General features: G+C 40.2%; 1 protein-coding gene across 5 annotated transcripts; it reads right to left on the bottom strand.

Annotated features, from left to right (window-relative positions):
- Positions 1-34,288: 34,288 nt before the first annotated feature.
- Positions 34,289-133,837, bottom strand: LOC144668373 (zinc finger protein 280D-like). 5 transcript variants are annotated; one of them, XM_078530336.1, is made up of 21 exons: positions 133,742-133,837; positions 115,797-115,947; positions 88,652-88,744; positions 88,278-88,408; positions 86,860-86,989; positions 84,534-84,746; positions 76,985-77,164; positions 72,511-72,611; positions 71,523-71,743; positions 65,751-65,908; positions 59,641-59,741; positions 59,397-59,543; positions 56,365-56,499; positions 54,489-54,739; positions 53,668-53,808; positions 52,507-52,569; positions 51,016-51,137; positions 49,409-49,439; positions 39,529-39,574; positions 38,259-38,332; positions 34,289-37,997 (listed from the first exon to the last, which is right to left on the bottom strand). In XM_078530336.1, exons 2-20 carry the CDS (start codon positions 115,930-115,932, stop codon positions 38,306-38,308), a joined length of 2,427 nt encoding a protein of 808 aa, XP_078386462.1. In that variant the 5' UTR covers positions 115,933-115,947; positions 133,742-133,837; the 3' UTR covers positions 34,289-37,997; positions 38,259-38,305. The 5 variants fall into 5 exon arrangements, with proteins under 5 accessions (XP_078386462.1, XP_078386459.1, XP_078386460.1 ...); XM_078530333.1 differs by lacking the exon at positions 38,259-38,332 and adding an exon at positions 38,148-38,209; XM_078530334.1 differs by lacking the exon at positions 38,259-38,332 and adding an exon at positions 38,148-38,209 and having other exon boundaries at positions 84,540-84,746.
- Between the last annotated feature and the right edge of the window lie 10,342 nt (positions 133,838-144,179).

Below are 144,179 nucleotides of genomic sequence, written 5' to 3'. Positions count from 1 at the left end.
TGTCTCCATCCATACCATGCCCCAAGCCTTTTATTCACATTTCCTTTACCTCTACACGCCATTTCTCTAATTGCTGCCTCCTGAACTCCACCTTGCATACAATTCATCACGACCTCCATCACCTATTCCATCAGACCTTCACTGACTCAGTGCCCCTTAATGCACTCAACTCAGGAGTTTCAAATCCTCATTCTTACTTACAAATCCCTGAGCAGCCTTGCTCATCCTTACTCTTCATTTGCCTAAAAACATATATCACAGACTATGCGCTTTGCCTCTGGCCTCTTTTCATACATCCCCAGTTCCACCACTCCACTATCAGTGGTAGAGTCTTCTGCCCTCTTAAACATTAGCTAAATTTCATTCCCCAAACCCATCAACTTTGTTATCCTTTTCCTGACTTTAATACCCTCTTCAAAACCCATATTTTCAACTATGTTTTGGTCATCTAACTCTCCTACAACTGCAGTGTATTTTTCTTCTCTGACAAGCAGGTTTACGACATTAAAGGCTCCATAGAAATGCAATTTGTTCTATTGTATTGACCTTAATGTCAGTATCAGTGTCATACATAGATCAAGAGTTGGGACAAAAAGTTTGATCCTTTCTCATACTTCATGCACTTGCCTTGGTATTTTATTTGATGTACTTTTTCTAACAAAAAAAATCTCTAATGGCGAAAGTTAATTCTTCATCAAAATTTTTAAACCATTACAAAATGCTTATGGAATTAATTGCTTAGAAGCAGAAGAAGTTAAAGTTGAGTCAGTGATGGCCTGATAGTTAAAAAGTCTAGAATGTTGGACTCTTGACAAGAGGGGAATGGAATATAAATTCAATTATTGTATGGTATTTGTACTTGGGCCCTCAAAAGCAATGAGTTTGTCAGTATTGTTGGGTTTTGGAGGAAGGAGCCAAAAATTAGCATGAGAAAGGGTAACATCAATCTGCAGTTCTCAGAGATGTCACCAGGATGGTTTATCAACTAATAGCATTGATGGTAGCATGATGTGAATGATATGAATATTCAAACAAAAAGCTAAACTGTTCCATCACCAAATGTTCTCCTCTAACCAAAATAGCAGGATGAACTATGATGCAAATTTATTTAATGTGCCAATGACTCATTTATTTAGTAGGTCAATTTCATTGCAAATGTGAATAAATTACACATCATATGCAAATACAAGTCATTGGTTGTATTGGCTGACACTTAGCTCAATGTACAACAAAGACAATTCACCTTAGTTTCCGGTGTCTAAAATTGCTTTCAGAAATGTATAATATTTTAGCCACCAGAAGTGGTAGAAAGAGATAGAGTCCTTCACACATTCCAGTGGCTTCATAATCACAGCCACTAGGATTAGAATACAACAACAACTTGTACTTATAGCACTTTTGATGTAGTAAAGGGTCAAGAGAGCAGAGGTCGGGAACTTTAGCTCCTGATGGGCCTTGGAGCTTTCATGCATGCACGGACCGGGAACGGGCTACACATGCACAGATCGGCATTTCTACATTCGTTGAGCCCAGTGCACCTGTGCCAGAAGAAAAATGGTGCGAAAACCCAAATCAGGTGACTGGGAGTGGAACGCCATCACAGGCAAGTGTACCAGGCAGGGGACAGAGAGAGCTCCCAAAAGGGAGAGGGGACAGAGAGAGGTCGCAAAAGAGTCCCAGAGAGGAGACAGGGACAGGAAAAAGGTTCCAGTTCAGAGGAGCAGAGAAACAGGCTTCAAACAGGAAAAGGGTGCAGGGAGCAGAGTTTAAGCAAAGAAGGTAGCCAAAGGTTGGTGACTCCATGCTGCAGGCCGTTGGGGCAAAGGTACCCTTTTGGAGAAGTCCTGTTCTGCTTGGCACGGTCAAAGAGCTGAAGCTGTGTTGTGAGTTGGTGCTTGGGTGCAGACTCAGGAATCCAGGGGACTGGAATCTCGGGAGACGAGATTGAAACCCTGCAAGGTGGGCTGTTATTGATACCATCTGATTTGGAACAGCTTTGAGAGAATTCCCAGGTTAGATCTTCGAAGGCGAAGACTGGAATTCCATGTGAAAGAGACAAAGTTTCAGTGAGATTGGTTGACTCACATTTTTTAATGACATCTGGATGGGTTGTTGAGAAGTCCATGGACTCTGTCTTGGTTGCATCTGCCATTTATTGTGTACTGTGGTATGTTCTACCGTGGTTTGCTTGTTAATTCACTTGTACCTCATATACTCTAACATTCAGGGAAAGTAAGATAGATGGTGTGAATTGTTTTATCTTTCAAAACCTGTGGAATCTTGTGATTTATTCTCACTTTGTCTACTTTAAATAAAATGTCATTGGTCCCTAACTGAGTCTTACCCAAAACTTGGGTGTCTGGTCAAGGATCATAACAAGCGGTAAAAAAGGATCAAATCCTTCACACATTCAAATGGCTTCAATATCACAGCTCTGAGGGTTAGAATACAATAACAACTTGCACTTATAGCATTTTTGATGTAGTGAAGGGCCAAGCTGCTTCACAAAGTGTTATCAAACAAAAATTAACACCTCGCCATATAAAGATCTTTGTTAGCTTCTTCATTTTAAGGCTCATGCAATAAATAACTATTAGAAAATTGCTTCCATAGCAATAGACCTAAGTGTAGGCTCTGATGACCACGAAGGCATATTGGTCAGCAGTCCAGGCAGGACTGTAATTTGGGTTTACCACAGTCACAACTAGTTCTAAATGTTCAGAAGTTATACAGTACAGCATTAAAATATTGCTTGCGTAACAATCATGACTACACTTCAAGAGTAACTCATTGGACGTACAACTCTTTTGGGACTTCTTGAATTTGTGAAGGCACAATAGACAAGCAAGTTTTTGCATTTTCCTTCCTCAAATATTATACTACATTTTAAAAGATGAAAAAGATACCAGACAAATAAAAGCATGGAAACACATACACTATCTTAGAGGAGCCCTTCAGATCAACATCTACAATACCCCACATTGATGAAAACCTGATCTTTTCTGTGATTTTAGAGAAGATGGGAGTCCTGGCCAGCTACATTTCAATGGAAAGACAGAAAATCATTGAAGATGACATATCCCCAAGATGCATCATGTATCTCTGGGAGCCTGTTCAAAAGCAATATTTATTTATTTTTTATTCTTTCATGCAATGTGGGCTTCATTGGCTAGGCCAGCATTTATTGCCCATTCCTAGTTGCCCTTGAGAAGGTAGTGGTGAGCTGCCTTCTTGAACTGCTGCAGTCCATGTGGTGTAGGTATATCCACAGTGCTGTTAGGAAGGGAGTTCCAGGATTTTGACCCAGCAACGGTGAAGGAACAGTGATATATTTCCAAGTCAGGATGGTGACGGATTTGGAGGGGAACTTCCAGGTGGTGGTGTTCCCATCTATCTGCTGCCCTTGTCCTTCTAGATGGTAGTGGTCGTGAGTTTGGAAGGTGATGTTGAAGGAGCCCTGGTGAATTCCTGCAGTGCATCTTGTAGATGGTACACGCTGCTGCTACTGTGTGTCAGTGGTGGAGGGAGTGAATGTTTGTGGATGTGGTGCCAATCAAGTGGATTACTTTGTCCTGGACTGTGTTAAGTTTCTTGAATGTTGTGTGAGCGGAATCATCCAGGCAAGTGGAGAGTATTCCATCACACCCCTGACTTGTGCCTTGTAGATGATGGACAGGCTTTGGGGAGCCAGGAGGTGAATTACCATCTCACGATTCCTAGCCTCTGGCCTATCTTGTAGCCACAGTATTTATATGGTTAGTTCAGTTCAGTTTCTGGTCAATGGTAACTCCCCAGGATGTTGATTCAGTGATGGTAATGCCATTGAACATCAAGGAGCGATGGTTAGTTTCTCTCTTGTTGGAAATGGTCATTGCCTGACATTTGCGTGGCGCAAATGTTACTTGCCAGTTGTCAGCCCAAGCCTGGATATTGTCCAAATCTTGCTGCATATGGACATGGACTGCTTCAGTATCTGAGGAGTCGCAAATGGTGCTGAACATTGTGCAATCATCAGCAAACATCCCCATTTCTGAACTTAATGATGGATGAGAAGTCATTGATGAAGCCGCTGAAGATGATTGAGCCTAGGACACTACCTTGAGGAATTCCTGCAGTGATATCCTGGAGCTGAGATGACTGACCTCCAACAACCACAACCGTCTTCCTTTGTGCTAGGTATGACTCCAACCAGCAGAGATTTTTCCCCCTGTTTCCCATTGACTCCAGTTTTCCTAGAGCTCCTTGATGCCACATTTGGTCATCTGTGGCCTTGATACCAAGGGCAGTCACTCTCACCTCACCTTGGGAGTTCAGCTATTTTGTCCTTATTCTAACCAAGGCTGTAGTGAGGTTAGGAGCTGAGTGGCCCTGGCGGAACCCGCACTAGGTGTCAGTGAGCAAGTTATTGCTAAACAAGTGCCACTTGATAGCACTGTTGATGGCCCCTTCCATTACTTTACTGATGATGGAGAGTAGACTGATGGGACGGTAATTGGCTGAGTTGGATTTGTCCTGCTTTTTGTGTATAGGACATACCTGGGCAATATTCCACATAGCCGGGTAGATGCCAAGAAAAATGTCACTTTCCAAGTGCTGTGAACTGGGTGCCATATATGACTGAAATTTGAGGGGAGACAGGAAAATGTATTTAATAAGTAGGAAGAAACAGAAACCTGAGAAATTGTGATTCCAAGTCCTTTCATATTGCAGTGCAGATGATTAGAAGGCAATGTCGTGAATTTGCCCATAACTGTACATGTATTCATCATTCTAATGTAGTTTGAGAAAAGGATTTTGGAAAATGGGCCTCTTCACCTTAATGAGAAACATCTTTGACATTTTGTCCTGACAGAGAAAAGTGGCTGCACCTGATGCCAAATTTGGATTGTCACTGTCAGATCAGCCGTAATCTCATTGAGTGACAGAACAGGCATGAGGGACTTAATGACCCATTTCAGTTCTTATGTGCCTTCAAGTTGCAGTTTAACAATAAACAGTGCATTTATTTATACCTGTACTCTGATCTTAACTGAAAGGTGTATATCCACACAAATTTTGTAAATCTGTAGAAGAAAGAAATTTTGAATAATTGGCCATTGCAAGTTTGTCATGCTTTGAGAGAAAGCTTTGTAAACTCACTATACACATAACTTGCATCAGATTAAAGTAAATACTATCTCCTGAGTGGTAACTTCTTTATAAGTAACTTGAGACAAAACAAACCATGTAATTTTCTTTCCAAGTTTCAGTATACTCAAAAACTATGACCTGATGTGATCTCTTCCCACCTTCGTTGTCTTAGACTTATCGCATTGAACTTCAGATATTTGTATCTGCTGCCTGTGATGGTGTATAATTGGATAGCAGGAGAAGTGATGTCAAAGAGCAGGGCTGATTCTGTCAGTTTTCTCCCAGCCCCTAAAATGAAATGCCTCTGTCACTCCATCTAGCAGACTGAGAACTGCAGAAACCCATCTGGAGGCCAATGATTTCAGGTGACAGGCAGCTCTGGGACACAAACTTATCACCATCTGCACAGGAATGGGCTTACTTTTCTGATCTGTTTGGTGGCACAACAGATATAGCTGGAAGCAGCTGTAACACAGACATATGTCTTCTGAAGTTGACCCAGGCAGCTGTTTGGAGCACGTGGAAACTTGGCGCAATTGTAATGAGGTTCCAACAGGCAAATCATTAACTTCTCCAAAACTCTTGATTGTTGTAACAATCCTATGTCCACAAGATCTTTCATGAAACACTTGGGATACCAAGCTACCCAAAAGGAGCATTCTTTAAATTCTACCTAACAGGAAGAGAAACTTCAAATATTGAGCACACAATCATCCAGCAGAGCTTAGTCCACTGTAGAAAATGAACAGTTGTGTCATGTTGCCAAGGAGAGTAGCATCAAAAGCTACTGCGTAAGTAATTGTTCAGGATATTAAGTGAGTCTTGAGCTGACTGGACCACTGCCCTGAGTTGTGATTTGCTGGCAAGGTTCCAAGACACTGACAGTTAAAAGATACAGGGATTACAACTCCGTGCCATATGATTGATACTCGGGTTGCAACACCCGATAGAGAGCAACCCTGCTCTTCTGCCCTGGAAACGAAATACAACATTAATCTGACAACGTGTCTTGGAGATATTGAAGATACAAACGACTGAGCCTTCACACTCCCTATGGACAACACTGGGTCTAACCAAGAAGGATGACGTGTCTCTGAGGCCCTACATAGTCTGTCACTGTTTTAATAAGGTGATGAGAGCAAATATCCACACAGCTTCTCAATGCAGGCTGGTTTTCAACAGTCTGCACAGGGGTTAATACTGAGTACCTTGTGACTCGAGGATAAAATGTTAAATGATGAAGCTTAATGATAAAGATCAAAGGAAATATATTTCTGAAGAATGTTTATGCTATGATATCCATTTAGAAATAGAAAGCTAAAGTGGACTGATTTACAGAAATGGTTTAGAATACCTCCACCAGTGTTTCTCTCTGTCATTGAAATGGTTCCCTTGAAATTTAAATGCTGTGCTCTACAATGGGGAAGCAAGAAAACAAGAAATGTGTTTCCGAAATATTGAAATGAGGAATTTATGAATTTATTATTGGGGTTAGCAGCCCTGAAAATTAAAGAGCAACAAGATATTTAAATATGCAAAAAGCTTTAAAGATGCTAAGAAATATCAGTGAAGAATTAAGCAGTCAGAGGATAAAGGATTTCTAAGAGGGAGTAGCAACAAACAGAAATACTCCATTGAGCAACACTGCACTGCATAATTCACAAGTGCACTGTACATGACATCACCAAACTCTGCATTCTATTTATACCACACGTGAATGGCATACAATGTGAAAGAGGATTGGAGTAATGCCAGGATTTCAGGTGCATCGTCAGTTCTGTGCAGAACTTTGAAATGACTGACAAAGAAGGATCTAGAAACATTGTGCTCCCTCAGAAAATTATGTTGCAGCAAATTAAGAAGCTTACAATTTGGCACAGATTTCAAACAGGTTCCACGGATAGCTTTTGTGGAAAACACAGGAATTACTAGCAGAGTCTAGGGGGAGCTTTGCTGTGGACCTTGTAAAACCAGGTTCTAGAATGCTTGGTGCAGATATGGAGCACAGGATGTAGGAATGATGAGCAGACCAAAAGAAAAACAGGTTTCCTTAGAACTGTGCATATTGTGCACCATTCACCCTCAATGGGCATTTAATAAAATGCAACAAAATGTTAACATTATAATTCCACCATTATGGTGATCAATCTCTAATAATGATTGTAAAGCCATCATCATTGAATAATTTACTAATTAAAATACAAATGGAATAATGTTTTTGCAATAATTCAAAGTATCAATTAGAAAAGACTTCACAAAAATAGTAATAGCCCAGATCTTGGGAAACTGTCAGTGTTCACCAACATTATTCCGCCAAAACTGACAGCAGCTTCTGGAATTCTCACATACCGAGAAGAACACAGTAATCCAGAAGTTGCTGTCAGTGACTCTATACTTCTCTATAAGGTATGCTGTTGAGGTACACCCCATCCACACCCACCCCTGGCTGCCTCTAATGAAATTGACAAGAACTTACACTCAAATGGGGTTCGTGTCACTGTAAAAATTCTTGCCAAAGCTGCACCTTGTTAACAACTCTTATTTATATAGCTCCTTTAACATAAAAACATTTTAAAATGGCACAAAAGCCAAATAAGGACACATTAGCACAGATGACCAAAGATTTAGTCAAAAATTAGGTTTTAAAGGATCAGCTTCAAGGAGAAAAGCCAGGTAAAGTGGGAGAGATTTAGGGAGAGAATTCCAGAGCCATCAATGGTGGAACATTAAACATGCTCAAGAGGCCAGAGTTGGAGAAATGTAGATGTCTCGGAGGATTGTGGAGCTGGAGAAGATTACAGAGATGGGAAGGGGGCGAGGCCATGGAGGGATTTGAAAACAAGGATGAGAATCTTGAAATCAAGGTGTTTCTTAAATGCTTACATGAGGTGTAACTGGGTTTTTAAATGGCATATGAACTTTTTAATTTCTGTCAAACATACTCACTGGCTTTGAAAAGCTAATTTTATATTCGTGGAATGTCAAACTTCTCCAAAATATTAAAAAAGTTTCCACATATTTTTTAAAATGTCCTTCTTTCAAAGCTTGTTTTCCTTTATTTTAGCTTCTATCTTAATCCAATCATCATTTATTTTGCTATCTGAAAGTCAAAAGATTTTAAGTGCTTTTAACTTCCTGGTTTGCTGTATATGAATACTTCAATGTGATTGGTTGCCTACCTGCTTGCTGACTGTTGCTGACTGTTGCTGAATGCCAAGATATCCCCGACTTGGTGCCAGATTTACATTTATTTGTTGGGAAAGGGGAAAACCACACCACAAATTGCTGGATCTTTTTTGGGCAACCTTCTTTGAGGTCAGCAGCAGGCAACCCTGCCTAGCCACTGCCCGCAATATCCAGGCCAACATGTTTTAATTACGGAAGCACTCCAGATATCTGTTCTGGGCCACCTTATTTATATTATATATAGTCAAAGAAAAGGATATACCTTGTAATATTACAAAATTTCCTTACAGCATCCAGCTATATGTTCTGAGACCAGTACAAGCGAGGTTCCTATCATTTGAGATCAGGACCAGGTAAAATAGATAGAGAGAGGAATGGCAGCTGCATTTAATGTAGACAAGTGTACAGTTATGTTCATTGGAACGTGAGATAATTATACAAGATGAAGGAATGTCCATTAGCATTAATGAAAAAGGAAAAGATTTGGGTGTGATTATTGATCAATCACTTGAAACATCCAGTCAATATGAAGGTGTCATAAATGAAGCTAATCATGTACTTGGTTACAGCTCAAGGGCATTTGATATTAAATCAATGCAATCCTGGTACAGGTCATTGGTTAGGTTTGATTTGGAATATTGTATGCAGCTGAGAAAAATACAAACTACTAAAGTGGTGGAGCTAACACAAAGTTAGATTAATGGCTTTAGAAATACAATGTGGCATGCCCGACATTGAGTTATTTTTGCACAAGTTCCTTTTAGGGCTATATTACTGAGTCAATTAGTCAAATTTTAAATCATTGCTTCTCATAGGATTAAACAGAATTTCATAGGATATACAGCACAGAAACAGGCCATTTGGCCAACCCACATTGGTGTTTATGCTCCTCTTTACCCTCCTCCCATCTTTTCTCATCCAAATCTACCATTTTAATCACTTTTCTCTGTCAAAAGCTTGTCCAGCTTCCCATTAAATGCATCGATACTATTCACTTCAAACATTCCCTGTGGTAGCAAGTTCCACATTCTGACCAATTTTCAGGTAAAGAGGTTTTTTCTGAATTCCCTATTAGATTTATTGGTGGCTATCTTATATTGATGGCCTCTAGTTATACTCCTCCCCACAAGAGGAAGCATCCTCTCTGTATCCACTCTATCAAAATCTTTTATAATTTAAACATATGAACATATGAATTAGGAGCAGGAGTAGGCCATTCGGCCCCTTGACCTTCTCTGCCATTCAATAAGATCACAGCTGATCTGACTGTGGCCTCAACTCCACATTCCACCTACCCCCGATAACCTTTGACTCCCTTGTTAGTCTAGAATCTATATACCTCTGCCTTAAAAATATTCATTGACCCTGCCTCCACCGCTGTCAGGGAAAGAGACTTCCAAAGATTCACAATCCTCAGAAAAATATTCTTCTTATCTCTGTCTTAAATGGGAGACCCCTTATTTTTAATCCATGCCCCATGGTTCTAGTCTCTCCCACAAGGGGAAACTCAGCACCAACTCTGTCCAGTCCCCTCAGGATCTTATATGTTTCAATAAGATCACCTCCCAATAGATACAGGCCCAGTCTGTCCGTCTTTCCTCGTAAGATAACACCACAATCCCCTGCCCCACCATCATAGGTATCAGTCCTTTCCTGATATGAATATCCAAGTAATTCTGGTGTCTTCTTTCTGTGTTCATCTACCAAACATCTTTGCAAATTCCTCATGCTGCTCCATTTTCATTAGACAGGATGGCATGGAATGAGTCATTGGACAAGAATTCATTACAAAATGCCAAACTTCTTTATGAATGGTGAAGCTTGATAGGTCTAGGGAAGTCATTTTGTTGTAGAATTATGCTCAGTATACATCAGTAATTTATGCCATAATAAATTTAAAATGGTGTAGCCTCAATAAAATAGATACATGATCAAAGTAAGGTCAAGGTGACATTAGTTGAAGGCTGTGAAAGCCAGTATGAGCAGAGGTCTAAGAGTAAATACCCTGCCTATTCTCTCAGCAAAACACCATATTAATGATAAGATTAAAGTTATGCACAAGACTAATAGTAGGTTTTGTTCTGGGACCAGTTGACTCTGGATAAACTCTCAGTTGCACTGGGACGAGGCCCAAATATATTTTTTTTCCCCGATAGATATTGGAGAGTACTTTGAACAGGAGGTATTGCCCCCAAACCTTCTTTCTCCTTTAATTATCTTAAGTTTAATGTGACAGATACAGATATAAAGTTCAAAGAAGCCAGAAGTGCTTTGATGCTGAACTATCAATCAGCCTGCCCAGAAATCCCAAGGCAGATCATGACTGTGACAATTGAATTGGAATCTGATGACAGTTTTCAATGTTGTTCTGTTCAGGATTTTTTTTTTGATGGATCTGATCAATGTCTATATTTATTTACAAAAAATTATGGAGGTTGGAACAAATAATATTTTAAGAAGTGGTGATATATTTATTTTGAACACTATGGTGAGAAACCAATAACAGGGGAACTATAATATGGTGTTTTGATATGAGTGTGAATTCTTTCAGGTATGAAAACAATCCGATATCAATTATGCTTTGGAGTAACAAAACTTTAGTGTTGCTTTGGATTTGCTGTTTGCTTTCAGCAGGTGATTGCTTTTCAACTAAACTGGCAGCCGGACATGGGACTTCTTCGATTTGATATAAAACAGGAAACCCCCTTTGTGAAATGACGCAGTGTTAACATCAGAGAGAAAACATGCTCTTCCTGCCTCTTTTATTGCAGGGTAACCAGCTCAGTAAACAAACGGAGGGAAAAACCTGAACTGTGTGCACGCAAATAGTGTTGACAGAATTGGGAATGAAACACCATTTCCATCATGTGCTAGTTTGAATTTATAGTTGGCCTGTGAACTTGCAGATGGAGTTATAGATATGTAATGATGCACTTTATAAAGTGGTGTAATATATTAGATTATCTGAATCTCTGTAGTAAAAAAGCTATTGTAAATGCAAACCCCCGATGTTCGAGGTTGAAGTTTATGCCACCATAATTGAATTCAATAAGCATAAAGAACAATGGTCCAGTCAATTGTTTTAGCAAAAAGGTTGAGATGAATATGAAGTAGTGATATTTGTTGATTAAAATTATCAGATTGAAGGAAATATAGTCTCTCTTAAGGCAGGATCCAAGATTTCTCATTTTTCAGCCATTTTAAATGATCCCCCACTCAGCATGGAGCAGTTGCCAAATAAATCTATTTATCCCACTCCTACTACATACCAGCAATTAGTGATAAAGGTTCTCAAAAATCGGCCAGTTTTTATAGTATTAAGTATTGATTTTTGTCAAAAGGAGATGTCAAATTGCATTTGGATACAATTAGTGCTTTCCCTTCTAATTCATTGTGTGTGTCTGGGGTTGTTTCTGAGCATTAACTGTTAAGATTATCTCACATCCTTGTGTGTTGGCATTGATTGAGTTTTGCATTGAATGTCTATTCTCTACTTGAAGCAGGAGAAAAATGAGGAACAAGTTACAATGACTAGCATGCAATTTATCAGCTTATCTTAACCAAAGGTGGCTTTCTCTGGGTTGCAAATACATTGATCTATTTGCCCAACATCTCTTTAACAGCAAATGTCCCAGTAATACAAACTATTATCCTTTGAAAACCACTGTGAGGAAGATACTAGGCATTCAACGGGATCTGGACAAAATCAAGAGGATAGATTTTAATGTGGATCAATGCAAGATAATGCACTTAAGTGGAATAATAAATAGAAAATGTGGGTATTTAGAATAGAAAATGATTGGTTAATAATTATACCCATTCATGAAAGGAATTCAAACAACACAAAGCCTTCATCAATAAGGCTAAACAAGTGGCAGTAGGCATTCTGAGGGTATTTGATTGCAAAGTGAAGTAAAAAATTGTTTATTTTCTAAGTTTGATTTTCATTAAGAGTCGCCACTTGGGCAAGATATGCAAGGATGACCAGTGCCTGTTGAAAGACCAACATGAATAGAAAGAGGAGGAAGAGGACAGGAGAGGACAAATGGGTCAGGTAATAAAAAATTATCCCAAGAAAATTCCTGGCATAATTCTTGACATCTCTGCGAGTTGAAAATGCAATTTTACAAGGTGGCAATTGTAGAAATCCAACCAAAGGGAAATTAGGGAATCAGTAAATCTAAAACATCGAATATATCGCACAGAATGTCCCAGAATTAGTACAGCACAGAACGAGGCCATTCGGCACATCATGTCTGCACCAGCTCTCCATAGGAGCAATTTACCTAGTTTTATGATGTGACAGATGATGCGTGCCAGACAGACCAAATCCACAAGGGAAACTTGGTCACGCTACCACAACAGTTTTGCAACTTGTATTTATTATGAGAAGATGTGTGCATTCAGAATTGAATTCAGAAGTAATAAGCCCGCCAAGACCTTCAGAGATTTTAAAAAATAAATTAAAATATTAATAAAATATAAAATATTTCAAGCACATACATAAGACTACAATTACTTGCTACGGTTATAACTCTTAAAATTCCTAAGTAACCTGACCCCTAGTTACACCCCTTTTAAGGCAACGGTCCAAAATAGATTTTAGGTTTAAAACAGAACCAGCAAGTTAACACAATGATAAAAGCAAAAAACTGTGGATGCTGGAAATCCAAAACAAAAATAAAATTACCTGGAAAAACTCAGCAGGTCTGGCAGCATCTGCGGAGAGGAACACAATTAACGTTTCGAGTCCGTATGACTCTTCAACAGAACTAAGTAAAAATAGAAAAGAGGTGAAATATAAGCTGGTTTAAGGGGGGTGGGGTGGTGCAGGACAGGTAGAACTGGATAGAGGGCCACAATACCCACGTGAGGGTGGAACTCCAAATGGCTTTTCCCCAACGTCAGTTTCATTATATAGCAGATTTTACTCAAAGGCTGGAGGCTTCATTAAGGCTATTTCACACATTCCTGTCAGATCTTACACGGCCTATTTTCCACATAGCCTTTCATTCTCCTTTATATATGTTTCTCTCTTTTTAATATATAAATTTTAATGTTCCATATGTCTTTGAAACTGTAACTTCCTCATAATATAAAAACTTTCATGTTGCCAATATTGTCAGTAACCTTTGGGAAAAATAAACACATTCCTTTGCCTTGTTTATCTGGCTAGTTGTAAACAGGCTAAGATCCATTTCAAATCCAAATAATCCCTTCATTTATCTAAAAATGCAAATTTCATTCATACCTTACATGCTAAGCCAGCTTCCATGTTTACTCATTAGCATGCCAAGCACATAGCTTTTTTGATGATTTTAACCTTGCAATCTACTTGAATCCAAATGTAATTAAATCACCTAGACAGACTGAACTATACACACCCCCATAAACCAACTTCACAATAAACCAGAAAAATACTTTGAAAATTATCGTATTTTCATTGCACTGGTGCCACTCCCCTGCCTTCTCCCATTAGCCCTTCCTTTTCAGGTAACAATCCAATTCTTGCTTGAATGCCTTGATTGAACCTGCCTCCACCACACAATCTGTGCATTCCAGATCCTAACCACTCACTGCGTGAAAAAGTTTTTCCTCATGTTGCCTTTGCTCCTTTTGCGAATTACATTAAAGCTGCGCTCTCTGGCTCTTGATCCTTCCATCAGCGGGAACAGATTTTCCCCATCTTTTCTGTCCAGGCCCCTCCTGATTTTGAATACTTCTATCAAACCTTCTCTTCTCCAAAGAAAACAGTCCCAGCTTCTCCAATCTATCCACATAACTGAAGTCCCTCATACCTGGGACCATTCTCATGAACCTATTCTGGACTCTCTCAAATGCCTTTACATCTTTCCTAAAGTGAGGCACCCAGAACTGGATGCAAAACTCCAGTTGAGGCCGAACCAATGTTAATACAAGTTGAATATAACTTCTTTTCTTTTATACCTATGCCCCTATTAATAAGGCTTAGGATGCTGTATACTTTATTAATTACTTTCTCATCCTATTTTAACACCTTCAATGATTTATGTACATAAACTGCGAGGTTCCTCCGCTCCTGCACCCCCTTTAAAATTATATCCTTTATTTTATATTGCCTCTCCCCATTCTTCCAACCAAAATGAATCACTTGACACTTCTCTGCATTAAATTTCATCTGACACTTGATTGCCCAATCACCAGCCTATGTCCTTTTGAAGTTCTACACTATCCTCCTTGTGGCTCACAATACTTCCAAAGTTTCATATCATTTGCAAATTTTGAAATTGTGCCCTGAACACCAAGGTCTAGGTCATTAATATATATTAAGATGATCAAGGGTCCCAACACTGACCCCTGGCAAACTCCACTACCATCTTTCCTCCAGTCTGAAAAGCATCCATCAATCATTACTCTGTTTTTTGTCACTTAGCCAATTTTGTATCCATGTTGCTACTGTCCCATTTATGGGGAGGCAGTGGCATAATGGTATTCTCACTGGGCTAGAACTTCAGATACCCAGGTTTGAATGGTGAAATCTGGAATTAAAAGCCTAATGATGACCATGAAAGCATTGTCAATTGTCGTAAAAACACATGTGATTCACTAATGTCCTTTAGGGAAAGAAATCTGCCGTCCTTACCTGGTCTTGCCTACATGTGAGTTTAGACCCACAGTAATGTGGTTGGCAAGTGCCCTCTGAAATGGCCTAGCAAGCCACTCGGTTCTCAAGGGCAATTAGAGATGGGTAATGAAATGCTGGCCCGGCCAGTGACACCCATATCCCATGAACGAATAAAAAAAAAATTCCATGAGCTATAACTTTGCCCACAAGTCTGTTCTGTGGCTCTTTATCAAATGCCTGCTCAAAGTCCATGTACACCACATCAACAGCATTACTTACATCAATATTCTCTGTTACCTCATCAAAAATCTCCAGCAAATTAGTTAAACATGATTTGCCCTTAAATCCATGCTGGCTTTCCTTAATTAACTGCATTTGCCCAAGGGACTATTAATTTTGTCCCAGATTATCATTTCTAGAAGCTTTCCACCACCAAGAGTAAACCAACTGGCCTGTAGTTGCTGGTCTTATCTTTAAACTCTTTTTTTTGCATAAGAGTGTAACATTTGCAATTCTCCAGTACTCTGGCACCACCCCTGAGTCTAAATGAGACTGTAAAGTTATGGTCAGTGTCTCCACAATTTCTACTCTTACTTCCCTCAGTATCCTTGGATGCATCTCAACATTATCAGCCTTATCAACATTAAGTAAAGACAGCCTATCCAATAGCACCACCTTAGCAATTTTGAACCCTTCAAGTGTCTGAATTACTTCCTCTTTCACCATGACCTATGCAGCATTTTCATCCTTCATCTTCGTTCTTCAAAAAGACATGCAAAGTATTCATTTAATACCTCAGTATTGCCCCTGCCTCCATGCACAAATCCGCTTTTTGGTCTCCAATTGGCCCCACTCCTCCTCTTCCCACCCTTTTACTATTTATATGCCTATGGAAGACTTTTGGATTCCCTTTTATATTAGCTGCCAATCTCTTTTCATACTCTCACTTTGCTTCTCTTATATGCTTTTTCACTTGCCTTTTGAACCTTTTGCATGCAGCCTGGTTCTCGGTTCTATTACCCACCTGACATCTGTCAGAAGCACACTTTTTCTGCTTCATCTTAAACCCCATTTCTTTGGTCATCCAGGGAGCTCTGGATTTGTTTGCCCTAACTTTCCTCTTCGTGGATATATACCTTGTCTGTGCCCAAACTCTCTCTCCTCTAAAGGCAGCCATTGTTCAGATACTGTTTTGCCTGCTAACCTTTGATTCCAATTGATCTGGTCCAGATCCATTCTCACCCCATTGAAGTTGGCTTTCCCCCAGTTAATTATTCTTCTCTGGATGGGTCCTTATCCTTTTCTATAGCCAACCTAAACCTTATGATCACTGTCCCCTAAAGGTTCTCCTGCTGACATGCAAGGGAATTACAGTGAGGTGCAAGAATTATAGGGCTGAATTTTTCAGTCAGCATGTGGGGGCGGGCCCCACACACCGGCACGTAAAATGACACGTGATGACGTCGGGCATGTGTCCCGATGTCATCGCGCTGTCTCGCAATGTTTTGATCGGCGGGCGCGCGCTGGAGTCGGCTGCGCGCCCGCCGATATTTAAACGGCCTATTAAGGCCATTAAGGAAGTAATTAAGGACACTTGAACCACTTGGCCGACCAGATCTAGCAGTACTTCCTTTCTCATTGGACTGGAAACCTCTGCTGTCGAAAACTTTCCTGAACACACTCTGGGAACTCTTTCCTCTCTCTGTCCTTTACACTACTATTATCCCAGTCGATATTCAGACAATTGAAGTCTCCCATTATCAGTACACTATGGTCTAAATTTTTTAGTTGGCGGGCAGGAGTGGTTAAGGCCCGCCCAGCGTAAGACGTGAACGGTAGCAGCGCTACCTGTGCGGGCGGGAGCGGAGGGAGAGTCGGGGCCAGAATGCACGTGAAAGAGCGCCTCAATCTCCCTGAGGCACGGAGCTGCCTCAGGGAGATTGAAGCACTTTTTAAATAAGTGGATTGAAAATTTAAATAAACATGTCCCCTCATGTGACTGTGTCACATGAGATGGGACATGTTTTTATGTTTCACATTTTAAAAAAAATTTATTTCATAAAAGCTTTAGGAAACCTCATCCCGCTCGTGGATGAGGTTTCCTAATAAACGTGAAGGCCGCTTGGCCTTTTCACCTGCCCGCCAACCTTCAGGTTGGACGGGCAGCGTTAACAATTACCTTAATTACTTCCTTAATGGCCTTAATAGGCTGTTTAAATATCAGCGGGTACACAGCCCACTCCAGCACACACCCGCCAAACGAAACATTGTGAGACAGCGCGATGATGTCGGGACGCACGCCTGACGTCATCACACATCATTTTACACATCGGGCCTGCCCCCGCACGCTGACTGAAAAATTCAGGCCTATAATTCTTGCACTTTGCTGTAATTCCCTTGCAAATTTGTTCCTGTACATCTTCCACTGGTTGGTGGCCTATAGACAACACCCAGCAATGTAATTGCACCTTTTTTGTTCCTTAGCTCTAGCGAATTAAGATTCTGTCCTTGACCCCTCTGGACATCCTCTCTCTCTCCAGCACTGCAATATTATCCATAATCAATACTGCCACCCCTCCCCCTTCCCTTCCTGAACAACTTGTATCCAGGAGTAACTCAGGCCAGCCCATCTTTGAGCCTGGCCTCCATTATAGCCACATCATCATAATTCCACATGGCAATCTGTGCCTGTAACTCACCAATCTTAGTTACCACACTCCACGCATTCACATACATGCATAGAAACCCTAATTTAGACTTTATTACTTTCGCTTGTACCCTGAATCCACCTAATAACTTACTATTTCCTCTTCAGCTGCTCCTATCTAATATGGAAATATTCCCTTCTCCAGCACAGCCTGGTATTCTAACTTTATTCCTCTTTTCTACTTCTATATGCTAGTGCCCACCCTCCTGCAAATTTAGTTTAAACCCTCCCCAACCACACAAGTGAGCATCCCCATGGGGACATCGGGCCCAGTCCTTTTGATGTACAACTCGTCCCTGCTGAATAGGTGCCTTTTGCCCAAGAACTGGTCCCAGTGTGCCAAGGAACTAAGGAGCTAATGGGGTGAAATTTGTAACAGTCTCTATCACGAGGGACAAAGCATTTGACAGACTAATGGGACTAAAGGCAGACAATTCACCAGGACCTGATCGCCTGCATTCAAGCGTTTTAAAGGAAGTGGCTGCAGAGATAGTGGAGGCATTGGTTGAAATATTCCAGAACTCTCTGGATTCCGGGAGGTTCCCAGCAGATTGGAAAACTGCTAATGTCATGCCCCTGTTCAAGGAAGGAGGGAGACAAAAAGCAGGAAACTATGGCCAATCAGCCTAACATCTGTAGTTGGGAAAATGCTAGAATCCATTATTAAGAAATAGCAAGACATTTAGAAAAGCTTAATGCAATCAAACAGAGTCAATGTGGTTTTGTGAAAGGGAAATCTTGTTTGACAAATTTGCTAGAGTTCTTTGAGGATATAACAAGCAGAGTTGATAAAGGGGAACCAGTAGATGTAGTGTATTTGGATTCCCAGAAGGCATTCGATAAGGTGCCATATAAAAGGTTATTGCACTAGATATGAGCTTACAGTATTGGGGGTAATGTATTAGCATCGATTGAGGATTGGTTAACACACAGAAGACAGAGGGTAGGGATTAATGGGTCTATTTCAGGTTGGATAGACATAACTAATGGAGTGCCACAAGGATCAGTCCTAGGGCTTCAATTATTTACTATCTATATTAATGACTTGGGGAGGGGGCAGAATGTAATGTATCCAAATTTGTTGATGATACAAAAATAGGTGGGAAGGCATGTTGTGATGAGGACATAAGGAATCTGCAAGGGGAAATAGACAGGTTGAGTGAGTGGGTAGAAACTTAGCAGATGGAGTTTAATGTAGTGTGAAGTTATACACTTAGGTAGGAAGAATCAAAAGGCAGACTATTATTTAAATGGAGAGAGACTCCAAAAAAGTGCAGCAAAGAGGGATCTGGGTGTTCTTGTGCATGAAACACAAAAAGTTCGCATACAGATACAGCAAGTAATTAAGAAGGCAAATGGAATTTTGACCTGTATTGCTAGGGGGTTGGAGTTTAAAAATAGGCAAGTCTTGTTACAACCGTACAGGGTGTTGGTGAGGCCGCACCTGGAGTATTGTGTACAGTTTTGGTCCCCGTATTTAAGAAAGAATATACTGGCATTGGAGACCGTTCAAAAGGGATTCACTAGGCTGATTCCTGGGATGAAGGGTTTGACTTATCAAGAACAGCAAAACAGGTTAGGCCTTTATTCATTAGAGTTTAGGAGAATGAAGGGTGATCTTATTGAAACATACAAGAATCTGAGGGGGCTTGACAGGCTAGATGTTGAGAAGATGTTTCCACTATTGAGGGAATCTCAAATTAGGGGACGTAGTTACAGAATAAGGGGACACTCATTTAAAACTGAGATGCGAAGGGATTTCTTCTCTCAGAGGGTATTGAATGTTTGGAATTCTCTACCCCAGCGAGTTATGGAGGGGAGGTAGATAGATTTTTGAAATATCAGGGAGTTGAGGGCTATGAGGAGCTGGTACAAAAGAAGAGTTGAGGCCTGGGGCAGATCAGCCATGATTTTATTGAATGGCAGGGCAGGCTTGAGGGGCTGAATGGCCTACTCCTGCTCCTATTTCTTATGTAGTACCTGAAGCCCTCCCCCCTGCACCATGCTTCAAGTCAGCATTGACCCTCACTACCTTCCTATTTCTACTCTTGCTGGTGCGTGTCACTGGGAGTAATCCAGAGACTACTACCTTTGAAGTCCTATTTTTTAAACTTACTCCGTAGCTACTGAAAATCTGACCGTAGAACCTCGATGCCTGACATTTCTATGTCTTTGGTACCAATGTGTACCACAACTTCTGGCTTACTCCCTTGTCCCTGCAGAATATTTTTCACCTTCTCTGTGATGTCCTTTACCCTGGCACCAAGGAGGCAATGCACCACACAGGACTCGTGATCACTGTTACAGAAATGTCTCAGTCAGCCTGACTATGGAACCTCCTATAACAACTGCATTTCTACACTTCGTTGTTCCTACCCGTACAGTCCTTTGGTCAGAAGTGCCATAGCCTGAATTGCACTCTTTCAGGGTATTGTCACTCCCAGCAGTCTCCAACGCTGAGTATCTGTTTGAGAGTGGCACACACCCTGAAGACTCTGCATTTCCTGCCTCTTCCTGATGGCCACCCATCTACGATCTTGAACTCTATCTGTGAGGTGGCCACCTTCTGGAACATACAATCCAGGAAATTTTCATCCTCCCTGATGCTTCGCAGTGACTCCATGTGCCCCTCAAGCTTGGAAATCCAGAGCTTGACTTCAAGCAGCTGGACACACTTCCTTCACATGTGGTCACTCAAGACACATGAAGTGTCCTTGATTGCCCACATAGCACAAAAATTGCAAGCAATAGGTTGTAGATGCCTATCCATGATGCAAAAAACAAAAACCCTCTATCTCCCCTTTAACAATCTAGCTAGTGCCCTGTTTGAACTATTAATTTCGAGTAATACCTCTTGACCTGCTCCGAGCTCATAACTTTATTAATTCACTTACTACTGTAGTAGCCAGATTTAAATTCTTAATTTCCCAGCTCCAAATTTGAAACAAATACCTGAGTTTCAATAGGAGAGAGAAAAATACCACCAATTGCACAATGTTCAGCACCATTCACGACTCCTCAGATACTTTAGCAGCCCATGTCCAAGTGCAGCAAGACCTGGACAATATCCAGGCTTGGGCTGACAAGTGCCAAGTAACATTTGTGTCACACAAATGCCAGGCAATGACCATCTCCAACCATCGCCCCTTAAATAGCATTAACATCGCTGAATCCCCCACTTTCAACATCCTGGGGGTTACCATTGACCAGAAACTGAACTGGACTAGCCACATAAATACTGTGGCTACAGGTCAGTGGCTAGGAATCCTGTGGCGAGTAACTCACCTTCTGACTCTCCAAAGTCTGTCCACCATCTACAAGACACAAGTAAGGAGCGTGTTGGAATACTCCCCACTTGTCTGGATGAGTGCAGCTCCAACAACACTCAAGAAGCTTTACACCATCCAGGACAAAGCAACCCGCTTGATTGGCACCCCATCCACAAACATTCACTCCCTCCACCACCAACGCACAGTAGCAGCAGTGTGTACCATCTACAAGATGCACTGCAGGAATTCACCAAGGCTCCTTAGACAGTGCCTTCCAAACTGACCACCATTACCATCGAGAAGACAAGGGCAGCAGACATATGGGAACACCACCACTTGCCACTCACCATCCTGATGGGGAAATATTTCGCTGTTCCTTCACTGTCACTGGGTCAAAATCCTGGAACTCCCTTCCAAACACCACTGTGGATGTACCTACACCATATGGACTGTAGCTGTTGAAAAAGGTGGCTCACCACCACCTTCTCAGGGACAATTCGGGATAGGCAATAAATGCTGGCCTAGGCAGCAACGGCCACATCACAAGAATATATTTTAAAAAGTAATTTACCTGGTTCCCTGTGACATCACACTTTGATTTTATTTGGAAATCTCCCACTGGTCTCGCAGTGAATCTCTCCACCGCTTCTTTTATCTCTGCTGTGCTCTCACTTCTCCCACTGCTTGCAGTCACTACCTTTCAGATTTTTCATTATATTCAAATGCTAAAACAGTGAAATGTTTTATTTGTTCTTATTGGCCTTAACAAGATTGCACTGCAACTTGACCAGTTTGAATAAGTATCTCTTTTATAAAGTATAACGAAATAAAATTTGATTGCTATTTGCAACTATTTACATAATAATGTGTATATAATGACTCAATCATAAATAGGTAGTAATTTATACTAATCAGAACATTATCAAGCACAAATCTGGTTTCTTATATAATCAGAATTGGTGTAATTGACCTGTTAAATCTTTAGATGCAGCTTTGTCTGCCATAATGCGTAGAACAGGTTCCTAGTTTTTCTCCTATTTTGAAGGCAGTGACTGAAACTGAGCTATGTTTCCATGGGCATAAAGTGACTCATCCAAATTGGCATTGTGTGTTTTAATGCTGGTAGTGTGCCCAACCACAGAACATCTCAGCCAAAGCCACTCCTCTCCTCCACAAGTTCATTTTCCAGTTGGAGGCACTGGTTAGCAAACTACAGCAGGAGGCCTGGCTAATATTTACCCTTCCTCACCCATGATGTGCTGAAATCAATCATAGCATTACAATTAGCTAACTCAGCACAGACCAGTGGTCAAAACTAGGAGCGGCCTTGTCTGTATAACTCTGCCATTCCCTGTGCTAATTTTATCTGCTGAATCAATGGAATGGAGCAGCTGTCATCTTATGTAGACGTGTGTCAGTTTTTCAACCTACATAGAGCATAGAAAGTGTGTGTTTTGAGTTTGCTTCATACTTTGTACATGCTGACTTCAGAGAGTTTTATAGCGAGAGCCCTTTCAACGATGATAATCATCATGGTGAACATCCATCATGGTGTGGTTAGCCGAACCACAAGTTTGTTCACCAAAACTAAATTACAACCTCTGAAGGAATGGAGTAGACATACATTTAGGAAAACAGTGCTGAAAAGTAGAGGCATTGTCAACAATTAGCAATGTGATGTCTTCATTTTCGAATCCTGTTTTTGGCTTCCCTCAACTGCAAAAACCTAATTGTCTCTCTGAAGCACAATTATCAAGAGGTTTATTGTAATTATAAATCATATTTGCTGATTCTTAATACACCAAATACCTTGGCATCATGTTTGAAAACCCAGATCTCTGATTACAGAGCAGCAGAATGCATTACCCTTAAAAATGTGTTTAGTCCATCTTGTGTCAGCTATTTTCACTATTCCCTTTGTGATTTTGGTTGTTTTGAGCAACAGACTTTCAGCTTCAGTCACTTAATGAGGTTCCATAAGCTGCAGGTTACATGAATGCCTGGTGCTGATAAATATGTCCCCAGATAGCATCCTCCTCATATAAATCTGCATCCATGTGTCAAATCACTGAGCACAACAGGTAGCATTTGACTAAAAGCAATTATGTTCCAAAGGACACGTACATTATCTAATATTACATGCTGACATGCATGCTTTGTGCTTTCTTTGAGTAACACAGGCAAGTACGAGTCACTGATGGCAACTCTCCCCACCCTGTTGGTTAAAATATATGATTGTATAATTCAACTGTAGCAGTTTACTGCAAAATATTTCCCTTGAGGATGCAGTTTAATTTGAAGCACTGTGCACTTCTGGGCTTCCCTTTACAGATGATGAAACTTTCTTGCCTGCACACTTATAACCAATAAACCATAGTAATATTTGTATTAAACGATGATACTCCCATTTCAGACTGCCTTATTTCACAGGGCACGATCTTTGCACAAGAGGCTGTTGATAAATTGCTGCCTCAGAATTTAATTGGTCTTTAAGTGGTAAAGCTTGCTAAGAAGTAACATACAAAACAAAAAAAAACGAAATGATTTTTAAAAGAATCGCAGCTTCTTTCCCTGTGATTTTCCTTTTTTCTCCCGGGAATCTGCCTGGCTAAAGTCAACCAAAGTGGTCGTATTCTGATTATGGTACTGGTCCAGCAACCCAGAGATTTTGAGTTCAAAGGTCACCCATGAATTCAATGCATCTTGTAATTTCTGGGCTCGCGTGACTATAAAAGCTGCTACTTTATTTTTAAACCTTTCACTTATGTGCTTCAATGAAGAGAACCTCCCTCCCTAACCTGCTCTGGCAAAGAAGTGATCCCAATCCTAGAATATAGGTCAATTTTAATTTTACCACCAGAAACTGAGCTTGTGGGCAGCTAACTTCATCCAGATTACTAGCCCGCATTGGACCTACTCAGCTGCAGAGGTGGCAAGGATATACAGCTAAAGCTGGCAAGGTCCTTTTTCACATTTGCACAAAATTTCAACACACTGAGCAGAGCAGGAAGCCGTATTGAGTTTCCTATTGGGTCAGCCTAATGGCGAAGTGGATTGGGGCCAGAAGGTAACTTTCCTTATGGTACCAAACACAGCAGAGTTACAGGTCCTTAAACCTGAAAACTGACCCAGAGCTAAAATCAGGGCTGATACATATAATTGAAGTCACCTAGCAAGCCAATCTGTTGTTACAAAGAAATGTTATGAGGATGCCCACCGCCAACATTCTTGCCAACTTTCGTGAGTAAAACAGACTGCAAACTACAGGTGATTTGGAGATTGGCTAGAAGTTGGCCCATTCTACAGATCTATTGAGGTTGCTATGGAAGTGTCAGGAAGAAACATGCTGCTTTCAGCTCAAAGGAGATTTGTTAGTTGTTTCTTTCCCTGTAGAGTTCAGTCGCACACAGTCACCTTCTCTGCACTGCTCCAAGGTTCGTGTTGCAACTATGGAAGGAGGAGAGAGGCAATGGTTTATCTTGTGTGCTGCCTACAGTGAGCTGCAGAACTAGGATTCCCACTTATTATCAACTAGTGTTCTTGCTTAGTGTCTTTCTCATGCTTTGTTTGCATTTTCTCAATGAATAGTAGTAAAGATTAGGCAAATCAAGATTGGTATATATTTGAGGGAGTGTAGGAAATCTTCCAGCAACTGATAAAGTGACAAGTAATATTTGAATGATCAATGTCAAAATAAGCTGTTTTAATATTCAGTTTTCAGGATCCTGGGCTTGGAGCATCAAGAACATTTTTTTATAGCCTTGCCATGTCATGAGTTGACCAAGCTCTCCCCACAGGGCTGCCAAGCTGTAGGCCTTTTTATACTTACAACCCATACCAACTAACAGTTGAATTAAGATAACTCAAATTCATTTCAAGTAGGATCCTGTCAGCTGGCAGAGAAGATCTATGGCCACCAGCATTTTATTGAGAGTAACCAAATTCATTTCACATTTACAAAAGTAAAAATACTGCAACTATGAAATAAGAGCAGAAAATGCTGGAAATACTTGTCAAGAGACAAAAATAGAGTTAACATTTCAGGTAGATGACTTTCCAGCATTGGAAACAGAGTGCAGCAAGTTTTAAGCAAGTAGAGGCAGGGAAAGAGGGAAAAAATAATTAGGTTAATAAACAATCGAGTGATTAGACACTTTACAGATTTCCAGACTCAACTTTGAATTCAGCAATTTCAGGTCATAACCTTTGCCCCATTTTTTGGACAGCAGCTGTTGATTGTGATACTGCTATTCCCATTTATACCTCCTCCACACCTATCATTTATTACTTTACTTGTACCATTACCATTTCCTTTTGTCTTGCAACATCATCCCTTTTGTCATTTAATCTCTCCTGTCCTCCTCCCTATCTTCACTTTATCATATTCCCTCTTTTCGCTTCTGTACTTGCTTAAAATGTGTTACACCTATCTTTTCCCTGTTCTGATGAAAGATCATTGACCTGAAACATAGAAACTGAGTTTCTTTCTCCACAGATGCTGCAAGACTCTAGTATTTCCAGCATTTCTTGTTTTCATTTCATATTTGATCCCTGTAGCTCAGAGAGGGACAACATTCATACTGCATTAAAAAGGTAAATTAATTACTGGAAGCATAGAATCAAGAAGTTGTGCTCCTCCTCATTTGTTAGGTTAACCAAGCAGCAGCCAGATGATGCAAGTGTAAATATCCATTTTGTACAACCAGAATAAAAACGTATGGTGGGAAAGAAATGCAGCAGAAAACACAGCAAATTATTAACTGCATCTTTGTGTGAATAGAATTATGATTCCAGCACTTTGTGAATCACTCAAGTTTATTTATTGTTCAAAATCAAGTTCAATTAAATGGACAGTTTATCAGCAAACGTTTATCAGCTTTAACCTTAAATTTGATCAATTATCGGCCTGGGGGGAAAGAACATTTGCCTCCCTATTCAAAACAACTAGCGCAGTGATTGTGTTACTGGACCAAGAGTCCAGAGGCCTGTAGCAATGGTCCAGAGACAGGAGTTCAAATACCATGGTATCTAGGAAATTTAAATTTAATTAAATAAATTTAGAATAAAATGCTTGCGTCAGTAATGGTGACCGTGAAACTATCAGATTGTCATAAATATCCATCTGGCTCACTGATGTCCTTTAGGTCAGGGTATCTAGTCTTACCGTTGACTTTTAACTGCCCTCTGGAAGGGCCAAGCAAGCCACATGGTTGTTTTGAAAGCCATGGCTCACTACCACCTTCTCAAGGAAAATTAGGGATAGGCAATAAATGCTGGCCTATGGGTAAATCTGACATCAAACAGTTTTTGATTTGTGCACTGCATAAAAACCTGCAGTGATCTCACACCACAATAAACACAGTTTGGCTGTGTTTAAGAGTTCCATAAGGAGGAGCTGTTCCTTTATCACACAGTTTGGATTTGTAAGCTTACGTCTGTAATTCTCTGCACGTGTTTAGTTTAGAAAGCATCAGTATTACTTGTGACAATCAGATATCTACAAAGAATAACCATAGCAAGTCAGTGCAGAAATATAACTTAAAAACGTGTTGATACAGTGTTAAAAAAAACACTATCCACATACATGGTGCCAATCATTTAAAATGCTCCCTGATCACTGCTGTTATCTGGAACCCGTTGATCCGCACAATGCCAGGAAGATAATAATTTTCGTCATATTATTTGGAACTTATTGTAGAGTAATAGTGGGGGTTGTGTGTGTGTGTGTGTGTATAATTGAATTAGAGACAGCTAGTCTGAAGGCTTTGATGTGTCAGAAATGAAGCTTGGTTTGAAATGTTAAATAGATAAACTAGGATTGAAGCTTTAGAACGTGAGGTGCAAAGGGAACATTTGCATTTTTAAATAAACCAGACTAGCTTGAATTCAAAACAGGGGGTGAAATGTTTCACCTAACCAGTAGAAATTAAGAAACAGTGTTTATTTTCCCCAAAGATTACTGGTAAAATTGATACTATGATAGATTTTATTATTAGAGAGGTAAAGTCCAAAGACATAGTGAAACAATAGGAATTTGCATTCAAAGAGGAAATATGTATAAAGGAGAGAGGGCTGTGTGCAAGGAAAGGCATTCTAAGATCTAACAAGTGTGAAAATCCTCCAGCCAAGGTGCCCAAATTGCTGTCTGCAAGAACTGAAGTTAAGAAAACGCACTTTGAACATCCCTGTCCAGGGTAGTGTGTGTTGCTCTAGCTGGGTCTGTTAAAATCTATTTTGTTTTTATTGTTGCCTTAACGGAGGTGTAACTGGGAGTTAGATTAACTGGGGAGCTAGGACTTATCATAATAGTAATTTGTAAACCTATGTATGTGCTTAAAATCAGTTTTTTTTTAATTAATAAAGGTTTAATTTAGTTTTCTAAGAAACCTATAAGACTTGGTCTTATCACTACCAAATTCAAGGCATGCAACTCGAAATAAATACAAATTGTAAAATAGCTGTGGCATTTATTTCAAGTTTCCCTCTGGGATTTGAACAACTCAGGATTTACCATCCGCTGTACCTTAACAACAATTACACACATAATCCCAATTCAATTATAGAAAAACTGCAATTATTTACTTTTTATTACTCAGCCCACCAAATGTTGTTTCATCATAAGTGTCTTTTGTACACTGCCAACATTTTGGAAAAATTACATTTTGGAGTGTAAAATGTTTTCGGCTCAATCCAGGCACAGCATGAATAATCAGCTTGAGCTGGCGTGTAAACAAAATATCATTATTTATTTATTTTCAATCCAAGACCTTTGGAACAACATAGGTATAAATGATTAATCAGATCAGGGATAAAAACAGAAGCACTTACAACTAATTCATAGAACAATGTAATCATAGCATGAAACACATGTGAAAAGAATATGGCAACACAACTGAGCAGGAAAAGGACATCAATGAGGATTGACTGTCTGTAGAGCAGCTGTTTGCCTATTTTCCAGAGGAGAAGCACTTAGAGCACATCAGGAAGGAAAGCGAAGCCAAAAAGGGTGTTATAACTATTAGACAAATGTGTAATGTGGTGTATGAATTTCATTGCCAGTCTAATGCAAGGTATGTAGGCCGTATGTCCCAAAGACTGGTGGATTTGTTTCAAACAGCATGTCCCTTCAGCAGTTTGCAATGGGCAAGGTACAGACTGTACCCAACTAGCCCGTGCTTGCGAAACTCAAAAAAGTGTCCAAACATTCCGCGATTGGACAACATTTGCTAAATAATCCTCAGTGTGCTAAGAATTATGCTGACAACCAATTTAAGATCATCAGACAGGCTTGCTGTGTTGCTCATTTATGTGTATTGGAAGCCACATTTATTAATACACAGGGCCCTGTTCTTTGCAGACAGAATGAACATGTACACACAATGCACCTGTTTCAGCTAAACAAAATAAGTGTCAACCATTCGCTGGTTCATCCCCCAGGGCAATGTCTTGACCAGAGTCAAGCTGCCTGGTTTAAATTTCAAACAACGCTTGGCAGTTAACTGTCAGTCACCATCAACTGGTGCATTTTCCATGGCAACGCCTCTGCCAGAGTCCATTCGCCATCCACTCATCTCATACAGTATAAATATTGTTTCCCTGACATTGGTATTTTCTTGTGAATTGTCCTGACAAATGCAAGACGAAAAGCTTTGACAGAGAATGTATTTTTTTAAGCAATATCAAACAACAATTTGAAACATTAAATATAACATTTGATCTATATCAGGCAAACAGAGCCTCTACTTCTGTAGATTGATCAGCAGCTTGGAGACTCCAACATGGTGATGGATTTCCATTTCACCTGGCTAATCAAATTGGTGATGTATCAGCAATGTGTGTGGAGTAAGTTTGACAGAATGAAATAAGCAGAAAGCCAGTTATGTAACTATAGATAATAATTTGGTAAAGAGTAAAAATGTAATCCTATTGTGCTGGTGGTGAGGAATGGTAGTTCCAACAATTCAAGCAAATCTATTGATCAGTACAATGGCTTGATATTCAAAGACTCATCATTCCTGATAAAGGTGCATCCATCCCATGGAAAATGGGGTTTCTCACAGTATCTTCGCTAATATCTAGCCATCATGCAACACTGCCAAAAGCAGATCAACTGATCATTGATATCAAATTGTCACAATCTTCCCGACCACAACTATCAATGCACTCTCAAACATAATGGTGAGTAATTTGCTTATCACTGTGCCTTCTATCCATTAGTCAATGGTCCATTGCGGTCAGCAGTAAAACAAGGGTGCTTGCCATTCAACTTGAAGAAAACCTCATTGATCTTTGTGGTGAGAACATTACCTCTCTCGATGTGCAATTGATCGTAGTGCAGTTTAATAGGGATTCCCACCATTGAGCTGCATTGATGTCATAAAGTTGTCCAAGCAGCCAATCATATTAAAGAACTCTCACGGACAGCCAACCAGAAAATGATCAATATGAGTAACCAAATTGTGTTTTAAAAATTGAGTGTATAAAATATTGGGACATGGATTAAGATAGAAGCTGAAAAATCATGAACTTTTAAGTTTTAAAAAATTATTTTAAAAATCTAGTTTAAAATCTCTAACAATAAATCATAATGGAGGTATTTAACAGCATTCCACACATGTAAAATAATTTAGAGGGGCAGTTTGGTGATTCAGCTGTAGTTGCTAACTTGAATTGTAAAAAACCCAATTATACCTCATTGAACATGGCATACCTTTTAATGGGGTTTCTCGCCAAATCATTAGAATTCGTTGATTGCTGGCTCTTCTTAGGGCAGGGTGCAGGGAGGGATGGTCCACTGTGGAGGAGCAGCAAATGATATATTGCAACCCCTGGATTTCTGTGTCAATCTGCACCTGAGCTAATTCCAACCACATTCAGAAGGGTAATGACGGTGAAGACCAACAGTTTGTTATCAAAACCCTGCAAATTAGATATTAGTGTGCGTTTAAAAACAATTAAATTTGTAAAACTATTTAACTGCACACATACGCAACAGGGCTTAGTTTCTGGATAAACAAACCAGTTGGTGATTTATTTTTCAGTGGTGCTAAATCCCATAATATATCCTCCAAGTATAACCCAAGTACCAGGGGAAGGTTATGGAAGGAATTATAACATTCTTCATCAGTCTTCTCCAAATCCCTCCCCCACCACCACCACCACCTTCTCAAGGGCAACTAGAGATGGGCAATAAATGCTGGCCCAGCCTGCAAAGCCGACATCCGGTGAATGAATTAAAAAAAATACACTTAGTTTGATTTTATTAAGTAGTTTTAAGCAATAGAAAGATGCAAACAGTGAAGTTAAGAGAACCAAAACACAAACAGATGAATTGGCCAGGTCTGGAATATCAACTTTGAGTAGCAGAGCCTTTTAATACAAATTTAAAACGATAGTCATGTTTAGAAGAAAACTCAAGTGTAAGCTGAAACCTTTACCACTAAAATTTAGGAGATCCAGAGCACCCATCTCTGCTTCTCTGCCATTTGTGCAAGAGTTACCCAGTGGAGCAAGAAGGCATATATTGCCAGTGGTCAACAAGATGCCTGTCACTGGAGAGCCACAAGACCCTGGATCTTGCCTCTCGCCAAGTAGTGTGCTCTCTTCCCCTGCAAGGAGAGAAAGCAGAGGGGTTTAAATAAGTGCTCATAATGGCTTGTCTGGAGAAGAGGGGAAAAAAACACAATTTGTGTGGTGGATCACTGTGGAGCATGGGCGCAGGAGGGAAATAGGCTGAAGTTGAGGACTGGCTGTTCGGATGAGAAGTGTGAGGTGCCTAGAAGAATGAGTGGAGCTGCAAGGTGTGCTAAGAGTGCTGTGCAGAAGAATGCTGGCAAGTCAGAATGTGGGGCTTGGTACCTGAAAAAAAAGTGTTGCACCACTCATCTGTCATGCCTTCCCGAGATCCTGGATCCTCTTGTTGCACTGACTCCAGGTTGGATGGAGTACAATCCTGCTGATTTCCTCACCCACTTCCTACTTGGATGCACAGGTTATTCTCTTCTGCCAATTTTGGGAGAGCTTACCTCACTGCAGCAGGACCTCCAGTTGAGACACCTTGGGGGCAGCCTTCCCGAATCTGTCATTCCTGTGGTTGTGGTAGTTTCAAAAATCCAAGTGCTGGTCAGCCCTTGTAACCCATAATAGTCCTCTTAATTCGAAATCCTTTGACAGAATGGCTACATCATCCCACCCACCCTCTCTAATTGGTCAGGGAGCCCAGAGACAAGGCGCTAATGCTGTTACTCAGAGAGCCTTGACAAAGCCCACTCATTAGAATACCAATACTGGGTTCCTGTCCGAAATGGTATTGTCAACCAGCGGGGACTAAGTGGACAAGATTCTGCCCAATGGTTCCAATGACCCCTTTGGCCAGTCTCGCATCCTTTGTAAACTTCAACTTATCTAAAAAGCTCTGCTGCTCAAACCTTAACTTGAATCACAACCAGCTGGCCCTTTCACCCATGTTTTGATACATTATCTCCTATGCCCCACCAGATCAATTTAAAATTTGTTTGTAATTCCTGTTTAAATCCCTCCAGAGCTTTGCCTTTTCATATTTCTGCAACCTCCTCCAAACTCTTTTTGTAGTCCCATCTCTCTACCATTGCTTTCTCTCAAATTGATTCAATAAGCTTATTTGCTGCTTCTTATCTTAAGATGCATTTTCTTTGACATAGCTTTTGGTTTTATTCCCTAATCACTCCTTGTTCAGTTCATTTTCTAGTTTTCCTTGCACCTCTGTAAAGCACCTGGAATGCTCGTTTTCTTATCATAAACTATTTTGTTCATTACAAGATATTAACTCATCCAGGTTGATGTCTATTCAACGACTAAAAAGAAAAGTTAATGAAATTTTAAATTGGACCTAGTGGGGGGGAAAAAAAACAATTAACTGTCCTGTCTCAAGGAACGTTGATATGCAAGGTTGTCACTAATAACACTAGGCATTCCCTTCGGCACAAATTAGAGGCAGTGTGTGATAGTTCCGTTCATTTTCTGTTCAGTGAAATTGGGCAGTTTTGTACTGAAATGCAATCACAAATATTGAATATACTTACCATCAATGTGGGGTTCAGGCTATTGAACCACTGAATGGCATGACACTAGTTTGAGGTGAAGTGAGAGGTTTCTCCCTTTTGGAAGCAAAAATGGCTGGACTCAATCTGAACTGTATTTCCACAGTTACTTAAGACTAGTTACAGAAGGGCTAAAATCCATCATGACATGAAGCCCATAATATAGGAACAGGAGTAGGCCATTCAGTCCATCAAGCCTGCACTGCCATTCAATTAGACCATGGCTGATCATCTACCTCAACACCACTTGCCTATACTATCTCCATATCACTTGATGTCATTAATCTCCAGAAATCTATCAATTTCTGTTTAGAACATGCTCAATGATGGGGCTTCCACAGCCCTCTGGGGTAAACAGTTCCAAAGATTCTCCACCCTCAGTGAAGAAATCATCAGATTCATTTTCACTTAAAACCAGCACAACATCCAGAGCTTCTCACAAGCACAAAGCAAGTAAATGACTCTGAATGCATAACACAAGTTCTGCTAAATTCTGACAAAACTGCATGGTTCATTTCAAGAACATTAGTTTGAGTACAGAGGTATCAATCTTCTACACAAGCGTTTGGAGGAACTGCTTCTTCATAGGACAAGGGAAATACAGGTATTAAAACCTATAGACAAGTATTGGATATTGCTAGTGCTTGCAATGATTTGAGTCTGAAAATGAGGGTATTGACACTGGGGAACTCTTAAAAAGGGAAGAATACAATTAAATAATACTGGAATTCATTTTTGATATAGAAGTGACAGTTCCTATTAAAGATACCAACAGCTGAGCTGCAAAACATATTTGGCCAGCTACTAATATGGTTAATCTACCAAGATGGCAGGAAAGCACAGAACAAAGTTAACTACATACTTAAGTTTATCACATTTACACCAAGCTTAATCATAAATAATTATAATTCAACAACTTCAAAAACCAATAAATATGATCATTATGCTGTACCACTGGACTGCTCAGTGGGTAAGTACAATGTATGCTGCAAAACTGGTGGGAATTTTTACTTGCCAACATGCTGAGGAGGGTGGGGGAGGGGGTGCGCATGTCTGGTAGCCTTTGATTATTATCCAGTGATCATTGCTGGGAAGTGATTATGTGCGGATGTCACATTAGGGCAGGTTTATGCTTAGTTGAAATGCTCCCCCAGTCAAGCACCTCACCAAAATTCAGATTCACACATGAAGCATGGGCTGGAGTATCAGAGGGCCTCCGGCACAGACAATTTACTGGTTTTAGTACAGTCTAGAAGATTGAGGCAAAAGGTAATGTAAAGGAAAAATGATTTTTTTTCCTAACATTACTGTGGGATACTTTAAAGCAGACTTGTTTGTGGGGGTGTGTGGTTGTGTTGTGTGTATGTATATTTGTGAGAGTCTAGTTTAATTAAACTTCAGACAGTCAGACTGCAAGGTTTGAACCATCAAAAGGTGTTAAGTGCAAAACAAGCATTTGAAACGGAGATGTGTAAACTAGGATGAAACTTCAGCAGATAGAAGGTGAATAGAGTTTGCATTTTTAGGTAAGTTGAGAGGTTGTTTGATTTTCAAAAGGGACATAAGATGTTTACAACTGGCAAGATAAATAAGGCAAAGTTATTAAGTTTATTTTTCCCAAAAGTGCTGGTCCCAATGGCAACGTTAAAGATTTTAATATTCTGGGAAAAGTAACTTCCAAAGACAGGTTGAAACAATGGGATTCACAGATCAAAACGGAGAAAATATATTTAAAGAAAGATGGAAAGCTGTGTGGGTAGTGGCTATGTGAGATCTCAAAATGTGCTCTGAGAGAACCAGACCTGTGGGCAAAAGCCTCTAGCCACTCTGGGAAAGTTTGTTGTTCCAGTAACCAAGGTTTTGTTAAAAGCCTTTGGAGTTCCACTGTCGAGTGAGAGGGAGAAATAAGCTGTGAAACTCCTCCCTTACAGCAACACTGCAGGCTTATGCTACTATTGCTGCATGTTTTATAGATTAAGAATCTATTTGGAATGTTGCCTGAAAGGGGTGTGTAGTTGGGAGTTTAGTTATAAAACTAAATGTAACTGTGTAACTGTAGTCTTGTGTGTTTAAGTTTACTTTTCTTAATAAATGTTTTAATTTAATCTTTAAAATCTCTAAAGGTGGTAGTGGACTCATTACTTTTGACTTCAGTGCACAAACTTTCTTGTAATAAATACAAATTGCAAAATCATTGTGATCAAGTGGCCAAGTTTCCCTTTGGAATTTGGTCAGCCTGGCAAATACACCTGCCATATCATAGCAATAAAAAGAAATACAATCATATGCAAAGAAATTACACAGTTACAAGCCATTAGATGCAATTTCTTTATTTGAGCTTGCAGGCACTGGCATTAAAAGTTACATTTAACTTCTACAAGAAGAAAAGTATACAAACCATTATTTCCACCCCTCCCTGTGTCCAGTAACTTTACTCTGAATAGGACTCAATTCAGTTCCATAACTAAAAGTGGCAATGGCAGCAAGAAAACATATTTCCTCTTCCAAGTTAACCAGCATTAAAAAATCACATCAGAAGTTATAAGGAAAGCCTTTGCACCACCATTATTAATCTTATATATTTCAGAGGTCCAAACTGTTTTGACAACTGTAGCTTAGTCCAATAATGCAAAGTTGCCTAATCTGTCCATTTGCCAACATTTGCAAGCACAGCATCTATAACATTTATTCAGTTGCACAATGCTTTGTTTACAGTTGCTTTTTATACCCAACATTCATGAAGAGATCATGAACTCAAGTGCAAGTGTCCTGGAGTGGAAGTAAATTTACACTTTGGAGGTATAACAGCAATAAAGGTTCAACGTAACTCCAAACTACAAATATGGAGACTATTCTCAAAGTAAAGTACTAACCATTCCTAAATTAATCATTTAAAAACACATAACAAAAGTATTTACAACACTGCTATAAATTAACTGTGTAAAGGAAATTATATTAGATTGGGCTGCATTTCAACTCTGATTTTCCCCTACAAGGTAGACTGCATTTGCTAAACCACAAGGACCTGGAGGGCAATTACAGTCAAACAAATCTTGAATGGTGTCCACATGGAATAAAAACACAGCTGAGTACCTCTGATGCCACAGCCAATAGGTTGTATGATTTTTTTCCTAAGATAAACTTGAACATTTTGAAGGAGCTTGGTACAAACGGCTTGGAAACATTTGCCCTCAATTACATTTACCAGTTTGAAAAGCCAGTAGACAAGTCTGAACCATAAATATTTAGCATCAACTAGGTCAGCTTTTACACCATCAGTGAGTGATCTCTAATTTTGAATTGGGATGATATTTGTAAGCATAGACTGCAAAACTAAAAGCACAATTAAATGAATCAGTAGAACTGGGCATTACAGCTTACCATATACTGTCAGTATCAAAATCTTTTAAAACATATACTCGCAAGAGTTTTAAACTTCCAATTATATTAACTGATATTTAAAAAGAAGAACTATAAGAAGCTGTGTGACTCTGAAGCAATCTACCAATTATATATTTCAGCAGTTAGGGGCTCAAATCCCAAACCTGCTTTAAACTTGAACTATCCAAGGTAAATACCAATAACTATTAGAGTTTTTTGGGAGAGAAAAGGGGAGAACCACAAACAAACAATATCATCAGTAAGGACATGTCTAGCTGCACAATTACAGAAAGGCATTGATGGCAGTTAAGGGGAAGCCTGTAAGATAGAACTGTTCTCCTAATGGAAGGAGATCATATGGAGGCAAATGGCATGGGAGATATGATAGAAAGTCTGCAGAAAATTTAAACAAAGTATATCACATTTGTGAATTACTATTTCAGATACAAAACCACTCAAAAATTCATATTGTCATAAGGCAGCCAGAATACTATGACAGCCACACAAAAGTCACTTAAGGTGGGTTCTCAAATGCATATTGTTAGAAAATATGAAAGAGCCCATCTTAATCAAAGAACGTAAATAAGAAATGTTCACATTTTATTAACGATTTCTCAGAAATGGAAAGTGCAACTGCTCAAGGTGTTTAATATGCAATTACAGTAAGATTTTTTTTAGTAAATGATTCATATTGCTTTCTGGCTTAGAATCTGCAAATCTTAAGAAAACCATTTTTTATAATGAGATATTAAAAACTGTTTAACAGATGGACAAATAATATTTTCAGTATTTGAGAAGAATATTTAAAAGGGTAATGGAAAAAATAATTATCCCATATGAAAACGAGACAACAAAATCAGTAAACTATATATATCAAATTTTAATACATGCTATTTTATATTCCTTAACTCAACTAGTCTCCAGCAAAATGCACTCAGCAGAAATAAACAGCCATCAGCATCAGGGTGCTCTTGCATCCACATCACTTCCAAATTCTGGTAACTATGATGCACCTCATAACTAAAGTTACTCATAACTAAAATAAAACAACCTTGATAACAAAGCAAAATTAGACACATCTAAAGACTCAAGTCTAAAGTTTTGATACTTAAATAGGGTTTTTGTTTTCTGCACAAACTGTTTGTACAACAAAGCAAGCCACTGTCAGTCACTAGCAAAGTACATGTCTGGAGCTATTTACCAAATATGTAGCAAAAAATATTCAGTATAATTTTAAGCAGCTTTATTCTTCCTGATACACACAGTTAGCTTGGCACTAAAGTACTGCAGTTTGTTTTTTAAACAATTCACTGTTACATATTCTGCAGTCCTTGCCTTTTATGTCTACCTCTGTAAGCAGAATTAACTGCTGAACAAAACATACATGCCAATACAAATAAAGCATTACTTAACACAACATATCCTATTTTCTACAGTAAAAGGAAAAGATGAACTGCACTTTGGTTTACCATGTAACCCATCCTAAGTGATCTACCTCTACTGCAAAGACTATTAAAATAATATGCACTGGGTTACACCAACAGCAGGATTAATGTCTTCTTGTACATGACTGAGGTCAGATTTTTCTGCACAGCTGCACATTGACATAATCTCACATATTTTATAATGATTCCACTTTCACTGAAAGTTTACTTAGGTAAGCTAAGAGCCTGGCAAGATTGCACCTATACAAAGGTGCTTCATTTTATACAGAATTCTACAGAATTGTAAGTCTTTTCTATTCACATGCTATTTTTATGACAAAGACAGGAATGTGAACTCTAGTCTGAACAGGATAAGAATATCAAAGCCTTTAACAGTACAAGTATTTGTGTGCTTGGTGTGTATCTGTCTGTATGAATAAAGTCCAATAAGATAATCAAATGTCCCACCCAAGACTTCAGCTCTTATTTTCTTCTAGATGCTCTGAGCTCATGAGTATTGAGCTAGGACTGGTCTCTTTAGTACTTTCCTCTACAAACTCAGAAACAGTTGCTCCCTTTTTCTTAGTGGAGGTCACCACACTCCCTTTCTGTAGAATCTCAGTAGCTTCATGCTCTAAAACCTCAGAAGGAGTGAGTGGCTCCAGCTGGATGCTGCCCTGCTCACTCACATCAGAACCAACAGCTTCTGGTTCATCTTTGCTCCTAAAAAACTTTTCAAAAGAAACATCTTCTTTGTGATCCTTATCCTGTTCTACATTTGCATCATCACCCTTGTCTCGAGTACAGTTTTGTCCATCCAATCCCTTGTCCCCTGTCTGTTTACACTTCTGCATGGTATCCTCAAGGGTCTCGCAATCTTTTGTTTCATCACAAACAGCGCTGTCCTCAAATTCATCATGTATTATTTCTACATCATTATCAACTGAATTAAAACTCTGAGCCGTGTTAGGAGCTGCAGGTTCGCCATCTGAGGAATCATCCTGTACCGTCTTTCCAGTGTTGCTTTGCTTGTCCGTAGTCAATTCAGACAGTAGACCATCTGTTGTTTTCTCAGTGCTTTCGTTACATTCTATATTTTCAATCGAGCTTATTTTGTCTTGATGACCACTTAACTTGTCGCAATTTGGTAAAGGCACAGCTTCCTCAGATGGACACTCAACCTCAGCTTTTAAAGGCTGATCAGTCTTCTGCTGGCTTCTGTTAAAGACAGAAAATAAGATGGAATCAGTATTTTCAATAGCACAATCAAGAAGCTTATTTTCAAGTTATATATTTTCTTTTTCAAAGATGTAAGTTATCCATATACAGTCTGTTAACCTATCTAATTAAAAAGAAAATCTCAATTACCCATCAGAAGATAAATCAATTTCCAAACTTTCTGCAAAAGCTAAGGTGGAAGATGGTTCCTCCTTAAAGACAGAACAGAAAAGGAGACTTAAGAACTTAAGACTGTAATACCTTTCTTTTATCATTTTGATTTTGATAGAAGAAATACGCCTCATAATTCAAAGTCGTTTGTTATCTGACAAAAACTGAATTATTCAATCATTTGAATTAAACAAAGAACACAGCAAAGGAGGACATGAATGCCTAAAATATGAATCATCAGGTAATTCAAATTAATCAATTTCAGAATGAACAGTATTATCTGAATACAGAAATCACAAGGATTCATTATTTAACATGGTTGATTAAACACTGACTCAAACATGGGACAACAAAACTCTTAATATCACAGGAATGAAGGTACTCAAATACGAGCTCTTGCTTTATTACTAACTTTATTACTAACCCTTAGCTGTAAAATAAACAATTAAAATAATATTTCAAAATTCTTCTGCTCAGCTTACCATTCTCTTCCCCAACTCTCTCTTAGGTAGCTTTAATTTTGCTTTCCCACAAATCCCCCCAAATAATGTAGCCTCTTTAGCTATTTTCTTTCTCATTTATAACAAAAACATAAAGTGCTGGAAAAACTCAGGACTGACAGCATCTGTGGAGACAGAAACAGAGTTAAAGTTTCAAGTCAGCATGATTCTTCTTCATGAGCTCTGAAGAGTCATGTGGATTCGAAATGTTAACTGTTTCTCTCTCCACAGATACCGTCAGACCCGCTGAGTTTTTCCAACATTTTCTGTTTTTATTTCAGATTTCCAGCATCTGCAGTATTTTGCTTTTTTTTTTTCATTTTTGTTTCTTCATCTATTTTTGAAGGTGGAACAAATTCAAAAAGTCATATCTTCCTTTCAGGCTAGCTGTCCTGTCAATCAGAAGCACCATGTCATACAACTGACATGGCTGAGTCGCAGGCATGACTAAGCCAGCTTTTGCATTGTAAAATCATGTCAGAATAGGAAGGAGCTCTCTGGAGAATAAGCACATTTATCAGTGGATTCACTGCCTGATACCGCACTGCACCGCGAACCCCCCCTCCACCACCCAAAGTCTGACAACACCCATAAACATTTATTCAGGTAGGATACTTAAAATTAAAAGACCATTCTATATTTAACTAACAGGCCGGCTGCATTGAATCATTGTATTTTCTGCAATTGTCCAGTGCTCTGCAAGTCAGTAATTGTAGTTAATATTTGATATTTGGATTTTCTTATCAATAATCTGGCTGTTATCTATACTAGAGCTATTTACAATGCATATGCACAAGAGTAATATTCTACTATACAGGTGTGATAAGCACTGCAATGGCTATTAAAAAAATTGAACTTACTTCTGACTTCTTCCTTTCCTCAGCTATCGAAATATCCTCATTTCCCCTGCCGGGTGAACAAAACATTGTTAGCTCTGAAATTCTTTAAAGGGTTTGGCCAAAGAACTGAACACAAAATTGACAGTTTAAAGAACAGCATCAATTTCCATGATAAGGGCAAGTTTGCATGTTTTAAGATAGATAATTCTGGTATACAGATGAGAAATCAATGCACCTTTTGGGTGCTGCTCCATACCTGAGCTCTTTGCTTCTATTTCTCTTTTCTACCCTCTTGCCCCTTCCTTTTGCCCAATTCATGCCAACTTTTCATTCTTCCCCCTTGTCCAGGAGTTTAAAAGGGCCCAGGTTCAAGAAGGCAGCTTCTCAAGCGCAATTAGGGATGGGCAATAAATGCTGACCTTGCCAGCAACAGCCACATTCCATTAGTAAAAAAATACTTTCATTCAGTCCCATCCTGCTCATTCCCTTCACTGCCTCAAGTCCAAGGAATCTAGACTCGAGCGTATCTGGGACACAAGTCACATATCAGCAGATATCCTGGACCTTCTCGCCAGTAAAGCTGTGCAAACTTTTTGTCCCATCCCAATCCTGCCCTTTGCCCCAAGTTAAAATCAGCACTTCTACTTGGACTGAAACTTAACACACGCGTGCCAATGTCTTGCCTCCTACAGAAGCCTTTCAATTGGCTATACTTTCCATTACCTTCCCTACTCTCACTACCACCTTGGTTTCTCCTCTGGTTGATTCAACTCCTTTGAGGACCTTACTTTACTCCATTCCTCTCAGTGTTCCTTTAAGATCACATTCCCCACCCAGGTTCTCCTCAATTTATCAACCCTCTTTCTCTCCTTCAGCCCATGCATTGAGCAACTCTTCATATTGTGGGTGATTTCAATCTCCATTACACCTCTCTTCCCCCTCTCCTCTGAATTCACTGCCCTCCAGTCCTTCCTAATACTCTATTATTACAAACCCACCTACACATTTCATAGCTAATTCATCACCAATGCCATCTCCCCTACCTCTTCTATTCCCATGCTCTCGATCAATGAAAAAGCCAGTTCTGACCACTTCTTTGTATTCCATATCACACACGTTACCCTAACCCCAATCCTGGTAGCCAACCCCTTTCTCCATCTGGTCCTTTGAAAAAAAATCACCTCCAAATATACTTAAACTTCGAGCTGTATAGCCTTTGGCCCCCGATTCACAATTCTTCTGCAGCTGCTGACCTACACAACCAATCCCTCATCTCCACCTAGGATACCCTTGTCCCCAGCAAAACCAATTACTGCCATCAACATCAAAGCAGCATTTCGACAAAGTGTCGTATTAAAGAGCCCTAATAAAATGGAAGTAAATGGGAATCAGGGGAAAACTCTCTCCTGGCTGGAGTCCATGTCCAAATGCCACAAGATTTGGACAATATCCAGGCTTGAGCTGACAAGTGGCAAGTAACATTCGTGCCACAAAAGCACTAGGCAATGACTATTTCCAACAAGGAGAGAATCTAACCATTGCCCCGTGCCATTTTTACATTACCATCATTGAATCCCCCCAGTGATCAACATCCTGGGGGTTACCATTGACCAGAAACTGAACTGGGCTAGCCATATAAATACTGTGGCTACAAGAGCAAGTCAGAGGCTTGGGATCCTGCGGTGAGTAACTCACCTCCTGACTCCCCAAAGACTGTCTACTATCTACAAGGCCTAAGTCAGGAGTGTGATGGAATACTCTCTACTTGCCAGGATGAGTGTAGCTCCCACAACACTCAAGAAGCTTGACACAATCCAGGGTAAAGCAGCTTGCTTGACTGGCACCCAATCCATCACTTTAATCATTCACCACTAGCACAACACGGTTGCAGTGTATACCATCTATAAGAAGCACTGCAGTAACTCACCAAGGCTTCCTTTGGGTCAAAACCCTGGAACACCCTACCTAACAGCACTCTGGGTGTAACTAAATCACAAAGATTGCTACAGTTCAAGGTGGCAGCTCATCACAACTTTCTCAAAAACAATTCGGAATGGGGAATAAATGTTTGCCTTGCCAGTGATGCCTACATCCCATGACTGAATAAAAGAAAAGCTTAATTCACTCTCATCTTGGTCTTTCTATTTGCTCCCTCAAGTCCAAGGGATTCAGACTTGAGTGTACTTGGCATACAAATGGTTTAGCTATGCATCATCACATTTCCAGAACCCCATCTTTCTCTAGTTTCATCCCGTCCCCATATGTTCTCAGAGCTCATCTCCTCCACAAGACCTACCTCCTGCACCCCTGACGCTATTCCAATTAAACTGATCACCCACCTTTTCTTCCTGGCTCCGGCAGCTGACAATGTAAATAGTTTCCTCTCATAACTACCATTAACTCACACTCAAAAAGCACCACTTTCAACCCCTCTGCCTGAAAAAATGCTTTGGACAGCAGCTTTAAGTTTTCCTTCCCAATCCTTGAAGGTGTTCTCACCTCCCAAATCCACACCCATCAATTTCACAGCTTAATTTCAATCTATCCAATCAGGTTTCTGCTCCTGTCACAGCACCGAAGAGGCCTAAGCGAAGTCACCAATTACAATAATGGTGCATTATCCTCCTTGGCCTCTCTGTCGTCTGACATGGTTGACTATACCTTCCTCACTGACCATCTCTCCTCTGTTGGCCAGTTCAGTGGAACTAACCTCACTGCTTGATTTTCTTTAAAATTAGTTCCACTTGAAATGAATCATTATTCATTGAAGGAAATAAAAATTCTGTTTCTCCACAAGGTCCTTTTTGAGAAAGACAACATCTAAAAAAAAACCCAGATTGAAAGTGTTTTGGAAGAAGAAATGGATACAAATTCCAAACTGAAAAGAAAAAGGGAAAGAGCATATTTGACAAATGCTTTCTTGAAGAATGCTTCAAATGTTAACCTTTCAGATGAAAGCCACTGTTTCCCTGATGAGAAAAATTAAGCAATGTTTCCTGGGGTCTATTTTCAAACGTTTACAATATTAAATTTTTCCATAGATATTGCGTGGATACACCTTTGATAAAGGATTCAAGTAAGTTACACATTTTGAAAAAGAACTCTGCAAACATTCTGCACTATTGGGCTCTGTTGGTCAGGTTACAAGCAGTTCACTCTAAACACTTCAACACACCTTCATGTTCAAAACGAATGCCCATTAGGAAATAGAATTTGCACTGCATTACTAATTGGTTCATGGCACTGAAATCAGTTTTGCACCAAATTACTACCTCTAAACTAGATACTTCTGAAAAGTAAAGCCCAAATGGTGAACTTTCAGAGCACATGGATCATTTTATACGTGTTAATGATTATAAATGTAACACATTTTAATACTGTCACATTATACACAACTTCAATTCTGCTGTCAAAACTCAGCCAATGTACCATTATTAGAGAAGCAATAAGTTCAGAGTTCTGAAGAGGGTCAGACTCGAAACGTTAACTGTTTCCCTCCCCACAGATGCTGCCAGACCTGAGCTTTTCCAGCATTTTCTGCTTTTATTTCAAATTTCCAGCATTCTCGGTATTTTGTTTTCATCATTGCAACAAGGATATTGGCATCTGAGACAGGAAGAGCCCCCCTCAGTTCAGAATGTATGGTGTAGAGTTGTTGAGGTACTTGGTTGAGCAGCACTGCCGAGGAAGAGATAGGTGCCTGCTGAGTTTAACAGCTTTTTTAAAATTAGTGATGGAACACTGTTGGTTGTGGCCAACTTTAGCCACCTATTTTGTTCATGACAAAGGGAAACAAGGTAAGGTTCTTTACTTGGAAGCACCCTTTGAGCTTTCGGCTTGCACTCAGTTTTGCAGACTTCATTTTGGAATTCATGAGGCATGAAAACCACATTTTCCTGCACCTTGCTGTTGCTTATTTCCTTGGCCAGATTTGGAAGATCCGCAAGACGGAATTCCTATTCTTGCTACAACTCAAGAATTTCAGTTCATCTCTAGAATCAGACAGCCATGCCACACAGAAGCTGCAGCTAAGACCAGTGTCAAGAAATCTATCAAGGAAGCCAAGTACCTTTTCTGGTATGGGTGAGAGTGCAACAGAAAAAGTGTCTTTTTGAATCTGGACAGGAGGCAGTTCAAGAGAGCATGTATCGGAGCACCAGAAGTGGGCCGGGAAGGCCTCTATGATCCAACAGGAGAATTTGGAGGAAAGTGTAGCTCTGAATTATGGTTTGTTTCAGCTTGAGAATGCATCTGTAAACTGAGAGGTGGGTATAGGGAGACAGTGTCATTGACGGAGCTAGACCGTCTCCGTGAAGAAGGGGAGGAATCAGATTATATTGTGGGGAATTAATGGTATGGTCGCTCTACTAAACATATGCAGCAATCAAATTGTCACTTAATTTTCCTGAATTTTTTTAATATTAAAAATGCATTGATGAAGTGTTAAAAAAATGAACCAGAGTAAATAGTGAAGTTCAAACTTTTCCAGGTGAGTGGGTCCCTAGAAATGCAACATCAAGGTACATGGGGATGCACAAGGCAGTATTTGGAAAAAGTGTGCTAAATTCTAAATTTGCTGCCTATAGCCCTGGTTGGGCCAGATGATCTGGGAATCTTTCAAATATTCATAGGGATTCTGAGTGAGTGTGTGTCAAATTGAACAAAAAGTTTGAGAGAAAAAAGAATCCTGGATTTTTTTCTTTTATTCGTTCATGGGATGTCGCATCACTGGCTAGGCCAGTATTTATTGCCCATCCCTAATTGCCCTTGTTCAGAGGCCATTGCTGTGGGTCTGGAGTCACATGTAGGCCAGACCAGGTAAGGACAGCAGATTTCCTTCCCTAAAGGGCATTAGTGAACCATGAGTTTTACAACAATTGACAATGGTTTCATGGTCATCATTAGACTTTTAATTCCAGATTTTTAAAAATTGAATTCAAATTCCACCATCTGCTTGGCAGGATTCAAACCCGGGTCCCCAAATCTAGTCCAGCGACAATACCACCACGCCGTGGGTTAATGTGAAACTAATAATTAGTTACAGAAGTATCAAACCAGAATGGTTTCGCCCACTTCCATCTGTTGCCTGAAGTTATATTTACCCCCATGAAAATCCACAACTTGTTTCTTATGATTCTCAGGAAATGAAGCTGAAATACTTTCCCAGCTTCCACATTCCATACGTTGCTTCCTCCTCGCCATCAAGCAGTGCATTTTAGCAAATCGGAGGATCAAAAAATTTTAATTTAAACATGTTTCAAAGCCTTATCCAAATGTACAATCCAACAAAGCTAGATAATATCACCTGAATAAAGGTAAAAATAAAATAAACCAGTAATACACAATCTGTTCATGTGGCTCTGAATTTATTTTGCTCAATTGAAGAAATCATAAATTACTGAAATTTACTTGGCAATATCCCTAAACATACTTTGCAACGTACTCCAGTTTACGTGCAATATCTTTAATACAATAACTTGATGTAGGTACAACAAAAATATCAGCTCACATTTTTGTTTTAAGATATTGTTATTGCTTATTGGTTTACTCATTTTAATGTTTCTATAATATACACATCATTAACAGTCACCACTGTTTCTATTAACTTCTCAGACAATCTGCAAAGCAAACATACTTATAAAGGTTGAGGTTGTTGAAAGCATCAAGCATGGAATGTAACAATGTGTAAGCATTATTCGGTTTCTCATTTAGCATTTGCACTATTTCAAATGGCTGATCACTTATGCTAATACATGTTATGCTGTTCATTGACAAATAATTCACTATAACTATACATCTGAAACATCAACAGTCAAATTACAGAGTAGCTAGCTAATGGTTACAGGTTCTAACAACTGCAATGAAAACAGATTTCTTCTATATTGATTCAACAAGTGAGTACTGCACACTAATTTTCCGTAGCAAAACACTTACTTCAACAGGAATACATTCGATGAACAGCTACTTGTATGTCAAAGAATGGCTGGTGATTTTTACTTCACTGGTGTCAATTTTTATCTACTAAAGGAGAGCACTAATATAATATGAAAGCTAGTTAATCATTTATTACATGATTCATGACCCTGTGAGCTTAAACTGTGGCCCTTTTCTGTCACTACATGTTACATTAAGCATAATAAATTGATACATTGATTTTATCTGTGAGAAGAATACTTGGGCAATGTCCAGTCAAACATTATGTATGGATCACTAATAACAAATTGGTTTTCCAGTAGGATGTCTAGTCTAAGAAAGATAGTTCTAACCATCCCTACCTCTGCAATTTATTTCGAGTCAGCTCTATAGATGAATTAAGTTCACTTTCATGAATGATTTTGCTACATATACAAAAAAAACAGGAGTCCTATTGGTACTACTTCACAATCCATTCCCATTATCTACTTTAAATGGGTGTGATTTATGACAGAAAACTGTACATTAAAAATTTTAAATTACGCAAACCACATCTGTTGTTATCGAATGTTGCTTTATTACCAGGTAGATCATGATATCCCTACAGGTAATTAGCAGTACAAATCATTAATATCAGTAAAATAATGAGATAAAACAAAATCAAACACAATAAATGATACTTTCAAACTATTTTCAGGTCAGGGAATTAGAATCCTCAAATGTACTTAATCATTAGCATAGCGTTCCTAAACGTTAAATACCAAGAAAGAATGGAATACCCATGTATTACAGCTCATCATAAGCTATAGTAATTAATAATGTTGAAGCTAAGTGACAAATTCTTGGCCCTTTAAAATCTAAAACAATAGTATATTGTTCAGCTAAGCTCATCTAACATCTATAACTTGCTTTTTTTAACAACAACGTGTATTTATATAGCACACTTAGCACAATAAAATGTTCCACAGGAGTATTATTAAGCAAAATTGACATTGAGTCACATGAGATATTAGGGCACATAGCTGAAAACTTCGTCAGAGGTAGGTTTTAAGGCGTACCTTAAAATCGAGAATACTCAGGAGGCCAGAATTAGAGAAGCACAATGTGCACCACCAAAGATTAGAGATCAACCTGAGCATTTGACTTTCCAATTTCTCCTTTTATAACGATGTAAAAGAATGTTATTGTTGAAGCCAGAAATGTGGCTCTATTACTTGTACTTGGCGTTAAGTCACCTGTTTGCAGAGTTAAAACTTAAATAAAATATTCAGAGTCACAATCCTGCGAATTTAATATAGCTCAATAATAAGTTGAAAAAAGTAAACAACTGGTGAGGCTATTGCTACCCAAAAAACTTAGCTTCAGTCTCTGTGAGCAAGATGTTCATCAATGTGCAGTTAAAAATCCTCTAGAGAGAAGCAAACTACTCCATATAAAGAGATACATGGTATTAAAAGTACTTCAAGCTCTCACATCACAGTAGATGGATGATTAGCTGAAGTTTCAGCCCAAAAATGAAGGCTCATGCTCCTGTCCAACTTCAAGCCCTACTGACATAATAGCTTAATCAATCTGCACAATAACTGCAGTCCTCCATAAATTCTCCTTCCTTTGATACATTTTATTAGGTTAAAGGCACTATATAAATATAAATTGTTGTTGTTTAGATACTTTATTTAAAAAATCCACGCCAGGTAACATTGTAAAAATAAACCACAGAAGTGCAACAACTACACAACTTCTTAAAGAAACTGGACGACACATCGATGATTTTGTTTGAAATGTTATTTGGTTGGCTCCTCTCAAGGACCTATATGTGATATATAATGACTGACACTTCCTAAAAATGGAACTGAACTTGTCGGTGTTGTGGAAGAGTTAACCATCGAAAAGTTGTGGCACAGAAAGACCATTCAGCCCATTGTGTCTGCGCTGCAAGTTATAACTTGCATCTTTACGAACTGGATGTCTGTACTTAATATGCTTCAAGTTGCCAGTTAAGTAATATTGGAGCTGTCATCATTAGCCAATTTCTAAATGTGAAGTTTTCAGTTGCGTACTATCTGCCTGAGGAGCTGTATTATGCCAAGACAATAACCATGAGTAAAAGAAGCTACTGCACCCACCATTAGGTTGAAAGGGTCAATCAAATGGAATTAATGTATTCTTCTCTTGTCATTCATTCTTCTTTCCAGGTCATTTTAATCTCTCCTCGTCTTCCCCTCTTCACAGACTCTGGCTGTGGATTGTCTCCCCAGTAGCTAAGGAAATGGGGCTTCCCAATATCCACAGTGGAAGTGAAAGCCTCCATTAATAATAAATAGCCTTCAAGTATAAATACAGGTATTTTCTCAACCATTCTTGATGCTGGACTATTCCTGCATCTCTCAGCTTGTGTTCACTCAGAGAAACCAGGAAAGATGTGAGGAATTACTGGCACAATCCTTAGTGGGAGATTGTGAATATGGGAGAGTTGGTACACTTGCCCAACTGTGGTAAACAGTTAAGGAATGGACCAAAACCTGCTTGATCGTGGACTTTACTCCAACTGAAAGATAGGCAGACTAAAGAAGTGTCAACAGATAATTTCTTCACTTGTATTTTTCTAACTTTGATAGAAAAAAAAAACTCATCTGTATCAAATAATAAACTTCAACTGCAGCATAGCAGCATGAAATTAAAGACAACCAGTAAAATTAGTCAAGTACTGTGGAGCTACTTATACTAAGAAAAATATTTTTGCACTTTTCACAGCAGTGCCCAACTGGGAAAATAATTTTGAGTAATGTTGATTCTCAGACAAATACAAGGCTCAGAACATATGGTACAACTTTAATTTTTCTGAAAACTTCGCAATCCCCAACACTCCTGCAGACGATTCACTGCATAAATACAATTATTTCTACAGTTTCTTGCCATGTATCTGAAAAGAAATAAACTATGTTGTCAGCTGATATTAACTCTTCGTGCTCAGGTACCATTTGTTGGCCCATCACAAAGGTCACTGGGGTTGCTCTGGGAACAAATGGATACCTAGAAGTGCAGACCTTCTGGCAGGGGAATTACTTCACTCACTCAAAAGATGCCTGCAACAAGTTGGACATTGATGAACATTTATATAAAAACCACAGGGAGTAATAGATAAAGAAAAAGGAAAACATCTTTCAATACACTCAAATGCTACCTTGAATATTACATGGAACTTCTTAAAGCTTATATACTGTAATTTATAAAATCAGGTAATAATGTGATAAAATTCAACTGCAACATACAAATGTTAAAAATGTATTTACATTTGCTATATGTCACCAGTATGAAATCCAGTACATTATCTCTACAGAAGATATCCATTAAAAAAAAGTCCTGTTCCTTCCAATTCGAAAGAAAATACGATGAATTTTACATACTAATACATATTCCACGAGACAAGCTTGTGAATGCTAGATATGCAACAGTGATACATAAATATGCAAAACAAACTGAAACACTGATCAAGGAGTCAAATGTTTGTTTTATGCAAAATATAATTACTCGGTATAATATGAGTCAAATGGGGAGGTAATCCACGTCAGATTCATGCACTTCCAGCAGCCAGTTATAAAGTGCTTGCAGACAGGTCTCTAGCTAGGCTTTCTAAGTTGGATAATTTGTTTCAACATGGTGGAAAAGAGGAAGTATTTAATTCCAATAACTGGTTAATTGGTTACAAATCTAAAGATTAAACTTAGATTAAAATATTCCTATAAACCACAACAATACAAAAAGCAATTAACAGTTCAAATCATTAGAAGGAAGGGGGAAAAACAAATTATACAGAAAGATTTCAGTTGCTTATATACTTCATAAAATTCTTCAGAAGCTTTAAGTGATAAATAGCTGCTCAACAGGGATAAAAAGGAACATCCCAACTCTGTAAAATGCAACTTCATAATGAAAATATGTTCAAAATTGAGGTTTCCAAAAAAAATTGAATAAATAGCATACTTACTTGAACACATTATTGTCAACAGCACTGGAAGCTTTAAGAAAAAGAATCAGAATTAAAAAATGTATTCCTCTTCACCCTGTTAAGAATTGGTTTGCTATCAACAAATGGACATAGATGGAAGACAATTTTTGAACAAGGTTGGTCAAACTCAGTTCATCATAACCCACAGTATATTAGTCGCTTCTCAATTTTGTTTGCATTCTAGGTGGATGGTATTTTAAAATATCTTCTATGTATTTTTCCTAGTCTTATTTACATTTTCAGTCTCTAATTCTACCCTCTTTTGGTTCCTTCCTTTCTAGCCAAAACAGTACTCACAATCAGCTTTTTACCCGAACTCTCCTGGAAGGCTCAGGTAGGAAAAATGTCCAGTTATTAAAATTAAGATGAAATTAATACTATTTACTTGGAGTTCCATGGTAGCTAATGAATAAATGTGTGACATGCCATGATCTTGAACCATACTAACAAAAGATGTTCCAGGTCCTTGCTGAATTAATCTTAGGCAGGGTGACTCACTGTCCCCAGCATTGGGAAAGGGGGAGAAAGCTAAGGTTCTGGCTCGTTGATATCCAGTGACTCTTGTGGCAACTGTGTGAGTGGATGTAGGTAATTGAGCTCAAATGCAATGCACAGCACTGTTAAAAAGCTTGCAAACACTCACTGTCTAGGTTGCGTATCAAGTACAGTCACTTAAATGGGATATCAGTTTGCTGCTGGAGGACCATATGCCAGCACAAATTATGGCCTTCAGGAGACAGTTGGATAAAACTGAAAAATAAAGTACTATTAGACAACCATTAGTATGATCAGCACAAAAGTAGTGTGAGGGTATAATTCTAAAGCTAAATAGATTTCTTGTGACTTTCTTTAAGAAAGAGTCATATTGGCCTACTTGGGAATACATATTTAATTATATAGATTTCATTCTATTGTTAGAATATCTGCTGTTTCACTGCAGACCATAGGGTGAGATTTTGTTTTAGCTGTGAAGAGTTAGGTAGCAGAATCACAGCTGTCACTCAGAATTCTGCGCAGGACGCCTCACAACTAAAGATAAACATAAACATGGTGAACATGTGTCATCACTAACAGGTACATGACTTCCAACAGACAACTTTCAAAAAGGAGTATACATTTATTTATAGATTGACTGATTTACTAGTCGCTATCACTTAGTTACAAATATATACAAGGGACTTCATTGTCACTCTGCATATAACTCTGCTGTATTACTTCACTAGTTTTCTTTAAAAGCAAGGCTGATGATGTAATAAGGGCATTGGCTCATGAGATTTAGTGACCTTAAGTGTTGTGAAAGCACTAGACTAACATGCGTGGTTGAAGCTGAAGCATCATTGGATTAATGGGTTGTCACCTATTTTACATTATTGCATAAAGACAAAATCTACCTCAGCAGGTCAATGGCTATTAAAACAAAATAAATTTTTCAAAAAAGTAAATTGAACAGGAAGATTAAACCAAAAAGTATTGAAGTTAAATAAGCATTTGGTTTTTAGAAAGCAGATACTGATGGCAAAAACAGCTTTTAAACAAAGAAAAAATTATGGACAATTTGTCTTAATTTATTTGTTTTTTTCACTTACCACTAGACATTGAAATAATAAGACAGCCATGGTTTTGGTTTTGAACAAGATGTTTTGCCATGGCATCTGAGCCAGTGACATCAGCTTCAAATGGACAGTTAGCACACACCAGTTTGATATCTCTGCAACAATATAAAGTACAGTACTCTGTGAAAATAATAATTAATTTGGTAACAGATACCACTCATCATCATCACAACATTTGGCAGTTGGGATTACCCGAAGCATTCGTTTCTGTACAGCTTAATAACAGCATGGACTGATTGACGGAATATGTAATTTCAATAAGGTAGTTTGAGTTTCCAATTGGGCAGCTAATAGCATGTAGTACCTAAGTCAGCAACCCGGAATTTGTCTTGCACTTGAGATTCTGGATGTGAATCAAGTTCTCAGCTTTTGTTTCCACTCTATTATGATGGCACGACAATAGGATGAAGATAGAGAGAAATGTGGTAGAGTAAATCTCTCAAATTTGGATCTAGTTGTGTATGGAGATACGGAATGACTGAAGAAAAATCAAACTAGGTGCCTGTGGACAATTCACAGATTTTTCAGGCTCAGATACGTGCTCCAGGAGCCTTCATCCACAACATGACCATTAACCTAGCAATAAACAACTGCACATAAATTACAGAGTTTCAAGCAACAAGGTTTGGCAAGGGAATTCCACAGACAGAAGTTAAGAACTGAAATGCGTCAACAATACCCTACAAACGTTTTGGACTGATTTTGAATGCAGTAGCTCTTCTATTTGGCACAAAAACATGGAGGTCTGTGTTGCGCTAATAACTGTGTTGATGTGGTCAAAATTTTGTGAATAGATCACCTTGCTGGGATGCTGTGGAGAGTGGGGCCTAGTGGGAAGTGACTATTCTTATGCTCTGCATGGCTTTAGACTGTAACCGAGGCAAAAGGTACATTTTTGCAAAAAAACTGCCAAACAAGACTGCAATATTCCGTAACTAAATGGAAACTAACCATGCTTAGCCGTATATTGAAGAAGTCAATAACAAATGCAAGTGAAATTGAATGAACAATTCCCAATCTCTGCTCACAACTTTAGCCAGCTTTGCCACTGGTTTGTTTCTGCTAAAACAGACGCAATTACTAAACCAATGAGCTGTGTTTTAACAGAAGAAATGCTGTGACCTTTATACAGTAGAAGTCAGTGGACAATATCAAACCTAATCTCTTAAAATTGGATCTTCATTTTTATGCTAATACAGCATTCGTCCACTTATGACCCTACTTACTTTGAACTAAATTCACTTAGTTTTTCTTTCAAGTTGGTGAAAGCCAATTTTTATGCAGAGGTTTCATCAATTTTCTCATTATCCATCAGCTCACTGAATCACCCTGATGATCAGGCTTTACATAAACTTCACATTCAGAAGTAAACTATCATTCTTTAAATGTGGCAAATGAACAGTTAATATCAGTATAATTTTCTCAGTGATATATTTAGATTTAAAATTATACTGAATTTCCTACCTCAATTTGTTTGAAAATTCTCTGAACATCAAAAATTTATTCTTACTTGGGACAGTATGAAACCTGGAAAACACAATAGATAGTGAAAGATTTGCAATGATATACGTATATTTCAGGTGACAAATCCACTTAGATTTTATCAATTGTACATTAGTGAAATTATAAAAGAGTAATATACTTTAATGTATAGGTTACATACATAAATATACTTGAAAAAAAATTCTATGAACACAAATTAACATAGGATATATATTGAAAATTTTCAGTTTGTCAACAGCTTCCTTCTTAAGAAGTAAGAATTAAATAGTGTCTTTTTGGTGGTTTTGAATTTCATTTTTAGTGTAAAAAATAGATAAGTCAGCAGGAAAAGTTGGGCCACCAAAAACTGTGCAAGTTGGTAAAAACAATCTACTTTTGACATTGCAGGTACAGTCAAGCTAAGCAACAGAATTATTAACAAAATTGATGAATACTATTCTTATATAGCCAGACTTGCACTTAACCCCAAAACTGAATTTTATAAAAATTCAGAGTAAAATTGAAGGATCTGTATTCATGTTTGTGTTTCTGGCTACTTAACTGTCACCATGAGACGACAGTAAAAATTGTTGAAAAATATGCATTGGATGGTTGCAATCTTACAACCAGTAAACAGCATTTTGGTGTGTGACCTGATTGCTGACCTCATAGGAGGGCCACCAATGTGATAACTGCTTAAATGCACTACCCTTGCACCATAACCAATGAGAAATGAAAGGCTAACATTTGTAGCAGCATTTGGCCCTCTCATCCAAAAGACCCAGATCCCCTTAAAAAAAATCTAAATTGCACAGCCTTCATTCCTTTTCCTGTCAAATATTAAGTCCATCCATAGATGTGCATCAAACCAATATAAGCACAAAAAGTAAGTTTGTAACATTTATGCTCACAAGCTGCAATGTATACATATCAGAAATCAGGTCGAAGATAAGATATGAAAATAACGGGGCGTGGGGAAACGAATTCAACAAATCGCTGAGGACTTTTTTTCACCACTTCACCATTTAATATGGCAATTTTGTTAGTGGAAATCAATAAAAATGTATTTTAATGATCCTTAAAAGCCAAGAATAAACATAACATTCGGTTTTGGGTGAAAGGTTACAAAAAAAGATAGCCTACCTTTTCAAATGAGCCACATAAGATCGATTGCAGCTACTTCTGAATCGACAAAATGAGCAATGGGCATAAGTGGAAAAGTGATTGGCAAATACTTTAATTTCTGAGTCACACTCAATACATTTGTGAACACCACATCCGGCCCTGTAAGTAACCGAGAAATATCATAGTTAAGAGCTAGTCCAAAAGTACAAGTTCAATTATAAAAGAAATTAATTATCTTGCCTTTTCTCTCACACTCAGATATACCAAATAGATCTTTATTGATTCAGAACAGGGAGATATTAAAATTGTCACAAGGCTATTATTTGGGTGACAACAATTGTTAAGTCAACGCTTGACTTGCCTATTTAGGTATTTGGATAGTTGTTAAGTACTCTGTTGAACTATTTGAAGAACAGAAAAGCTGTCTGATGCTCTGGTCAATAACATGCACCTCAACCAACACAATGCAAAATTAGCTAAGATTAACTATGCCCCATTTTTGTTTGCAGGATCTTACTGTGCAAAACAGCTACCACGTTTGCCTACATCACTTTTATTTCTCCTTAAAGTAATTCACTGCGTGGGTTTGGGCCATGATGTAGCATATAAACACTAGTCTGTCTTTCTTAATACAAAAATTCACTAAGCACATTAAAACTGATCAAATAGATTTAGGAAAGGAATTCATTCAGGAGTCACAGTTTTCAATAAAATTAACATGAAAACTGAAGCTGATGCTAGTCCTGCGGTTATGCTTTTAGCTTTACACATCCTTGTTTATGCATTTTTCTTTAGATACTGGAATTAAGTTGATGTGCAAATAACTTGGCATAATTTACCTGAAAGATCGCAGCACCAAGTTAAAAGATTTGGTTATTTTTTTGTTGGCTAGATTTTCTTTCTTTGCCTCTTGCTTAATGTACGGTGATGGCAGTGAACTTCCTCCAGTATTAACTTGGTTTATAGTTGTTGATTGCAATTTAGTGTTTATTGTGACTGATGAGGAGCCCTGGAGTGCGTTTGCAGTGTTAACTGAAGGCATGGAAGGTGATCCCACCTGATAAGGTGTCATGGAAGCACGAATAGTAACCTGTTAAAGAGACATCAATCAGAAGACTGTAGGAATTTCCCCCACCCAGAAAGTTTTTAAGACCAGTGATACAATTGCTCAGATCACCAGGTAACATTAATGAGATAATCTGTACCATCTATTTTCTCTTATGCAATGAATACAACATACTTAAAAATGTAATCCATTGAACAAGTCACACAATATTTCCCTCGCTGTCATAGTTCTACCAAGGAATCAAAGCTCCAAATTTAAGCTTTACAAAGCAGTTCCCCCAAGGGAATCCAAAGGGGCCAGTGATGTCATCAGATTTCTGACCATCAGCAGCCAGGCAAACTGTAACAGCGCTTTGAATATCCTGCGGTTTTTTTGCTGACATACTGGAATGTTTTTTCAGAAATTAATTCTTTGGGACAGAGTGTATGAAAAATCTGATTCCTAACATATAGTAAGTGTAGCATGCTTGGGAGGAACAGATGACTTTGGACCAGTGGGGGTTTTCCTTCCTTACGTCTGAGTCAGTTGTAGCCAAATTGATAGAAGTTTGATGACGGGTGCTTTCTTGGTACAACTGAATGACACTTCAGGAAGCAGTGCAGAATCAACCAATTGTGTAGGACTAAAGACACATACAGACATGACCAGGTAAGGAAAGCATGTTTGCTTTCATAAAGGACATTAATGAACTAGTATGTCAACAAATACAGAATTATTCAACCCAGCAGCTTCACAGTCACTTTTACTGAAATAATCTGGAATTATTTGCAGCTTCTTAAAACGCAAATTCAAATTATCAAACTGCCACGGTTTTAGTATGGGTTACTAATCCAGTAACACAACCATTACCGTACCGTAAAGAGGTGGAATTAGGGATTGAGTCTATATTCCATCATGATGGAATTCAACACATAGAGGGTTACATTACTCAAGATAAATGTACAAAATGGCAACCGACCAAAGGAGCTCTGCAGTTTCACTTTCATTTAACTTTACAATTCAGATATTTTCATTTCAATTGAAGTATACACGTGGATAATAGATATGGAAGATGACCACAAGCCCATGGCATTAAAAATAACTAAATACAAGCATCATCTTGCACAAATCATTCCCATTGACACATGAAGTGATGCACAGGGTGACTCAACACCACACGTGAATATATGGTGGGGGAGGGAGGTGGGGGTGGGGGAAGATTCCCTGCCAAAGATTTTAAAACTCAAGGCCCAATTACTGAAAAGGACAACAGAACAAATTCAGAATTCCCAGATTTTAGCTGCTTTCATGGGTACATGGATTAGAGAATTAGGCCAGCAATGCTGCAGCCCTTGCTTCAACTCAATTTTCCTTCAGGAAGGGGTAAAAGCAATTTATCCTCCCACTTAAAACCCAAGCATTTGTTCAATAAAAGAACAGGGCATATAGTACACATTAAATGCGCCTGATATACATCACAATTAAGTGACTGCATTTATAGTCCATCTTCTTTGTCTTTACAAATTACAAACCAATTATATCTGATCAATTTTAAATTGAATGCTTCTTGGAAAGCAGCTCACAAGCTACTAAATTAATAAATATTAAACAGTGGTTATATTCTACAATAACTCTCTCAGAAAATGCATCTAAAAAGTGAAAAATTCTACCTTTGTTCCAGGAGGTAGACCTTCTAACTGCATAGGTTTTCGAAATGTCCTATGGTGTTGAGTTTTGTGATCCATTTTTTCTTTACAGGTTAAGAACTGAAGCTTACACTTGCTGCAACGGTAAACTCCTTTTTTCTGGACAAGAAATAAAAAATGTTACTTTTTTGAAATTGAAACACTGATTGGGTGTAATTTACATAATTCATCTAGAGCTGGTTGGTGTAAAAATGTGAAGTGTGCTTGAAAAGAGAAGGTAACTGCATTGTGGCAGGTGCTTTTATTCTAAAATATTTACTTGTTTGTGCGTTTCACATCTCTTTTTTTGAACAAAACATCATTCCATCTAACTCTCTTAAACATCACCATTCCCAGTTCAAGGTGAAAAAGCCACTTGCTGTCACAAGGAAACAATGGAAAGTGCCAGACCTTTATTTGGTGGTGCACTGACAGTGGATTGCAATTCCACATAAATTGAGCTCACAGCTGCTCAGTCATAGCCTATCATTTTATGGTGATACAAAACAACAGAATAGCTGTCAATACACCAGTGTTTACAGGGTTTCATTTTTGAATTTAAGATAATGAAACTCAGTAGTTCACAAGGAATATTTCATCCCCCTTTAACTAATGTACAAAGAAAATTAGAGGTGCAATCCTACCACTGTGTACGTAAACTCATTTATACCATACTGCTGACAATTTCAACTTGCGAGCTCTTGCCATTGCTTTTAACACTACCTTCCAAATATACAATTCTGATCACTTCCTTGTTTCCCGAACATCCTTAACATTCATGCCCACTACAAACCTGTCTACAATCATTCCCCATACGCCTAAATAGATGAATTGTCTGACATAAAATCTCTCTCTCTACTGACCCCATCCTCTTACTAATGTAACTTGTTTTTTTTGCTATCTTATTAAAACCACTGTGGTCAATGATCCTATGGATTGGCTGTAATGTTGACATCACTGCATCCTCTAAATATTCCACTTGGTCAAGTCTTATCACAATTTTCTGTCACAGACAGAACTTGTGTCTTCTCTTATTATCTGTGACCTAAGTGTTATTATATGTGAAGCGTATATATGTGTTTTCTTGTTTAAATTTAAATAATTTCAGCAACAAGCTTTTACCAGAGTTTTACAAACAAAGATTATTTATTATCACATACTTGCCCTGGAGGTTTAAAAACATGTCTCAGTGACTCAACTACATACATTCACTCACACAAAGACTAAAATACGGATGAAGGAAAAAAATACGATTACAAATGTATAATTTTCTGAGTCTCCCTTTCATAGCAGGCTTGTATTTTCTTGGAGGAGTTGATGCTTTTAGTTCATGTGAAAGGAGGGTGACTAACCATGCCAGATTTATCGGGACTGTCCTGTAATTTGGTCTTTAGTCCTGTGTCCCAGGTCAGGCATTCCTGGATTTCATCTCTCTCTGCAAGGCTTTATGTCTGCACATGTGTCAACTCCACAAGTACTGTGGTTTTTGTTCAGGCCTTTCAAGTGGGTGTTCAATGGTTATTTTACCAAGCCAACGTAATCAGATTTGGGACAGGGCACATAGCTGCAGAGGGATCCCTCTATCCACCAACTCTGGAGGTTTCGTCAAACCCCTGCCCATTTCTCCGGCAAAGTATCCCTTACTTTTTTGCCCCCAGAGTCGGCCGGCCACCCTGGAAGAGTGAGGGAGGTGGTGGCATAGTGATATTGTCACTGGACTAGTATTCCAGCAACCCAAGATAATTCTCTGGGAATTCGAATCCCACCATGGCAGAGGGTGAAATTTGAATTCAATAAAAATCTAGAATTAAAAGTCTGATGATGACCACAAAACCATTGATGATTGTCATAAAAACCCACCTGGAAGGAAATCTGGCCTACATGTGACACCAGACCCACAGCAATGTGGTTGACTCTTAAATGCCTCTGAATAAGGACAATTAGGGATGGGCAATAAATGCTGGCCTAGCCAGTGACGCCCAAATCCCATGAATGAATTTTAAAAAGTGCTCATCCACAGCATTGTTTTACTATTCTATTGTCTTTGATACAGATATTTGGACTGCAGCAGTTCAAGGCAGCTCACACCACCTTTCACATCCCACAAATGAATGAATAAAAAAAAAAAATTTCAAGCCATCAAATCCCAAGAAAAATGGTGTCTATTTTAAAATATTCTTAACCATAATTAAATGGATCCTCAATGTAGAATACATTAGTTAAGAACATAAGAAATAGGAACAGGAGTATGGCCACCTATGCAAACACTACATTATACCCCATTTTTCAGCAGGTTCTATAACATGCTTTGCGTATCCTACCTTATAAAGGAGTTGTGGTGTTTTATTTTTAACTTTTTATTCTCATTAGCATGCAGGATCAAAACATATTAAGCTAGTACAACTTAAATGCAATTTTATTTCCTACAATTATGATTTGCACTTTGGTATTCAAACAGTAAAACAAGCATAATTTGTTGAAAGTGCGCGTGTGTGTGGTCAAGCTACAATTATCAACTTCTCAACGGCACCAAAATATGAAGTCTAATCAATTCAAGGAAAGTAGATAACTGAACACGGTATTCTAAAAGTGGATTTCTGATTATGCTGACTGTTCAAGTTGCTCCGCTATGAGCCACAAATAGATTACTCCACTGACAGTGACAAACTGAAATGTTCAATACACCTAAGAGTGAATGTCAAAAATAACAATAATGCTGTAACTGATTACTGACCTACTTTTTCCCTTATGGTAAATGCAATTCTTCCGCTCGTATTCACCACTTTCTTATGTACTTCAAAATCTAATTTAAGAGAGCGTTTTTTTCTGAACTAATTCCCTCAACTGACTCAAATCACGTGAGTCACTTTTCCAAGTATTCAGCAAGCAAATTTACATGTAAAATTAACTGCAACTATATCATTACTTATCCATTTTCAGTAGAAAATCTACGATTCTGTATGATTACAGAAAGACATTTATTAAATTATAAAAGTATATCAATATTAATACTATACCTGATGTCTCATATAATGCTGAACATAAGCATTTCCACTCTTAATGACCTTAAGGCAAAAAGGGCAAAGCAGCTGCTTGGTATTTTCATGAACAATGCGGAAATGGTTATCCACATCTGAATACATTGATGAACGGTAGTTGCATACCTAAAATAGGAGGGAAAGGACCAGGAAAAATGTTGTAATTTTTAAACAAAAACTTTCTAAACAAATCTTGGTTTACGAACAGTGACTGAAAAATTACCTGACAAACATATGGCATTTCCCCTGGTTTATGATTGTCTTTCATATGCTGCAGAAGGACTTGCTCAGATTCATAGGACAACTCACAAATTTTGCAAATTGCTAGAAAGCAACGAAAGAACAAAATTACAACCAATTACACAAGGTTTTCTTCTGCAGATATTTCCCATTTCATAAATTTTACTGTAATCAAAAAAAAGTCAAAACATGGGTCGTGCCACTGAGCTCAATTGCACGAGTTGCTTAAAAATGGGAAAGGAACAGAGTTTTCTCTCACATACATGTTATCAACGTTATGCACATTACTGGAAGTTGTAACGGCATTTTACTACAGCATTTTAGAAGTAAAATTAAATTCACGAGAGAGAGAAAAAATCCGAACAGGCTGCATTGTTAATCCCATTAAAACACAAACTATTTGACCAAATGTTTTTTCTCGCTTCTGTTCCGATTCTGCCTTTCCATCAGTACATAAAGAGACCTTTTTTCCTTCTCAAAAACATTTTAATGCTTTATAACTCATTTTTCTTCACAAAAATTTGGTCTGGAATAATTTTATGATTTCATTGTCCAAGCTGTACCATGCTGAGATTTGAATGCTATTTCCTTTTATATTTTACACAATGTTAAGTAATATGATTTGTTTCTGCAAAATCAACTTTGATGGACTGGACACCAGATGGCCGAAAAACATCCCCTCTGCCAGATACCGTTTTCTCAACTCTCAGATAGCCAAGGTTCCATGGGAGGGCAAAGAAAATGCTTAAAAGACACTCTGAAGCTCTTTTTGAAGTGTGGCAGCATTGACTTCAATGACTGGGAGGAGCTTGCTGCCAATCATTCAAAATGGCGACTACTTATCCGTCAAGCTGGATCACTAAGTCTGAATGATGAGGCGGAATGGTGGCAGAGAAGGAAAGAAAAAGGATGTAAATCCTGCATTCTAGATGCCACTACCTCATGGGACATCCTGCCCCATGTGTCTGTCTTCACTGTAGAAGACGTAGAAAACTTCCCAAAGATACCTGAAAATCAAAAGGTGAACAGGAGGGAGGAACTTAAACCAAGCACCATCACTCAGGAAAAGGTCCTGGGTAAACTATTAGACCTAAAGACTGACAAGTCCCCAGGACCAGGTGGCCTGCATCCTAGGATCTTAAAAGAAGTAGCTGCAGAGATCGTAGATGCCTTGCTTATAATCTTCCAAAATTCTGCAAGGGTCTCAGTGAATTGAAAAATAGCTAATGTAAGAAAGGAGGGAGACAAAAAGCAGGAAACTACAGACCAGGTAACCTAATATCTGTCAAAGGGAAATTGTGAGAATCTATTAAGGAGGTCACAGCAGGATACTTAGAAAATCATCATGTGATCAGGCTGAGTCAACATGGCTTTGTGAAAGGAAAATAGTGTTTAATTAATCTGAGTTTTTTTTGAGGAAGTAACAAGCAAGGTGGATAAAGGGGAGCCTGTAGATGTGGTGTACTTGACTTTCCAAAAGACATTTGAAAAGGTGCCTAGTCAAAAGATACTATACAAGATTAGAGCACATGGTGCCATGGTTAACATATTAGCATGGATAAAGAATTGATTAGCTAATAGGAAGCAGAGAATCTGGATAAATGGGTCTTTTTTGGGTTGCCAAGCTGTAACTAGTGGAGTGCCATAGGGATCAATGCTGGGGCCCCTCAACTATTTACAATCTACATCAATGATTTGGATGAAGGGACTGAATGCAGAGTTGCTAAATTTGACGTTGACACCACGACAGGTAGGAAAGCAAGTTGTTAAGAGGAGGTAGAGAGTCTGCAAAGGGATATATACAGGTTAAGTAAATGGGCAAAAATTTGCCAGATGGGGTATAATGTGGAAAAATGTGAACTTGTCCACTTTGGCAGAAAAAATAGAAAAACAGCATACTATTTAAATGGAGAGAGATTGCAGAACTCGGTGGTACAAAGGTATCTCGGTGACCTGGTACATGACTCACAAGAAGTTATTATGCAGGTACCGCAAGTGATCAGGAAAGCAAATGGAGTGTTGTCGTTTATATTCCACTGTCCTTGCAATAAAAGTAGGGAACTTTGACTGCAGTTGTACAGGGCATTGGTGTAACCACATCTTAATACCGCGTACAGTTTTGGTCTCCTTATTTGAATAAGGATATAACTACATTAGAAGAGGTACACACAAGGTTCACTCAACTCATTCCTGGAATGAAGGGCTTATCCTATGAAGAAAGGTTGAACAAATTGGGCCTATACCTATTGGAGTTTAGGAGAATGAGAGACCTTACTGAAACGCATCAGATCCTGAGGACACTTGACAGGGTAAATACAAGAGGATGTTTCCACTCATAGGGAACTAGAACTAGGAGGCGCAGTTTAAGAATAAGAGGTCCCCGTTTAAGACTGAGATGAGGAGAAATTTTTCTCTCAAAGGGTCATTAGTATTTGGGCATTCTCTTACCCAGAGAGCAGTGGAGGCTGGGTCATTGAATCTATTCAAGGCAGAGTTAGGCAGGTCTTTGATAGACAAGAGAATCAAGAGTTATGGGGAGCAGACAGGAAAGTGGAGTTGAGACCACAATCAGATCAGCCATGAGCGTTTTAAATGGTGGAGCAGGCTCGAAGGGCCTAATGACCTGTTCCTGCTCCCAAGTCCTATGTTCCGTGTGCCCAAAGGATGTGTGGGTTGTAAATCATCTGTTCACATGAAGACCCATTGCAGAAAGTTGCGACCCTAAGTAGATGTCACCATTGAATTGAGTGACAGCAGCTGACAAATGGGGGAGCAGGCTCAAAGTACCACATGGCCTACTCCTGTTCCTATTTCTTTTATTTTGCAGCTTTAAAAAATGATTATTCTAAACTCTACAGCATTCCTAAAAAATTGAATGCTTGCACATGGTACAGAAATTTTGCCCAATTTTTAACAAGATCATAGTACAACATTGCAAAAGGCTTAGTATATTATTGTGAATGCTTATAGATTGAAATTAGTGTTATCTATTCACATTTCCACCCCACTAAGTTACATCTTGGAAAGGTTTTTCCTATATTAAATACTGAATCGTTTGTACTTTGCCCACCGCAAAAAATATTTGGAAAATGGCACAGATCACAAAAATAGTCAAGTTGTTGGACTAGGCAGCATCAGTAATAAAAGAGAAAACTTGATGGGATCTATTAATTGTGAATCAGTTTTTATATTTTTCCCCATCCACCCTTTCCAGTTACTCTAACACTAATTTCCACCCTCTAACAATATAAAGAACTCAGGTCCCAGAGAGTTTGAGTTTGTTAAATTACAACATTTCTTAGCTAACCAAGTGATCTCCCCCAAGTCATGATTAGCAATGAAAAATTAAACACCAGATAAATATGGCTTCATAAACAAATTAGCCCAATCACAGTATGAAATAAAGCCTAGCATATCTTAACACTTTAAAGAAACTGAATCCATTGTTAGATGATCCAGAGTAAAACTGTGCCTGCTTTCATGATGGAAGGATTAAAAAAAAATTCGTATTTACCATAGAACTAAAGGAGGTTAGGTTCAACCAGTAAAGCAATGGTGAAACTGCCAACATATTAAGTTCTCCCAACCAAAACCACCAGTAGGCCCTATAATTAAGTCTTCAACTCAGCTGGAGGATGTAGCTAGCAGAATAGATGAGGGAGAACCAGTGGGTGTGGTGTATTTGGATTTTCAGAAAGCCTTTGATAAAATCCCACATAAGAGGTTAGTGCGCAAAATTAAAGCACATGGAATCGGGGGTAATATATTGGCATGGATTGAGAAAGAGTTAGCAGACAGGAAACAGAGTAGGAATAAATGGGTCTTTTTCCGAATGGCAGGCAGTGACTAGTGGGGTATAGCAGGGATCAGTGCTTGGGCCCCAGCTACTCACAATATATATATATCAATAATTTGGATGAGGGAACCAAATGTAATATTTCCAAGTTTGCCAACAACAAAAAACTCTGTGGGAATGTGAGTGGTGAGGAGGATGTTAAGTGGCTCCAAGGCAATTTAGACAAGTTGAGAGAGTGGGCAAATACATGGCAGATACAGTATAACATGGATAAGTGTGAAGTTATCCACTTGGGTAGGAAAAACACAATGGCAGAGAATTATTTAAATGGTGATAGATTGGGAAATAATTATGTACAAAGGGACCTGTGTGTTCTTATACACCATATCACTGAACGCAAACTTGCAGGTGCAGCAAACAGTTAAGAAGGCAAATGGTATGTTGGCCTTCATTGCAAGAGAACTGGGTACAGGAGCAAGGATGTCTAACTGCAGCTGTACAGGGCCTCGGTGAGACCACAGCTGAAGTAGTGTGCGCAGTTTTGGACTCCTTACCTAACAAAAGATATACTTGCCATAGAGGGACTGCAGTGAAGGTTCGCCAGACTGATTTCTGGGATGGCAGGATTGCCTTAAGAGGAGAGATTGGGTCGAATAAGCCAATATTTATTGGAGTTTAGAAGAATGAGATGGGATCTCATTGAAGCGTATAAAGTTCTGACAGGGCTGGACAGACTGGATGCAGGGATGATGTTCCCTTTGGCTGACAGGTGTCCAGAACGAGGGGTCACAGTCTCAGGATTAAGGGTAGGCCATTTAAGATTGAGATGAGAAGAAATTTCTTCATTCAAGAGTGGTGAACCTATGGAATTCTCTACCACACAAGGCTGTGGAGTCCAAGTCACTGAATATATGTAAGAAGGAAATAGATAGATTTCTAGACTATGAAGGCATTAAGAGGTATGGGGAGAGAACAGGGGTATGGCACTGAGATAGGAGGATCAGCCATGATCATATTCAAGGGTGGAGCAGGCTCGAAGGGTTGAATGAGCTACTCCTGCTCCTATTTTCTATGTTTCATGAATTTGTTATCACTGCTTTAGAAAAAAATTTCCACACCTATTTTGAAATGTTGTGCATTGATTTAAGAACTGGGGGGGGGGGAAATGAGGTAGAGGGACAAGAGAATGCTGGAAAAAGACAATCTTATCCCATAAATGTAATAACTGATTAACATGACAGAAATATACTATACGATATTGAATTTAAAAGAGAACCGATAATTCATATTGCACCCTCCACCAGATATCTGTGCTCAGCTAACCTCACTGAGTGAATTTTGTCAGGTAATTGCATCTCTCCTAGGTCAAGAGTGAAGTGCCTCAGATTAGGAACAGAAAAACTGAGAGGGCCGTCTCATTCTGCAGAACTGTGTCGACTTAATCATGTAAAGCAGCTCATCCTGCTAGAGAAGGAAACATGCCAACGAACCAAAAATGTACAACCTTACAAGAAAACGAATTTAAAAGCATACTAAAAGAATGCCCTGCAGTGCTGCAAAGAAGAATAAAGTGAAAACTGAATTTAATAAAAGAACACAATAAGAAACCCATTGTACATACATAAATCGTTTTACTGGGGCGAAGTATAATTCCACTAGATGGTGAAAAAATAATCACAGATAACTGACCAGACGAAGCAAGATAATGAAAAGATTGTGGTAACTGGGTTGTAGCAGTCGCTTTCTGACAAGATGGCTGCTCTATTTCACTCAGTACTGCACAGAAAAATTTTTTTCCTTGAAAAGGTATGATGAATTTATACTGCTCACCAAACAACATCTAATATGCTGTGTGCAACCTCTCTGCCAACCTCTTGCAAATGTAGATACAACTACAAACTTAACTCAAGAAAAACTGAATGATAAAGAATTACCACATTCAAGAAAGCATGTGGCTTCTCCTTTTCAATTTCAACACCATCTGCAGTTGCAGGAGCACATGCCAATTCTTCCCTGCACATGAATACAATGGTTTCTTGTCCAGGGTTATCTCCTGCTTTGGGCTGATGCAGGATTTCAAAAATGGCAGCCACTTAAGAAACATCAAGTTTCAAGGCAGGACTTCCTAAGATGCAGGGAGAAGCCCTCAATATTATTCAATTGTTTTCAACAGAAAGCACCATAAAAGCCTAAAGTGAAATGTCTACATCTCTTACCAAACTTACGATGAGAATAAAGAGGTGTCATCAAGCAACTTCGCTGTCTAAAAGCATATAAAAAGGTACCTAAACACTTACTTGTTGACTCATATGGACTATGAGCAGTTTCAATGTGGCACTGTAGCTGGAATGGTGTGGGGAACTGACGGTGACAGTGCTGACAAGTGGTGTGGTTTTCCCAGCTCTCACTGCTCTGCTTCTCTAATTCCATGTGATGCTTCATGTGGTTCATAAACCTAACAATGACGAGGCAACTCATAAAGCACTTATCTTTAGTTGCAGCTTTAAACGTTATATTGCAAGGTGAAATAAACTCTAGTAACTAAAAACCTCAAAGTTGGACTTTGCAAAATGCATAGCATACTTTTTAAACAATTTTAAATTACTGAATTTTAATTATAAAAATAATGAAAAATTAAGTCAGCATAATCATCCTATTTTACAATTTATAATCAATCTTTATTTATAAAGATAAAAAGTTAAGTTCAGAGAGGCTCCATTCTAAACACAAAGTCTTGTGTGATAAAAGGTGACAGAAGCAAAAATAAAAACAGAAAATGCTGGAAATACTCAGACTGGCAACATCTGTGGTGAGAGAAACAGAGTTAACATTTCAGGTTGATAATCTTTCATGGGAACTAGTTTTGTTTCTTCTTCCACAAATGTGCCAGGCCAACAGTAATTCCAGCATTTTGTTTTTTTCCCCCCTGATTTCCAGCATCCATGGTATTTTGCTTTCATGACAAAATGGAGAACCTGCTCACAGTGTTACAACCTTAACATTAATGATTTTTATCACATGCTGAATTTACCCTGTGATTTAAGAGTTATATGGTCAGTGAAAGCAGAAAACAGCATATTAACTAAATCCACTGTGAATAACTCAGACCACTGCAGTAACTTATAATTCATCATATGAAGGAAACAAAATTTCGAAGTGACACATAACGTGACTTTGTTGCATGAATCCAGATCATTAGGATCCCAATATTTACTGGGGCTGGATTTCAAAACATGGGGGTGGGGGTAGGAGTTTCGATCAGAAAGCCTGGCACTTGCAATTCTGGAAAAAAAATAAATCAGGCTCCTTGCCCAGACACCTGCCTGATTGACAGGATTGGCTTCCTGATGGGCAGGGAAAGCTCCAGAAAACACTGCAGCCTGGAAGCAGATAAGTTTCCATTGATCAGTGTACAGTGTGGTTTGGATGATCATGGATGGGTGATCCTCGCTGATTGAGCAGACATCAGATTCAGAGATTGGGGTGGACAGGGAAGTAGGTTTTCTCAGTGGGCCAGGGGAAACACTTCTGCTCCTCCTGGTTCACAAGCAGTGCTGACAAAGCAATCCTCACCTCCTTTAACCTGCCAGGTTTTCCCAGGCCCACTAAGTCCAGCCAGCCAGTGTGATAGCTGGAAGAGAAATAAAATCTGAGGCACGTATCCTCAGTAAAATATTTAAATAAGTAACCCACCTTGGGGGAGAAGGCTGTCCTGTCTTTGGTAAATTGGAAGTGGGTGGGTTCCTTTTTACAATCTAACATCAGTGCTGATTCAAATCCACCCATCCTTAGTAGGGTTAAAATTACCCCCTCTATGTCTTAAAAATGTGCCTTAAATTATAACACTTTTTCATACAATTATTAATATAATTTGAATATTTACTGAGTGTATTTGTCACCCAGATATTTGATATACATGGAAACTCATTCCCATGCTTATAACTGTTCAAATTAAGTTACTAAGAAATCCAAGCAGATAAAGTTTTTCTCTGCCTGACACAGAGTGAACATTCTCCATCCATTAGGGGAAAAACTTATTTACCCACATCCAAAGAACTGAGGTTGGCAAGGTCACAAGCTTAGTGAATCTCAAATGTGCAGAGGACACTGCAAATGTTAAGCAACTAAAACCATTCAGCCTCCATAGAACATTATAAGCTTCTCCATGCTTGTCCAAGTAGGACACCCTATCAGTTAATGCCGATAGCTTATAGGAGTTATCTCGAGCCAGTGTGGGGGAAGAATCCCAGTCCCATGGCTCTGCAGTTTAAATATCTTAAGTAGCTTCTAGGTCAAGGTTAATTTTGAATAAACTACATCACCAGAAAATAATGTTCCAAATAGGGATATACTGGCTTAAATCCCAAGCAAAATACATATTATATTCTATTGCAAGTTTTCAGTGTTTTCTATTTTAATGCATGCACGTATTTATACGACAAAAGTGATATACAGTGACTAACCAATGAGTAAGCCTTAACACACGTGGTGTACTCTGCACATCACCATGGACCTCTTTTTTGCTGTTTACACAAAGGCAGTTCTTCTGTATTTGACATTTTATAGCTTGCTGCTTTGGATTAGAAGGATAAGCAAATAGATATGATGTCGGTTGGGGGCCATTAGTTTTTCCAAAAGTGGCAGTCAGGTGTTTAAATAAATAAACGACCATAAGCAGATACACTGAGAGGAGGTGAATAGTGATGTGTTAATTCCTAACGTATGACAAATTGACCAAAATGAGAGCATACTCATACAGAAAATGTACTTTCAAATTTATTATTTCTCAGTCAGGAAACTCTTAAAAGTATTCATTAAACTCCAGCTGCTCTAAAGACAAATCACTAGCACATCTACTTAGGTCTCTGCTTCTAAGTACATATAATAGCGATTAAAATACTCTCAATTACGTGTAGCTTTTGCTTTATTTAAGAAAGTTCACCTCACCTATTGGTACTACTCGGCTCAGTTTATCATGCAACCTGTGCTCTCAAAAGCCATAGCCATATTTCAATTTTCACATTTTGCTATTTCAGCTTCCCTTAAAGGATTCTTATTCAGGGCAACTATGACCTTAACTGCCAGCAAGTGACTGTGAAACAAACGGGTATAGCTGTTAAAACAGCTTACAGAAGCCTTTTTGCTGCATTTTAAAGTAAAGTTATTCAATCAAAAGAGCAGTTCTTGCACTGTGTGAACTACCAACTATTTTTCACTGTACATCCCTGAAGGGAATTCCACTGAAATCTGTTGATAATGCTATCAATCTGTACAGAAAATGGTAATGAAGGTTGTGGAGTATTACACCATATACTCATGGTGCAGCATAATCACCCTTGAGGGTTCTTCTAAGTACGCTCACCAAATTTGGTTTTCTGATGGTGTTTGAGTTTTAATTTCCTTTCAATAGTACTGAAGCCATTTTGTTTCTTAGCACTGAAATAGAACACAATGTGCTGCCAAGTATGCAAAAAGCATCACACATAGCAAATGGAAGTAAAACGAAAACATATTTTAGGCTACTGAGTTCACTCTCATATACAATGGGCACCTAGTTAAGTGAAAATTAATTTAGCAGTTACTTTCACGAACAAGAAACCACTGTGCAATATATCTGGAACAGTACTTTGTTTAAAAAATTGCCTGTTTTATCCCATCAATTTACATTTCACTAAAGGTGGAGATGGAGCTAACAAGTGGGCTCTCCAGTTAGCCATTCAGTAATTAGCTATTTTAAAATATTCAATAATGACCCAGGGTAACTATTTATTGATTTCTCGATCTTGCAGGGAAGTGCTTCATTTTACTGAACATTCTGTAGTAACAGACAGACAAAATGGGGAAGGTCCCATGTTGAAAATTGTGGGCACAAACCTGTATTCTACAACTACTGGACTAATTTTAACCATCTGGTACTTTTCCTTTTGATCATAAAACATCCTCACATGGCTCAGAACTCTACTGAAGGTAATACTATATATATATAAAACACTGTTAGGAAATAGAGATAGCTTAAGTAAGTTATATTGGTATTTGTGGGTGCTAGGAATGAGTTTTAGCTTTAAGCTTAAGTTTGATTTGTATTTCTGTGTCTCTGTGTTAAGAGGTCAAGTTGAGTTTTAGTTTCACTGTAAAAGGTGCTAATGAGAGTTTTACGACTCAAAGTTAAGTAAAGCAAACAAGAGTAAAAAAAACTTGGGCTGTACCTAGCAACAGAGGTCCAGAGAGGCAGACCCCTACCACAGACACACACAGAAGAAACTAGAAACAGCATTTTGATTTGGAAGCTGTTAGAGTTCAGCTGGTTTTGAAAGTAGCTGCCAGAGACTGTAGCAAAAGGGACAGATAGCAAGTTCCAAGCTAAAGAAGAAAGTCCCCAAAATTCAGGGGAGTGGAACAGGAGGTGAGGAAAGATCCATTACATCTGTCTGGAGTGGCATCTGTCACTTGGTTTCAGAGTGTGGTGTGTTTGACCACAGGTTTCCAATTGGTTGACATGGACTATACTTACTGTGAACATTAGAGTATAAGATAATTTTTGGAACTTGTGTTATCCTTACAAATCTGTATTTATCTGTAAAGGTATAGTTGTGGGTGAAGGAGTAACATAATATAGTTCATCTTTCCTTGTTTAATAAATGTTTTATGCTTTTGTTAAAAGTTCATCACATGCCTCCTATGACTCTGTTCAGTAGCTACTCTCCACGCATCTAAACAAACAAATAGAAGTTAGATATATCAAGCTGGGTTCCCCTCCTGTGGTCAGGCTTGTGCAGTGGTGACCTCAGCTGGGGATCATAATGCAAAAATTGAGACTTTTTCCAATGGTCCTCATGCAAACATTAATTGACTTGTCCAGTTATTCCACGGGCAGCTCAGTAAGAGGGAGGTGGTGAGGATGAAAATTACAAAAATTATACAAAAGGGAAATAAATCGAGTCCTAATAATCCCTCATTATAGCCCTCCCTATGAAAATGGTAAAAATAGCAGCACAGCAGGTAATGTTTTGCCAAGTAAAAAAACTAAGAGCACAGTCAAAAACTGAGCATTATAAAGATTTGGTGAGGTATGTTGCTAAAAAGGATATTGCAGCTTGCATTTAGATCAACAGACTTTCTTCAGCTTTTTCAAAAGAAGCTTTCGTTTGACACAAATAAATTATTCTTGGAATGCCAAACTCAAAATTTTAATTGAAATGAGGACATGATCTATACACGCAAAACATTCCTTCAACAAGACATATCAAGATCTCCACATAAATGTTTTCTGTAATGTCATGAAGTAACCATTTCTGTTCTGACCACGTTGCCAATCTCAATCCTTTGTTTCTTATTTTTATTATAATGCACATATTGCTCGGTCCTTCAGATCTAACCTTTATTTTTGCTCTCTCAAAAGCACCAAATCAGATACTTGTTGCATCAGCCAACTTTCCTTGCACCAGGATTTCCATATGTTTACTGTAATGCCGATTGAAACTTTCTCTCAAAAATCTATGCCTGCTTGAAAGATCTAGTCACATCAGAGACATTTCAAAATACTCTATGGGCCATTTTCAGTGAAGTATAATAGACTGGGTTTAAAAAAACTACACCCACTGGATTTGGTTGTGAGTAAACCCACAGGTACAACAATAAGAATTCACTCAATTTCAAAATGGTGGCACAATGTAAAGCACAACAATGAGTGATAGCATGAAATAGTGGGGCAGAACTTCCCACATCTCCCAAACCCAAGGTTCCTAACTAAACAAGTGGAATGAGAATCACTGCAAACCACTCTCATGGAGCCCAGTTCAGACTAGCATCGATCAGAGTTCAAACAACAGTAATCCACAGCTGGTGCAAAATCTACAAACACAGGGATTCTTGGTCAAAGTGATTAAAAGACTTCCGTTTTTTTTCCTTGCACTTCAATTTATGGTTATTTTAAACTAGATTGCAGATTTAACAGAATAATAAATGATAAAGCATTTAATTAAATAAATTCTCATTTGAATAACATTCTGTTTTCAAAATATGGTATAAGCCCTACATTTGGGCAGTTAATTTATGCAGGAATAAGATACCTTATGTTATTCTTAAGGATCTTCAGACAACTGTAGCACTTGAATGTTGTATTCGTCTTCTGATCTTGTTGATTCAGGTGAGCATCACCATCATCTTTTCCATAGTAAAAATCATTGACCAACATAATAAGTTTCCCTTTATCAATCTCTAACACTTTGTTTGACGATTGTTCGGATGATGGTACAGGACAGTAGCTGGACACCAGATCTGGACAACAGAACTCAACAGGTACAAACAAATAGTGTTATCAATTATCTGAGTTTTCAAGGTAAATAATTATAATATGAACACGATGTTTTAATGGTTGTGCATAATACAAGTTAAGGGGAAGCAGTAACCTAGTGGTAATGTTACTGGGCTCGTAATCCAGAGACACGGGGTGGGATTCAAATTCAATAAAAATCTGGAATTATGAGTCTAATGATGATCTAATGACGACGATGAAACCATTGTCAATTATCGTAAAAACCCATCTGGTTCACAATTGCCCATTGGGGAGGAAATCTGCCTTCCTTACCTGGTCTGGCCTACATGTGACTCCACAGCCACAGCCCTCTGAAATGGCCCAGCAAGCCACTCAGTTGTATAAAACTGCTAAAAAGTCTATAAGAAATAAAACCGTACGGACCACTTGGCATAGACTTCTGCACCAGAAACGATAACAGCAAAAACACTGCAGCGGTTCAACGCAGCAGCTCACCACCACCTTCTCAAGGGCAATTTGGATGGGAAATAAATGATGGCCTAGCCAGCGATGCCCACATCCCATGAATGAATAAAAGAGTTAAAACAAACATATGCCACGAGAACAAAATGTTGATTAACAAAAGGCTCATAATCATAGAGTTTTGTCCCCTCCAAAGATAGCGCTTGTAAACCGAAAAATCTTGAAGCTTATGTTCAATCATTTGCATGCATAATCTCAATTCTAGCACACTCATCCCTCTTATTCCTTGTTGAATAAATAATCATCATCAAAATACTTACAACCATATGCTGCCGTAAAGAATCCAAGACATTGAAGTGAATGTTGCACTTTGGACAAGCCCTTGGGAACGGTACTCCATTTTTAATATTACTTTGCGATCCTGTCAAAATAATTTCATTGTTTAAATAGCAAACTAAAATGAAATGCTCAGCTGATCTCGGTCCTCAATGGTTACAAGGGGTGGAGTAGAACCGACATGATCTTCTCTCGATCATCTGCCTTCTCAATTATCCACCAAAATATTTGCAAGAAAAAACAATGTACAAATATTCACTTCCAATGCACAGCACATTCAGCCCTCATTCCTGTGACTAAACCTAAACCAATCATATAGTCCAAAATGTTAAATTCACTTTCTATTTGCTTTCACTCTAGTTCCTAGAATGTCACTGGAGCACAATTGAGAAAACAAAGAAATGTGTTTAACATTGCAAGCTTTGATGATCATGAACAAATAGCAAAACATGAAGGAATTGGAATGAGAAAAAAACATCTCCCCAGTGTCCTGATGAACAATACCAGCTAACAGCATGTTGACTTACTGTTCATTGCATGATTGCTGAAATGTTGCTGTTACAGAATGGCTGCTATGTTTGCCTACAACAAAAGTTACTATACCTCAACAATAATTAATTGCGTAAGGTTCCTCAGAAATACTGATGTGAGAAGTGCTAAATAAAAAATAATTTTATTTACAGTATTGGTATATAAACATAAACGATCGACAATGTTTTTCAGATTTGAATTATTCTATCAATAATATCGTTTCTTTCAGACCAGGTCTTACAAGTTCTCTATGGAAATGCAGAAAGTGAAACTCTCGCTTACAGAGAACTAGGGTCAATTTTTAAGCATTGCGCTACTCAACATAAATGTGAATACCTGCCATACCAACATATGGAGCAACAGTGGATAAAGCTGAAATTCTTTCAAGCAACATTCATGGCACAGCTGCTGGCTAAATTAAAACCAAACCCCAACACTGCCTTATTAACTGAACTACAAGCTAAGGACATAAGGTGCTGTAGCCTTTAGGGAAAAAAAAACTGACCATCCATCGCAATGATGAAAACATCTGGAGACTCCACACCTATTCTCAAACTAAGTACAGTAAACCATTTCAACTTCAAAGGCAGATGAGTTACTGGGAGGTTTGTGTACTCTCTCTGACAGCTTTGACTTCTGACATCTTTGCATCTTCCTAATGAAGTCTCTCAATGTGCTCAATGCCTTCCCGAATGTATCTTCACCAATTTGGTCGGTCACAAGCCAGGGTCTCCCTGGAGTCAGTGGGGAAGTTTGGCCTCTTGAGGGATACTTTGGGGACACCCCTAATGCCTTTCTATTGCCCTCCTGGAAATCACCTGCCATGACCAAGTTCAGAGTATAGCAGTTGCTTCAGGAGTCTGGTGTCAGGCATACGACCGACGTGTCCTACCCAGCGGAGCTGGTTTTGAACAATTAGCACCTTGATGCTGGGCATGTTGGCTTGGGAAAGGATGCTGCTGTTGGACTACATTTCTTACCACCAGATTTTGAAGATTTTACGAAGGCACTGCTCATGATGCTTCTCATTACCCATTCGCAAAGTATGAAAAGCATAAGCTGCTTCAATCACAGTACAGTGCTTTGAGGTGCCTGCTGTAGGTTGTCTAAGTCTCCGAAGCATAAAGGAGCGCAGATATCACTGCTGCCCGCTAAACCATGAGGTTATTCTCAGGTTTGAGATCTTAGTCTTCAAATACTCTCTTTCTCAGTCTTTCGGAAGCTTAGCTGGCTCCCAAGATATGGAGAATGATCCATATTTTCCAGGATCTTACCACTGATCTTAATTGTCAACAATCAACAAATCAAGTGGCACTTACTCAGAAATAATCTACTCACTGACACTCAGTTTGGGTTCTGTCGGGGCCATTCAGCTCCTGATCTAATTACAGCCTTGGTCTAAACATGGACAAAAGGAGCTGAATTTGAGGCGAGGCAAGAGTGACTAGCTCTGACATCAAGGAGACCAAGTCAATGGGAATCAGGGGGGAAAATCTCCACTGGTTGGAGTCATACCTGGTAGAAAGGAAGATGGTTGCGGTTGTTGGAGGTCAATCATCTCACTCATAGCACATTACTGCAGCAGTTCCTCAGCCTCATCATCTTCAGCTGCTTCATCAATTGCCTTCCCACCATCATAAGGTCAGAATGTTTGCTGATGGTTGCACAATGTTGATCACCATTCGCGGCTCCTTGGATACTGAAGCAGTCCGTGTCCATATGCAGCAAGACCTGGACAACATGCAGGCTTGGGCTGATAAGTGGCAAGTTACATTCGCGCCACAAGTGCCAGTCAATGACCATCTCCCAGGAGAGAATCCAACCATATCCCCATGACATTCAATGGCATGACCATTGCTGATTTCCCCAATATCAACATCCTGGGGGTTACCATTGACCAGAAACTGAACTGGAATAGCCATATAAATACTGTGGCTACAAGAGCAGGTCAGAGGCTAGGAATCCTGCAGCAAGTAACTCACCTCATGACTCCCCAAAGCCTGTCAACCATCTTCAAGGCCCAAGTCAGGAGTGTGATGGAATACTCTCCACTTGCCTGGATGAGTACAGCTCCAAGAACACTCAAGAAGCTCAATACCAACCAGGACAACAGCCTGCTTGATTGACACATCATCCACCACCATAAGCATTCACGCCCTCCACCAACGATGCACTGTGACAGCAGTGTGTACCACCTATAAGATGCACTGCAGCAACTCAACAAGGCTCCTTTGATAGAACCTTCCAAACCCACAGCCTCTACCACAGAGAAAGACAAAGGCAGCAGACGCACAGGAACACCACTACCAGCAAGTTGCCCTCTAAGCCACACATCATTCTGACTTGGAACTACATCGCTGTTCCTTCACTGTCACTGGTTCAAAATCCTGGCACTCCCTTCCTTATCAAATGGTGAAGCAAGCTGGAAGGGCCGAATTACCTATTCCTGTCCCCGTTTCTTATAATCTTATAAAACTGCTGCACACTGGGTTTTATAGATATAAGATTTGTAACACTATTTACCTATGACTTAACAAAACTTATGATAGAACTACAATTGTTCTTAGTTTTGAATCCTCAGTGGATTTTTACTATTTATGCAAGGATACAGTTCCTTTATTTATTCATTTTTTTCTGCTCTCTGCAAAATCTTCATTCTCTTTCATAGTGCTTTATGCAAATGTAAAAGATATTTTTCTTCTGAACTTCCAGGGATGACATTGTTGTCTTTGCTGAAATTGTCCTGAGCGTAGTGCTATACCCCAGGAAGTTAAGCAGGGGGCCATTCACCATGCTGACAGTTTGACTGTCCGCTCCAACTGCATACTGGAATTAGGCCTTGAACATCACTATCCAACCCTCTTAATACAAAAAAAAACTTTTAGCTGTATGAAAACACTTAAGAAAATGCAACTCCTTTTAACGTTAATAGCTCTATACCTAATTGTACCACTTCGCCATCTGTCTCAACTTGTCCAATCACTCTGTTATGACATCTAATCCTGGATGAGCAGCAATTTCCTCAATTGAGTTAATCATTGGGAAGACTGAAGCTATTATACCTTCAGCCTCTGCTGTAGACTCTGCACTCCTGCCACTAATGCCATCCCCTTTCCCCAGCCACTATTCACAACTTCCGCGCCCTATTTGATCCTGAGCTGACCTCTGAACCACATATCCTCTCCATTATGAAGATCACCTACTGCCAACCTGTAACATCACCCAACTCCACCCTGTTTCACTTCATCTACTGATACTTAATCTATGTTTCAGTAGCCTCAATACAAAATTATTTCAATGATCACCTGGCCAGTTTTCTATCCTATACCCTCATCCAAAACTCAAGTGCCTATATTCTATCCTGTTCAACCATGACCCTTTTGCACACTGAACCCCTACAATGATCAGTCCAACACTTCAAATTTAAAATTCTCATCCTCATGTTTTAATGGCCTTATTTTTCCCTAGCTCTATAACCTCATCCAGCCATACAACCTATGCTGAAAATAAACCTTGCCATATTGCAAGAGTGGCACCTTGGGTATTTACAGTCCACCAATATGAATATTCAGCTACAGCTATGGGTGTGCTTGAAGCTTTGACAATTTTGAAAGAAAAACAAGAGCTTGTTAACAGAAGTAATAAATATCATAAAACTGTCTACTGTGTTAACTTAAGGAATAATGAAAAGTGGTTACTATTAACCACAGGGAAAACTGAGGGCTGGCTCCAAACAGCGGTGTGATAGAAATGTAAATCTTGAGCTGAAACCTGCAGAATGTGGAAGATGCAAGAGCGAAGGAAATACGTGTATCTCAAGTTCAAATGTGAATGACCATGAGTATCCAGGCATTCTACATTTACCAATGATGGCTTTGCACAAAATTTTCTTTCAATGTAAATAATTGAGTTTAGTGAATAAAGTACCTTTTGATGCACTGCTATATGATGACAACATTGCAGGACAACTGGTTGAAGATGGTGATAAAATTGCTGGATTGCTTCCCGATCCAACTTCAATGCTTTTTGATTTCTTTGAAGAAATATTGTTGATCTCACAGATTGCTGGGCGCTTGTTGCTGACATTCGTGCTCTGGGCTGCATTTGCTAAGATGAAGAAAATAAATGGTTCATTACAGTGGCTAAAAATATATTGAAGTGTCAAATTCATGGAGTCTGTAATGAAAAATATTTCTTATCACCATTATATTTTTATATCATGAGTTGCATTAAACAACTTGATCAAATGGTTCAGTACATGCCCCATTCACATTTAATAAATTTGATTGTTTGAGAGTTAAGAAATTATCTTTTAAAATAATTAAAGGATGAACAGAGTTTGTTGGGATTTGTGGGGAGAAGAGGAGGAAATATTATACGTAATATTTCCTTAAGTTCTTAGAAAAGAATGATCTGTTCCCTGAAATGAAACGTTTATATCATTAGACATTTGAAAATAGTTCATACTTGGTCTCCTGAATGGAGGATGCTAACTTGGAATAATTTATCGTGAGACAGTACCTACCAACATGATCAGCATCTTTGCTGTTCCCACTGCTGATTTGTAGCTTCCATTTGGGAATGCTTGCCAACCTGAATCACGTCTAATTTCAGTAGCAGAGTCAACATTCAGAAATACAATGTTGCCACCCTCCACTCTCCTCCCCAGCATTTATGTAGAAAGAGATGCCCCCATTCAAACTGTTACACTGGCATTTATCTATGTGGAAATGGCACAAATACGTATTCACAAAAAAGCAGGATGCATTGAACCCGACCAATTATCACCATAGTAGCCTCCTCCCAATCATCAGCAAGGTGATAAGTCATCAATAGTGTCAGGCAGCAGCATCTAATCAACAATAGCTTGTTCTCCAACACTCAGTTTGGGTTTGCCAAACACAACTCCAGGCCATATCACAGTTTTGATCCAGAAATGGAAGGCCTGAACACGAGAGAATGAGAGCAACAAAACTTGAGATCAATTGGAAATATGAAAAAAAACCAGTGGTAGGAATCATAACTGACACAAGCATAACCACTTACTGTGTAAGAAGCTAATCAACATAACCTCAGCCCAGCACTGCAGGAATTCCTCAGGGCAGTGTCCTCAGCCTAACCATCTTTAATTGCTTCACCATAAGGTGACAAATGGGCCAGTCACAGTTCAGGATCTTTTGGACTACTTTTCCACAGAAAGGATTTGGAAAAAAATAATTATTTCTTTACATTAAGTTTTGAAAGCGAAGTCTTCTCACTCAAGTTTAAAGAAAAAATGGTATAGAGATAAAAGATGGTTCAAAAAAAATGCAAATTTTCCCAAAGATGGTTTAAAAAAATACAAGCAACTATGTTAGCCTATTTTTTAAATTATCCATAAAGACCTCATATAAAATTTTGTTGAGCAGTCTATGGTCCTGGATGCTCAGTATGCAATGTGTGGTGGACCTTCTTTGTTGGTTGTGAACACAAAGGTAAAAAAGGTAGAGACCAAGGTAGGCAGACAAGTCCAGCAAAGGCTTTGAAGTTTTTATTAGAATTTTAAAACAGGAAGTTATGAGGACAAGCTTTGGCCAGGCTCAGAATGCAATGTAGGAGCGCGGTTCACAGTTAATTTGAAGTTAAACAAGACTACCCATATATGTGGGTGAGAGCACTATGTGTATTGTTTCATCTGTAGAAATAGGATGTTGAGCAAGGTGAATCTATTCCATTATGTAAGGAGCATGGGATCCACATACAGAAGTGACTATTGCCACTGAACTTGAGAAAATATTTATGATGCTCCAAACAGGGCTTTTTGCTAAAATTTCCAGTATTCAATTTCCTCCAATTTCACCGGTCATGAAGCAGCTCATGCCAGCCTATAGCAGGGCCTGCACAACATCCAGGCTTTGGATAGTGAATTGCAGGTAACATTTGTACAACTTAAATGCTGCACAATGATCATATTCAACAAGAAAAAAGCAACCATCATTGCCATGTCTTGTTCGAGCTATATTAAATGGTCACCAATGTCCAGGGGCCTAATTAGACCAACCATATAAAGACTGGGACCAAAAGAGCAGGACAGAGATTGCATATTCTATAAACAATGGCTCAAATTATAACTTTTCAAAGCCTCTCCACTACTTTCAATGCGTGAGTCAGGAATATGATAGAAAATGTACCTTTCATTAAATGGGTGCCACTGCAACAACACACAAGCTCAAAACCATCCAAGACAGAGCAGTCCTTCTGATTGGTATCCCTGCCATTTGACTCAATATTCACAACTTATCCATCAATGCATTATGGCTGAAATATATTCAATGAACTGGATGCATTGCAGATACTCTCAAAGTTTATTTCAATGGCATTTCCCAATTCTGTGACCTCTGCCACTGAGAAAGACAAGAGCAACATGATGGAACACAATGATCCAAAACATGCGCTTATAACGAGGGAGAAACTGTCAAGTGTCTCCATAATTACTGTGTAAAGCTGACAGCAACGTCTGGCATCTGCACGTGCGCAGTGAAACGCGGAGATTTGGAAATTACTGTTAATGACACTCCACTCCTCCACAGGGTATGCTGTTGCAGGCTTCACTGATGCAATCAACACAAAATCAGTGATTTGACATAAACCTCATTTCTTTACATACTATTCTTGCTGTGAAAACAATTGAAAATGTTAAGCCTTGTTGAACAAGGCTTAACTGAGCTTTTTGTGGCATACTAAGCATAATCAACGAACAACCTCTGCCACTGAAGAAAAAAATTACAAGTGTGCAGTGTCCCTTGGAATGACATGCAAATTTCATTGATGGTTAAAATAGCAATTTTATTTCAAAATAAAAATTATGCTTTTTGTAACTTCTATCTTAATCCCATGTGTACATCCTAATCATGAAAATTTAAAAATGAATTATAATCCTTGTTTCTTACTTCTTAGTTTGTACTACGTGAGAATGGTTGACGACGTTACTATTTATGGATAACACACCCCATGTGGAAGGCACCAGATTCAAACTCACATCAGAACTGGGGGAATCAATGTTCTAGATCTTTATAGGCAGTTTTCTTAAGGAGTCAGCAGCAAGCACCCTTCTTTCAGCACTGACCACAAAATCCAGGCCGACATCTTACAAGTTTCTCACAAAGTCATACATCATCCTGACTTGGACAAAAATCATGATTACTTCAGTGTTTCTGATTCCAAGTCTTGGAATTCTCTAGTTAACACCGTTTGAGAGCACAATCATGGCCAGGGCGACAGCCATTTGTTCCCCTTGTGGGAGAGTCTAGGACCAGAGGACATAATCTCAGAGTAAGGGGGGTACCATCTTAAAACAGAGATGAGGAGGAGGAATTTCTTCTCTCAGAGGGTAGTCAATCTGTGGAATTCTTTACCGCAGAGGGCTAGAGGGGCTGGGTTGTTAAGTATATTCAAGGCTGAGATCGACAGGTTTTTAATCAGTAATGGAATCAAGGGTTATGGGGAAAAGGCAGGAAAGTGGAGTTGAGGATTATCAGATCAGCCATGATCTCACTGAATGGCAGAGCAGATTCGATGGGCTGAATGGCCTAATTCTGCTCCTACGTCTTATAGTCTCATTAAAAGAGAAGACCCACAACTACTTTCTCAGAACAACTAGGATGAACAGTGAAAAAAGGATGACCCTTGTCGTCGTCCATGGCCACTACAACCGTGCATTTGCAAGCTGGAAACAGCCCTGACTCCAAAGCTGACTGATGCTATGCAACCCTATGCTATCTTGTAGCTGCACATGCCTGAGGGGAGATGATGCAGCCATCTGACTCTATAATTATAGGGACCTTGCAAATGAAACTCCTCACTGTTGTTGCCAAGTAGCTGTACAAGAGTCTGCAAGTAATGGTTGCTGGTGTCTTAACAGGTGCAAGCAATCAGGATACACAGTCTTCTTACATGCAGTGCACTGAAAACAGTGCCATAAAGTGATTTGCGTCCTTCCAAGGAAGCATCCAACATCATGGTCAGTCATGCATTCATTAATCTGAGTAGAACCATTGGATCTGTTGCCACAGTTTTCTTTAGGAAGAAATCATCTGCCAAAATGAAGTGCATAAACCATTGCTTGCAGATACAAGTGTGGGGGTATTGCAAGTTGACGAAAACAATTCTCTTCAAATTTAATCTACATTATTCCTCCACAATTCCTCCTCTTTCCAGTCCATTGGTGCCGGTAATGGTGGAGCGAACAAAATTATTTATTTTAAGAATAACTGGCACAATGGTTTACATGGGCTTAGGTGGGAACAGAAAAAAGAAACAAAACCCACGTGTGTGAAATACCTCAGTATTACGACACTCTTTAAAATTAAAAATTTAAAATCTGCCCGATTTTTCAATTTATTGTGACACAGGATGTCAAGTTTCTCCAATGTTATTTATACTGGGCATGCTGCACACATGAACACAGGAAATTGCATGCAAGATGTCCTTCTTCCATTTACAAATTGAAATTAAACTTCTCTCTGCTTGCCCAAGGTTCGTCAGGAAGACAACCAGTGCTGATCATAGCTTCAAACTTCAAGCATGGCCTTCATCACCTTGAGAACTGATTTCACAACTGACCTCATCAACCTCCCTGTCTCCACCATCCACAAACTTTAACTAACGCAAAACTCCAAATGCTCTAATTTCTCCCCTGCACAAAGACTGCAAACTCTTCAACCACTGGCTAGCTGCACCCCAATCAATTTCAGCATTCTCCTTTCACATCTTCTAATCCTACAATGCCGTCATTGTCAACTTCTCAGCTTCACATTCTGTTCCTTGGACAATGGATTTCTGCTCCCAATTCCCCTTGCTATACAATCAGATACCAATGTTTCAGTCACTGCACTCCGACCCCAAGTTTCTACCATCTTCTCTTGCCATCTCTCTTCAAAAAAAACTTACAAATTTCTCTCAAGTCTTTTGTTGCTTCAATTCTTTGACTTCCTGCAATGCGAAGAGGACATGGGAAGGTTGCAGATGGATATAGATAGGTTGAGTGAGTGGGCAAAGATCTGGCAAATGGAGTTTAATTTGGGAAAATGTGAAGTTGTTCACTTTGGCAGGAAGGACAAATAAGCAGAGTATTACTTAAATGGAGAATGGCTGCATCATTCTGAGGTGCAGAGGGATCTAGGTGTTCTACTACAAGTCACAAAAGTGAGTATGCAGGTGCAGCAAGTAATTAAGAAGGCTAATGGAATGCTTTGCTTTATTACGAGGGGGACTGAACATAAAAGTCAGGATGTTATGCTTCAGTTATACAGAGCATTGCTGAGACCACACCTCGAATACTATGCGCAGTTCTGGTCTCCTTATTTAAGGAAACATGTAAATGCATCAGAGGCAGTTCAAAGGAGCTTTACTAGATTGATGTTTGGAATGAGTGGGTTGTCTTATGAGGAAAGGTTGGACAGATTGGGCTTGTTTCCACTGGAGTTTAGAAGAGTGAGGGGTGATTTGATCGAAGTATACAAGATCATGAACGGCCTTGACAAGGTAGGAGTTGAAAGGATGTTTCCTCTTGTGGGTGAGTCCAGAACTAGGGGTCACCCTTTTACGACAAAGATGAGAAATTTTTTCTGAGGGTTGTGCGACTTTGGAAAACTCTGCCTCAGAAGGTGGTGGAGGTGGGGTCATTGAATATTTTTAAGGTAGATAGATTCTTGTTAGGCAAGGGAATCAAAGGTTATTGGAGTTAGATGGGAATGTGGAAATTGAAAAACAAGATGATCAGCCATGACCTTGGCAGAGCAGGCTCGAGGTGCCGAATGGTCTACTCCTTTTCCTATTTCTTATGTTATGTTCTTATAAGTATTGGACCAAGAAAAGCAAGTTGCAAGTGTCCAGTGAATGGTCTCAAAGTGATCCCAATCTAAGCTTGGCCAGCATCCTCCCAGTTTAGTGAAGAAATTTAAATAGCTAATAGAAAACCAATATAACCAGAGCAGTGGAACGCAAGACCCGGAGAAATGGTGATGCTTTACAAGGCACTGATTGGGTCATAGTTACAGTAACCTGGTAAGTTTGGAAGTTAATGAGTTACAGTCTAGGCAATTAAAGGGGGTAGCTCAATGACAATCTTAACCACTAAGTGGGAAAGTATAACCACAGAATACAAAGAGAATCAGAGTAGTATAAAGTTAAAATAGTATAGAAGGAAGAATTTCGAAAGTCATAAAACACAACATAAACGGTTAAGCAGGGAACTAGAGGCAAAAATTTTGAGGTGGTTCAAAATAAACTTATCATGCTCCAGATGGAAATTTAGTTTTGGAGGAATAAGTTCTCAAAAGCCCAAAAGACACTCTCTCATTCATGACTTTCCTTAGGCTCATTCTGAATAAAGCCAACACTGGATTTTTAATCAGGTTTCCATAGTGAAGATGCAAAGTCCTGTTGTAACCAGGTTTAGCATAACACAAGTATACTATTCAGAAAATAAAATGTAAACTGTTAACCAATATACTTTAATGCTGTGTGATGTGCATCTTCTGCAATATTCTTAAGTATTCCAGAATGTACAGCAGAAAACAGGCCATTCAGCCGTAATGCTCATGCCTTTATTAATGCTCCACATGAACCTCCTCCCACTCTACTTCATCTATCTCCATCAAAAAATCTTCTATTCCTTTCTCTCTCTTGTGTTTATCTAACTTTCCCTTGAATGCATCTGCTATCCGCTCCTTGTGGTACAGAATTCCACATTCTAACAACTGTCTGCGTAAGAAAATCCCTCTCAAATTCCCTGGTGGATTTATTAGTGATTATGACTCTTAGTTTTGGTCACCTTCACAATTTGAAACATCTTCTCTATGCCTAACTGATCAAACCCTTTCATAACATTAAAGACTTCCAGTAAGTTACCCCTCAGCATACTGGGAAAAGATCACTACATTTACCAACACTAATGATAGGCCCATAGCAATATTGCACCCGATAACTCAAACCAAACTCTGGATGCAATCCAAATTTCAAAGAATCGGGTAATAATTGGACTTGGAGGATTTTATTGATATTCAAGTGGTCATGGCATGCAAATTTCATACTGTTCACCACTGCATGTCTTTGAAATTCAACAATAACTTGCATTTATATAGCACTTTCAACATTAATTAAAATACCCCAAGCTGCTTCACAGAGGCATAATAAGACAAATGTTGACACCACACCAAAGGAGAAGATACTAGAACAGGCAGCCAAACACTTGGTTAAAGAGATAAGTTTTAATCAGCATCTTAAACCTAGTTATCTACACAAAGCTCAAGTGGAATGAAACAGGCATATTTACTGCATTTACTGATTTTTGAATGCAGATCATGAATTTGCATCACATCACACAGTTTTTTTTTGTGAGGAGGGAAAAGCAGCAACTGAGCACAAATAAAAGTGATATAGCTCCATGGAGGAGGTGCACTCTAATAATGCAGAGGATATTCCAGATGTATCTTACCTTTACCTATTCCACTGGCATGGTTAAGGATCTGAGTTGTTTGAAGAGGTTTTGGAGAGTTTCTCTGCAACTTTTGCCCACTTGAACTTGTAGAAACATTCGGTACAGTTGAATTCACTTGAGAGGAATTATAGTTGATATTTGGAATTGCTCTACCAGTAGTAACTGGTCTTAATTGAGAAAGTCCTGTTCTTCCTAACTGTGGTGTGACTCCTGTACATGAAGGAGAAAAATCTTACTCAAAGGTAAAATAACCACAAAGTGCTGAATTATACACAAACAACAGCAATTTTGTTCTTTTTAATTGAGTGCTCTATTTAAACATTATAAATTCCACTTTCAAGCCAGTCATTAGCCCGTTCACTTGAAAAGCCGCTTTCCACAACAAATATACAGAGACATCCTGTCTTAATTATCTTTCTTCTGGACAATTTGCAATTAAATGTTTGTTTACATGAGTTTTTAAAAATCTTTCCTAAATATATTCGACAGTACTTTAGTGATTATTAGTAATACGTATCACAAGTCAGAAAACTTTGAAACACTAATAAATATGTGCAAAATCTCCTGAAATATACCCGAACCAAACAAAATTCACCATCTGAATGTTTTGCATAAAAATAGATTGAAAAATGTTATTAGCATATTTAGTGGGTTAACAGGGGGTTAAAAAAGTACAAGGTGCGCTAGTATCAATTTAAGTGCAAACGAAATAATTTGCATAATCTGGATGCCTTGGCCAAAATTGGAAACTAGCAAATATCCAAGCTTCTATTGTTAGATAATCGAAATAAGTTGGGACACAAGTTCTCGTGCGTGCACAGCAATTTGTTTTTTTAAAAAATCAGTAAAACTAACAAATCTAATAGTTAAGAGTGCTATTTAATATGTAGTCCAGTTTTGTAATGCTATAAAACTGTACAAGTAATAAATCAGCTAGTACTAAGACATTAAAAGGACCGTTTCATTTGCCAGCAGTTCAAAAACAAGTATATTAAATGGGAACCCAGCTGATCAATCAGCATTTGACCAAGACTCCCGCTGAAGATCAATTTTTTGTGCATCAGTATGTTGTTGTCAGTCCAAGAACTTTGTATACAGTAAAACTAATTTTCAATAATAACTGATCTTCTGGTGAACCCCCTATCCAATTGTAAATATCAGAACAGCATGTCAGCAGACAATAATTAAGGTAAGCAATTATTGTTCTTAGCAGCAGTCTACTTCTCTTAAAAAAAACTTCTGTATTAGCACTCATTTCAGATAACTTTGCTATTTGCATAAAACTTATTGTGGACAAACAATAATGTGGATTGTGAGCACAAAGAATTGCAGCTCCACGCTTAGATCAGTAACAACTGCACATTTTAAAAGAGAATGTTTGAGAGATTGAAAAACAAAAAAGTGGCTTGTTCACTATATTTAGTGCCAATTTCCTGTAAAGCAATCCCTTTAGTGCATTTTTTATAAGACATTTCTTTTTTCAATCAAACAAATCTACAAGCAAGTATCCGCAGCCATAATGGCCAATTTTGGGCCAAACTTGCTGGTGTGACAATACAAACTCAAAAACTAATACTGGAGGTACTAATTGACATTTGTACCTCAAAACTTAAGACAGCTGTGGAGCACAAATATCAACTAAAATTCGAAAAATGCATTCTCTTCTCCCACAACTGCAAACATTGAGATAAAGATGGAAATAGAATGCTGAAGGCAGTGCAAAGAAAAACAAAAAGGCTGATCCCTAGTATAATGGGTCTGAGCAATGAAAAAAGATTGGAGAAATCTCATTTTCCAATCCATGAAGGATACATGTAAGATGGTGTAGAACAACATGGGGAAAAAATTAATCCAAACTACAACATTAAACAGTGGAGTAGGGCAAGGGAACAACATATAAACTCGTAAATGGTAATTTTAGGACTAGCGACTGAAGATTCTTCTTTATACTGGAAGCAATCAATATTTGAAATTGACTTCCAAGCAGGGTGGGGCGAGCAAACGTCTCGAAATAATTTAGCAAACATTTCAATGCAGGACAGGAGGCAGTGAGTTGGGTTGCTCTGGAGAGATGAACTAAGATGAACCAAATGGCTTCGCTCTTCTGCAAGTAACCCTTCTTCAGGGAATAGTTTTATTTGGTGGATCGATAATGGTCAGTGAAAAGAACTAGCTCAAAGGTAGCAAATTAATATTTCTCATTCCATGCTTTATGTTCTGATAAAGAATACTGACATATATCCAAGTTTTCTTTATCAGTTACTTTTTTGTGGTTAAAATAAAAGATTGCCAGACAAAAGCAAGTCTCATAAAACATTCATACCGGAAAGGACAGGAACCGTTGATCTGTTTTGAAAGCGAGTTAGACTTGGATTCTGTCTTGCATTGTACGTTCCTCCACCTGAACTCTGAGACACAGTTGTCGATGAACCCATATCTTTTACAGCAAAGCCCTAGCAAAGAGGAAAGATCTTTAATAAAATCAAATACTGTTTTTAAAATTAATTCAAAAGAAAAGTTCGGGTCACATATCATCACACATGACAGCTAAATACAGAAATTTGTTTCTTTCACATTTGATTAGAGAGAATTCGCTTTCCCCATCTAAAACTATTGAAAATGGTCACCAATTGACAACCAGTTCCACAAAATACAGCATAATGATATGATTGGCCAAACTGCTCTCCATTAGTAGTATGAATCCTCATTTATTTATTGATTAATTAATCTGTTGATCAAACTAATACACCCAAGTATTCCTGGTGTCATACTCCCTTACGGGTCAAGAAATAAGAGTAGATCATTCGGCCTCTTGAGCCTACCCCGCCATTCGATAAGTTCATGACTGATCTGATTATGGCCTGAACTCCACTTTGCTGCCCGCCTCCCTTGTCAATCCAAAATTTTGCTAACTCAGTCTTAAATATATTCAATGACCCAGTCTTCACTGCTCGTTGGGGAAGATAATTCCTGAGAGAATCCAAACACGAACAACCCTCAGAGAAACATGCAAGTTGCACTGAGCAACTGAAAACATCACATTTTCAAATTCAATTACTGGTTTGCTTTGATCTACATAACCTCAGGGATAGGGTAAAGGATTATAATTGAATACTCAATACCAAAGTCTGGGGGGGTGGGGGGAGGGGGGAGAGAAGCAAGGTGCACAGATGAAACATCAGCAGAGCTCACTATTTGATTGTTATCCAGGTGACCTTTACTGGACTTATATTTCATTGCAGTTTCTCTCAAACAATTCCTCAATAAACATTTTTTATTCAGGATAGAACTGAGTGTAACTGTGATAAATCCATACACTAGATTTCAGTCTGTCATTACAGAAGGGTAGATTTTCCAATTGTAAAACTGACATTTTCTTCAAGAGAATCTTAAACTAATTTTGAAATTCTCTGGTGAAACATTTGCTGCTCAGAATTACTTTGTCTTTGTGGAGGATAAACACCAAAACAGACTGGTTGGGCCAATTAGACTGTTTCGATGTTTTATCTTCTACCTAGACGTAAGTTCTTTATCTTAATCCCACACTCAAGTTTACTAAATTCTAAAAAAGAAATTGATCATCATGAGGCAACCCATCACACTGATTTTAAGAATCAACAGATTCCTTCAGGACAAATGAAAATAAACTGTACAAATATCATTCCAACATTTAGATAGAGATCACCCAAATTCAAAAAAAAACTGTATTTAAGTAAACAAATTACACCACTTTGTTATTACCTGTGTTAAGACCACTGGCTGTGTGGTTAATGCAGCAGGCATAGTTTGTGATCCTGGCTGATACACACCCATTGTGTTAGAATTTGATGGAGCAGTCTGTTGGCTAACTGATTGGATTGTTGCAGATGCACCTACCACAGAATCAAAGATTTTTTTTTTAAACTTTCAATATTGTACAGGACTTGCATGGGCTTGCAAAGGAGGCCACTTATTCAAAGTTTTAAGAATCATTACTTAATCGGAGGCACTCATTTTTCTACATTAAATGGTACTGTTATTTTAATACATTAAACAAATATAATCCCAAATACTGTCACAGAAATAATCAGAGAAGGCACCAAACAAGAAGAAAAAATCACTCTGGTATCTCTTACCACTGCTAAAGGAGACCGTCATGCCTCTGCTAAGTCCATTTTGCATTGCTCCTCGCGATGTTACATTAAAAGTGGTGTCTCCTGCTTTATCACCTTACAAGCAAATAAAGATAGAAATAATATAAGCAATCTTGTAAGAAGAAATTTGAAGGGTCTGCAAAATATCATAATATGACAAATCATTGTCCTAAAAATATTTATTCTTGCACCTCACCTGACTTTCTTGCATGATCTGAAAGTAAAACAAGTTCCCGATAGTGGAAGAAACAAGGGTGGTTTTGAGTGGCTAAGTCACTGACATTTAATCTTGAGATATTTAGCACCAACTCCCAGAAACCGTTCCACTGCAGCGCTTGTCAACAGGATGGAAGGATGAATTGCTTTTTGTAGAGTTGCCAATCATTTGAAGAAGATTAGCTCCCTGATAAGGGTGCTTCCTCCAATTTGACACTATGCCAACTGTGGGGAAACCAATAGCAAGGGATTTTCTGATAGCATAATGCCCTCCTGAGATGATCATATGAAGTCCAGGGCTGAAGTACAGTCAATGCACCTATAAAGGTAGGTTACACAGCAGGGCAACCACTAGCAGGTTCAGGAGATTTAGTTGAATGGTTGTCATCAAATCCATATTTTTAAAATAACATTTCAATAAGATCCATAACCTTTCCTATTAGGTAGATGTCACTTCCCTAAGTACTATAAAAAGTTTACATGGAAAAGCAGCTTCTGCTGGGGGTCCCCCCCCAAAAATAATACTCTTAGAATATTAACTCCTGCTTGGAATGCAGCTGGAATAACTTGTAACTGGCTTTGAAGCTGTTAACATTATTAAGTGCTGGTATATTTCGGCTTGAAATTCTGATGGTCCAATTCTTCAAGTAAAAATAGCTGTGGAATCTTTGAATCAAGGACTTGAGAGAATCCCATTTCCAACTGCAAGTGAATAGACACATTCTGAAGTGGGCCCATGCCTGGATTTCTTGGGCTCACTATGCTCAACTATCTTCTTCTAAACATTGCAGCCATTCTTTATGGGTGTGTGTCATGAACCCCCAAGAGAAATTTAGCATTTCATGACCAAATTAAAAGGACATGCATTTTATGCAACGATGGCGACCATCACTCACTGTGAAGTGATCTCAGGTTTAGAGTTGCTGACTGTTTAATTTAACTCTGAGTTTCAGTAAGATACCCAGTAAATAAGGGGAATATAACATCATGGCTTTCTATACTGGTCTCTCTCTTCCCCACCATCACCCAAACTATAATTGGTTATGTGGAAATCCAGCCAGTCTGGCACCATGATGCTTAATGCCTTGGAGTCACTTTGCTTTAAGAACTTAAATAGAAACTGGGAGTAGGCCACTCAGCCCTTTGAGCATACTCTTACCACTGAATACGATCATGGTTGATCGCTTACCTCAAGTCCACCTTCCAGCACTATCAACATACCACTTTATTCCCCTAGTATCCAGAAATCTATTGATCTCTGTCATGAATGCACAACAACAGAACATACAAAGCCATCTGGGGTAGAGAATATCAAATATCCTCTGAGTAAAGAAATTGCTCATCTCAGTCCCAAATGGCCGACCCTTAATCCTACGACTGTGACTTCTGGTTCTAGATTACATACGAACATAGGAATTAGGAGGAGTAGGCCATGTGGCCCCTCAAGCTTGCTCTACCATTCAATAAGGTCATGGCTGATTGTGGCCTCAACACCACTCTCCTGTCTACCCCCTTGTTAGTCAAGAATCTATCTACCTTTGCTTTAAAAATATTCAATGACCCTGCTTCTACCACTCTCTAGGGAAGAATGTTCCACAAACTTATGACTCTCAGAAAAAAATTCTCAGCTCCATTTTAAATGGGAGACCCTTTATTTTTAAACTGTGGGCCCTAGTTCTGGTCTCTCCCAAAAGGGTGCATCTATTCTGTCAAGTCCCTCAGGATCTTATATGTTTCAATTAGATAACTTCATTCTTCTAAACTCCAACAAAGAAAGGCCAAACCTGTCCAACCTTTCCTCATGAGATAACCCCCTGATCACAGAAGTCAGTTGAGTGAATCTTCTCTGCACTGTTTGTAATGCAGTTATGTCCTTTATTAAATAAGACCACCAAAACTATACACTGTACTCTAGATGTGGCCTCACCACTGCCCTGCACAAATGTAGCAAAACATCCCCACTTGTATATTCCATTCCCCTTGCAATAAATAACTACATTCCATTTGCCTTCCTAATCACTTGCTGTACCTGCATACTAACATGTTGCAATTCATTTATCAGGACGCCCTGATCCCTCTGTTCCACCACGTTCTGCAATCTATCTCCATTTAGACATGCTGCACATCTGTTCTTTCTGCCAAAGTGGACAAGCTCACATTTTCCCATGATCCTCCTCCTCCCAAATGTTTGCCTGCTCACTTAACCTATATCCATTTGCAGACCCCTTATGTCTTCTTGACAATTTAATTTCCTCCCCATCTTTGTGTCATCAGCAAAATGTAGCAGCTATACATTCAGTCCCTTATCCAAATCATTGATATAAAATGTAAATAGTTGAAGTCCCAGCACTGATCCCCAGATTCTCCAGTTGGGAGAGGCAGCCTCCCAAGCAATTGCCCTGTTGATAAAAGCAAAATACTGCAGATGCTAGAAATTTGAAACAAGAACAAAGTGCTGGAAATACTCAGGTCTGGCAGTATATGTGGAGAGTAAAACAGAGTTAATGTTGCAAGTAGAATATGACTCTTCTTCAGAAATATGAAAAAAAAGTCATTTTTGACTTGAAACTTTAACTCTGTTTTTCTGTCTCACAGATGCTGCTAGATCTGCAAGCTATTTCCAGCACTTTGTTTTTATTACCTGCCCTTGACTGAGCACAACTTCACAGAATGAGAAGCTGAGCGCTTGATGAGTGAGGGAGTTTGGCGAAGAGAGGAAGGGTGCACTTTTTTCACCCTCTACCTTTTTCAGCCTCCAATATTTGGTTCAGTACAGGGGAAGACAGTGATTGTTGACTCATTGGTAAATTATTCGCCTTAATCTACTTAGAATAAATATTGTAAAGTTACGGTATGGCAGGGAGGCTCAGCCATGTGAAACGTGCATCTTGTGGCGCGTGGAAAGGAATGGACACGCCACATGTCCTAGACAAGCACATCTGCAGGAAGTGTCACCGGCTGCAGAAGCTTGAGCTCTGGGTTTTGCAACTCCAATGATGGCTGGAGTTGCTATGGTGCATCCACGAGGCAGAGAACTACGTGGATAGCACGGTAGGGAGGTGGTCACACCATAGTTTACAGCATGCAGGCAGAGAGGCAATGGGTGACCGTCAGGCAGTGTAAGAGAACCAGGCAGGTAGTGCAGGAGTGACCCGAGTCAATCTTGCTTGCTAACCGGTTTTCCATTTTGGAGATTGGTGAGGGCTTTTCAGAGGAGTACAGCAAGATCCAAGTCCGTGGCATCTCAGGTGGCTCAGCTGCACAGGAGGGGAAGAAGAGTGGAAGAACAAGAGTAATAGGGGATTTGTTGGGTGTGGGTTGGAAAACAGGCAGTAGGTGTGAATCCAGGATGCTATGTTGTCTCCATGGTGTCAGGGAGAAGGATGTCACCAAGTGGCTACATAACATTATTCTGGGGAGCGTGAACAGCCGGAGGTCGTGGTCCAACGACATAGGTCGAAAGAGGGATGAGGTCCTGAAGGCAGATTTCAAGGAGTGAGGAAAGAAATTAAAAACCAGGTCCTCAAATGCGGTAACCTCAGGATGACTTCCCAGTGGTAGTGAGCATAGGAATAGGAAGAGTGAGCAATTGAACACATGGCTGGAGAATTGATGCCAAAGGGAAGGCATCAAGTTTCTAAGGCATCAGGACCAGTTTTGGGGGCAGTTAGGGCTTGGACAACATGGACAGGTTGCATCTTAGCAGGACCAGGACTGCCTTTTTAAAAAAAAATTCATTCATGGTAATGTGGACGTTGCTGGCTAGGCCAACATTTATTGCCCATCCCTAACTGGCCTTGACAAGGTGGCAGTGAGTGGCCTTCTTGAACCACTGTAGTCCATGTGCTGATGATACACCAACAGTGCTGTTAGGGAGGGAGCTCCAGGATTTTGATCTAGCAACAATGAAGGAACAGCGATATATTTCCAAGTCAGGATGGTGAGTGGTTTGGAGGGGAACTTCCAGGTGGTGGTGCTGCTTCCATCTGTTTGGTGCCCTTGTCCTTCTAGATGATAGTGGTCATGGGTTTGGAAGGTGCTGTCTAAGGAGCCTTGGTGAATTCCTGCAGTGCATGTTGTAGATGGTCTACACAGATGCTAGTGCACAGCGGTGTTGGAGAGAGTGAATGTTTGTGAATGGGGTGCCAATCAAACGGGCTGCTTTGTACTGGATGCTGTCAAGCTTCTTGAGTGTTGTTGGAGCTGTACTCATCCAGGCAAGTGGAGAGCATTCCATCCCATTCCTGACTTGTGCCTTGTAGATTTTGGACAGGTTTTGGGGAGTCAGGAGGTGAGTTATTGTTGCAGGATTCATAGCCTCTGACCTGCTCTTGTAGCCAGTATTAATATGACTAGTCCAGTTCAGTTTCTGGTCAATGGTAACCCCCCAGGATGTTGATAGTGGGGGATTCAGCGATGACAGTGCCATTGAATGTCATGGGGCAAAGGTTAGATTCTCTCTTGCTGGCACTTGTGTGGAGTGAATACTACTTGCCACTTATCAGTCCAAGCCTGGACACTGTCCAGGTCTTGCTTCATTTGGACACGGACTGCTTTAGTATCTGAGGAGTCACGAATGGTGCTGAGCATTGTGCAATCATCAGCAAACATCCCCACTTCTGACCTTATGATGGAAGGAAGGTCTGCTGATGTAGCAGCTGAAGATCATTGGGTCTGAGACACTAGCCTGAGGAATTCCTGCAGTAATGTCCTGGAACCGAGAAGATTGACCTCCAACAATCATAGCCATCTTTCTTTGTGCTAGTTATGACTCTACTTAACCTACCTGTAGATAGGTTAAGTGGAGTGGACAAAGATCTGGCAGATGGAGTATAATGTGGGAAAATGTGAAATTGTCCATTTTAGCAGGAAGAATAGGAGCATATTTTCTAAATGGTGAGAGTTTGCAGAGCTCTGAGGTGCAGAGGGGCCTGGGAGTCCAAGTGCATAAATCATAAAAGGCTAGTGTGCAAGTACAGCAAGTAATTGGTAAAGCTCATAGAATGTTATCATTTATTGTGAAGGGAATTGAATACAAAAGTAGGGAGGTTATGCTTCAGTTGTACAGGGCACCAGTGGGACCACATTTGGAGTACTGTGTACAGTATTGGGAACCTTATTTAAGGAAGGATGTAAATGCGTTGGCAGCAGTTCAGTGAAGGTTTACCAGACTAATACCTGGAATTGGGTTGTCTTAGGAGGAAACGGTGGACAAACTAGGCTTGTATCCACTGGAGCGTAGAAGATTAAGAGGCAACTTGATTGAAACATAAAAGATCCTGAGGGGTCTTGACAGGGTGAATGTGGAGAGGGTGTTTCCTCTTGTAGAATAATCTAGAACTAGGGGTCACTGTTTAAAAATAAGGGGTCGCCCATTTAAAACAGAGATGTGGCAAATTTTTTCTGAGGGTTGAGTCTTTGGAACTCTCTTCCTGAAAAAGGTGGTGGAAGCAGAGTCTTTGCATATTTTTAAAGCAGGGGTGGATAGATTCTTGGTAAGCAAGGGGGTGATAGGTTATCAGCAGTGGGTGGGATGCAGATTTCAGGTTACTATTAGATTAGCCATGATCTTATTAAATGGCGGAGCAGGCTCAAAGGGCTGAATAGCCTACTCCTGCTCCTTGTTCGGATGTAACCAATGGAGAGTTTTTTCCCCCGACTCCCATTGACTCCAGTTTTGCTCAGGCTCCTTGATGCCACACTCTGTCAAATGCTGCCTTGATGTCAAGGGCAGTCACTCTCACCCCACCTCGGGAATTCAGCTCTTTTGCCCATGTTTGAACCGAGGCTATAATGAGGTCAGGGGCTGAGTGGCCCTGGCAGAACCCAAACTGAACATCAGTGAGCAGATTATTGCTAAGCAAGTGCCACTTGATAGCACTTTTGATGACCTTCCATCACTTTACTGATGATTGAGAGTAGACTGATAGGGCGGTAATTGGCTGGGTTGAATTTGTCCTGCTTTTTGTGTATAGAACATACCTGGGCAATTTTCCACATTGGCATCTACCTGGCAGTGTTGTGGCTGTATTGAAACAGTCCGGCTCAGGGCACATCAAATCTGGAGCTCAAGTCTTCAGTATTTTGCCAGAATATTGTCAGGAGCTTATGCACTATCCAGTGCCTTCAGGCATTTCTTGATATCACGTGGAGTGAATCAAATTGGCTGAAGACCGGCACGTGTGATACTGGGGACCTCCAGCAGAGGCGGAGATGGATCGCCAAGTCAGCACTTCTGGCTGAAGGTTGTTGCAAACGCCTCATCTTTTGCACTGATTTCCCCCATCATTGAGGATGGTTTTTAGTGGTTTGATACAACAGAATGGCTTGCTAGGCCGTTTAAGAGTCAATCCATCGGTCTGGAATCACCTGTGGGCCAGACCAGGTCAGGTCAGCAGATTTCCTTCCCAGACGGGGTTTTACGACAGTCGACAATTGTTTCATTGATCATCGTTAGAATCTCCATTCCAGGTTTTTATAGAATTCAAATTTCACCAACTGGCATGGTGGGATTCGAACCTGGGTCCCCAGAGCATTACCCTGGGTCTCTGGGTTACTAGTCCAGTGACAATACCACTAGACCACTGCCTCTCCCTTGCAAGTAAATTCGCTAGTGCTGTTGGGGAGGGTTTAATCTAGATAGGCAACACTTTGGGAATCTCAGAGGGACCTCAGATTGGAGAGAAGCAAAACTGGTGTCAGGAAGTAGAAAAGTACTAAGTGAAATTAGAAGCATCAAATAAGATCAGATTGCAGAATAATGTTAAAAAGACCAAGTTAAGGGCACCCTATCTGAATGCACACAGCAGTCACAACAAGGTAGATGATTTGAAGGCGCAAATAGAGGTAAATGGGTATGATTTAATTGCCATTACGGAGATGTGGTTACAGGGTGACCGAGACTGGGAACTGAATATTTCAGGATAGTCGACATTTAGGAAGGAGGGAAAAGGAGGTGGGGCCGTGTGATGTGATGAATAAGGTACGAGATCAGTACATTAGTGAGAGAGAACCTTAGAATGAAGGATCAACAGTCAGTTTGGGTGGAGCTAAGAAACAGCAAGGGGCATCAAACATTAGTACGAGTTGTTAAAAGGCCAAACTGTAGTGATAATGTTGGGCAAAGTGTAAATCAGGAAATTAGAGCTGCATGTAACATCAGTAATGAAGTAATAATGGGAGACTTCGATTTATATATAGATTGGGTAAACCTAATTAGCCCTAATGCTGTGGAGGATGAATTCCTGTAAGGTGTACAAGATGGATTTCTGGACCACTTTGAAGAACCAACTAGGGATCGAGCTATTTTAGATTTAGTAATAAGAAAGGTCTAATTAATAACCTTGCTATAAAGCAGCCTTCAGGAAATAGTGACCATAATACGATAGAATTTTACATAAAGTTTGAAAGTGATATAGTTCATTCTGAAACTAGGGTCTTAAATCTAAACAATGGAACTATGAAGGTATGAGGGGCAAGCTGGCTATGGTGGATTGGGAAAATACACAAAAGATGATAGTAGACAGACAATGGTTGGTATTTAAAGGGGTGTTACATGGTCAACAACAAAAGCAAATTCCTCTAAGACATAAAAACCCAAAAAGGTAAATCAACTGTGGCTAAGAAAAGTTAAAGACTGTATTAGATCAAAGGAAGTGGCTTATAAGGTTGCCATAAAAAGTGGTAAGCCTGAGGATTGGGAGCAATTTAGAATCCAAAGGAGGCCCAGCAAACTGATAAAGAAAGGGAAAAGTGGATATAAATGCAAGCCAGCAGACCGTAAAAGTTTCTTTCGGTATGTGAAAAGGAAAAAAAGTTAGCAAGGACATATGTGGGTCCATGTGGGGCAGCAACAGGAGTATTTCTAATGGAGAATAGGGAAATGGCAGAGGAGCTAAACAATTAGTGTGTGTCTGTCTTCAGAGGAAGATACAGGAAATCTCCCAGAAATACAAGGGAAGCAAGGGGTTTCTGAAAATGATGAACTAAAAGAAATTAGTATTAATAAAGAGGCAGTGCTCAAAAAATTAACTGGATTGAAGATTGATAAATCCACTGGACCCAAAGAGCTATATCCCAGAGTGTTGAAGGAGGTGGCTATAAAGATAGTGGATGCATGCAGACTGGAAAGTAGCATTTGTAACTGAACAACACACTTGTAGCCTGGATAAAGAGCCAGTGGACGTGGTGTATTTGGATTTTCAGAAAGCTTTTGATGAGATCCCACACAGGAAGTTAGTAAACAAAATGACAGCACATGGGATTGGAGTGATATAGTGGCATGGATTGAGAATTGGCTGACAGACAAAACAGTAGGAATAAACAGATCATTCTCAGGATAGCAGACTGTTACTTGTGGGGGACCCCAAGGACCAGTGCCGGGGCCACAGCTGTTCACAATCCAAATAAATGATTTGGACCAAATGTAATATTTCTAAATTTGCCAATGACACCAAACTGGGTGGAATCAAAGTTGCGAGGAGGATGCAAGGAGGCTTCAAGGGGTCCTGGACAGAGTAAGTGAATGGGCAAAAACATAGCAGGTGGAATATAATGTTAACCTGTGTAAAGTTATCCACTTTCGTAAAAAAAAAACGAGAAAGGCAGAGTATTTCTTAAATGATGAGAGATTGGGAAGTCTTGATGTCTAAAGGGACCTGGGTGTCCTTGTTCATAAGTCACTCAAAGCTCGCACGCAGGTGCAGCAAGCAATTAGGAAGGCCAATTGCAAGAGTAATTGAGTACAGGAGTAAAGGTGTCTTGCTGCAATTGTTTTGAGACTTGGTGAGATCACACCTGGAATACTGTGTACAGTTTTGGTCTCCTTATCTAAGGATGGATGTACTTGCCACTGATGTAGTGCAACAGAGGTTCACCAGACTAATCCCTGGGATGGCAGGATGGTCTGATGAGGAGGGATTGACAAAACTGGGCATGCGTTCTCTAGGGTTTAAAAGAATGAGAGATGGCCTCATGGAAACTTACAGAATTCTTACAGGGCATGACAGGGTGGATGTGTGTAAGATGTTTCCTCTGGCTGGTGAGTCTCAGAATAAGAGGCTGGCCTTTTAAGACCAAGATGAGGAGGAATTTCAGAGAGCTGTGGAAGCTTAGTCATTGAGCATATTCAAGACAGAAATCGATAGATTTCTGGATACTAATGACATCAAAGGATGTGGGGATAGCATGGGAAAGTGGTGTTGAGGTAGATGATCAGCCATGATCTAACTGAATGTTGGAGCAGGCTCGATGGGCCAAATGGCCTACTCCTTCCTGCTCCAAAGTTCCCTTTCAAGTTACTTAAGGATTCTGGAGTGTTTCAATGAAACTACCTTACAATCATCTAAATTCTAGGGAATTGAAGCCTCGTCCACTGAAAAATGTCTCCCCATAGGGACCCCTCAAGCCAGCAATGAGTCTAGATGAACATTTGTTGTATTTGATCCAAATATATCTTATCCTATCCTAAGGTAAGGAGAACAAAACTGTGCACAGTACTCCAGGAGCGGTCTCACTAAGACTTCTTCGGTCTTATACTCCAATCCCTTTCTAATAAATGGCGAACAAACCCCATGCTTTTCAAATCGCTTGACATACCCAAAATGTTAACCTTCTGTGATTTGTGTACAAGGACCCTCTGGTCCCTCCAAAGACCAACATTTCCAAGTGTCTCACCATATAACAACATTTTACTTCTCCATATTTCCTTCCTAACTGGATAACTACACACTTGTCTATATTATATTCCATCTGCCATGTTTCTGCCCACTTAATTAACCCATCGAAATCCCTGTGCAGCCTCTCTGCATTGTCCTCACAGCCTATTTTCCCACCTATCTTCATATCATCAGCAAACTTGGATGCTTACAGTTGGTCCCTTCACCCAAGTCATTGATCTAGATTGTAAATGGCTGAGGCAAACTTGTTACAACCATGAGATTTGTCAAATGGGACTTCTCTTCCACAACACCATTTTTGCTCTGCCTAATCATATTATGATTATCCAAGTCCCTCCCATAATATCCCTCATTATTAGTTCCAACCGCTTTCCCTGTTTATGTTGCCAGGCTTACTGGTCTATAGTTATGTTTTCTCTCTGCATCCTTTCTTGAATAAGAGGGGTATGTCTGCTACCTCACAATCATGGAGACTGTCCTCGAATCCAGCAAGTTCAAAATCCAAACCAATGCATCCGCTATGTCTATGGCTATCTCTCATCGAACCCCAAGATGCAGGCCATCAAACCCAGGAGATTTGCCAACTTTAAGTACCATTAATATCTCCAGTACCAATGCTTTATTAATAAAAATATCTTCAAGTTCCTCATTTTTCCTTGACCCTTGGTTCACCTCTAATTCCAGATTTCTTTGTGGTTTTCTAACGTGAAGACAGATCTCAGTATTTGTTTTATGTTTCTGCCATTTACTTACTCCTCATTATAATCTGCTGTGTCTTGGCTTCTAAGGGGCCCACATTTGAGTAATCTCTTCCTTCTTACATACCTTTTTAAGTTTTTAACCATCTTGCTACTTCAAACCCATATACTCCTTTCTATTCATCAAATTTTTAGTCATCCTTTGCCGAATTATAAAGCTCTCCAAACCCTCAGACTCTTTGGTGTCATTATGAGCCTCTTCCTTTAATCTAATACTACACTGAACTTCTTTAAATAGATAATCCATTCTAGGAATCGGTGCTAAAGGGTGCATTGTATAACCACAGGCCAGCTTGGGATATATTCTGAGCAGTGTAAAATTCCTCTCGTGTCCATGGCAGGTACACTTAATGCTCTTCTTTGCTTTTTGCCCAATTGATTTCTTCTATACGTTTGTTCTCTCTATTCTGGGAAGCATGGTATTGATTACCACCTAACCCGCACAGTTCCCCTTTCTTGTATATGCTTGCCTTGAAAAAGTATATTTCTGCAGGGTCATCATCAACAACTGTGACACCTGGGAAACATGAAAAATAAAAGCCTAGATAGGCGGGTTCACATTAGTGAGTATTCAATGCTTATAGGCAGGAAAAAGGCACTGTCCCAAATTTGACATCAAGGTGGGGAACAATGAATTTTCAGTTAGGCAAAAACAAACTTGCAGAATACCACAAGGCAAAAGGTGAATTTGTTGAGTCAATCCAATTGGCTGATTACAACTCATCTTCAGTAAGAAAATTATAAACTTCCATCACAATATTCAACTGTTTACATAATAAATCTAAATCTCTAACGCCCCATCCAGAAATTTAATGCAATAAATCTTAGATGTTGTGATACGCATGCTCATTACTTAAACTTGTTCCCCATGTACAGACCTGCATCAGTGCCTTACCCTGATATTTGATAGTTCGAAATGTTTTCACAAGGAACAAACCACATTTGCAAGGACAAATGCATTGTAAATTTGACTTTCTACTTTTTTTTTTAACCAAGTGGACAAAGAAAATCTCAAATGCCCACCATTATATACTTATTAAATCTTGATGATAATTCTGCAACACAAAGAGCAGTAAGGACATCAATTGCAATGAAGGCAAAAGACTGGAGTTGGAAGATACTTTTATTTAATAAAAAATCCATATGCCAGGTGAGCTGAAATGGCGCTAATGCTGACAGAAATTGGTCATTCAAGATTTTATACAGAAGTGTAGCTGCCCAAGAATTAATTTTGTCAATCTGAATGAAATGCCAACTTCAGCTCATAACTTGCTTTGATCTTTAATGTGGCAGGGCTGTTCTAACCCAGCATGTCAAAACTCCCAGAGGGGCCTCACTTATACTACTAGCAATTTCCTCAGGGAAATTCTGTATTTTGTACCTGTGGAAATAGTAAAGCTCTGTGCAGACTGATGTCAAATTTTGCCCTGATAACATAGAAGTGTTATCACTTTGGCAATGCATCAAACATTTTCTTTACAGTTCACTGACTCTGAATCTGTCCCCATAGGAAATCTATTTTACAAGAGAGTTTACTTCACAACAGGGCCAACACAGCACAGAAAAATCATACAGCTACAGAGTGAGCTGGAAATCACATTTTGTCAGAACAGCTTCAATCTCAAGCTGCCAAAATAAACTATCACTAAGGGTAGATGAATATGTGGGAAGAACAATGTTCCCAGGCCTAATCAGCATTTTAGGTTTTAATTATAACTCTTTCTCCTTCCTCAAAAGGAAACAGCAAAACAAAGAACATTGATAATGAAATTAATATATATATATATATATTTTGGTGGGAGCAGCTAACTATGTCGTCTAGTCCTAATTTACTGTAATTGATATTACAATTCTCAAATTTGTGCATCTTATTATGACAAATCTCTTGTATGTAAACAGCAAAATACTACAGATGCTAAAATCTGAAATAAAAACAAATTTCTGAAAGCACTCAGCAAGTCAAGCACCACCTACGGAAAGGGAGAGACAGAGTTAATGCTTCAGGTCAAGGACCTTCCGTCACAACCATGGGATGTTACAGATGAACAGCTCAATGAGGAATAATCAGGGAAAGGCGATAGGGAGGATAAAAGAAAGTGGGTGATATCTAAATAGTTACAGCAGGTAAAGCATGGAAAATGTGACAAAACGGAGAAAACTCCAGTGGCCCAAGAGTTTGAGGCAAGAAAAACAAAGGTGACACCAGGAGTGCTGACCATCCATCAGCCATGTGCTGACAGGGAATTCCCATCCTAAGCACCAGCCCATAACCTCCCCCATTCCCAATGTACAACCCAATTAAGAAGAAAGTTGTCATCTAAAAATATATCAATAGATAAGTTAGTGTTCCCAGAAAGAAGCCAGTCAATTCCAACACACATATTGTTAAACAAAACTAGAATTTTGATCAATGTGAACATTTTTCTATTACTTAATTTTTAATTGTGGGCTTCGTGATTATATTATATTAATATTTAAAAGGATGTACTCTGATCCCTTGTGACATGACTTACTGAGTTGGATGATATGCTATTTCACAATGATAGCAGCATTACTTGATGAACCACTGTTGGATATCATCCTGCATTACTCTATTTTCTGTGGTGTTTCTTTTGGTGAAACAGAGGATTATGCTATTTTACAATGTGTTATCATATAATAACAGAAGAATGTCATAATCTGGCTTGTGGTGGCCTAAATCTACATATTTATTCAGTAACCAACTTTCAAGTCCAAAGCAGGCATGTAAGGAACACAGGCAGCCACTACAGGTTGGGGTGCTTTTAGGATGCATCACTTTTTTTGTACAGTGGCGTTTCAAGATGACATGTATTCTCATTATCACTAACCTGTACCTCCCACTGCAAGCACATGTTGCACAACATATGAAAGGGTATCTGCTTTGCTAATGCCTAAGGTGGTCTAGACTAGAGGGGTAACTCTCCCCAGCTAACTCTATTATAGGCTCTGACGTGTATATCCTCCATATTTGTGGCTGGATGCATTGAGCCTGGTCCAAGTAAGGAAATGCACCCTTGTGGTTCTAACAGCGATACTTCTTTTAGCTTCTGGAGCTCGGATAGACAGGGGCATGAATCTATGGGCAGCATTAATGCTGGTTACGATTTAATTGGCATCCCAAAATGGATTTGGATTTAGTGACAGGACCATATGGTGAGTACATGGGTGTCATTCTGGCTAAACCCTCACCACCATTCATCAGACAGAGAAGGAAGAATCTACTCAGCTTATATGGAGTGTGGTACATTTGATTTAATGTAAACACAGTGTAGGATCTGGTCACTGTCTTTATTCCCAGATTTCCATCTACTCTTTTGTGGCTTAGATTTTACTCTGTGGTAGTGAGTGCAGTGTAGAGGGCAAAAAACATGATTTTAGGTAGCTTGGAGCCTGAGAATGCACAGCTCTAGAGGAACTAGCTCCCAACAAAGTGTGTAAAGCACTGCAGGCCCCTGTCGCAAGTGATGATTCTACTGTTACTCTGATATCCCTGAATATCACATATGACAAAATGATAAAAGCTGGAGACTTATGTTCAAGTTGTATAGAATGGCTTAAGAAGATCTGTCCTAAACACAGGAGAGATGTCAATTGCAAAAATCTCTAAAAATGAAGAGCCAATTGATTTATGAAAGCATTTTATCTGTACCTGGTAAACTACCCACTATTATTTTGAATTGGATAAAAACTACTCGACATTCACTCAGGGAAAAACTAGCCGGATTTCAATCCAGTAGGTTGCATTTAGATCATAGTTCTACCATGAGAATAGTTTTTGTGAAAAGCTTACAATGCCAACGGGAGATGCTTTAACTTCATTGATTTTACAAAATGGTTGATCGTGTCCACAGAGAAGCCATCTGGATGATGAGACACTACGGAATTCCAGTAAAGCTCGTTAATCTGATTGAAGCTTTGTATGATGAGTCTGCGTGCTGCATCAGGGCAGAGGCGAGAGGCACAATGGTTTAAAATTGCATCTGATGTCAGCCAAGGCTGCATACAATCCCCACTTCGCTTCTGTCATGTCATCGACATTGTGATGAAAAAAGCAATGGCTGTTACTGAAAGTACGGTATTACTTGAGCAAGAGGAGAGCTGTGAGACTTAGATTTAGCCAAAGTGGGTACTAAATTGGATAGAATTAAAAGATTTTTTGTGAGCAAGTGTGGTTTTATCTCGGTACTCTTAAGAAACCGTCATATAACAGAGTGACAAGAAATTTATTCATTATGGGAATATTTTTCTCTTTTATGGGGAGGCGATGGCTTATTGATATTGTCATTGGACTAGTACTCCAGAAGCTAAGGGTAATTCTCTGGCAGATGGTGAAATTTGAATTCAATAAAAAAAATCTAGAATTAAAAGGCTAACGATGACCATGAAACCGTTGTCGATTGTTGTGAAAATCCATCTGGTTCACTCATGTCCTTTAGGGAAGGAAATCTGCTATCCTTACCTGGTCTGGCCTATATGTGACTTCAGACCCACGGCAATGTGTTTGACTCTTAAATGCCCTCTGAAATGGCCTAGCCAGTTCTCAAGTGCAATTACAGATGGGCAATAAATGCTGGCCCAGCCAGCAACGCCGAGATCCCATGAACAAATAAAAAAATTTTTTAAATTAAAATAAAACAAACAAAGCTCCCCACGCAGCTTCCTAGGCTGACAAACACAAGACAATGAAAGCCGTTCTCTCTGCCAAGGGCAAGTTTGCAGCACAGGCACTGAAACAAGACTTGCTAATCCTGAATGGGGTGCAAGAGGAGACGGAAGGTGACTCCATCACCCATACGTCAACCAACTGCCTGAAGATTAAACAGAACGTCCTAGCAAGCGATGAGTCACAAGATGACTTCATGGGCTTCCAACTGAAAGAGGAGGGATTACCTTGACTATCTATTTCTTGACAATGGACAACTGAATAAATGATTGGTATAAGCCTTCCAAAAATAAGATATATAAACAGAACTCTCGGGAGGGAAAATGAACTCGGAAGAGAGCTTCTTCAGGTGGACCAGTGTTGGCTCCAGCCCAACACCTTGGTTAGCCCAAGAACACTTTGGTCAGCGGACAGCTTCCCAAAGTGGTCCATGTTGGCTTCAACCTAAAACTTGGTTGCCACTTCCAGCCATGGAGATCAGCTTCCTTCATCCATCTGTCTGATCCAGGACCAGTAAACCGTTCTAAGGAGACTGCCACTGTCAGCCAAGGAAATCAGCATCCTCCTGCTTCCCCCATCATTAGCCTGATCTTGGACCAATAAACCGGTCTCACCTGTTGCAGGTTGTATGCCTTTTCTGCTCACTTAAATTGTGTGTCATGTCTAAACTGTTGCTTCTTAATAAAACACCTTAAAATCACTTATGAATTCTTGACTGCCTATTTTGGGTAATCTATGACTCCTGAACTCTAAAGCTATGACTATGACTATAGGGATAGGACTTAATGCCATCAACACTGACATATGTGTGGCTGAGAGAAGGCTATGACAGAGTTGATGACAGTTTATTTTTGAAATGTAATATTTGCTAACAGCCTGACCCCTAAAGAAGTCAAAGCAAAATTCAGCAAAGCTTGTGGGTAACTTACTCATTTGTCAAGTATCAGGAAGACAAAGAATCACCTACACACTAAAATCAGATTTTACAACACCATAGCCAGCCCAGCACCACTGTATGCCTCAAAAATATGGCAAATGCTTAAGTGCACAAGAAGCTAAATGCATTCCATTAGATCTGTTTAAGAAAAATCACAGAAACACAGTGCAGAAGAGGCCCTTCGGCCCATCCAGTCTGCACCGACACGTGACAAACACCTGACCTATCTACCTAATCCCATTTACCAGCACATGGCCCATAGCCTTGAATGTTAAGACATGCCAAGTGCTCATCCAGGTATTTTTTAAAGGATGTGAGGCAACCTGCCTCCACCACCCTCCCAAGCAGCGCATTCCAGACCGTCATCACCCTTTGGGTAAAAAAGTTTTTCCTCACCATCCCCCCTAAACTTCCTGCCCCTCACCTTGAACTTATGTCCCCTTGTGACTAACCCTTCAACTAAGGGGAACAACTTCTTCCTATCCACCCTGTCCATGCCCCTCATAATCTTGTACACCTCGATCAGGTTGCCCTCAGCTTTCTCTACTCCAACGAAAACAATCCAAGTCTATCCAACCTCTCTTCGTAACTTAAGTGTTTCATCCCAGGCAAAGTCCTGGTGAATCTCCTCTGCACCCCGTCCAGTGCAATCACATCCTTCCTACAATGTGGCGGCCAGAACTGCACACAGTCCTCCAGCTGTGGCCTCAACAAGGTTCTATACAACTCCTACATGACTTCCCTACTTTTGTAATCTATGCCTCGATTGATAAAGGCAAGTGTCCCATATGCCTTTTATACCACCCCACTAACAAGCCCCTCTGCCTTCAGAGATCTATGACACACACGCCAAGGTCCCTTTGTTCCTCAGAACTTCCTAGTGTCATGCCGTGGGAGTTCATTGGAAACTGTGTAACCAATGAGAAATTATCACCAAGACCACTTCCACCTCCATTATATTGCCCATTCTGCCCTTGCCTCAAACCATCTACTGCTGAAACACTCACCCATGCCTTGTTACCTCCAGGCTCAACAACTCAATAGTCTCCTGGCTGGCCTCTAATCTTCCACCCCCCCATAAATTGGGCTCAAAAAACTCCACGTCCCTTATTTAACTCAAGCCAAGTTCCATTCTCCTATCATTCTTTTTTATTCCTCATGGTATGTGGGCGTCACTGGCAAAGCCAGCGTTTGTTGCCTATCCCCTGCTGCCCTTGAACTGAGTGGCTTGCTGGCCATTTCAGAGGGCAGTTACAAGTCAACCACATTACTGTGTCTGGAGTCACATACAAGCCAGACAGATCAGGAAAGCAGATTTTCTTCCCTAAAAGGACATGGAATGAACCAGATGGGTTTTACAATGATTGAGAATATTTTCATGGCACTATTACTGATACAGGTTTCCAATTCCAGGTCTTTTATTACTCGTGAATTTATTAATTAACTGAATTTAAATTCTACCAGCTGCTGTGGCAAACCCATGTCCCTGGGGCATTAGCCTGGTCCTCTGGATTACTAGTCCAGTGACATTACCACGAGGCCACCATCTCCCCAAAACTCACTTACCTAAATTGGTTCCGTGTAATAGCAACGCCTCAAATTTGAAATTCTCATCCTTGTGTTGAAAATCCTTCCTTACACTGAAAATCCTTCCTTGCACTGATCCCTCCCAATCTGTAACTTCCCAATTCCCTCCAAGAACTGTGTTCCTCCAATTCAGGACTCTTGGGTATCCTCAATTTCTTTCACCCCACAACTGCTGGCCATGTGTTCAACAATCCAGGTCCCAAGCAGTGTAACTCTTGCCTCCACTTCTCTCCACTTCTTGAAAAACTCTTGAAAACCTGCCTCTGAGCGAGCTTTCCATTATCTGTTCTAATACCTTATGTGGCTGGATATTAAATTGTGTGTGAAACACTGTCGCAAAGCACCTCGGGGCCTTTTACTATGTTAAATGCCGGTTGTTACTACAACACTGCTACACAGGTCAACTGACAATGGGCTTAATAATGAAATAGAAGATGGCTATGGTGGTTTGACCATATGCTTAAGCTACTCCATGGCAGAAATACATGATGTCTCAGACAGGAAAGTGGTGATGTCACTGAATTAGAATCCAGAGGCCCAGACTAATGCTCTGGGTACACTAATTCAATTGTAGCACAGCAGATTGTGGATTTTAACTTCAATTAATAAAACCTGGAATTGAAAGTTAGTTTCAGTAATGGTGACCACGAAAACATGATTGTCGTAAAAAGCCAACTGGTTCATTACTGTCCTTCAGGGAAGGAAATCTGCCGTCCTTACCTGGTATGGCCTACATCCAACAGAGGGCGGTAGTGAGAAGTGACTGAGGAGCATTCTGGGAGAAGTCAGCAGAGTCACCGCAACTCAGAAGGGGATCGAGGAGGACCCACTGTCAAAGAACGGAATAGCCCCAAACATTACATTGCTGTAGTATCCCTCCCTCCTCCTCAAACCAAAAAAGAGAGAGAGGGAGAGGGAGAGGCAGTACCTTCAGGAGTGCACCAGACCTGCGAGGGACACTCTTTTGAAAGAGGATTTTTAAAAAAGCAGCTGATTGGGGAGTAAATCCTGGTGAGTTTTTTTTTCCTCAATCTATTAAAAGTAATTTATTGCTTAATACTGAGGTGGAAGCTAAAAAAAGTATACAGTAGTACTGTACAAGTATAATTAGTCAAGAAACAAGGTTCCTAGCTAACATAAATAAGGCCCCAAGCTAGCGTATTTTTTAAGGGAGTAACTAGCTTAATCGATAGGGACGTCATGGCAGGAGAACTCAGACCCGTGATATGCTCCTCCTGCAGGATGTGGGAAATGAGGGACACTTCCAGCGTCCCTGATTACCATGTGTGCAGAATGTGTGTCCAAATGCAGTTTCTAGCTAACCGGATTTTGGAGCTGGAGCTGCAGGTGGACTCATTGTGGAGCATCCGCAATGCTGAGCAAGTCATGGATAGCACGTTTAGCGAGGTGGTCACACTACAGGTGAAGATTACACAGGCAGAAAGGGAATGGGTGACCATCAGGAACAGTAAAAGACTCAGCAAGGTAGTGCAGGAGTCCCCTGTGGTCATCCCCCTCTCTAACAGATATACCGCTTTGGATACTGTTGGGGGGGGATGGCCTCTCAGGGGAAAGCAGCAACAGCCAAGTTCACGGTACTGTGGGTGACTCTGCTGCTCAGAGGGGCAGGAGGAAAACAAGTGGCAGGGCTATAGTGACTGGGGATTCAATAGTTAGGGGCACAGACAGACGCTTCTGTGGCCACAAATGTGAATCAAGGATGATATGTTGCCTCCCTGGTGCCAGGGTCCAGGATGTCATGGAGCAGCTGCAGGACATTCTGGGGAGGGAAGGTAAACAGCCAAGGGTCGTGGTACACATTGGTACCAACGACATAGGTAAACTAAGGGATGAGGACCTGCAAGCTCGGTACAGGAAGTTATGAGACAAATTAAAATGCAGGACCTCAAATGTAGCAATGTCAGGATTACTCCCAGTTCCACGAGCTAGCCAGAGCAGGAATAAGAGGATAGACCGAATGAACACGTGGCTGGAGAGATGGTGTAGCCGGGAGGGATTCAGATTCCTGAGGCACTGGGACCGGTTCTGGGGAAGGTGGGACCTGTACAAACCAGACGGGCTGCACCCAAGCAGAGCTGGGGCCATTGTCCTTGCGGGGGATTTTGCTAGTTCTATTGGGGAGTATTTAACCTCGTGTGGCAGAGGGATGGGATCCCAGGAGTAGGATCAGATAGGTCAGATTCAGATCAGAAAAATGGAGGTAGAACATTAGCTAGGGACATTGTGATAGACATGGAGTTACAAGGTTTGAAGCAAAGTTTGCAAAGTGTCCAGCAAGGGAAACTGACGTGGTTAAACCGTTTATACTTCAATGCAAGGAGTAGTACAAACAAGGTAGATGAGTTAAGGGCACAAGTAGACACACAGCAGCAGGACGTCATTGCTATAACGGAGAACTGGCTAAAGGAGAGTCAAAACTGGCAGCTTAATATCCCTGGTTATAGAGTCTTCAGACACGATAGAGTAGGAGATAAAAAAGGAGAGGGGGTAGCACTAATAGTTAAAGAATCAATTCCAGTTGTGAGAAGGGATGATATGCTAAATGGGTCAACAAACGAGGCTTTATGGATTGAGCTTAGAAATAAAAAAGGGGCAGTCACACTACTGGGAGTATACTACAGACCCCCAAATAGTGAAAGGGAGATAGAAGAACAAATATGTGGCAAATTTCTGTTTGTAAGAACAAGAGGGCAATAATAGTAGGAGACTTTAACTATCCTAATATCAATTGGGATTCAAACAATATAAGGGGCACTGAGGGAGAAAAATTCATGCAGTGTGTCCAGGAAAACTTTTCAACCAATTAGTGACAAACCCAACGAAAGGAGATGCAATTCTAGACCTAGTCTTGGGGAACGAAGAAGGGCAAGTAGAAGAAGTGACAGTTGGCGACCATATTGGGGACAGTGATCACAATTCACTTAGATTTAGCATTACCATGAAAAAGGATAGAGATAAGGCAGGAGTAAAAGTATTGAACTGGGGGTAGGCAAATTTTGCAGCAATGAGAAGGGACTTGGCTGAGGTGGACTGGACAGCACTGCTGGAGGATAAAACAGTGGAAAACCAATGGGAAGCGCTAAAAAGCGAAATCCTAATTGTACCAAGTAGACATGTCCCCTACAAAAATACGAGTGGTACTGCCAAATCTAGACCCCCTGGTTGTCTAGAGGACTACAGGGGAAGATCAAACAGAAAAAGAAAGCGTACGATAGGCACAAAGAACTAAGCACTGCAGATAGCCTAGACGAATATAGGAAGTGCAGGGACAAAGTAAAAAAGGAAATAAGGAAATCAAAGAGACGGCTTGAAAAAAGATTAGCAAGTAAAGTTAAAGATAACCCAAAGATGTTTTACCAATACATTAATGCTAAAAGGTTAGTTAAGGAAAAAGTGGGACCTATCAGAGATGAAGATGGAAACTTGTGTGTAGATGCAGAGGCTGTGGGAAGGATTTTGAATGAATATTTTGTCTCTGTGTTTACAAAGGAAAGGGAGGATGTAGTCCAGGAGGAACACTGCGAGATATTGGGCGGGATAGTCATAAAAAGAGAGGAAGTACTCGAAGGGTTGAAATCCATGAAAGTTGATAAGTTACCAGGGCCAGATGGACTGTTTCCAAGGCTGTTGAAGGAAGTCAGGGAGGAGATAGCAGATGCTCTGAGGATGATTTTCCAATCTTCACTAGATACAGGGGAGGTACCGGAGGACTGGAGAAATACAAACGTAGTTCCATTGTTTAAAAAGGGATCAAAGGAAATGTCAAACAATTATAGGCCAGTTAGTCTTACATCGGTGGTGAACAAATTAGTAGAATCAATCCTGAGAGATAGGATTAACTGTCATGTAGAAAGGCACGGACTAGTCAGGGATGGTCAGCGTGGATTTGTTAAAGGAAGGTCTCGCCTCAAATTTGTTTGAATTCTTTGAGGAAGTGACAAGAAGGATTGATGAAGGTACTGCAGTGGATGTTGTGTACATGGATTTTAGCAAGGCCCCACATGGCAGATTGGTCAGGAAAGTAAAAGCCCATGGGATTCAGGGTAATGTGGCAAACTGGATAAAAGGTTGACTTTGTAACAGGAAGCAAAGGGTAATGGGCGATGGATGCTCTTGTGAATGGAAAGTTGTCTCAAGTGGGTTCCACAGGGCTTGGTGTTGGGACCCTTGCTGTTTGTGTTATATATTAACAATTTGGATGTGAACGTTGGGGGGGCACGATTGGGAAATTTGCAGATGACACAAAGATTGGCCGAGTAGTGGATAGTGTAGAGGATAGCCATAATCTCCAAAACGATATAGACGGGTTGGTGGAGTGGGCGGTAAAGTGGCAGATGGATTTTAACATAGAGGAGTGAGAGGTCATACATTTAGGGAGGTCAAACAGTTACAGGGATTACACAATAAAGGGGAATATACTAAGAGGGGTAGATGAAGTGAGAGATTTTGGCGTACAGGTACACAGGTCCCTGAAGGCAGCAGTTCAAGTAGACAAGGTTGTAAAGAAGGCATATGGAATGCTCTCCTTCACTGGCAGAGGTATAGAAAATAAAAATAAGGATACAATGTTGGAATTATATAAAACACTGGTGAGGCCACAACTGGAGTATTGTGTGCAGTTCTGGTCACCACATTACAGGAAGGACGTAATAGCTCTGGAGAGAGTGCAGAGGAGGTTTACAAGAATGTTGCCAGGGTTAAAAAAGTGTAGCTACGAGGAGAGATCGGATAGGTTGGGGTTATTTTCCTTAGAACAAAGAAGGCTGAGAGGTGACTTGATTGAGGTGTACAAAATTAAGAGGGGAATAGATAGAGTGGACAGGATAAAATTGTTTCCCTTGGTGGGGAAATCTAGAACCAGGGGACATAGATTCAAGATAAGTGGCAGAAGGTATAGGGGGGACATGAGGAAGAACTTTTTTACGCAGAGAGTAGTGGGTGTCTGGAATTCGCTGCCCAAGTTGTGGTAGAGGCAGAAACTTTAAACTCTTTTTAAAAGTACCTGGATCTGCACCTTAAGTGCTGTAAGCTGCAGGGCTATGGGCCGGGAGCAGGAAGGTGGGAATAGAAAGGGCACCTGGGTGTCCTCAGGCTGGCATGGACAAGATGGACCGAATGGCATCCTTCTGTGCTGTAACTTTTCTATGGTTCTACGTGACTCCAGATCCACAGCAATGTAGTTGACTTAACTGCCCTCTGAAATGGCTTAGCAAGCCACTCAGTTCAAGGGCAATTAGGGAAGAGCAACAAATGCTGGCCTTGCCAGTGATGCCCACATCCCATGAAAGAATAAAAAATAAACTAAATTCCACTTGACAAAGAATAACCTATCACAGTCTATTGAAAAGGATGCTGCCATCATGGAAACAACTTGCAATGGAATCAAAGATCTTATTCAGGACAGAAAACAGCAGAAGAAACTGGTTGCCTCAAGTGCCAATAGGCACAGGAGACGAAAAACTAAACCAAACTTCAAGTCTCCCTGTCCAAATGATATCCTATTTTTCACTAGACATGCAACAGGTCACATTTGTAAGTATTAAATTTAATTTCACATTTCTTTTGGATTCTCCATTGAGGTTAATATAGGTGGCAATCTGATCTCATCAATTTACCATTGGACACGTTCAGCTAAAATTACTTCCTCTGTCTCCATTGCTCTATTTCAGTATTAACTGCAAATCTGATGAGTTTACTGTTACTGCAGCCATCCAAATCAATTATGTAAATTGGCAATAAGAGTTCAAGCAATGACCTCTTGTGAGGCTATATGCAGCAACTCCTCCCAGTCTGACCTTTATTATCTATTTCTATAAGCCACCCTGAATTTCACTGGCTTTTAATTACAAGTGTCACTATGTTCAAAGCTTTCTTAAAGTCTTATAAATTGTCCAACTGGGAGTTCCTGTTACCCAATAGAGGTGGTGTGCACGCTTGCAGCTTCTAAATAAGTTATTGTTATACAGGTACTGGACTCTGTATCCAGGAAGCTCGGAACCAGACGTGCCAGATTTGGGAATTTTACGGATCCTGGGTCCTAGGCCTAGCACATACTTACAATATATAAACTAAAGCATGAAAAAGAATAAAGGGTTTTATTCAAATTTCTACCCAGGTTGCCAGCTTTGAGTGCAACTGGTTTTCAAATCCTTGTAGATTTTAGGACGTTGGATAGGGGGTCCGGTACCTGTACAAGTACTACTCCCGTCTACTCCCAAAATACAAAACAGTTTATAGCATTATAAACTTCAGACTTGCCATTTTAAAAATCAATAAAAATATCTCATTTCAGGAAAAGGCTATATTTTATACATAGAACAGATACATCTCCTGCAATCAATAGACAAGAGGGTTTTTTTTAAATCACAAAGATTATACCATGAGGCACATTATATATTAACATATAACTGAACTCCAATGGTACATCTCTTTCTTATTTGTCTCCCACTCTATGATTCTTCATGTACACCTATATTTGCCCTCCAACTGTTGTCAGATTCCTTGTTCACTTATGTTTTATGTCCTCCCTAATATTGAGAAGTTTGCCCCAAATTATCTCCAAGAGAATTTACTGTTATTAACAACTCCTCTCTTCTGTATGTCCCCTAAAACTCTTAGTATGCTTTTCAGTTGCTGACTTCCATTCCATTTCTGCAGTTCTCGCAATATTTTTCCAAGTACTCTGCATGTCTTTCACATGTTCTCTTACTATGCCTGCTTCTTGTTTCTTGCACATTTTATACTCACTCATTTTCCTCTAACCAGGCAAGATTTAGGAGGTTCAAACTACCAAATACGGCAGAAACTTGGGATCCACAAACTGGTATATGTTGTCTTATTGCAGTTGTACGAGGCAACTGGGACCATGGGCAGAGGTAAGGTTGTGAGTGGGAGAGCCAATGACAAGGGATGCAGTTACATAGGACTTAAGAGCAGGAATTCAGCCCAGAATGCTGCTACGCCATTTACAGTCGATCTGGTTGTGGTCTCAACTCCACTTAACCTCCTGCACCCCCCCTCCCCCCGCAACGACCCTCAACTCCCTAGTCAATCAAAAATATGTCTAACGCTGCCTTGGATAAAGTCAATGACACAGCCTCTACTGCTTTCCGGGTAAGAGAATTCCACATGCTAACAACAAAAAATTTCTCCTCATCTGTCTTAAACAATAGACCTCAATCTTGAACTGTGTCCCCTGGTTCTCATCTCTCCCGGAAGTAGAAGCATCCTCCCGATATCTATCCTATCAAATCCCTTCAGGAGTTTACATGTTTCAATATGATCACCTCTCTCTCTTCTGAACTTCAATGGTTATAGGCCCAACCTGTTCAACCTTTCCCCATCAGATAAGCCACTCAGGAATGAGTGACTGAACTTTCTCTGAACTGCTTCTAGCGCAATTGTATCCTTTTTTCAAATAAGGAGACCAAAACTGTACACCAGAACAGTTCTGGCTATATATTAATAAAATTGTGGCTGAATGCCATGAAAAATGATATCATTATTGGCATTAGGAAGGCTTGATGTTTGGTCTGGGGGCCAAGAAATTGGAATGTAGCAAGCTAATGACTAAGGTCAACAAAGTAACAAGACTGTGATTGAAATCACTGAATGAATTAGGAAGTTAAGTTCATTATAGTTTTCAAGATGATGAACAAGCTTAGATGATAATGCAAGAGAGCAATGGAAACACAGCAGCTTATGCAGTTTAGTTTAATACCCACTGCCAGACAATCGGAATTACAGTTGCTGCTCAGAATATGCCAAATAGCAACTTGAAACTAGCCCATTTTAATGGGTTAAACTTTACCCATTTGTCCCCTTTATTACAACCAAACAAGAATATTTCTTTTGATAAGGGAGATTTCAGAAGAGCAAACTGCATTTACTTCCAACTTCATTTATTGCAGCTGCAAATCTAGCCTCCTAAATGTCACAGACTGAAAACTGAATTTGCTCAGAACTTAGTTTTCAGGGGTGGCGGGGGGGTGGATAACAGCAAGAAAGCCCAAGTAAACAATGCAACCATAGGGAACCTAGTATAAGTTCATTCCTAACAGTCTGCAGGCATGTTGGTACATGGCTTTCCAGAATAAAATAGGCAAGCTCATGCCTACAATTAGTGTTTTTCCCTGAATTTTTAAATTTAAGGAAATCTTTTTTTTGTAGTTGCTAACTGTTGATTAGAGAATGTTTTCTATCTATTGAGCAACCTGATTTTTAAACCTTCTCTGTGGACATCCCTGCAAATATGCATGCAACCAGGGATCCCCAAGCTCAACTTCTAAAAGACAATATTATCCAAGAATAAGGGCGCAACAATGCTGTCACTGCAAAAAGCATTAATATTTCACATATTAAAAGCTAATATTGGGAAATGAATGAATTGACAGCCTCTCAAGGAAAAAATAGTCTAGTTTTAAACTATGTTGTTTAATTATACGTTTTTCCCCCCCATTTGTTTCTGCATGCGATTTGAATTTAGTCAGTTAAAGTCAGTTTAACAGACAGTATTTATTTGATCCAATAACCTGTTTTTTGTTTTATGGCATCACACAATGCCCTGGATGCAAATGGACTTGCACTTAATAAAACATAAGCACTTTTAGATAGCATCCAATTCTTCAAGTTAGACGGAATAATCTAGTTTTAGTTATAACATAACATTCGATTACATGCAATTTTCTCCACCTTTAAAGAAATAATTCAAAGGGGGGGTGACTTTCATTTGAAGACGCCATGGATCTCCAATGGCGTTTGTTATGACAACAAATTCCTCTTTACTGCAGAATTGAATTGTTACAATATTAAGCTATGCTTGAGCCTGAAATGACCAAATGCAATATCAACACCCTTTTGCAGTTATTTAATCACTCAGCATAAACACTTCAACTGTAATTATTTTAAATTGAACTACAATTAAAACAAAGTGACCCAATGCCAACGTTATTGCCTTTTTTATAATGGAGGAGAATTTATTCTACAATTCCATCAAGTGATTTGTCATAGTGCTTACCATTCCTGTACAAAATGCTGAAAGGAAAGAATTCCATTTTGGAACTAATTGGATTTCAACCTGCTTAAATTATAATTCACTTGAGTGAACAATCACTCACCCAGCAACAGAAAGTTATGTTCAATTCCATAGAACATACATTTATGACAAATAACTTGTATTCACTTAAAAGGACTGGACTGGCCTGGAATCTCAATCAATCCTGAAAAACAAAATATGTGTATGTCATACTTGGGTAACTGGAGGTTTTGGAGCTTGTTATCTCTCCCACAAAAATGGGCTCATCATCATCATCTTCATCGTCTTTATTCCCTTTTTGCCAAGGCTCCAATTCTTCTTCCTCACATTCCATAAATAGTTCTGCCATTCTGATGCTTCAGTCCTGATTTTGGAGGGGGAAGGAAAAAGTTTGCTTCACTTAAAAAAATTGTTCAAAAGTCATCATTACATCACCTTACAACTAGAAAAAGATATTTGTACACGTTCAATTCCTAAAATTAGTAATGCCAACACATTCTGAATAAACAAATATTTCTACAATAGCCTCCTTTAAATTGTACTTTCCTGCGTATATACACCATAAGATGTCAGATCAGAAGTCTCAGTCAGGTGTGTGATGAAAGTATAATAATTTTCATATTTTTCTAGTTTATTGTGAAGTAGGTTTATGGGGGTAAATATAGTTGGGTCTGAGAGAGATTTAATTACATTTCGTAGTCAAGCAGACTGCAAGTTTAAATTATCAAAAGAAGCTAGGTGCTTGACATGCTAATGAGTAAACATGGATGCATAGCATCTAAGGTGTGAAGGGAATTTGCATTTTTAGATAAATGAAGGGATACTTGGATTTTAGTCTGTTTACAACTAGCCAGATAAGCAAGGCTAAGGAATGTGTTTACTTTACCCAAAGGCTACTGGCAATGTTGGCAACATGAAAGTTTTTATATTATGAGGAAGATACAATTTCAAAGACAAATGGAACATTAGAATTTACATATTAAAAACGGAGAAACATATATAAAGAAGGATGAAAGGCTATGTGGGATGAAGGCCATGTAAGATCTGACAGGAGTATGTGAAAAAGCCTTAATGAAGCCTCTAGCATGTGTGCATAAATCTGCTATATAGCAAATATGAAGTTGGGAAAGCCATTTGGAATTCCACTGTCCAGGATAGTGTTAACTTGCTGAGTTTGTTTTAAATCTAAAATCTGTTGTGGACCGTTGCCTTAAAGGAAGTGCAACTGGGGATCAGGTTAATTAGGAATTTTAGGAATTATAGTAGCAAGTAACTGTAGTCTTATGTATGTACTTGAAATCTTTTATATTTAATAAATATTTTAATTTATTTTTTTAAATCTCTAAAGGTCTTGGTGGACTTATTACTTTTAAATTCAGTGCACACATCTTCTTGTAATAAATACAAGTTGCAAAACCGTTGTAACAGCGTGACTAAGCTTCCCTCGTGGCATCATCTGCCACGTCGTAACAGGCGAGAGGGAAGAATTAGTTGGGTTCTTTAAGATTATTTCACCATAACACAAAGAGCTGTCATTTAATCCAATTGTCTTAAAATAGCTATCGAACATACAAAATGGTCAGGACACGTTTCAACACCATCCCCAGCTGTCGGTTCACCATATTCTGAAACGCTTTAGACAGTTATGCGTCACAAATATTGAGCCTCTTCAATTCTTCAGTTAAGTAAAATCTCACTTGGACAAATGGCAGTTAGAGAGCTATTTAAAAATAATGATGCATCACAATCAAATATGCAAATGCCAATGAGGCTTTGAAAACCAGGATTTGTGAAGACAATGTTTGAAACAGTCAGAATAGTTTTTAAAACAACAGGATGAAAAACACTTTTTTCCTCACAAGCATTGCAAAACAGTAAATTAAGACTATTACTTGTGGAAACAATTCAATCAATAGCAGCAATTCTATAATTTCCAAACATTGCTGAAAAGAGAGACATGTTGGTGAAGCTTTTTGTCTTGCATTAATCAGGAAATGCACAATATTTCAAACAATCACAACAATTGATAGTACAGGAAAAGAGGTGCCGATTGGTTGGCAAGTCAACTCTGATTGGCCAAGGATTTCCCATGGTGAAAGCAATGGAGAAGTAAAGGCTCCCCATGCACTCAGGTAGTTCAATAAACACGCAAGGCTTGAACGTATTCCTTTTGTTTGCAGAGAGCGGGTCCGGGCATATGAAAGTATGGCACTTCTAGCAAGCGTAAATGAGCCACGATGTGAGCTCAACTGATTATCTTAAATTGGTTGTTAGTTAAGCTCGTAACATGGCTCATTTACACTTGCTCTAAGTGATATACATTCACATGCGTGGGCCCACTCCCTGCAAACAAAAATAATATGTTCAAGCCTTGTGCATTATTTGAATTACCTGGGAGCTTGGGGAGCCTACAGTTCCCTGGTGCTTTCTCCATGGGAAAACCTTGGCCAGGGTCAACTTGTCAACCAACCAGCAGCCCTTTTCTCATGTAATATAAATTGATGTGATCATTTGCAAACTTATGTTTGTCCTGATCAGTGAAGTTTAAAAGCTTCGGCAACATGCCTCTCTTTTTAGAAATTTCCAAATACTTATGAAAGTTACATTTCAACTAAAAGTTGACCTTTTGTAAAAGGGCCACAAAATTCAACAACCCAGCAACTGGACAGCATCATGAAATTGTGTATTATTACTGGTATCAACCCCCAAGAGGAGAAATGCTGAGCTAGAGGTACGGAAAATCTACTTTACTCGCATAACTTTCCTACCCATCTCATAGTATTGTTTATGGTGGGAAGAATGGAAGTAGGCAACTACACGTGCACAAACTGGTTTCTGTCTTATATGGATATTACCCAGGTCCAACAAATATAAAGTATAAATTAACACGAGTGGAATATGTCGTATACTGTTGAATTATTTCATTAATCCTGAGTTTACCTTCATTAGATGTGGCTATCCAGCAACAGTTTTGACATCGTTGCAACTTTTCTGTTTACTGATCATTTGTTTCTTCTTCTCACCCTCCCCTGATAGGTTTCAGAGCATGGCAGTTGCTCTTTTCGCAACCATTTTTTCCCTACTCTAACTCCAGAATGGAAGTGGTCGTACAGCTGAATTCAGCTGGTCATGTAGCTAGAAAGCCTGACACTCACTTACCAAAGCGGATCTTCTATGGAGAGCTTGAAGCTGGTATGGGTTCTCACGGTAGCCAAAGGAAGCACTACAAAGGACATTCTGAAGGCTTCACTTAGGAGATTTGATAACTTCAAATCCTGAGAGAAGCTCATCCAAGATCATTGCACAAGGTGTAACAAAATGAAAAAAGGGTGCAGCCTCTTCCAAAGCAAGCACACATCAGAAGCACAGAGAAAATGCAAGCAGAGGAAATCCCAAGCCAGCAACCTGTCTAAAACTCAACAGTATCCTGCCCGATTTGCAGCACAATCTTCCAGGCACAGATCAGTCATAGCAGTCACCTACATAGCCAGCGGAATCCTACCAAACATCTCAAATGACGAACATGGTCACCTTTGCCTCCAAAGATGAACAAAAAAGGGAGCACTCACACCATTAAACTGAGTGATCAAGGGCTCAGGCCTACTCCAGGCACTTTAACACACTAAATTGATACTTCAGTGCAGTATTAAGGGAGTGCTGGCTTGTCAGAGATGCCTTCTTTTCAATAATATAATAAACCAATGCCTTTAAATTACATTAGTTCCCATGGACACTATTTTAAGAGGAGAAAGGGAGATTTTAAGGTATCTTGGTCAAAATCTATTCCTCAACATTACCAAAACACATTAACTGGTTATTTATCTCACTGCAGTTGGAGATTGGTGGGGGGGGGTCCTCAATTTGGAAAAATTAATTGCTCTTATATAATCGTGATATGCAAGCAAATTATTTAGGGCATCCTGAAGAAATAAAAGATGCTATATAAATGCAAGTTCATTCATTCTTTCTGCTGCGCCAAGGAATCAAGACGCCACTTTAGTGCAGGTTGCAAAAGCATTAAAAGCCTCAGATGCTTTCCAGCCCTTTTTAACATCACTGCATCCGAACAAAAGCTGTAAGCAGCCAGGACTGTGGTAGTTCAGGAAATGCAGCACCAGGAGAAGGGGACCACATACATGGGTAGCTGAGGAACTGAACAGCCAATAGTGTTATTTATTTAGGTCAAACAACTCGATCAGGCTTAGGCAGGCTGGAACAGGCTAGCTCATGTTAGTGAGGCAAAAAGGCTATACTACAGCCTCCTGTTGGCCCATCTGCATCTCAATGAAGTAGTAACTGATGTTTTCAACATGTCTAATCATCACGACGCACATACTTTTACATTTAACAAAAGATTGTTCCAAGGCCATATATAGATGCAGCATCATTAGCTCAAACTGTACATTTACATATTAAGGTGCCCAAGATAAGGCTCAAATCATTTGTGTACAGATTACAAAAAGGAAAAAAATGGGGGGGAAATGGGAAATAAAGACAGAGGATAAACAAAATTGCGGGGGAAAAAAAGTGAACCCCCAAGTCTCCCAGACAAGAAAAACATGGAAAGAAATGGCAATGTAGGAACTGAGATACCGCACACATGTAACTGTCGTATTGGGGGATAATACTGTATGTTATTTTTACAGCTGTAATATTCAGCTGGGCCAAAAATTAAAATGGCAGCCAGAACAAATTTGAAATGCAATCTACCTTGTTTTTCTGTGGGACTTTTGCCAAACCACTTTTCAACTGAGATAAATGTGACATTTGATTTTTACTGTTATGTACAGAAATTCAATGTCTGAAGTACTAAGTGCCAGACATTTAATAAGATACACGTACTACCAATCTGCCACAGCAATGCTCACAAGGACTCCGGTGTCTGAAGCATAGCTGTGACGTTCAGTCAAAAAAGCAAAACTGTATTCAACTCAATTTGTACCAAAAGGCCAATACTGAGTCAACTATCCACGGGAAAAGAGGTGGTCGTATTGGCATCTCCTGAAGTCAATTGGAAACTAATTCAAGAAATGTTCTGTAAATTTACAGCTACTTGAAAACTGCATCCTTGGTAGGAGGCCAGAAAAAAAAATTGCTCTTCAAATATACTTTGATAAGTGAAAACGATGTGCAAAAGACATGAGATGTGTAAACACCCAAAGCATAAAATAAATTAACTATACCAGGACTATTTCACTTTCTCATATTATTACTCCAGGAACCATTCCCACTTCTTCACATCTGTATGCTTTATTCAAAAGCACATGTAAAAAAGGGACAAAAGCCAAGACATTGATTCAGAACAAGTTCATTACTTCGAATTTGTGCTCAACATACTTGGGTTACTTTTCATTATGGCTACTTCTGTGCAATAACAAAATGCCACGTAATCAAGGCAGTGTCCTTCAGATGAGACATTTAGAGAAGGCCACATCTGCCTATTCCAGTTGTTCAGGTGAAGGTTAAAGATCCCAAGACACCATACCATGAAGAGCCAAGAGCTCCCTGTGCACTGGGAACACTTCTTCTTTGACCAACACCAAAAACAAGGGGTGATTCATCATTCATCTTATGCTTGTTGCACCACTATGCTGCATGGAAAATGGTTACACATTTAGCCACGTAATAGTAGCTTCATTGTGTGCGATGGGTTTTGGGACATTTTTGACCTATGTGATGGATATATGCAAGACCTTCTTTGTAATTGAAAACTTCCTGTCTTCCCATTTTGATACCTTTAGATGAAGGTGACTTGCACACCAAAGGCATTCAACCTAGCCAATCATTCCAAAGACTGCTAGTAACCTGCACATCAAATATTTCATTAAAATTTTCTGTTAATTTCTCCACAATTATCGAGCTCTGGCTCGATATCGATTAATCCCTGGGTCACTCAAGTGCCACAATAGGAATCAGGTACCTACCGCTGAGGACTCTAATGCAGCCACTTAGGTCCAGCATGTTCTGTCAGAAATTCATCTCTGGAATGGCTCTGACCATTCTTCCCAGTTTCTCTTTCATTGTTGTGTGGATGGCAGAAGCATAACTACATATTTTTGAATTATCATTTTTACATTGAAACTGATCACAAAGACCTATTAGGCTAGAGGGAAAAAAACTAAAATGGAAAAAAGTGCTGGAAGTCTGAAATAAAAACAGGAATTTATGTAAATACACAATAGCTCAATCAGTATCTCTGCTTTAAACTCCTTTAGTTTTATGCTCCACTGTCCTTTATTTGGGTCTCGGGGTGTGGACACCTGTGACTTCCTATTCCTTTCTCCCAGGCAACCTCAACCACTCCAATCATTTCAGAAGACGACATTCTCTCCATGAATATATACTTCTGGAGGTCAGTGTCTGGGCAAGTTACAAAGACGACGTACATGTACTTTGCTGCACATATGCTCTGCAGTTCACATTTGTCTGCGAACAAAATTAATTGGATCAAAGCACAGAATTGGTGCAACACAGGAGTGCTGTATCAGTTCTATGTAGTTAGTGAAAAAAGTTTGGATCAGAAAATTAGATGCTCTCTACTGGTAAAACTTTGACAAAAATGAGTATTGGTCTAAGATAAGACCATCATAGTTCCACTTTGGTGCACCAGGTTTATATCAAGCAAACAATGTCCTGGCAGCAGAACCTCATAAATTATATCTTGTTGCACCTTAGCATGAATTTATGGATGCAAGTGTGCTTTGCAAATTGGCGAGGATTTCCAATTGAAGTTCGGCAGACAACATAACCTTCAAAATTCACAAGTAGAAGCTTATTTCTGCATCTGTCATGCTCTCTAGGTTCTGAGTCATCAAACTATAAATCTGGGTGCACTGGGGTCAAGCTCCTGTAACCCTGTACAAGTATGTTTCTTGTCTGGTGCTAGAAGGCAAAGTTTTCTTTTTGAGACAGCAAACAAAAACACTTACTTGCCTTACTTCCTGCCAAGTTGTTTAGTTTGCAGAGCTGCATGTTCATTCAAGCATTTTCTGGAGCTGCATGTTCAAGCATTTACTTTCAAGGTGTATAGATTGAGATAGCCATTCTTGTGCTGAAAATTACATTTCACTTGCACTAGATCTCCTTGACGACCTAACACTTCGGTGTTCATAAAGCACACTTTCCATACCCACATATCACAAATTTCCAATCAAAATAAATATATTACACAATACACATTAGAGAGGGACCAAAGCTCGCTTCGGATTCAGGGTAAAATGATGATTGCAACAGTTGAACTCGAAGGAAAAAGGAACAGGAGGAGTCGTTGATACACTTAGATGAAATAGGGTGGAAGGCAGCTTGTCTGGAGCACAAACACCATTCTAGACCAGCTAGGCCAAATGGTCTATTCCTGTGCTGTAAATTCTATCCAATAGGTATTGAGTTGCTGAATCCCATTTTTCTGGAAGTCATGCAGCTTGAAGAAATAAGTATCCTACTAAAGACTTTAATGAATAATACTCACAAAAGGAACCCTTCGAAATCAGGAGTCTCTAACAAAATAGAACTTAATTTCCTCCTCTAGATAATATTACCCATTTGAGGGGTGAGGGAAAGAGGCGGGTGAGTAGACAGGTGAGTAGATCCTTGATAATCACTTATTCTTAATATCCCAATTCTAATATTGGAACATTGTTTTCAAGTTATAATAATGTCACTACACTTATTTAGCTATCTGATACCAATACACAACTATAATTTGTATTTGATTTTAATCCTGTGTGATATGCCTTGCATGCATTATCAATTCAATATTTAAATAGCAACTACCACCAACAGTGGCACATCTGTAACTCCCATTACATCACTGAAGTGTTGCACAGAGGAAGACATCACAGCTGAGATATGCAAAACTTGTGACATTTTTTTCCCCAAAATGTCTCAATAACCTATTTCAATCTATGTGGTGGTAGGGTAAAACCTCCCAGGAGTGCAAAGATGCTTCAATTGTCCACCTCTATAAGGGAAAGGGAAATCTCAAAACTTTGCAATGCTAAAAAGATGCTTGCCCAAGCAATGCTTAATCAGTTTACTGAACACATTGACTGTTAAGATATTTTTCAGCAATGTAGATTCAGAAAGGAAAGAAGCATAACTGATATATTCTTTGCAGCCAGACAACTCTAAGAAAAAGAGAGTGCAAAATGTGGACCTCTCCTGTGAATTGGTTGAATTGACACAAGTCGGTAGAGAAATCCAAATGAATCCATCCAAATGATCAAACAATTTAGATGTAAGATGGGGAAAATTCCATCTTCCCCATTACAAATGCATCCCAAATACAAGAGCAGTTTGGACATTTTCAAAAACATTATGGAATGCTTAACTTCCAACATGCACAGCTGGACTATCGATCGTAAACAACAAAACAGCAAATGAGAATTTCAATAAATTGGAATTTATTGTCCATAGACTTTCCAAAGAATTTTGCACAGCAAGTTGCTGTCAGCGGGACACCCAAAGGAGATAGTGCCCTCTGCAGGGCATCTGGGACCTGTATGAACAGGGAAACAACTGTGTATTTCTTTAATCAATCAGATCGGAGAATCATTAATGAGCAGCACAAGTCTGAACCAGGAAATATAAGATAGAAAAATTAATTTTCTGTCACATCCGATACAGAAAGTAAATAGGGGAAAAAAGGCCAAGAGAGAGCGCGAGAGAGAGTAAGAGGAGAGCCAGAAAGTTAAAAGTGTCATTTGAAAAATCTTTTTTTTAAATCTTCAAAAATAATTAGGAGCCAAAGAAATGAGACCCCTGATTTTTCCATAGAAGTGTTGTTTGACAGTAATTAAGACAAAAAGGGAACATCGATTGGCTTGGACAAGGTCGATCATTTTGTGGTGAGCTTAGCCCATACCTACGAAGCTAGTAGAAGAACTTCACCACATTCAAATACACTGAATGGCAAACCTGTCAGTGAGATGCTGCTTTTATGCAGATTCCAGAAAAGTGACACAACTTAACTTCCTCATTCACCTATGCATTCACTGGATGTTGTTGTCTAATTTGTGTGCTAAAGAAACATATTGGGACAAATCACTCAATAAGCAACAACTGTTTTAAGTGCCTGAGTAATATGTGGCAAGTTGTAATCCACATAAAAACATGAGGAATAACTCAGTAGCCATTTTTACTTAGCATGTTAAGACATTTCAAAATTACAAAGAAAAAGTCAAAAAAGAGTGGTCCAAGTGTTTTGCAGTTATATGCTGCTAAAATTTTGGTTAAAGGTGCCCATGGAATGGGAGATTTTCCTAGTGTTAACAACATGATGTTTCATTTACTGACATTACAAGTGGAGAATATTCCCTGTAAATGAATTTTAAAAACCCATCGTTCTCCTCTTCATGTAACTGAATAACTTCTGAATGTCATGCTGCAAATAGGCCTACAAAAAACATGAATCTATGGGTGCTTTTAACTTGTAATTTTGCATTATACTAGAGATCACTGTAACAAGAACAAAACATATAGCAACACCAGCACAGCATTGACAGAGCCCAAGCACAAGTTGCATGCAGTAGGTTTCCGCAGGCTGTTCTAGAATGATACAGGTAATTCAACACAATGCAACCAGTTCAGGATTCACTTGGTAAACCTTCACCATGTCATCAAGATAGGAACTTAGAACTGAAGGATTCTCAATTCCCTGGTCTCCATACCCGCTGTAAAATTGATGTTTTGAAAAAGAAAACAAAAAACAATGCTGAATCTATCATTTTTCAAAACAGGAAAAATCTACTTGGAACAAAAAGGATTCTGGGTCAGCCAGAATTTTCCTTCCACTTTATTTTAGTTTTAAGGTTTTAATGTAACTCAGTATTTAATACTGACTCAGGTGAAGCATTGTAAAGAACAGTGTTGATTTCCAATTCAGCTGGAGGCCCAGAGATAACAGTTCATGATCAGGAAACAAAAATGGTCAAGTTCTGAAATGGGCAACAGCTTTTTCTCAATCCTGCATTTTTCCTATTTAGATTACAATTTCACTAGGCCAACCCTAATTATCGAGATTGAGGCTCAGCAAATTCCAGAATAAGTGCTATTCATGTCACGGCATAGGCAGATATCTGGACTGTCAAATCAATCATGAGAAATTGAAAAGGTTGTGAAACGAGTTAAAACCTGCAGAAACAAATTGTTGCAAAACATGAAAGTGATCAAAAATTACTGTTATTGATGGTTTAATTCAGGTCCCTCCCCCAAACTTATCCTGTACGTTCCTCTTTCCAAGACAAAACCTTCACTGTCCCATTCTGTAAATTCTATAGGCCTTCCAAGTTTCCACTAAAGTTTAAAAATAAAACATTGTGAACTTAGTGACAACTTCCAACACAAAAGTTCCTAGTATCCTTATAAAATGATCAAGTTGTCACGTGCTGGTCAGGGGTTTGTAAGATTTCAGCCAAGATTCAATCACTACGGCTATGCAACTTAAATTGTGTGCCGATAATCCTTTCATAAATAAAGGTTTGAAAATAAGAATTGAAGTGTATTCACCTGGCTTCCAGAGTTGCATAGTAGGAAATGTCAGGGAAGAGCATAAATAGGAGCAGTTGTGGTGTGCCAGTAGTTGAACAGCCTGATGATACCCACTATATTAATCTACCTCAGAACATGAATCTTTACAGTACTCTAGACTGATGCAAGATGCTCAATCTTAAAACTTTTAGAAACTATCTTTTGAAAAGCTAGATTTAATTTTCTCCAGCTTGAAAAGGAACAAGAAAAAAAACATGGACAACATCTACACACAGCATTATAATAATTGAGGCATATAAACATTTATTATACAAAATACAAGATAGCAAATAAGAAAAATTAAGATATGATGGTACACAACCACAGAAAATAATTCCTAGTGCCCAAGTATCAGATGGAAGTCTAGAAACCACCCCTCCTTGAAATGCAAATAAACATACCTAGGCAAGAGGATCAAATTCCCAAAAATTTGAACCACCACATCCAAAATGACCCAAGGTATTATATCTTACACAACGCATCCATCTAGTCCTTACAAGACTTTTGCTAAGGTGATACTCGAAATCTATTCAGTGGTGCTCGAAGCTTTAGCTCAAGTAAATTGACTGCAACATTTCTGGAAATACTATTACAATTTGTTTTGCGATATACACACATTTCAGGTCTCACTTCTGCACCCTATGCTTTTAGCATTCTGCCATTTAAAAAATTGTTTGGTGAGGTTGGGGGTGAAAGGAGAAGAGAGGCCAAAAGGGAAAGAGATAAAGGAAGCAGGGATACTAAGGTCCGTCCTTGAAACCATCAGCACGTGCATTGTTTCAAAGGGTCTCAGAAAATTGATTATATGATTAAAAGAGGCATCACACAAGGTGTAGAGAACTTGCTAATTCGAGTTACACTCATTATAAATATTAACTGTGCGGGAATGAAAAGAAATTTTTCATTGACCAAGTCTCCATCCATTGAGCAGCATAAAGAAAAATGACAATTAGAGGTTTAATTATTCATTTTAAGCTTATATTTAAGAGTGGCAACCAGAGTTTACAATATTTTAAGAATGAGAAACTATGCTTATTTCTATATTAAAACTTTCATAATTTTTAAATAATTGAACCCAGTTTGCAATTACAGTAAAATTTGCAATTTTTGGCCATTAATTTGAAGGAAAACTGCTATCTTTTTAATCAAAGTTTGTTAGACATGGCGAGATCCTTCTAATCAGTTTTTAAACAAGCAATAAAATGTGGATATATAAAATTGAGCATCATCTAGCTATATAAAATAAGCAATTATACAGCACACTTAATGTACAAAATGTCTTGAAACTATTTTGAAAGCAGTGAGAAAAGAATGGAACATCAAGCTGGGTCGAGAGCTTAGGCAGTGATTGAAGGCTGTAGCAAAAACATGGGTTTTGAGAGGGTTTCTTTTTTTAAACAGAGAAAGACAGAGGTAGAGGGGCTTTGGGCAAACGCTACAGACATCTGGACTTAAGCAACTTCTGTCCTCAACAGAAAAGAAGAGGGAAAGTGGGGGTACATAGTTGGCTAGAATCAGATGATGAAAGGGTGCAAGAGACAAAGTATATCTGGAGAAGGTTAGAGATAGGGTGCCATCATACCTTCTATGGCACAGAGCCAAACGTGTTTTATAATGAAATGCTTGGCTAACCAAGCTTCAACTGGAATGACCATTTACGATGATCCAAACGGGTTACCTATCGCAATGCGGCTCATGTCTGTTCTGACCTCACCTCACTCACACTGGTGTCCTACGTATGTACTGACTTGTTCTGTTCACCCTTATCATCATGGAACAGTCAGCATTTGAATGACTGCTGTCCACAAGCACACTCGATGTGTGTGTGTGTGTGTGTGCGTGTGTGTGTGTGTGCGTGCGCGAAAGAGCAGCAATGGAAAGAGGAAAAGGGCAGGTAAGTAAAGCCAATATCTACTGAGTATATTCACCCAGTGAGTTTATCATACCACCCAATGCAACCACAGACTGCAGAAACTGGAAGGGTCACTGGACACCTGTGTATATAACCAGCACTCTGTAGGCATGGACAAACAAGCACCACCCAACATAAGAAAAGCCACTGGACCCATCTTAACTCATCCATTCAAACAACATTAGCTTCCCTCTCACAGAATCCAGCATTTCTTGACAATTCCAGGATTTTTGTTTCCTCTCCGCATGTATAAATCCAATCTAAGCGTTAATCACCATACAAAGAACTTCCTGATATTGGTCCTAGATTTGAGTATAAGAAACAGTTTTAGCATTACATATTTTTCAATATAATACTACATATCTCAGTCCAAACGATTTTTTAACCTATGTCAGGCAAGATTGATGGCAGACCTAAAGGTACACTAACTACGGCAGCAATATTAGCTTTTCTGCAATACCAGAATGCATGGGCAAAATAGACACCATACTTCAATATGGAAAATTAAGCAAAGGTGACCTTTCCTAAAAGATTAAGCTAAGCCTACCCATCCAGTGATCGTTGCTACTTACTAAGCAAATCATAACTACAGGTGGTATAAGAGGTTGCACCTAATTTCAGCCCAAGTACTTCCAAGTTTATAATTTTGACCTATGAATGTGGAATCAACAGTTTGAAAAACATTTTACAATTATACTTCATTGCATTTTTCTTTTGTATAAGACAACATTCTACAAATATTGTTCACATACTCCCATATGTTAATTAATTAACTAACTGGATATGAAATTGCAATGATGCAGTCAATTATTCAAAGATATTTTATCCAGAGCAAAATTCAGATTCTAAAGTTTTGGATCAGATTTTGTTGCCTAATGAGATATAGGTTCAATTTTTAAAAAAGTCAGAAGATCAAATATCAAGAAAATGCAATTTGAATAAAAATGATTAGCATATGTCAGGTTGTCAGTTTATTCAACACAGGTCACTTTCAAGTTTTTAAGCTTGTCATTACTTAAGGCTCAAATGCCTTAAATATTAAATACTGAATATTTAAAGCTTAGATTTAGCAGTTGAAAATTATTTTGGCCGACTGGTCTGGGAGCAGCATGCATCATCTTGCCCAGAAACCATAATGTCAAACATACAAGTTATGTCATAGCTTTGTGAATTGCTGCTTTTAGCATGTGCTTGACTTACAAGAGGTCAGATTCAAAGCAACAGATGTCTGGGCATGTTGTAGGGGCTGCAGAAAGTTACAGGGATAAGGGAGGGTGAGGGGAGTCATGAAGAACTTGACCACAAAAATGACAAGTTTAAATCTGTAGTGTTAGGGTTAATTGAGGACAGGGATGGGAATGGCCAGTATATGAGCAACAGAATGTCGATGAGCTGAAGTTTATGTGGGGTGGAACATGGGTATTGAATGAGGTTGGAACACAGGCAGGCAATGTTATGGAGAAAAGAGGTCATCCTCGTGACAGAAAGGATTAGGAGTTGAAAACTCCGCTCAGGGTCAGACAGGACACCCACCAGTTGTGAACATTCATATTTGACCTGAGATAGTGGCTACTTAGCTGAAGGGAGTTACAGTTCATCCAAGACTGGACATCAGAGGCAATCTAACAGCACTGAGTCAGTGGAGAGTCAACAGAGCTGGTGAAAGGGTAGAACTGGGTGCCACTGCATGGAAGCTGACCCCATGTTCATAGATGATTTTGTCAATGGGCAGCATGTAGATGAGAAATAGAAGGGACAAAAATAAATCATAATGTGAGAATGGGAACAAAAACCATAATAAGAGATGCTCTGGCTACAATCAACATTTAAGAGTGGAACCAAACAATGGTAGTCTCATGGAGCTGGTCAATTTGGGTAGCACTGGGAGTAGGTTGGTGTTGTCTTTTCTGTTGCATTGTTCTATTATTTTGTGGGGAGCAGACACGTGAAATTTTCACTTTCTCAATATCTCCTTAGTCATAAACGTGACCAGCACTATTTCACATGCAAGAAATTCTCGTGTGCAGTTAGCAAAAAGTTGGTTTCTGATGCAAGGAGTGTCATTTTTGTGTGAGCAATGTCAAAGGACACTGCTGAACTCATCTCAGACATTTCACTCTCATGTTGCAAAAAAGCTGTGAATATCCTGAAGTTCTATATCATTGAACGTCAGAGATTCCACGGCAAATGAAATGAACAGCAAAAAAGGGTATTGATCCAAGTTAAACCCATTGCACTGCAAAAAGCAGCTGATAAAATAATGATTAAATATTGATACAAAATTCTGAATAGGACTGAAAGAAAACTGAGCAGCAATGAGAAATGAGAGAAGGGAAGTGGAGGGGGGAAATTACATTTAAAAGCCAAACAATAGTACAATATGTTTTCTAAATATATACATGGTTATAAACCAATGCACAAAGTGTTCAATTGTGGATCGTAATTAACACTCAAACACAACCTACAAGAACTAACTTTTATTCAGCTGTCATTTGTTTTCTTTATATAACCCTTCTTCTTTCCTATTTTTTTTGAGAAGTTTTGCAATAACATTGGTACAAAGTGTACACCAGGACAGGAAATACAAAACTGAAAACAGACACAATGTTAAACCTTAAAACTCTGTTAAAAAAAGGTCGATTCGAAACTAGTCTCACCAATTTGGAATAGACCAATTTATTTCTACATTAACATATATTAGAAACATCTAAAAATCAGTCTTGGTCAAATTTAATTCAACAAATATTCTCATTTCAACCAATTCTAATACTTTCAAATTTGATGAGTTCAATTATTTATTAAAATTACAATTCAAAACAACAGTTCCAAAGGCATTTTCTACACCTTCCTACATTTTCAGCACTTTCCTACTTGGAAATAATCCCCTAACCGATTCTGAATTTCAACAGCAAATCTTCATTAAGGTTAATATATTATTTTGGCGACCAGGAGTTATTGTATTTTTTCCTGCATGTGGGTTATGAGACTCTACCCACCTCTCATTAGTAACTGTACCATGACTCAAATAAGATTCACAATTTGTCTTGATAAACTTGGGCTACATTAGCTGGTACAACCTAAGCATTGCAACGTCCTTCAGTCTAACTGTATTTTGGATTTTTTTTAAAAGAACATTTGATTTCTTTCCTAAAATGCTGGTAGAATTGTCATCCAATCTTGGCAGATTAGCTGTTTACATTTACTTCCTACATTTACAGTTCGTTCATTTGCTTCCAAAACAAACCAACATTGAAAGGTGATTTTATTTCTTTCCTCGTCATCTTTTCCTCCCCCATCTCTCCTGAAAACGTTCATGCTAACACATTTCTAGGGTATAATTCTGTTCCTCACTCAGTTCATTATTATTCCTGCAATGACCAGCCATGCAAATACAACAGCCAGCCAGAAGCCGGGAATTCTGCGGCAAGTAACTCACCTTTTGACTTTCCAAAGCCCCAACACCCATTAAGGCAGCACAAGTGTGATGGAATTCTCTCCATTGCCTGGATGAGTGCAGCTTCAACAACACTGAAGAAGCTCAACACCATCCTTGATCAGCATGGCCTTAAACATGCACTCCCTCAACCACCGACACATTATGGCTGCACTGTGTATCATATACAAGATGCACTGCAGCAACTTACCAAGGCTCCTCCAACAGTACCTTTCGAACCTGCAATCTCTACCATCTAGAAGAGCAAAGGCAGCAGATGCATGCAAACACACCCACCTGCAAGCTCCCCAAGTCACACATTATGTTGATCTGGAACTATATTGCCATTTCTTTAGTGTCACTGGGTCAAAATCCTGGAACACCCTCCCTAACACACTGTGGCATGAGCAGCAGTGGTTCAAGGAGGCTCACGACCACTTTCTCAAAAGCAATTAAGGATGGGCAATAAACAAATGCTGGGCTTGCCAACAACACTCTTCCCAAGTGCAATTTAAAAAAAATTTAACAGCATCACATTCCACCTGCAATCACGCTCTCCAAGAAATCAAACCTTGTCCGATTTTCAACTAAGTTAACAGAAAAATGAATATCATTTGTACTGCCCCCCCCACTGCTATCCAGCAAAGAACAAAAACTCGTATTACATTCTGTAACATCACAAGGCACTTCCTAGGACTGTTAACCAAATCTGACACCTAGCCATAAGGTCAGTTACTGAGACCAAACAAAGGGTTTTCTGAGCCTCAACCACTCACGTGCTGAATTATCACAGCCTGCAGCTCCTCTTAGCTACAATGCTTAATTTAAAAAATGATTTTTAAAAATTGTTAGGAGCAAATTATATTCAATGTGTCCCAGCCCTGAAATCAAGATATTTTCAATAACTTGGCCAAATTCTTACCCTATATTGAGCATAAATCTTGAGATATATGTACATATCCAACCTCTCCAAAAATTAAGTGCTACCTTATTTCTAACAGCGTTGGTGGTCGAGGGAGTGAATGTTTAAGGCTATTCCTTTAGAGAAAAACATAGATTTCTGGATTCATTCAACAGTGCACCCTCATTTAAATACTTTGATGTGTAGTAGGCAGTTCAAATAATAACACAACTTAAGTGTTGATGTTAATCTTCGAAACACATGTACCTACAGAAAGAAAAGCACCAAAATCATGAATTCAGGTGTTCCAGACTCATAAGTTTACCATAAGACTTAAGAGCAGGAGTAGGCCATTTGGCCCATGGAGTCAGGAGCAGACATTCAATGAGATCATGGCTGATCTGATAATCCTCAACCCCACTTTCCTGCCTTTGCCCCATAACCCTCGATTCCCTTGCTGATTAAAAATGTCTATCTCAGCCTTGATTCACTGAAATATATACAGAACAATTGAGCGTATGAACTGAATAGAGTGTGATGAATAGGTCACCAAAATAAACAAGCAATAAAGAAACCAAGACAAAAACACGCAGCAGTATTCGAATAAGTAATCAAATATAGTTTCGTATAATGTTAGTAAACATTTTACAGCCGACTCTGGAGAAATCGCGCAGGGTCAAAGTGACCTGCTACCTTTGTTATTCCCAATCCTAACTTCGCCATCGTATTTTAGAGATCAAAAAAAACGTAGTAAAACACGGCGCAACTGTCATAAAAAAGAATAAACGCACGTGTGTTCCTCCTTTTGTACCATGCAAGTTGCATTAGGATGTAGCAACCAGCTGAGTAAAGTCTGTGTGTGTGTGTGTGTGTGTGTGTGTATATTTTTAAGCGCCCACGATGTTAGGAAACAGCTATTCCTCCACCGGTAGGCGGGCGAAGCGCCATAGGCGGCAGCAATAGCGGGCGATCGACCTCGGATCGCACCTATCGCCGGACTCTTTCTCTGCCTTTCTATTTTCTGCTGGCGGCGGCTTCAGATAAAATAACCTTCTTCGCCACAACGACGCCAAACGACGAAAAATCAACCCGGACTAAATGCGATCAGAAGCCTCGGGGAGGGGAGCGCAGGGTGACATATGGCACAATAAAGGCGAATGAAGGACTAATTAACAGTGACCGGCCCGCCCAGAGGCCTCGCCTTCAATCTCGCCGTCCGGTTCTTCTCGGTGAGGCGACAACAAGCAAACATGGCGCCGGCGGTCAGGCCGCCCGCTCCGCAGGCCCCGACTCTCCCAACCCACTCCCGCAGGCCGCTCCCCGGCGCCGCCGCCACACGGCCCCGATACCTCACTAATCAATACCCGTCAGAAAGAGTGACTCACCGCCTGTTTCTCCGCGGCCTAAAAGCGCAAACTCTTAGCAGCCGCCATCCGCAAGCATTATTATGATTTTTTTTGCCGCTGCCGCAGCTGCGCACTGGGGACCCCCCCGGAGCATCATGGGAAACAGGCAGCCCCTCAGCGCGCGAAGCTTCCCGTCCTGGAGCTGGGCAAGGGGCTGCACTGGGTGTGGGGCTGCTCTGGGCAAGGGGCTGCACTGGCCATGGGGCAGCACTGGGTATGGGGCTGCTCTCGGCAAGGGGCTGCACTGGGCAAGGGGCAGCACTGGGTATGGGGCTGCTCTCGGCAAGGGGCTGCACTGGGCAAGGGGCAGCACTGGGTATGGGGCTGCACTGGTTATGGGGCTGCATTGGGCAAGGGGCAGCACTGCATGGGGCTGCACTGGGTACGGAGCTGCACTGGGTATGGGGCTACAGTGGGCATGGAGCTGCACTGTGTATTAGGCTACACTGGGTATTGGGCTGCACTGGGCAATTGACTGCACTGGGTATAGGACGCACTGGGTATGGGGCTGCACTGGGCAAGGGGCAGCACTGGGTATAGGATACTCTTGGTATGGAGCTGCACTGGGTACGGGGCTACACTGGGTATGGAAATGCACTGGGTATGGGGCTGCACGGTACGGAGCTGCACTGGGTGTGGGGCTGCAGTGGGTATAGGGCTGCACTGGGCATGGAGCTGCACTGTGTATTAGGCTACACTGGGTATTGGGCTGCACTGGGCAATTGGCTGCACTGGGTATGGGGCTGCACTGGGCATGGGGCTGCATTGGGCAAGGGGCAGCACTGGGTATAGGACACACTGGGTATGGAGCTGCACTGGGTATGGGGCTGCCCTGGGTATGAGGCTGCACTGTGTTTGGGGCTGCACTGGGTATGAGGCTGCATTGGCTATGGGGCTGCATTGGCTATGGAGCTACACTGGGTATGGGGCTGCACTGGGCAAAGGGCTGCACTGGCTATGGGGATGCACTGGGTATGGGGCTGGACTAGGTATGGGGCTGCACTGGGTATGGAGCCACACTCGGGATGGGGCTACACTGGGAATGGGGCTGCACTGGGCAAGGGGCTGAACTGGGTATGGGGCTGCACTGGGTATGAGGCTGCATTGGCTATGGGGCTGCACTGTGTATGGGGCTACACTGGGAATGGAGATACTCTGGGTATGGGGCTGCATTGGGTTTGGGGCTTCACTGGGTATTGAGCTGCACTGGAAATGGGGAAGTACGGGTATGGGGCTACACTGGGTATGGAGATACACTGCTTATGGGGCTGCACTGGGTATGGAGATGCACTGGATATGAGGCTACGCTGGTTATGGGGCTACACTAAGTATGAGTCTGCACTGGGAAGAGTGGTGCACTGGGCGTGGGTCTGCACTGGGTATGGAGCTGCACTGGGTATAGGGCTGCACTGGGTATGGGGCTACACTGGGTATGAGGCTGCACTGCGTATGGAGCTACACGGTATGATGCTACACTGGGTCTAGGACTGCACTGGGCATGGGGCTGCACTGGGTATGGAGCTGCACTAGCTATGGGGATGCATTGGGTATGGGGCTGCACTGGATTTGGGGGTGCATGTGGTATGGGGCTACACTGGGTATGAGACTGCACTGGGTATAGGGCTGCACTGGGCATGGGGCTGCACTGGCTATGGAGCTGCACTGGCTCTGGGGATGCAATGGGTTTGGAGCTGCACTGGGTTTGGGGCTGCACTGAATTTGGGGATGCACGGTGTATGGGGTTGCACTGGGTATGGGGCTGCACGGTGTATGGGGCTGTACTGGGCAAGGGGCTGCATGGCTGTACTGGGTATGGGGCTGCACTGAGTGTGGGGTTGCACTGGGCAAGAGGCTGTACTGGGTATGGGCTACAGTGGGCATGGGGCTGCACTGGATCTGCACTAGGCGGTGGGCTGCATTGGGTGTGTGGCTTCACTGGGTGTGGGGCTTTACTGGGCCTGAAGCCACACTGGGCATGGAGCTGCACTGGGCATGGTGCAGCACTGGATCTAGGGCTGCAGTGGGCAACAGCATGCTCGATGTATTGTGGGGCTGCACTGGGCATGGTGCAGTACCAGGCATGGGGTTGTATTTGGGCAAGAGTCTACTGCTGCGCCTGTGACTGCAGCTGGGCATGAGACTGCAATTGGACATGTGGCAGGTGGGCATGAGACTGCAACTGGGCATGGGGCTGCAGCAAGGCATGGGGCTGTCATTGGGCAAGAGCCTACAGCTAGGTATTGGGCTGCAGCTGGTTGTAAGACTGCACTGGGTATGTGGCTGCACCAGGCATGGGGCTGCACCGGGCAGAGTGCAGCACTCTGTATGGTGCAGCTGGGTGTGGAGCTGCAGCTGGCTGTAAGACTGCACTGGGCAAGGGGCTGCACTGGGCATGGAGCTGCACTGGGCAAGGGGCTACACAGGGCAAAGGGCTGCACTGGGCAAGGGGCACCTCTGGGTTTGGGCCTGCTCTGGTTATGGTGCAGCACTGGGTATGTGGCTGCACTGTACATGGAGCTTTTTTATTCGTTCATGGGATGTGGGCATCGCTGGCTAGGCCAGCATTTATTGCCCATCTCTAATTACCCTTGTTCAGAGGGCGTTTAAAAGTCAACCACATTGCTGTGGGTCTGGAGTCACATGTAGGCCAGACCAGGTAAGGACAGCAGATTTCCTTTCCTAATGGCATCGGGCGTGGTGCAGCTGGCATGAGGTTGCACTGGGCATGGTAACGCACTGGGCATGGTGCAACTGGCATAAGGTTGCACTGGGCCCAGGGCTGCACTGGGCATGGGGCTGTATTTGGGCAAGGGTCTAAAGCTGGACATGTGGTTGCAGCTGGCCAAAAGACTGCACTGGGCATGTGGCTGCACTGGCTAATGGGCTGCACAGAGCATAATGATGCACTGGGTAGGGGGCTGCCCTGAGCATTGGTTGCACTGGGCATAGGACTGCACTGGCAAAGCAGCTGCACTGGGCATGGTGTAGCACTTTGTTTGGGACTGTACTGGGCAAGGGCTTGCACTAGGTATTGTGCAGATGGGTATGGGATGCACTGGTCAACCGGCTGCACTGGACATGGTGCAGCACTGAATATGGAGCTGCACCGGGCATGGTGCTGCACTCTGTGTGGTGCAACTGTGTATGGGACAGCACTGGGCACGGGGCTGTATTTGGTCAAGAACCTACAGTTGGGCATGGAGCTGCAGCTGGCCATAAGACTGCATTGGGCATGGGGCTGCAACGGTGCATGGGAATGCACTGGGCAAGGGATTGCGCTGGTCACGAGGCTGCACCAGGCATTGTGCTGTATCGGGTATGGGCCTGCACCGGGCTGGGGCTGCCCTTGGCATGGTGCAGCACTGGATATAGTGCAGCTGGGCATGCAACTACACTGGGCAAGGGGCTATACTGTGCATGGTACAGCACAACATGGTGCAGCACTGGGCATGGGGCTGTCTTTGGGAAGAGTCTACAGCTGGGCATGAGACTGCAACTGGGCATTGGGTTGCACTGGGTATGGGGCTGCACTTGTTAATGGGCCGCACAGAACATGGGGATGCACTGGCTAGGGGCTGCAATGAGCATGGGTTGCACTGGGCATGGTGCAGCACTGGGTATGGGATTGCACTGGGCAAGGGGCTGCACTGGGCAAGGTGCAGTACTGGTATGGTGCCACTGAGTTTGGGACTGCACTGAGCATGAGGCCGCAGCTGGGCATAGGGCTGCTGCTGAGCATGGGGCCACAGTTGGGCAAGGGACAGGCGAACATGAGGCTATAGATGGGCATGAGGAAAGTGGGCACAAGGCTACAGCTGGGCATGGGGCTGCTGCTGAACATGGGGCCACAGCTGGGCAAGGGGCAGGCGAACATGAGGCTATAGATGGGCATGAGGAAGGTGGGCACAAGGCCACAGCTGGGCATGGGGCTGCTGCTGAGCATACTGCTTCACAGCTGCACTGCTCCTCACAAATGCAGTGACAAATCTGTAACAGGCCTCCACACTCCTCTTTCCATTCTCACCCAGCTATTTTTTGAAACAAAATCCATCTGTTGCTTCTGTGGTCCTTCCTTGCTTCATTTGGCAGCCACTCTGCAGCTAAGCCTCCTCATAGAGGAGCAAAACAAAATCACATCCAAAGAACCCTCTTTTTGAAAAAAGACACAAGACTGCTGCTCCTGTCTGCTTATCAATTTATTTCACCTTAAATATTTGAAGTGATAAATTTGACGACTAAAATTTGCAGGTCTACTTCTCTCAGGACCAAGAGACTGGTGTGCTTATTCACCTGCATCGGTTTTTCCATTTATTTATGCCCCGCGATTCTTTTCATGCCTGTTTGTCTTTCAGATTCCCTCTGTTTATTTTCTGCCTTGGATCTTTGTGTTGTATCAGTCTCAATTTTGTCTTGCAACCGACCCACTTGCAGGCCCCCCCTCTCCTGACTGCAAAGATTTATGGGGTTCGGTCATACCACACAAGATCTGATAGAACCTGCTATGGCCCCAGACACAATTCGTGCCAACCCTAACTGTCTCGTGTTAGCAGACTGAAACAGAAATGGAAGAGTGTAAAACAGAAAAATAATCTTGCCTCACCTACATTGCTACCATCTTCAGGCTTTGCATCCTTCCACTCTGTATGATTAAGAACTGGTGTGTTGCTGCTGCAGCATGTGGGCGCTGCTGGACACCAAGGTGATCTGGAGCAAACACATCTGCAGTAACTGTTTGCAGCTCGAGGAACTTCGGATCTGAGTTAAGGAGCTGAAGTCTCAGCTGCAGACATTGCGCCACATCAGGGAGGGGGAAAGTTACCTGGACTCTTTGCCCCAGGAGGCAGTCACACCCCACAGGTTAGATCATTTGAGTTTGGTCTGTGAAAAGGGACAGGACGGTGTGACTCCAGGTAGGTATGGGGACCCGGGGGTAGCGTTCAAGGAGCCTCAGCCTCTGAAGTTGTCCAACAGTTACAAGGTTCTTGCAAGCTGTGTGGATGAGAGTGGGGACTGCAGGGAGGATGAGCGAACTGACCATGGCACCATGATACAGGGAGCCATTCAAGTGGGGGGGAGGAAATAGAAACATAGTAGTTGTAGTATCATTAGGGGGATAGATACTGTTCTCTGCAGCCGTGAGCATGAGTCCCAAAGGCTGTATTGCCTGCCCCGGTGCCAGAGTTAAGGATACCTCCTTGGAGCTGGGGAGGAACTTGGAGTGGGAGGGGAGGGGATGGATCCAGTTGTCATCATCCAGCTGGTGCTGCTGAAAGAATATGAACAGTTAGGAACTAAGTTAAAAAGCAGAACCTCCAGGATAATAATCTCGGGATTACTACCTGAGCGTGGGGCAAACTGGCATAGGGTAAATAAAGTCAAGGCGTGTGTGGGAGGAATGGGTTTCAGTTCAAGGGGCACTGGCAAATGTGCTGGGGTAGAAAGGAGCTGTTACAGTGGAGTCAGCTTCATTTGAACCGTGCCCTGGAGAATCGAATAACTACGGCTGTAGAGAGGGCTTTAAACTAAATGCTATGGGGTTGGGGGGGGGACGGTTCTGGAGAGGGAATAAGTTGGCTGACAAGGCAAAAGGATATGGCAGCCTTGCAGAGCAGCTACTTAGGTAATGATACCCAAACTATGACAGGAAGGGACAGAGTGTACAAACATAAAAAAAGCAGCAAAAAGGGTCAAAGGGGGAAAAAAATGGAAAAAAGGCTAAATTAATGGCTCTTTACTAAAATGCGTGTCATATTCAGAACAAAATAAATGAATTAACGGCACAATTAGAGATTAATGGGTTTGATCTTATAGCCATTACGGAGACATTAGTACAAGGAGATCAAAGCTGGGAACTAAATATTCATGGTATGTGACTTTTTGGAAGGACAGGCGTGAAGGAAAGGGTGGTGGGGTAGCTTTGTTAGCACGAGATAGAATAAGTACAATAGCAAGAAACTACCTTGGATCGGAAGATGTGGAATCCTTACGGGCGGAGGTAAAAAATAACAAGGGGAAGAAAACACTGGTGGGTGTAGTCTTAGGCTCCCTAACAATAGCTATGCTGTAGGACAGAGAATAAATCAGGAGATAATGAGGGCTATAAAAAAACAGTATATTAATCACGGGTGACTTAATCTTCATGTAGATTAGGAAAATCAAATTGGCAGAGGTAGCCACGAGCAAGAATTCATAGAGTGTATTTGGGACCGTTTCCTCGAACAATATGTTGTGGATCCAACCAGGAATCAGGCTATTTTGGATCTGGTAATGTGCAATGAGGCAGGTTTAATAAATGATGTCAGAGGAAAAGATCCCCTTGGAAACAGTGGCCATAACATGGTAGAGTTTAGCATTCAGTTTGAGAGTGAGAAACTTAATTTGGAAACAACTGTGCTAAACTTAAGTAAGGGTAATGACAAAGGAATGAGGGCAGAGTTGGCTGGAGTGGACTGGGAAAGGAATTTAGCAGAAAATACAGTTGATGAACAATGGCAGATGTTTAAGAAATTAGTTCATGACTCACAACAAAGATATATCCCAGTGAGGAAGAAGGATTCTAGGAAGGTTATAAACCAACCATGGTTAACCAAGGAAGTTAAGGATAGCATCAAAGTGAAAGACAAAACATACAATGTGGCAAGGATTAATGGTCGGCCAGAGGATTGGAAAAGTTTTAAAAACCAATAGAAGATGACCAAAAAATAAATAAAGAGGGAGAAAATAAACCTTGAGGGTAAACCAGCAAGTAATATAAAAACAGGCAGTAAGAGCTTCTTTAAATACATAAAAAGGAAGAGAGGAGCCAAAGCCAATATAGGCCCCTTAGAGAATGACGCTGGGGAAATAATAATGGGGAACCAGGAAATGGCAGAGGAGTTGAATAAATACTTTGCATCAGTCTTCATGGTAGAAGACACTACTAGCAGACCAAAAATACTAAATAATCAAGGGGCAAAAGTGGGTTGGTGGGGTGGGGGGGGGAGGAAATAAATACAATAACTATCACCAGAGAAAAAGTACCAGGGAAACTAATGGGGCTAAAGGCTGATAAGTCACCTGCACCTGATGTGTTGCCTCCTAGGAAATTAAAGGAAATAGCTGTAAGAGATAGTGGATGCACTGGTAGTAATCTTCCAAGAATCCTTAGATTCTGGAAAAGTCCAGAGGATTGGAAAACTGCCAAGGTAACACCCTTATTCAAAAAGTGAGGGAGACAAAAAACAAGTAACTATAGGCCAGTTAGCTTAACATCCATCATTGGGAAAATGTTAAGAGTCTATTATAAAGGATGTAATAGCAGAGCATTTAGAAATGCATAATATAATCAAGCAGAGTACCTGACAAATTTATTAAAATTCTTCAAGGAGGTAATAAAGGGGAACCAATAGATGTAATATATTTGGATTTCCAAAAGGCATTCGATAAGGCTACTTAATAAGATAAGAGCCCATATTGTTGGGGGTATTTTATTAGCATGGATAGAGGACTGGCTAACTAATAAAAGACAGAAAGTTGGGATACGTGGGGAATTTTCAGGATGGCAACCTATAACCAGTGGAGTACCACAGGTATCAGTGCTGGGGCCACAATTGTTTACAATGTATATTAATGACTTGGATGAGGGAAATGAATGCACCATCGCCAAGTTTGCGGATGACAGAAAAATAGGTTGGGGTGCAAGTGCTGAGGAAGACACGAGTCTACAGAGGGATATAGACAGGTTTAGTGAGTGGGTAAAAACGTGGCAGATGGAATATAATGTGGGAAAATGTGAGGTTACGCACTTTGGCAGGAAGAATAGAGGAGCTGAATATTACTTAAATGGAGAAAGACTGAAGAAAGCTGCAGCACAGAGGGATTTAGGGGTCCTTGTGCATGAATCCCAAAAAGCTAGCGTACAAGTTCAGCAGGCAGTGGGGAAGGCAAATGGGACGTTGGCCTTTATTTCAAAGGGAATGGAGTATAAAAATAGGGAAGTCTTGCTAAAACTATACAAAGCACTAGCTAGACCACATCTAGAATACTGTGAACAGTTTTGGTCCCCTTATCCAAGGAAAGATATACTGGCACTGGAGGCAGTCCAGAGAAGGTTCACTAGGTTGATTCTTATGAGGAGAGGTTGAGTAGATTGGGCCTGTACTCATTGGAGTTTAGAAGAATGTGAGGCGACCTTATTGAAACATATAAGATTCTTAGGGGGCTTGACAGGGTAGATGCTGAGAGATAAAAACAAAAAGCTAAAAGCTACTGCGGATGCTGGAAATCCAAAACAAAACAAAAACAGAATTACCCCAACATTGTCATCAAACCCGCTGACAAGGGTGGTACTGTTGTTGTCTGGCGCATTGACCTCTACCTCGCGGAGGCTGAGCGTCAACTCGCAGACGTTTCCTCCTACCTCTCCCTGGACCATGACCCCACCACAGAACATCAAGCCATTGTTTCCAGGACTGTCACTGACCTCATCTCCTCTGGAGATCTTCCTCCCACAGCTTCCAACTTGATAGTCGCCCAACCTCGGACGGCCCGCTTCTACCTCCTACCCAAAATCCACAAACAGAACTGTTCTGGCAGACCGATCGTGTCAGCCTGTTCCTGCCCCACGGAACTCATTTCTCATTATCTTGACTCCCTTCTCTCTCCCCTTGTCCAGTCCCTTCCCACCTACATCCGTGATTCCTCTGACACCTTACGTCACATCAACAATTTCCAGTTCCCTGGCCCCAACCGCTTCCTCTTCACCATGGATGTCCAATCCCTCTACACCTCCATCCCCCACAAGGATGGTCTGAGGGCCCTTAGCTTCTTCCTTGAACAGAGGCCCCAACAATCCCCATCCACCACTACTCTCCTACGTCTCGCTGAACTTGTTCTCACACTGAACAATTTCTCCTTTAACTCCTCTCACTTCCTCCAAATAAAAGGTGTGGCTATGGGTACCCGCATGGGCCCCAGCTATGCCTGTCTCTTTATGGGGTATGTGGAACATTCCTTGTTCCAGTCCTACTCCGGCCCCCTCCCACAACTCTTTCTCCGGTACATCGATGATTACTTCGGTGCTGCTTCATGCTCTCGTCGGGACCTGGAAAAATTTATTAATTTTGCTTCCAATCTCCACCCCTCCATCATCTTCACATGGTCCATCTCTGACACTTCTCTTCCCTTCCTTGACCTCTCTGTCTCAATTTCTGATGATAGACTGTCCACCAATATCCATTACAAGCCTACCGACTCCCACAGCTACCTCGACTATAGCTCCTCACACCCCGCTTCCTGTAAAGACTCCATCCCATTCTCTCAGTTCCTTCGCCTCCGTCGCATCTGTTCTGATGACGCTACCTTCAAAAACAGCTCCTCTGACATGTCCTCCTTCTTCCTTAACCAAGGTTTTCCATCCACAGTCGTTGACAGGGCCCTCAACCGTGTCCGGCCCATATCCCGCGCATCCTCCCTCACGCCTTCTCCTTCTTCCCAGAAACATGATAGGGTCCCCCTTGTCCTCACTTATCACCCCACCAGCCTCCGGATTCAAAGGATCATCCTCCGCCATTTCCGCCAACTCCAGCATGATGCCACCACCAAACACATCTTCCCTTCACCCCCCTTGACGGCATTCCGTAGGGATCGTTCCCTCCGGGACACCCTGGTCCACTCCTCCATCACCCCCTACTCCTCAACCCCCACTTATGGCACCTCCCCATGCCCACGCAGAAGATGCAACACCTGCCCCTTCACTTCCTCTCTCCTCACCGTCCAAGGGCCCAAACACTCCTTTCAAGTGAAGCAGCATTTCACTTGCATTTCCCCTAACTTAGTCTACTGCATTCGTTGCTCCCAATGCGGTCTCCTCTACATTGGAGAGACCAAACGCAAACTGGGCGACCGTTTTGCGGAACACCTGCGGTCTGTCCGCAAGAAAGACCCAAACCTCCCTGTCGCTTGCCATTTTAACACTCCACCCTGTTCTCTTGCCAACATGTCTGTCCTTGGCTTGCTGCATTGTTCCAGTGAAGCCCAACGCAAACTGGAGGAACAGCACCTCATCTTCCGACTAGGCACTTTACAGCCCTCTAGGCTGAATATTGAATTCAACAACTTTAGATCTTAAACTCCCCCTCCCCCCATCCCCACCCCGTTTCTTTTCCCCCCCCCACCCGCTTTTTTTTCAATAATTTATATAGATTCTTCTTTCCCCACCTATTTCCATTATTTTTAAATCTAAAACTAAAACCTTTAGTCTTTCCACCCCACCCCCACTAGAGCTGTACTTTAAATATCCTGTTTTCCATTCTTAATTAGCACTTTTCTCAGACAAAGACCACCACCTTCAACACCTCTTTGACCCTTTTGTCTGTGACATCTCTTGATTATCTGCTCACACCACACCCTCAATGTGTCTCTTCCCACCCCCCCCACC

The sequence above is a fragment of the Cetorhinus maximus genome, chromosome 26 (assembly GCF_964194155.1).
Source record: "Cetorhinus maximus chromosome 26, sCetMax3.hap1.1, whole genome shotgun sequence".
NCBI classification, from domain to species: domain Eukaryota; kingdom Metazoa; phylum Chordata; class Chondrichthyes; order Lamniformes; family Cetorhinidae; genus Cetorhinus; species Cetorhinus maximus.
Note: the sequence above shows the minus strand (reverse complement) of the source record. Positions and strands in the feature narration are given on the sequence as shown.

Coding starts and splice junctions, on each gene's coding strand:
- LOC144668373 (XM_078530333.1), bottom strand. CDS start 115,932: ATGGCAGAACTATTTATGGAATGTGAGGAAGAAGAATTGGAGCCTTGG. Junction 88,745..115,796: donor CAAAACCTCCAGTTACCCAA/GTATGACATACA, acceptor TTTGCTTGTAAG/GTGATAAAGCAGGAGACACC. Junction 72,612..76,984: donor ATATAGCAGTGCATCAAAAG/GTACTTTATTCA, acceptor TTATTTTGACAG/GATCGCAAAGTAATATTAAA.